Genomic DNA, 144,179 nt, shown 5'->3' with positions numbered 1-144,179 from the left:
CACTGACTTATTGTGACAACCAGGCGCAGTAGGTTGCAAAGTTGCAAAGAATTTCTCTGTAGGAGTTATAGCACGGCCCTTAGCCTCAGTCCTTGGGTTGACCAGCAGCCTGAAAATAGCATTGTTGGATAGATAATATGTCTCTACTACTTTTATTTCTGTCCAAATACATTAACATATGCAAATAACATTCTCTCCCTCCCTCATGTCATTGCACCCCTGCCTCCTTCTGGCCACAATGTCCATAGTCTGCACCTGCCTTTCTAACATGCTACATACAAACGCAAGAACAGTGACTGTATCAGTTTCAGGTTCTCCTCCCAGATTTAAGTGTTTTAATGATCTGCATATATTCTACATATTCATGAAGGAAAGCACGCCAAATGGATAGTACGTGCTGTTTTGCTCACGTGAAGAACCCAATCTTCGGTGCACCTGGTTCGTACATCAACTTTGTCAAGTTTGACGTGTTTTTATATACCCTAATCTTTAGTAGATCAGAACCTATGTAGATGAGCTCTGACTCTAATTACGTTAATCTCCATACCACTATTTAAGAGACAGCGCCCTCTGGTGGTGAGATACAATGAGTGTTACAACCAACCCCGTTCTCCCCGACAGTAAATACAGCACAAAAACAAAAAGTTAAAGATACTCTTACATTCATGCTCATAAAACCAAACTGTTCTTGAAATAACTGCAGGTTTTTTCTTTGAGTAGCTCAAACACACGCTATCAAAACGACATGAAAGCAGAGAGGGTAATTAAGCTGTCATTGAAAATTATTCCATGAGAGCAGAAATACTTAAAGCAGCTTTTCCTCCATGTTTTTAAAGTTTACATGGTACACACTGAAATGTGTGCCACAATAAACTGAATCTGAACCATGATGTGGGATTTGAAATTGAATTTGATGTTGAATGTATTTGCTTTTAAAGTGTATTTAAGTCAGTTGAAAATTCAACTCTTTGTTTTCCTTAAATTAAAAAATATTAAATTCATTTTCAGTTTGCACAATTCAGATTCGATTTTACAATTCAATTTTTAAGTCATACATTTACATTCATGTTGATGACTTAATGGTCGTTCCACTGTGTGCTGGAACTGAATGTTAATACTGAATCTGAAAAATGCAAACTGGAAATGAATTTTATATTTTTCAATTTAAGGAGTATAGTTGTTTTAGTCTTAAGTAATGAAATGTGTCTCTGCTGTTTCCCCTAACTTCAGAAGGCAAACAGCAAAGCTCAGTGTTAGAGGTTAGGTCTGCAGAAAATTTGGTTACTTTTTAATGAACACTAATTCAAGCTGGGCTCCTCCTTCTTGATCAGTGCCAGCAGCAGCGCACACCCACTGACTCTGACTGTGACTACATAAATACACTTTCTAACCCAGCAACCACCTGACGCATCACGTTTCTACATGGGAGAGACTCCAAGCCATGCACCTGACTTGGCATGTTAGCACAAGCTAATCACAAGTATCTGACACATACCTGGTTAGCAGAAAGCTAACTTGCGTTGCTCTTTGTCCCGTGCTGCTCTCCAAGTTCCTGAAAGCAAGTGAAAGTCGAACCAGGCTTCACCCTCGTTTAGGAAAAAGCTTTATCTGTTTGGTGTTTCATTTCACTTTGGTTGTTTTTCTTCCTCCATGCTACGTCCGCTATCGTAGCCACTTCTGTTAGCTTCTTCCACTTGTACTATCAACACGCAAGGTCACTTGAGCACTGGGCGAGCTGATTGTCTGAGGTAGCCACACTTACTCTCTGCCTGATACAACCAAACATCAACATACAGGCAGAGGAGGGGTTGAGGCAGACTCAGACACTGACACACATGTATAGAGGCCCAGAGAAAACAATTGAGCAGGATTATTCCTGCAAAAGTTGACATTTTATTTTCTAGGAAAATCCTGCAGACCTTACCTTTAATATTCATTGTTAAGCTTCTTCTCTGCCATCATGTTATAAACATCACTCTGGAGCAGTGCAGGTGTGACAAACCTGAACCATTCTGAAGACTCCAGTCAAACCCTCCTGAAGCATTCTGGGTAACATAGGAGCCATGTGTTAAAACATATGAAGACAGAGTGAAATCAAAAAGTAATTCTCCGTCTGTTTCTGCATCAACTCTAAATTATTATTTGTTTTCAAGCACACCTGACTAAAAAAGGAAATACAGGCTCCAGACTCTGAGGGGACCGTGACAATGATAATATTCTATACCATAAAAAGGGACAAAACAACCCTGAATGTATGCTATAAGGCTCTGTGTGTATCAGACGGCTGTAATATCTTATTCCTCAGTGCCACAGAGCTCCACTGTTGTTCAGAAGCTATTAAAAACAAAGTGACTTCCTCCATTATTACACAAACACTCACTCTGCACTTTATTGTCATATTCAATGTGTTTTAACCCCACTCTGCAAACAGTCTGCCTCTAACTTTCATTTCCTTACTCTAACATGATCAGATTAAAACATAGCGGATGCAGAAATCACTGACTGAACTTTAGATGGTCATTCAGATAAGTCACACTCACTCATTGATCCAAGGCAGGATGGATCCATGCTTTCATGTTGTTTCCTCCAGATCCTAAGACAACCATCTGAATGTGGAGCAGAAATCCAGACTCTTCAGACCAGGAGACTTTTTTTTTTTGGCCACATGGATCAAGTTTTGGTGAGCCCACGTGGACTGTAGCCTCAATTTCCTGTTCTTAGTTGGCAGGAGTGGTCTTCTGCTTCAAGGTTGGACCAAGGGACAACCTCTGGTTTAGAAAAATGAAGCCTGTGCTGAAGTGCTAAAAGTCGCTGTTCATTGAGAATCCACTTGAGACTGGCTGCAGAAAGACCGGAAACCACGAACACACCAATCCATCCCCCCACATACTTCCATGCATCCTTCACGTTGGCATTGCTGTTAGCCAATGCATCCACCAGGGGGAGCAGCCCAGAGTCAAAAGTTTATGACAACAAACTCAAAAACAAACATGGCGACTGTGAAGGAGGTATTACTAATGTAGATCCCATAAAAGACAAAAAAGGAGGAAGCGTTGTAGGAGGAGGTGGACAATGAGGCAGTTATAAACATTGTGAAAGTTCCTCCATTGTTGTTTCTTCCATGTGTCTCACTAATGCTACATATCCGGTAGAGGTGTGCTGATACATTGATTATTAGATTAATCGCGATGTGACATGTAATGGTTTGATTACGATTCATGAATACTCAAAATCTATGATTTTTCATAATAACTAGACGCCAGGAGCATGGATTCCACATGCGGAGCCAAAGTATTGTTCCTACGCACGACCCGGACATCTGTCGTGACAGACCAGTTAATATGGCGACAGCTAGCTCTTTAACCACAGTCACAGAGCATGAGATTCATTCTTCTGGATTAAAAGCTAGTGTTTGGAAACATTTTTGGATTTTATGACCAGGAAAATGGAAAGGGCATTGACAAAACCTACTCCATCTGTAAGGCGTGTCAGGCCAAAATTAAGTACAGTGGAAACACAATGAACATGCACCAGCACCTCGCACGCTTCCACCCAGGATTAGAGAGGGAGAGGAATCCGCCGGTTGTTGCTGCTAACCAGCGAACAATAGAAGAAGGACTATCAAAACTTCCCCGCAGCTCTGAAAGGCCAAAACGAATCTCATCATCCATTGCAACCTTTATCGCCAAGGACCTGCGCCCATATGCTGTCGTCAACTACGAGGGCTTTCGTGCTCTGATGCAAACATTGAAGCCGAGATGCAAACTCCCGAAGCGAAAGTATTTTGCACAGAAAGCAGTCCCCAAGCTCTATGACATGACTAAAACTGAAATGCTGGAATATTTTTTTATGTTTTCAGGAAAATGTGGAGTTCATTCCACCAAAGTTAATATTTTTGGACTGTGATAGAGAATTCTATTCTTTAAATGTATTGCTTTTGTCAGTAAATGTGTGCACTGAAGAGAGTTGACTTGTAATCTGTGGTCAAGAAGGGCAGCTTTTTGTTGTATTGTCTCTTTAGGCCACAGAACGTGTTTCGTATGTTATGGGATTTATGCTGGATTTTGTTATTGAGGATTTTGTTTGGAAGTCCTTAACATTACTGAATGAGCTAGCTTTTGTGAAGCTGAATAAGCTAACGGTTCTTTAGTAATAGACCTGCTGTTATAAAAGCTAGAAAGCATTTCGGATTTTTGTAAGAGAAGAAGACTTGTTAGTTTTCTGAAAAATATGGAGTTCATTACACCAAAGCTAATTTTTGGGCTGTTTATAGAGAATTATTATTTTTTTAAATGTACTGCTGTTTTTTGCACTTAAGGGAGGTAACTGTAGATCTGTTGTCAATAGGGGCAGCCTTTCGTTGTATTGGCTCTTTAGACCACAGCTACAGGCACAAAGTTTATGCCATGGTTGCTGATGGACCACTTGACATCAATAAAAAACACTTTTTTTTGGATTTGAATTTGTTTGATTACTTTGGTTTATGTGAACTGAGAAATAGCTGTACATTGTTTAAAAGCAGAGGGGAACCCTCTGGGCCTTCAAGGTATTCAGTGAAGGCCTAATAAAAAATATTGAAAGAATTTTTGTACTCCTAAATAATTATTTTATTTCTTTATTTTGTTTTATTTTGTTTATCTTACTCAATGAAATCCTAGCACTGAGTTTTATATTATTTTTCTAAACTTGTCCTGGCAAACAATGGGTCAATATAACTAAATGGAAAATGGACCAATCACAATTTTCCTTTTGATGGTATCTGGGTAACTCAGCGACACATTCTGGCAGGCAGGGCCTTCAGTAACTGCAACGAATGCCTGTGTAACTCAAGTGAATGTGGACACAATTTGACAATGACAGCTGTCTTAGCCAATCGTATTTTGTTAAGTTGTGGGCGGGATCATTTCCTGTCATCTTCCGGGGATTCACGTATACTTACCAAACACCCCCTACCTGCTCCTCTGCACTCTGACGGGGCCATATTTTACTTGACCAAAAACACAAATAAACGGAGTCCTACCAAAAATTCTGATATGGGTCTGCATTCACGCTTTATTTAGAGAATTTTCAGCACGTTACTTCACATAAAAACACCGCTAAATAAGGCTCTAGTTCTCATTGTGTTGTAAAACGGCACTACCTCCGCTGCAGAGCCACAGCTGGCTACGAGACTCTTGCCGCTTAGTGTATCAGTCTGCGCGCGCAGCGTGCCAGATATAAACAAACGCAGGTAGTCTGCCAGGACGAAGAGACGCGATGAGAACTAGAGCCTTATTTAGCGGTGTTTTTGTGTGAAAGTAACGCGCTGAAAATTCTCTAAATAAAGCGTGAATGCAGACCGATATCAGATTTTTTCGGTGGGAGTCAGTTTATTTCTGTTTTTGGTCAAGTAAAATATGGCCCCGTCTGAGTGCAGAGGAAACCGGCAGAGGAGCAGGGAGGGGGTGTTTGGTGCGTGCGCTCTGGGCTTCTGCTGCACAAAAACACTGCTGTAGGGGTAATTTCTGCCCTAAACCTTGTGATAGGACCCAACGTGTTCCATCCCGGAGTATCACTTTAATGGATAAGCGCCTAACTGTAGCTGTGAGTGAGTGAAGAGAAAAGAGAAGATCTAGTTGGCAGAACGTGAAAAGAAATGGCGGAAAGTAATGGAGAAGACTGTGTGGTTGCTGGATTACTTGAAACTCGTTTTTTTATTTTTTTTATTTTATACCTTAATTTTTTCATTGTTTGAAGTTGTGTTAGGTGTTGCAGTGTTCAGGCACATGATACATTTGTAATCCCATAAAACTATCAATATACTGAACTTCCACATCACATGATTCTGGCTATTGTTTTTATTTCTTTGTTTGATTGTTTATTGCCACGTGTGGTCCCATGGTCCTACCGAAAGCCCAGTGGCTGGGGCCACGGTTCGCCACTGTTTAAAAGTATGAAGTGGGCACTAAGTGAGGGTTTCTGGTGGTACCGCTTTGTTTGGTTTGTATCTGTAAGCTTCATGGAGACACATGGAAATATAGTTGAAACGAACGCAGAGCACGGACAGAAGGCTTCGTCGGTATCTGTGTATAATGTTGAGTATAAATGGGCCTTAAGCGCTCCCCCTGGTGGCTGACTGCACGTTGCCTCTTCCTGGTTGTAGATTTATGTTCATTTTGGAGGAGCATAGTCTTTATCTGGTTTATCTGACATTAAAAATGAGATGGGGACATCATGGCTGACATCTCTGTTTACTAATGAGGCTCCTGCAGCGCAGTATGAGATGGAGACGCGCTGTCCACGGTGAACGGCTGTGCTTAAATGAAGATGCGTGACTCTTTAGAGGTGTAAAGAATGAAATGGTGATGAGAACAGCAAGACATTATCACTCTCATCCCTGATCTGGTTTATCAATTACCTAATGTAGCGTTTATTAGTTTTTGTAAATGAACTTCTCAGTGCCCAGCTAATTACTCTGCTGAACAGAGAGGAACAATCTGAGCTTGAATTGACGTGAAGCAATGAAGGCTTTATGTCTGTCATAATGTGGGTTTTCAGGTTGGAGCAGGCCCAGTTAAGTGGTGCGCCTGCTTGTGCTCCACAGTAAGCCATTTCCCTGTCCAGATGATTTAGACACATTAGGGTTAATGGGCTAATTACTGCGGCTGCTCCAGCTTGCTCGCTGCATGTTATGCAATATCTGGGAGGATACAGACAATTGGGTTTCAGCATCTGACACTAACGGAGAATGTCTGTCTGTCTGCTTCCCTGCTGCCCCAAGCAGTCCTCCAGCACATTGCAGCAAACACCACACACTGTGATCAGGCTGGAGCGCTCGCTAAAATATGGGAGTAATAAGCTCCACAGTTTGGCTCTGTGTGAGAGACTCCACCAGGATAACGGCTACCTTAAGGCGGGACACAAAATTGTGCTACTTGACAAAAGACTGAAAGGGAAACTGAAAGAGGGCTTTGTGTAATGACAAAACCCAGCGCAAATGATTCACAAATAGCTCTAAAGTTTCAAGAAACAGATGAAGATTGAAGAAAAGGAAGAGCTGAGAGCATCAGAGAGAGAAATGAACAGACACAGCTGATGTCCTCAGGCTTAAATGAATCATAACGGCTTCTCAAAGAAGGAAGAGAAGAAAGTTCAGATCTCTTAAGGCAGGAATAATGCTGCTGTGAAACTTAATGTGTGTTCAGGGGAAGGAGAGGGGTTGTTAGGGGATGAAAAAGAAGAGACAGCAGGTAAAAAAGAGGAGGAAGAACAAGAGTAGACTCTTGATGAGGAGGAGGAGGAGGACATGGAGGAGGTGGGGCGGTATTGCTAACACACTATAAGCTAATAAAGTGGGAGTACTCTCCTCCCAGTCTGCCTCTGGACCTGCTCTGCTGCTCTCAGTGAAACTGCTCTCTTTCTGCAATCAATAGCCCCATAATTTCACCCAAATAGCTGCCCCGGCTGCTGCGAAATGGCGACAAATCACCGTCACAGCAGCGGCAGTGGCAGCAGCACTGCCTCAGTGCACTCAGCCCCCGAGCTTTGACGAGGAGCCAAATATTCTGTTTATCTTCCTACAGATCTCTGAATGCAAACTGTGAATAGAATTTGTGAGAAAGAGGAAAAATAAAGGGTGTGTGCAGCAGCAGCAGCAGCAGCAGCACATATTTAGAAGGGACTTACAGGCGTGGAAGCAATGAGGCGTTTTCTAGCAGCTGGCTTTGAAGCAGGGGGCTGTTTTGATTGCATTGTTAGGGATTTGTTTGAGGTCCAGGCACATCTTCAGTGAGGAACAGCCACGTTGTAGCCTATTTTGTGCTTTTGGAAAAATCCTTGGAGGAATATTTCTTTCGTTCTGAGTCACATGTGCGTCATTTCAGTCTCACAGCACATGAGTGAAGCCAAGCACATCCTGCATCACAAAGATAATGAACAAAGCAAAAAGACAGGAGAGGATCTCTGCTCATACTGAGATGTTAGCTGGTGACAGCTTCTTCCTGGCATCTCAGCCTCTGGAAGTCCAGTTTTTTTTTTCCAGTGAACGCCTGAGTCTCGCTGCTGGACTATTTTGACAAGCTGAGGGTCAAACAGAAGACCAGGATCAATGCTTAAGAACTTGTCATCAGTGATCAACAAACACCATTTTACAGTTATACAGACCACAGCCCAGTGGTGTTTCAATCATGGTGCCTGTCAGAATAATATGGCCATGTTCCCCATTAGACTGCTGACAGGTATATGGACCATAATGCTATTTGACAATTTTACAGACCATGGTCCTGGTCAAACAGGTATATGGACCATGGTCCCCATTTGACAGTACTACAGACCATTGTCCCAGTTTGACAGGTCTACAGTCCATGGTCCCTGTTTGACGGGTGTACAGACCATAGTCCCCATTTGACAGGTACATGAACCACAGTCCCCATTTGACAGGTGTACAGACCATGGTCCCCATTTGACAGGTATACAAACCATGGTCCCCATTTGACAGGTATACAAACCATGGTCCCCATTTGACAGGTATTCAGACCATGGTCCCCATTTGACAGGTAAACAAACCCTGGTCCCCATTTGACAGGTGTAGAGGCCATGGTCCTCATTTGACAGGTATACAAACCATGGTCCCCATTTGACAAGTATTCAAAATATGGTCCCCATTTGACAGGTATACCAACCATGGTCCCAATTTGACCATTTGATAGGTGTACGGGCCATGGTCCTCATTTGACTGATACACAGACCATGTTTTCCATTTGACAGGTGTACAGGCCATGGTCCTCATTTGACAGATATACAAACCATGGTCCCCATTTAACAAGTATTCAAACTATGGTCCCCATTTGACAGGTATACCGACCATGGTCCCCATTTGACCATTTGACAGGTGTACGGGCCATGGTCCCCATTTGACAGGTACACAAAATATGGTCCCCAATTGACAGGTATATAGACCATGGTCCCCGTTTGCCAGATACACAGACCATGTTTCCCAATTGACCAGTTAACAGACCATGGTCCCCATTTGACAGGTCTTCAGGCAAAGGTCCCCATCAGACAGGTTTACAGGCCATGGTTCCCATAAGACAGGTACACAGGCCATGGTCCACATTTGACAAGTATTCTGACCATGGTCCCCATTTGACAGGTATACAACCCATGGTCCCCATTTAACAGGTCTACGGGCCATGGTCCCCATTTGACAGGTTTACAGGCCATTGTTCCCATTTGACAGGTCCACAGGCCATGATCAGCGTTTGATAGGTATTCAGACCATGGTCCTCATTTGACAGGTATACAAACCATGGTCCCCATTTAACAAGTATTCGAACTATGGTCCCCATTTGACAGGTATACTGACCATGGTCCCCATTTGACCATTTGACAGGTGTATGGGCCATGGTCCCCATTTGACAGGTACACAAAATATGGTCCCTAATTGACAGGTATACAAACCATGGTCCCTATTTGACAGATACACAGACCATGTTTCCCAATTGACCAGTTAACAGACCATGGTCCTCATTTGACAGGTTTTCAGGCAAAGGTCCCCATCAGACAGGTTTACAGGCCATGGTTCCCATAAAACAGGTACACAGGCCATGGTCCACATTTGACAGGTATACAACCCATGGTCCCCATTTGACAGGTCTACTGGCAATGGTCCCCATTTGACAGGTCTGCAGGCCATTGTTCCCATTTGACAGGTCCACAGGCCATGATCAGCGTTTGATAAGTATTCAGACCATGGTCCCCATTTGACAGGTATACAAACCATGGTCCCCATTTGACAGGTATTCAAACTATGGTCCACATTTGACAGGTATACAGACCATGGTCCCGATTTGACGATTTGATAGGTGTACAGGCCATGGTCCTCATTTGACAGGTAAACAAAAAATTGTCCCCAATTGACAGGTATATGAACCATGGTCCCCATTTGACAGATTCACAGACCATGTTTCCCAATTGACCAGTTAACAGACCATGGTCCTCATTTGACAGGTCTTCAGGCAAAGGTCCCCATCAGACAGGTTCACAGGCCATGGTTCCCATAAGACAGGTACAAGGCCATGGTCCATATTTGACAGGTCTACAGGCCATGGTCCCCATTTTTTTAAGTATTTAGACCATGGTCCCCATTTGACAGGTATACAACCCATGGTCCCCATTTAACAGGTGTTTGGGCCATTGTCTTCATGTGACAATTATACAGACCATGGCGCCCATTTGACAGGTATACAAACCATGGTCCCCATTTGACAGGTATACAAACCATGGTCCCCATTTGACAGGTATTCAAACTATGGTCCCCATTTGACAGGTATACCAACCATGGTCCCCATTTGACAGGTGTACAGGCCATGGTCCTCATTTGACAGGTACACAAACCATGGTCCCCATTTGACAAGTATTTAAACTATGATCCCCATTTGACAGGTATACCAACCATGGTCCCCATTTGACCATTTGATAGGTGTAAGGACCATGGTCCTCATTTGACTGATACACAGACCATGTTTTCCATTTGACAGGTGTACACGCCATGGTCCCCATTTGACAGATACACAGACCATGTTTCCCAATTGACAGGTAAACAGACTAGGTCCCCATTTTACAGGTCTTCAGGCAAAGGTCCCCTTCAGACAGGTTTACAGGCCATGGTCCCCATAAGACAGGTACACAGGCCATGGTCCCCATTTGACAGATACACAGACCATGTTTTCCATTTGACAGGTAAACAGACCATAGTCCCCATTTGACAGGTCTCCAGGCCATGGTCCCCATTTGACAGGTCTCCAGGCCATGGTCCCCATTTGACAGGTGCACAAGCCATGGTTGCTGTTTGACAGGTGCACAGGCCATGGTCCCCATATGACAGGTCTACAGGCCATTGTTCCCATTTGACAGGTCCACAGGCCATGATCCGCGTTTGATAGGTATTCAGACCATGGTCCCCATTTGACAGATATACAAACCATGGTCCCCATTTGACAGGTATACAGGCAAGGGTTCCCATCAGACAGGTGCACAAGCCATGGTTGCAGTTTGACAGGTGTATGGGCCATGGTCCTCATTTGACAGGTATTCAGACCATGGTCCCCATTTGACAGGTATACGGGCCATTGTCCCCATTTGACAGGTATACATAACTCTTCTGGATTAATGGAGCTAAATGCTGCTTCCATTGCCCAAATGCATCTTTATGATGACGTATAGGTTGAAGAGGAGTCTGCATGAGTGCTTGCAGGTGTGATGTGCAGAATGTGCGCTGCATGCCAGGTGGTAGGTGTGACCCAACAAGGATAGGATGCAGCAGCATTGCTGATACTTTTCAGCTTTTGACAGATTACAAACACAACAGGCAGAAATGTCATGCATTTTGAACGTCTGACTGACCACACACCAACATTTTTTGTCCAGTCTCATCTTGTCAACAAGAAATCCCAAACCTCTCGATATGTTTTAGTTATCAAAGAGCCATGTTGAGCTTATCACCGCCTCGTTATTGTCATGAATAAAAAAAGGGGTGTAGATGAAATGAATTCATCATCATTGAAAAAAAGCAACTCTAAGTTAAGTCTTTTTTTATGTTTTAAAAAAGGAACTGATGCTATAGTTTGGAAATGAAGTGTCACCCAGCTACCTGTGTGTGTCTGTGTAACCTGCATCCAGATAGGATCTTACTAGCATCTTTAGATCAAAACAACTACAGGGAGAGGGGTGGATGCTTTGGGGTGTTTGGATCCAGGCACAGGAAGTCTTCTTGCTTTGACTTGAAAAAAATATTCGAGATGTCAGGACCATACTTGAAGATAGGAGGGCAATTGGGAGAAATTAAAAGTGGGGAGTAGAGCAGGAGACAGGGTAAATAGTTTGGGACTCCTTCCTAAATCAGGAAATCATCTCCCACCTGGCTCACTCAGCTGTGCACAGGAAATGCAAATAAAATGTGTGTGAGTCCAAAGCAGTCTGTGAAATTAAAAAACTGTCATTTTCAGGATGGAAATAGAGGCTCTACTTTAACGTTATTTATGTTAAAGGTAAGAACATACACCTGGACACATCATGCCATGGAGAAAATCTCGCTCAAAATCCTGAATTCTTTCACATCTCTGAAGGTTTTAAAAAAAGTTACACAATAATTACTTTCCACAGTAATTAGGAGTAATTCCTGTACTAATTCAATCACTTTTTTGGGAAAGTAACTATAAATAATACATTTTTTGAGTAATTTGGCCAATATTGGTTATGACACGCCTTGAATCAGCCCATGCCTTCTGATTCTGATCACAACCAGCATAAGGCATCATCTATTGTTCTAAAATTGATGTCCATACTTTTTATTCAGTAATCTGCTTTTTGATTAGTTTTTCAATCAGTTTTAAATTTTACTGTCCCTCAAATTTCCTTCACAAAGTCTTGTGAGACTCTGAAAGCATGAAGATAGTTTTGACATTTTGCTCATCCAGCTAAATTTCCAACAGCTTTAATGGAGCAATGAAAAATCCATTCTTTCCTCTAAGTAGGCCTGCACTGTCAAGTTTTTTCTCCCCCCCTGGGAAAACTTAACCCACCCTAATAGCATCTCTATCACATTTAGAGCTGTTACAGTGACCGTAACATGAGGCAGGAAACAGGCACACATGTCGACAGCAGAGCTGCTGCTTTAAAGAGAAGAGGAAGTGCTGCTGTGGGGGTCATTACAGAGCGTAAACCTGATACAGCTGTAGAGAGGCGGACACACCTCATAAGATTAGACATGAAACAGCGCACACAAGCACAAAAGAAGACATGAAAGAAGCAGCACATACAAGCAGGATGTGATAATGTGGAGCGTCCACACCTCTGACAGCCTGATGAGCTCACAGGACTCACTGTGGTGGAGTCTGTTTCCTCAAATGACTCGTATCGTTTGATGCAGCGTATCCCCCGCCTTGCGGCACACTGGCTGAGGGGAACCATTATTTAATCTGAAACACTTTTTAATCAATAATAACTTTAAGTTATGCTGTCTTTATCTTTATACAGAATGCACACAAGCTGATAAACCAGGGAAAACTGTTAATAAAACAAAAGAATTACTCAATAAAAAACAGGAAAATTAACTTCTTTCAAAGACTGATTGTTAAAATTGAACAACTTTAAATCTTCAAGGCACAAAACTCAAGTTCAATAAATACATTATCTGAGTATCTGTACCTTATTTAGGGATTATTTTTCCAACAATACTCTTGCTATTTTTTCTATGACATCAATGGATGAATTTTCATTTCTTTTCCAAAATCCATTCCCGAAGATGAACACAATAAACCGTAGCAATAGCTTTATGACAAGACATCATCTAAGGGCGCTCTTTTGCTCTCACTGCATTGACCTTTCCACTGAATTGTTCAAGATTCTAACTTTTCTGTTATACTGTGTAATATTCTAAGATAAGATAAAATAATACTTTATTGTCCGATTGCTCGGAATTTTGTTTTGTAATATCCAGCTCATCCAAAACAAAGTGTCACTTACATTTAAATAAGAGCATCACATAAAAAAAAAAAAAAAAAAAAAAAACATGAAAAAAAGTTAATAAAGTACAACCACCTAACTACAGACCCAATACAGTGTTCCTTCTCCATCAAAGTGTGACTGGAGCTGTCTTGTTCTCATTCACCTCCTCAACCACTGTTCCTCACACAGTCTTTTAAAAATATTGTTTGCCTGCAAGAACCGTATGTCAAAATACTGTTAAAACAATTTTTAACATGAATTTGATTGAGAAAATAAGCGTTGTATGATGCAGGGGTTGTGGGGAAGCTTGAAAAGGAGTTCACTGTAGCTCCTGGGCACAATGGACCCTATGGCATTAGGAAAGGGCCAATTTTAGTGCGCATAGAAACCATAATCAGCGCACATTAAGGGCTCTAATTTCGTGGCGCAGCGCAGGGGGCGCAAGCCTGGCGCAGCCTGCGCAGTGCTAATTTCGTGCGGCGCACCGCCGTGCGCTGCCAATTTGACAATTTGGTAGACCGTCTGCGCCGAGATGGGTGTGACGGCGCGCCAGGGGGAGTTGACGGCGCACCAGGGGGAGGTGTCAGTAGATTCATGTTGGCGCAGTGACAATTTCGTGCCAGCGCACCCCACACAGCTGTAATTTGGTGACAGGCGCACATGTGCACACATGTCAACAAAGCCTCAGAGGCAGGTTTCCAGAGTGTCAGGCACATTTTAATGCAGTAAACAATCACAGCAATCACTATTTAATGTAACCGTCTGAACCAGCATATACATTTATATCTATATTAACTGTCCCGTCACATCTGATGTCAGATTAAAGCCGTTTGTCATAATGGAAAGTTAACCTGACGGCAGCTGGAAGTTTGATGCACATCTTACAATTAAACAATAAACAGCCTTAACATCTGATACTGAGTATATATCTGGTTCTCTCATTTCATTTAACTCAAAGAAAAGAGGGAGAGAAAAGATGAAGAAAAAAGAGACAAAATAAATGTATGTCACTCGGGATTTACCCGTGATTTCTCATATTTCTCTGTTTTAGTCTTTATTTTTAACGTGATCTAAAAAGATGGAGTACATTGTTGTAAGGAGGATGAGGTGGAGACACTGGGAGAGTATACAGTGTATCACCAAAGGCTCTGCTTGGCGATGACAAACCAGGAGTGCAGGTGGATCAAAAGTATTCTGAATGGATAAGCCAGCTGTGTAACTGCCTGTTAATTTTTTACTCCGAATAAAGACAAAGGAACAGATTTAATCTGTCCCAGGAGCTGGCCCACACGGTGACGCGCGTCGTGTCCTCCGATGCGCCCCGCTGTCCATTGACCTGCTGCAGGCACAGTGGCTCTGACTGTCTCCGCTACCAACACTCTCTCCGTGGTGCTGGAGATCACTCAGACCAATCAGACGCTGCGCCTCGGCCGCAGGGCATTTAAAGGCGAGGAGAGGCGCTCACTTGATTGGTGAAAACAGTGCTCGGCTGTGTTAAACCCACTCACGGCTTTTCTCCTCCCTCTCTGCCATTTGTGTGGAGGGAGGCGTGGACGCGCAGCTCTGCGCTCATGTGCGCCTTGACAGCGCCTCTCTTGGCATTGCAGGAAACTTGCAAAGTGCGCCGGTCACGCCCTGTGCGCACGGCGAAGGCCGGCGCAGGGCAGGTGCGCCTGCGCCTGGTCTACGAAATTAGAGCCCTAAGACCAGTCTTCACTCACTGAGCACTTGCAGTGTCCGTCACACTCTCTACCATCTATGTGCTCGACTCTTCGTGCTCCAACACAGAGTAGCTCCTAGCAACTGTAAGAGTAGCTACTGTTGTATAGCTGTCTGTTACTCAACTTTGCTCTTATTTTTTCTGACATCCTAATCCTTACTTTCAGAAACTCCACCTGCCATAATGACCAACGCAACTATGTGTAGCATGCCTCTGAAACAGTAGACATGTAAGGTGACCAATCAGAAAGAAGGAGGTTGGTGAGGGGGGGCGTATGTTTAATGCCATCCCCCGACTGCTGAAACTTGTCAAAGTCGAGTGTATAGAGGTCAGAGAGTGAGACCGTGAGTGCGTGGAGTGGTCTCCATATGTGCTGATTATGGTCTCTATGCATGCTCAAATTGGCGCTTTCCTGACGCTATAGGACCCCTACTTTATCAGGACCCTATGGAGAAGAAAAGCAGTGGGAGAGGTGTGTGTGGTGGGGGTGTACAAAGCAAGAGCAAAAGGAGGTAGTGGGTTAGGAGCACCTATTGCTTTATCTATGTTGTCCATGGTCTTTTGCTTTGTCACCATCATTTGTCAGCACAAAGCCGCACAGACCTGAGAGAACATGTTAAGCATAAACCAAGCCTAACCCCTAACTTACACATACAGCGTGAGCGCTGCGCTGACCAGGACCACGGTTTTTTGGGTGCGCGCCATTTCATACTGAATGCGTCTGTGAAGTGCTGCACGGCACAGGTGATCACAAGATCACAGGAGAACCACATGTTCCTGCAGGAATCCTGCCCATGACATCCTACTTGCATGGTGATTGATTATCATGTTAAACTCACCTGGCCCTCCCTAAAGTTTAGCAACTTCAGTCCATGCCTTATGCTTTCTTTTGGTGTTCTTATAGAAATGATGTGTTGTTTCATAAAGAATTATTAAGTTTTTCACCTCCAAGATTAACTTTACTCGTCCAAAAGCTCAGATTTCCTGTGGATCTGACCTGCTGATGACTTCTGGCCATGTGTCAGAGACGTAGTTTTGAGATTTATGATCCAGAACATGGAGCTTTATTTTAAAATGACCAGATACTCTGATTGTTTTAATGTCTGATTTCCTGTTTGGTAAAATCTGTTTTGCAGAGCGCACTCCAGCAAAAATAGACTTGCAGCTTAACAGCCGTGAGCAGGAATTGGTGATCACAGTGTTGGTGGACCGCAGTTCTTGCTGTGTGAATGCAATGTTTGACAGAAGGGGTTTCTATGTACAGCTCACGCTTTAAATGTGATTTAGGGGCAAGGTTCCTGTCCCACTAACCCCCTTCCCTCTGTTTGGCCAACACTCTGAATGCCTGTCAGGGGGCAAAGCTACCTTGGTGTTTATGGTCCACATCTCTAACGTGTCATAAACCAGTTAGAATATCCCAAAGTGACGACCTCATCGTATCAGCAAACCTGGTGAAAATCTGCCATTTCCAAAACAGGCTGTTTTGATCAGTTTACAGGCAGAAACGGATATGCATAATAACAGTGTCTGAATCACTTTTTTCTGCTCTAAGTTGTGTAAAAGGAATGCAGTGTAAAATCAGTAATAAGAGCGTGTCAAGAAAAGATTAAAAAACTTTTTAAAGCTGCAGTGAAAGCTCTTAACCTCCGAGTACTTCAGGGGAAGTTATCTGTTCTGTTTCTGCATTACAAAGAGGAGCGACTTTATTATTTATTATAGACCTAACTTAACAATATCTGACTGTGAAATATCAATGCACAAATGTTCTTCCTGTTACATCCATTCTGCTGAGAATAATCTACATGGTTTATACCAGCATATGAGATTTACTCATTTTATTTCTTTAATTCACAGAAAACCCTGACTGTCTCTTTCAGTTTTTTTTCTGTCCTTTTTCAGGGAGCTACGTAAATCCTGTCCTCTTCCCTCCTCCTGCCGCTCTCACCTTCATTTATCTTCTCTGACTTTCCAACAGGTAAAAGGCTGTGAAATTTCTTCATGCTGTGAAATATTCATATATGCGAGCAGCCCTGCACGGCGGCGTTTTACACCTACACACAGCTCTGTGACGGGCAGACAGCCTGTTACACAATGAGAGGCTTCTCCCCGGAGAGGTCTGCTAAAGGCTGGGAGTTAAATCTGAAATGGCTCGCTGTTAAGGAGGAAGGCTTGTTTTTGTTACAGAGGCAGATGAGGAGAGAGTGATTGAAGGCTGCAGAGAGGAGGAGGAAGAGGAGGAGGAGGGAAAGGAGGGGGAGGGAGATGATGGGAAGTGAGGAGAGAGGAGGGGAGGAGGGCGGGGAGTTGGAGGATGATGAATATGACAAAAGCACTGTGGTTTAGGTTATGATAAAGTGTCACAAGTGCACAATAACCTGAGGATTATTCACGCTCTCCAGGACACATCATGCAGCGTCAGCCAATGAATCTTAATTCATCAGTCCTGGAAATTTCCCCGCTCTTACTCACTCTGTCCGAGGGAGAGTAAAACAGCCTGGAGTGCTGAGCTCTGGACATTTATCAGGAGGTGGATTCTGATCATTTCTGAGTCATGACCAGGTTTTCATACCGTGGAACAACAACCACAACCACCAGCTTAACATTTCATGCTGAGGTTTTAGCTCTGACATGGCTCTAAATATGACAAAGGTTTTTATGCTGTAAAACAAAAAAACAGCTGGCAGGTACCTTTAAAATCAGTAGTGCCAAGACAGAGATAATTTGTCCTTATAAAACAATGAACAGTGACTGGAGGGTGTCAGATGATTTGCAAACGCCACAACACAACAGACGTTAAAAATGGAAAGTTATCTCAACAGACACAGAAAAGTTGTGGAAGTAACTAAATTATTTTTTTACAAGTTCAGCTATGATAAATTTAGCTTCACGGGCAGGGCTGGCCCATGGCATAGGCAGAATAGGCAAATGCTAGGGTTGCCGGCAATCATGGGAGCACCAGTGCGGCTGTCTTTTTTGTATAAAAGAATTTCCATACTTAGAGTCAGTTATGATACACAAGAATTCTGCAAAACACAATAACCTAAAAAAGGCTCTATTTTCCTGCACTTGGCTTGACCCTGAAGGGCGCATAATCACAACATCAACACCGCTCCTCCTCACCTGCTCTTTTGTGGACGAGATGGACAGGCAGTTTATGCTGCTTAAATGATACTGACCGTCAGTACGCTAAATAACAGGTAATCATTTCAAAAAAGCCAAAGCCTTCAGGAACCCCGGGGTGAAAGAGAAGAAGAGAGGAGAAGGAGAAACGCCAAAAAGACAGGGGCATGTGCGTAATGTTATTCAGAAGTTTTACTCACAGTAATGCTAGCCTGTTATGGGTTGGTAGTCACGTTTGACTGTGTAAGTCCTAACTTCTAATAAAGTTAACGTCAGTGATGTTCACTACTTTTTAATCAGGTAAACACACATTTTGATACTTGTAGATAAAATAACCAGGCATAGAGTTACAGTTTTTCTTTTTTGAGGCAGGCATCGTTAAAGTCCTGGTTCTTATTAACATCACTGTGCACTTAATAAGCTAATAAGCTTAAGCTTTCCAAACGTTTGCTTTATTTCTAATAAATATTCACTACTTCTAACTTGACTGATACATGTGACTAACTTAATTTCTTGTTCACTGTATTTTGTTATAGGTTCCTGTCATTTATTTATTTATTTTTATTTTTTCCCGTTGCCAGGCGCTGCCCAAGTAGCAGCCTGTTGCAGCAGCTCTCTCTTCTTTAGAATAGAATAGAATAGAATAGAAAATACTTTATTTATCCCCGAGGGGAAATTCAGGAGTCACCGCAGCATTTAAGAAAACAAAAGTAAGAAAGGGTATAGAAAGTGCAAAAATGTCCATAAGAAATTAGATGACGACATCCCGTCCACCACTCGTCCACCACTCTCCAGCCCAGCCAGTCTCCACCTCCACAGGGTCCAGGACTGAGCCTCCCCAGCAGTCTGTTCAGTCTCTGTCTCCTGGATCCTGTCTGCTCACAGCAGGCGAAGCTCCTCCAATGTGGCGCCGGCGTCCGATGTCAGCTCCGTCAGCCACGTCCGTGAACAGCACGATGCCACTGGGTTAGCACAGCTAGCTCGTCCATCCCCCGGAGCGAGATCCCACGTTCCCAACAACGATGGATGGAAGGACAGGTCCACGTCGTCACCTCCCAGCTCACATCCGAGAACCAGCACGTCGTCCTCACCTCCTCCTCCTCAGCTCGAGGGAAATCATCAAGCCCTACACCAGTTAGCATTGACATGCTACAGGCTGCTAACAGCTAATTTCGCATGTAAACAATGCAGCCATGGTTACATGTAGGATCTCCAGACAAACACAGGTGAAAAGTAGTAAAAATATCACTGAAGCCACAAAAAGTTTGGTGTCCGTGACCGACAATGAACCATACAAAGTGATGATCCACTCCAAATACAAAGATTACGAAAAAGAGACGAAAAAATTACAAGAAACGGACAAAGACGAGAGAGCTGCTGCAACAGGCAGCTACTTGGGTAGCGTCTTTGTCCGTTTCTTGACATTTTTTGCGTCTCTTTTTCGTCATCTTTGTTTTTGGAGTGGATCATCACTTTGTATGGTTCATTGTTGGTCATGGACACTAAACTTTTTGTGGCTTCAGTGATATTTTTACTACTTTTCTCCTGTGTTTATCTGGAGATCCTACATGTAACCATGGCTGCATTGTTTACATGTGAAATTAGCTGTTAGCAGCCTGTAGCATGTCAATGCTAACTGGTGGAAGGCCTGATGTTTCCCTCGAGCTGAGGAGGAGGAGGTGAGGACGACGTGCTGGTTCTTGGGTGTGAGCTGGGAGGTGACGACCTGGACCTGTCCTTCCATCCATCATTGTTGGGAACGTGGGATCTATCTCCGGTGGGATGGACGAGCTAGCCGTGCTAGCCCAGCGGCAGAGGGGCTGCCGGAGGGCAGAGTGGCATCGTGCTGTTCACGGACGTGGCTGACGGAGCTGACATCGGACGCCGGCGCCACATTGGAGGAGCTTCGCCTGCTGTGAGCAGACAGGATCCAGGAGACAGAGACTGAACAGACTGCTGGGGAGGCTCAGTCCTGGACCCTGTGGAGGTGGAGACTGTCTGGGCTGGAGAGTGGTGGACCGGATGTTGTCATCTATTTTCTTGTGGACCTTTTTGCACTTTCTAGACACTTTCTTACTTTTGTTTTGCTTGATTGCTGCTGTGAATTACCCCTCGGGGATAAATAAAGTATTTTCTATTCTATTTTCTATTCTGTTCTATATACATATTTTCAAATCTTCAACTTATATTTTTAGATCTTTGTATTTCTTGATTTTTAATTTTGTATTTAATTTAATTTTATTAAAGCGTTTATTTGCAGGTTTTTCTTTTATAAAAATAAAGTCACTTAAACATAGCTCTGTATGATAGTTTTATTTAAGTAAGTAAGTAAGAATTATTATTGGTGCTGGAATACATGGGGCACCTGATGAAATCTTGCCTTAGGCACCAAATTGGTTAGGGCTGGCTCTGTTCAGAGGGGTGTTGTGATATCCTTCATAGTACTTACATTTCTTTATTTACCATACATCATCTTACATTCAGCTTTATGAATCAGTCATTAAATTAGCATTGGAGCTATATTTATCAGAGCTGGAAGTAAAAATAAAACAATCATTAACTTACTTTCTCAACTTTTCTGTGTCCATTAGGATAACTGTGCTCTCACCTTCAGTTGAGGCTGTTGTTCCGTTGTGTTGCTGCTTCTGCAATTGTATTGTTGCTTTTGCAAGTCAGCTGACACCTACCACCTACCTGCCACCTACCTGCCACTGTATAGGTGGCATAGTGATGATTTCTTTTCAAAAGTTATATGCAAGGTGAGAAAAGAATCTTCAGATCAGTCATTTTAGGCAGTCTAGTCAAGGCAAGTTTATTACAGAGCACATTTTGGCAACAAGGCAATTTCAAAGAGCTTCACACAAGACAGAGAAAGAATCATCACAAAGGTCAAGGAAACAAAGTGAGACAAAAACAAACACTAAACTCCTTTAAAAAACATGTTTAAAGGTGCTTTGAGGAGGATCTGTTTTATTTGGACTGCCTCGCCACCTTCTGGCCTGGAATCACACACTGTTGTAAAGATGTGGCTTTACAAAAAAGTCAACTTTTTATCAGATACAATGCAACAAGGTAAGATATCTATCAGTACAGTTACGTACAGTTTGAAACATGACATCAAGCAAACGTAGTAAGTTTGTACTGTGCATCAGTAGCAGGCAATATGTAGCGCTACGAGCAGCCCAGTTCTACGGCGTATTTGTAGGCTAATGTGACAACAAGCTAACTGTCAGTTCGAAGCTGTTCATATGTAGCGCTGGCAGCTCGGTGCTCTGAGACATGTCTGTAATGTGTAACGTTAGTGAATCCTGGTTACCTCCTAGCAGTCATCTACCAAGCAGAGATAACGTGAGTCCGGAAGGGTTAGTGTTGTATCTTCACAGAGAAAGAGATGGGAGATGTTTCTTGTGGTGGTTTTCACAGCTCTCTGTCAGCTGTACAGAATGATCTTGTCTGTGTGTGTAAATATGTGCACATGTTCATGCGTCTGTGAACTCGTTGGAGCAGAACTTTGCCATGTGCAAAACAGCACAAGGAGAAATGCGAACCCAACATTGTACAAATGACATCCAGTCACGTAAAATAAGATGAAATGTTCCCTGAACAGATGAGTCTTCAGACGTCTCTTAAAGTAGAAAGGGACTCTGTGGATCGTTTTGATGGCCAGTGTGACTGCGCCCTTAAAGATCAGCTGGTCATCAATTAGGACACCCAGATTTCTGGCAGAGTTTGTGGCACAGGTTGATTGGAATCAATCAACTGATCTGTTCTGGGTCACATGTTTCACAGCACTAAGGTGTAAAGGCTTTTGGTTTGGAGTGAAATAGATTGAATGTACTTAAATTACCATTTACACACAGAGTGAGTCGGTAAATAAACAGTTGTTAGAATGTTAACAGTGTAGTAATAGAGGATGAATAATACATTTAAAGCAAAGCAGTAAGAAGATGGTGTTATAATTGAGTGTATCAGATTATGGAACTATAAAAACTGTATGATGTCTGTGGTTATCACTTTAAAATGAGATGGACATCTGCACAGCTGACTGAGGTAATGAAGGTAGTTAAACTTTCTGGCACACATTAAAGATTAAGAGCAGCAATAATGTAGCTGCTGGCTTTAATGTTGGAGCAGTAAAATCTGCTGAATGGAGGGAGGGGGCAGGGCAGCGGTCAGCAGGGTCACCTTAGACTCCCTGTCTTCTTGTAGAGGATCTGAAGGGGCTGTTTGGTTTGACTCTGCTGACCTGGATCACATCCTGTACGTGGAGTTAGTCTTACTGTTGATTTGCTCTGGCTCAGTCACGTTATGAGGCTGTTTTTGAGGAGACAGGGTTGAGCCGGTGCAGCAGTGATGAGAAAAATCGTAGTAGGGAAATGAAAAGGAATGACAGTCGCCTCTGCTCTGACAGAAGAAAGCTGCTGTGAAGGTCTCTATAAATAGATTTTGTTGCTATATTAAAAGCTAGGACACACAGAGAAAACCAGGTAATGCAGTGAAAACAGATGATGTGACAAATCACAAACACCTGAATCATTTTGTCTTCACCCTGGATGTGATGGAAATTCGGATATTTGACACAGATTGTCCCCTGAAAACTGTCACCCCCAAAACCAGCAGTGGTTCCTCCAAAAACAGTCATCAAATCCACTAATCTTAGATGTACAGTGTGCTCCAACTAAATACATTTTACTAATAAAAGGAAGAGATTCAAGGTGTTTTGATGATATTTGAAGTTTCTGTGAAGACATTCTGAGTGATCTTGAAATATTCTCTCTTTTAAATATGCACCTGTTTATTATCCACAATTTAAAACGACATGATCAGTGCCATAACCTGTTATTCCTGAATGCATTTTTTATACATGATATTCAAAAAGTAGAAATCAAAAGAGAAGAAGAAAGCTTCTGGTAAACCTCCTCATAGCCTCTAAGAGATAGTGGGAACTCAAAGGCTGATCTCTTCCTTCTAGACAGGTGTTAGTGGCGCCAGAATTAATGTCTAAACACTGTTTCTCGCTGTCCATAGTCCACCCGACCAATCCAATCTTAGACTGTCACCAGAAAAAAGAGGCCAGAGCAGAAGAAAGCTAAACAGGAGAGTGATAGAGCATGGTCTAAAACACACGCTAAACTGTTTGTGCTAATGTTTACTCCACCCCACAGTCAGCAGTTATTCTGCAGTGGTCTGTTCAAACTTGAGAGTCTATCAATAAAATGAAGAGTGAGGTTACGTTAGCTCTGCTTGGAGTTAGTAAATGAGGTTGTTGATTGCCGCCACCTTTCAAACTATAGCTCTACATTACTACAAATAAATACCTTACCTCGTATCCTCGTATTCCTTTGCATCCTGGGAAAAATTGTCTTGAACAAACAAGTTCAGAGTTAAATTGAAATGGTTTTCATTTTTATTTGTGTGTCCCAAACCCAGTGAGCATTCTACGTTATATTGTCTAATTAACACCAGCACAACCATAGCACACCTCCTGGCTGTATAACATGGACTTCATGATGTCACCCATTTGTTTTTTTTATACACATTTTTGAAGCCCCTTTTCATTAGCTGCCATACTGGAAAAGCTGAATACAGTTTCTTGAGTTGGGCTGAGGTGAAGAGGTGGGTCTTCAGCCTCTTTGTAGAAAGCTACAGGGTGCCTCCCTTATATGGGCAAACTATAACTTTAAAAATAAAAGCTAATGAAAGTATTTACTCCCTATACAGAATGTGCTGATAGAGAAATGATCTAAGCAGGGCCAATTTGCTTTCTTTCTTTCTTTCTTTCTTTCTTTCTTTCTTTCTTTCTTTCTTTCTTTCTTTCTTTTTGTCATTAATTCAGGCTGTAAACTGGCTGGCATATTGAATTTACTGGTATATAAAAAAAATCCTTCTGTTTTTGCTAGATACCTTTTCATAAAAACAGGAATTTAAAATGTGATTATTTTTATGAAAAGCTCTCATGGGTGGTCAAGCGATCCCAGGGTGTGAACCATCAAAAACTCACTTTTTACCTTTAACAACAATTTGATGGATGGTAAACGGCTCTCGTGTGACTTGTTTCGTTGCTAGGCGCTGCCCAAGTAGCTACTTGTTGCAGCAGCTCTCTCTTCTTTGTCCGTTTGTTGTATTTTTTCCATCTCTTTTTCGTCATCTTTGTATTTGGAGTGGATCATCACTTTGTATGGTTCATTGTTGGTCATGGACACCAAACTTTTTGTGGCTTCAGTGATATTTTTACTAATTTTCTCCTGTGTTTGTCTGGAGATCCTACATGTAACCATGGCTGCATTGTTTACATGTGAAATTAGCTGTTAGCAGCCTGTAGCATGTCAATGCTAACTAGTGTAGGGCTTGATGATTTCCCTCAAGGTGAGGATGAGGAGGTGAGGATGACGTGCTGGTTCTCGGATGTGTGCTGGGAGGTGACGTTGTGGACCTGTCCTTCCATCCATCGTTGTTGGGAACGTGGGATCTATCTCTGGTGGGATGGACGAGCTAGCCGTGCTAGCCCAGCGGCAGAGGGGCTGCCGGAGGGCAGAGTGGCATCGTGCTGTTCACGGACATGGCTGACGGATCTGACATTGGACGCCGGCGCCACATTGGAGGAGCTTCGCCTGCTGTGAGCAGACAGGATCCAGGAGACAGAGACTGAACAGACTGCTGGGGAGGCTCAGTCCTGGACCCTGTGGAGGTGGAGACTGGCTGGGCTGGAGACTGGTGAACGGTCTGTCGTCATCTATTTTCTTGTGGACCTTTTTGCACTTTCTTTAAACTTTCTTACTTTTGTTTTCTTGATTGCTGCTGTGAATTACCCCTTGGGAATAAATAAAGTATTTTCTATTCTATATTCTATTCTATGTGGTCAAAGTGTGTCTCTGTTAACTGGTGACTTTCAGCCAATAATCACTGACTCATTCGACTGAGAGTCACCAGTTAAGTCAGAACTTGATAGGAGCTGACTCCATGGTAAAGTATAGTTTCTGGAAAGTGAACACAGAACAAACAGACATTTTTATGCTGCTTACAGTTTTTATTCTTTGTGTAAAGAATGCTAACTTGTTTCAATAAATGGAGCTTAACACATGCTCCCATTGCCCAAATGCATGTGCATCTTTATGATGATGTAGGTTGTGAATCCTGTTAAAATGATTTTGTTTTGTAATAAAAGCAGAATAATATATTTCTAACTGATGCTGGAAGGAAGGTTGGGCTGGGAGAAACAACATCTGTAAAAGCTGACAAGATTTTTTTATAACTTGTTGCTAAAGTGTGTCTGCTGACTCTATTATTTTTCTCTGTCGGTCACAGTCCTCCCTTGACCACACATGGGAAAGGATTGGAGCTGAAAACAGTCTCATAATATAAAGTTAAACAGAGCCTTGAACTCCTTGTAAAACACGTTGCATCTCAGGAAGAAAGTTCCCGGTTCAAACCCCAGGTTTTCCTCTCTGTGTGGATTCTGTGTGCATGTTGTTTATATGCATCAAATTCTCAGATATTTTTTGGTGCATCAGTGTATTTATTTGGGATTGGGTTTACAGGTCAGGGATATCACATCACAGCGAGTAAACTATAAACAAACTCTGTTTCATTAGCAAGCACTGTATAAATCTGTATAAACATGTTTTTCCCTTCCAGATCTTATATCCTAAATCTTCTCAGATCAGGTCCTGTCAGGTCCCTACGTCTGATCAGTGAGGATGACATAATCACATATTTGTATATCTCAGACTTTATGGCTGCCTGAAAATCTTCTTATGCTGTTTGCTTGGTGTGATTGTTATCAGATCTGATGTTCTGAAAATCAGACAGTATCATAATAACAATCTGAGGCTGATCAGAGCTCACTGAATCCTCTCTGTAAAGGATTATGGATAAATGAAATTGATAACTTCTATAAAGGATGTGAATCAGGGGTGGAAGTAACGAATTACAGATACCCAAGTTACCGTAATCAAGTCAAATTTTGTGGTACTTGTATTATCATGAGTTTGTTTTTTAAGTGTGACATTTTACTCATACTTAAATAAAATTTACACCATTTAATCTTCTTCACTACTTTGAAAATCACAAGTCTCCACTGAGTTTGCCCACAATCTGAATCAATATTCAAACCTTCCAGCTGCATGTTGTAGCCTATAAGGCTGTCCAATCTCAAACGCACCGATGATGTATGGAAAGTAAACTCAGCTGCCACAAGCTCAGGTGTCTGGAGGTAACATACATAAAAGATATCTCTATCTATCTATCTATCTATCTATCTATCTATCTATCTATCTATCTATCTATCTATCTATCTATCTATCTATCTATCTATCTATATATATATATATATATATATAGCATATTTAGCATGTGTACAAAAAGAGATTTTTTGGAATAATCCAACATTAGTTTATACTTGTGACTTAACCCTCCTGTTATGTTTGTTTGTCAGGAACAGCCATGATGTTCCCGTGTCAATTTGACCCGGTGCGTGTTTATTTATCCGAAAGATGTCCAAAACCCAAAAAATCCCCGCAAGCATTGTTAGTTATTCACTACTAACTCCATTACTAACTATTTTATCAGTGTTTAGTGCAATGGTGTACCTTACCTCTCAAAGGTAATGGTTTAATTAGGATACTTCACTCGTTTTTCATAAAAAAAATACATCTCCAAACTGTTTTTTATTGTTTCATCATTTTATTACTTCTGAAAGACGAACATACAAAACACAATAGTTTTGCATAACATTGAAACATAACATTTAAACATGACATTTAAATTTTATTTTACGTACATGCACTGTTTGTGAACCAGAAATGAACAAAATAACAAGCAACAACAATATGAACAAGGTGTGTATGTGATTGTCTGTACATCTACACAGCACAGGAGTGACATGTCATCACACTGTACTTAGTGCAAATGAATTTTGTACATTTTGCACAGGTCATACTTGTCTTGGCATCATCAGATGACCTGCAGACCTGGCACCTCTTCCTCCTCCTTTTTCCCCCACAGCAACCTAGAAACAAGAGGACCATGATTACTTTACTATAGTGCTGATCCCAAGACACACACAATGCACTCTCATAGACCTATACACACACGCACAGACATGCACAAACACACAGACCTACACACACACTTACTTACCTCACGCACTGGCATACTAGGTGCGGTCCTCTCATGGATCTCCCTCACTGTGGCTGCAGCATCTGGGGTCCTAGGCAGATGCTGCCTCTGTTGGATGCAGTGTCACAAGGGCCTTCCCCAGCTCTTCGAGAAAGATGCGCCTCTTGTACAGCTTTTTTCGTCATCTTTGTGTTTGGAGTGGATCATCACTTTGTATGGTTCATTGTTGGTCATGTACACCAAACTTTTTGTGGCTTCAGCGATATTTTTACTACTTTTCTCCTGTGTTTGTCTGGAGATCCTACATGTAACCATGGCTGCATTGTTTACATGTGAAATTAGCTGTCAGCAGCCTGTAGCATGTCAATGCTAACTAGTGTAAGGCTTGATGATTTCCCTCAAGGTGAGGAGGAGGAGGTGAGGACGACAAGCTGGTTCTCAGGCGCGAGCTGGGAGGTGACGACGTGGACCTGTCCTTCCATCCATCGTTGTTGGGAACGTGGGATCTAGCCCCGGGGGATGGACAAGCTAGCTGTGCTAACCCAGTGGTATCGTGCTGTTCACGGACGTGGCTGATGGAGCTGACATCGGACGCCGGCGCCACATTGGAGGAGCTTCGCCTGCTGTGAGCAGACAGGATCCAGGAGACAGAGACTGAACAGACTGCTGGGGAGGCTCAGTCCTGGACCCTGTGGAGGTGGAGACTGGCTGGGCTGGAGAGTGGTGGACGAGTGGTGGACGGGATGTCGTCATCTATTGTCTTGTGGACCTTTTTGCACTTTCTATACTCTTTCTTACTTTTGTTTTCTCAATTGCTGCTGTGACTGCTGAATTTCCCCTTGGGGATAAATAAAGTATTTTCTATTCTATTTTATTCTATTCTATTCTGTAAAAGATGACCAATGGCCAGCGCACAGTCATTCGTTTGGTGCTGTAGGACCCTGTTACTTTGTCCAAGTTGTCTAACCTCCCACCCCACCCCACCCACCTCCCTTGTTGGCATTGTAATCCAGGATCATTCTCAATTGGGGTGAAATATGTCTCACAGTTACAAAGACAGAAATAAGTAGTCTGACATTTCTGACACCGTTTGACCTCCACTTTGACTGCTGGGTCAAATTGACCCGAACAGTATCTATGTGATATAAACATGCAAGGGAGGGTTGCATATATGTGAGATTAACCATTTTCATTTTGCATGTTGCTTACACAAATTAAGGCAAGCAGAGGCAGTTTCATACTACAAAAATACTTTAAACTATTTTTCCTAGATCTTCAAACTTGAAAACGGGTCAATTTGACCCGGAACATAACAGGAGGGTTAATACAATAGGGAACAATATTTGTGCAAAGTTTGACCAAAAGATGAGCTTAAATCGTTTCCCTGGTTGAATGAGTCTTTAAAAATGTGTTTTTCTTCAGTGCTAACAGCAATGATGTAATAAAGTTATGTTTGAACATGATGTGTGATAGTTAAATTTTTCTACAGAGGAAACATCCATCAAACATTGAGCAGTACCATGATGTCACTCTGACAGCAACATCTCATCAAATCAATGTGAATGTCTGCTGCTGATAACACAATAAAACATTCTTGGTTAAAAAATTAGTTGATACTCTGAGTAGATATTAAGAAGAGTACTTTCTTTTACTTAAGTATAATTTTAACAATTACTTTAACTTGTACTTGAGTAAAATTTAAGCAGTGCAACAATACTTGTATTTGAGCAGTTGTTGGGCAAATTACTTTAAAAAAATTATCATTTATAGTTACTTGTTACTTTCCCAAAAAATTAATTGAATTAGTAACTGAATTACTCCTTCAAAAATGATTTTAGTAACCAGGGGAGGTAAAACTTGTGTTACTTTTGTGAAAAACCTTCAAATCCGAAAAGAAGTCAGTTTTTGGGCAGGTTTTGCTTTGGAGCCATCTACGTCGAAGTAGTGTTCATATATTTCCAATCCTGAAAATAACGTTAATGCAAAGCCAGTACTCCCATCCTGAAAACTCCAGTTGTAACCCACAGACCACCCAGCACTCGCTCATATTAAATCTGCAGCTCCTGTCCTGTATCTGTCTGAGTGATCCAGGTCAGATAGACCTGACAACTCTCCTGATGTAGGAGGGATTCTCCTGCTTTTTAACCCTGTCTCTGGCTCCACACCTGACTTGTACTTTCTCCAGATTAACCCCTTATTTTTAGGTCTGGTCCTGTTACCTCTGATATTTCTGAAGCCAAAAAAAGCCAGCTACTTGTGCCTTACATTCAAACCACAAAAAGCATCCACCCCTCTCCCTGGAGTTGGTTTGATCCAAAGACGCTGCAGGAGATCCTCTCTGACTGCAGGTTACACAGACACACACAGGTAGCTGTGAGATATTTGTTGCTGAAAAGTTGACTTAAGCATCAGCTCTTTGTTGAAGACGTGTCGACATGATTAGGGATGGGTACCTTTCATATCTGAAGCGACACGGTACCGATGCCTGGTACCTGGCAATCAGTTTCGCGGCAATTTTTGGGACTACTCAGACACTGCATCCTCAGACAAGACTGCTGTGACCACACGATCGAGCTAAGACCCTGGTCGGATCGTTGCGTGCATGTAAACGTACTGACGAAGTCTCTCCTGGTGCCATCAGCTGGTCTGATGAATGTGTGATCCCCTCTTTAAATCAGGATAAGTGGAAACATCAGCACACTGTACTGTATTTTTATCATTTATATGAAGAAATGAGAAAAGAACTATAAATGTCAAAAAGGACAGTACTTTATGTCTGTTCCCGTAAACATCTCATCAGCTTTTATTCCTGTCACAAATCAATAAACCAATAAAACGGCAAACAAAAGCAGCAACACCATCTTCTGTTCCTCTCATCAATCAGAGAATTAAACCGCACAGCCTCCGAGATGAGCAGCCGCCTCGATTGTTAATGTTTCAGATTTGAATAATGGCAGCAGCCCTAAAAACAGCCTCCCCTGCCATCATCATGAAGCAGGAAATCAAAAGTGTAATCATCAGCAGTGAAAGGCGGAGAGCGGCGAGGATCAGGGAGACGTTTACACAGAGACACAGAGCGGCAGAGAGGAGACGAGGAAGGATTCATAGAGAGGGAGAAATCAGGGAGGTGAAGGCAGAGAAAAGACGGAGATGAAGAAAGAGGGAGACACAAAGAGCGATGGGGGAGGTGCAGCAGACTATAGGCTAAAACTGACTGCGGTGTTTAATTGCTGTAAAATAGTCAGTAAGCCTCTCTTCCCACCTACTCTTAGTGCTGTTAATATGCTGTTAGCCTCTCCTCCTCCTCCTCACCACCACCACCACCAGTCCCCTGACACACACACACACACATATACTACATACACACACTCACATCAACTTCCTCACATGCATTTATGTATGCACACTGTACATCACACACTTAAACACAGGCTTATGCACGGAGCTGTCAGAAGGGTCGGATACTCTTGCTGGAACTTTCAGCATACTCTGCACACACAGGTTTACACACACACACACACACACACACACACACACACACACACACACACACACACACACACACACACACACACACACACACACACACACACACACACACACACACACGCATTTACACCCTTTCTTTCTGAGTGTGTACCCAGCAGAAAGCAGCTGGGGCTTTGAAGAGCTCTGACAACTTTGGGCTGTTGAGCGAGGAAGCTGAGTGCAGCTGCACGTTGTCTGCATCCACCTCAAGTCTCCTTTAGGTGCCCTTAACTCTCTCACTCTCACTCTCACACACACACACTCTTCCATAGATGGGTGCACATTTATACACTCTGTTCTTTTCCTCACAGCCTCCTCAGGTTGCCTCCCTCGCTCCCGCCCTCCTGCATGCTAACTGAGCCACTGGATGCTGAAGGCTTTAATCACGGCAGCACAATGAGCGCCAGGCTTTGCAGTGGAGATCACTTTCCATCAGCGCTGCACGCCTCTCTGCTCATCTGTCTGGATCCAGCTGCAGCCTTCTGAGTTGCATGCTGAATTTTCTGCCTCTGTCTGTCCTCCATCTTTGCCCCTCAGTGGGCGACAGGATCTCCCTGCATGGGACCTGAAATGCTGTCAGAAAGAAAGCAGATGTTCAGATTACTGCTGCATCAATATTTCAAACCCAGTGATGAGAGTCTAATAGCAGGTAGTGCTACTCATCACATCACCTGTGTACTCTTGAAAACTGGTCCTTGTTTCCCACACAAGACAAACGGACCTGCATCCAAATCAGAGGTGGAAAAAGTGCTAAAAATTTTGGCTCAAGAACAGTGTTGAGAAAAACTGTGTTTAAGCTAAGGCTGTTAAACCTAACGCCATTAATTTTTCCAGTAACGGCTAATCTAATTAATTACTACTTTAAAAGTTACATGCCATTATTGTTACCGACAGTGAAATGAGATGTGTTACTATTTATCTGACCTGGCTCACTCAGCCAGGCACAAGAGAGGAGCTGCAAATAAAATGAAGGGAAAAGCGTCAGACACACAAGTAATGATCAGAACAATCATGTTTAGGATTAGGTACAGAATTAGGTACTTTTAAAGATACCAACCTAATCCAGCGAAAAGTATCAGAAACCAATTCACGACAAATTGAAATGTACCATGTTTAGGTACCTAAACACATCCTTGTGACTGTAAGGGAGTAGAAGAGTAGCTGATTTTCCATGCTGGACATGAACACAGCATTGCAAGGTTATGTATTGAAGAGTAAATATGTTAAACTGAAAAAAAATGAGATTATATTATTAAACAAATGTACCGTGTCGTAAAACAGCGCTACCCCCGCAGCAGAGCCACAGCTGGCTACGAGGCAATCACCGCTTAGTGTATCAGTCCGCACGCATGGCGTGCCAGATATAAACAAACGCAGGTAGTCTGCCAGGACGAAGAGACACGATGAGAACTAGAGCCTTATTTAGCTGTGTATTTGTGTGAAAGTAACGTGCTGAAAATTCTCTAAATAAAGCGTGAATGCAGACCGATATCAGAGTTTTTCAGTGGGAGTCCGTTTATTTGTGTTTTTGGTCAAGTAAAATATGTCCCCGTCTGAGTGCAGAGGAAACCGGCAGAGGAGCAGGGAGGGGGTGTTTGGTGTGAGCGCTCTTGGCTTCTGCTGCACAAAATCTCTGCTGTAGGGGTAATTTCTGCCCTAAACCTTGTGATAGGACCCAACTTGTTCCATCCCGGAGTACCACTTTAAGTTTAGAGGTTAGACTGACAGAGGGGAGAGAAGAAATGATGACCTCATCATTCTAGCAAGTCTCCTGAAGATCTTGTGAACCCCGTTAAAAATCTTGTGCAATTTTCTCTTTTAGAACAAAACATTTTGATCAGTTTACAGTACATGTACATGATTATATTTAACATCCAGCCTTGGTAATTTATAAGGGAACAAATATGGGAACCCAGAATACCCCCTCTTTAAAGAGGGGGCTTTTTTGTTTCAAAGTTGTTAGTAGTAGATGAAGATGAAAACCCACTTAAATCTCCATCCAGCAGGCCTTATGATGGCAGAGAGCTGGAGGAACTGAGAAAACTTTCATGTTAAAGAGAAACAACACAATTTTTTGTGTCACAACGAAAACAAAATGAAACAAAAGTTGTTTTTGTTTCTCTCAGACCTTCACAAACAGACCTGAAAGAAAAGCTCACAGGGAGTGCTGCTTCAAGGATTTGATTACAAAAGTACAAAATGGCTTGTTCGTTTGGTATGCGTACCTGTGTTTATGTGTGTGTTACTTTTGAGTGTGTGTGTGTGTGTGTGTGTGTGTGTGTGTGTGTGTGTGTGTGTGTGTGTATGTGTGTGTGTGAGGGAGAGAAAGAGATGGAGGTTTTCTAGCACGTGCCGGCCCACAGACATGCTCCAATGATTCAGACGCTCCTCAGTGCCAGACAGACCCGCTCTGATCCAACGTTCCTGTCTCTCAAAATCACACTGAAGCCCTGCAGTTACAAAGTGATGAAAGACAACACCCAGGGAAATACCTTAATAAAATGTACATGTGATGTTCCTGCCATTCTGTGTTTTATATTAGAGGACGACAGCGGTTTCATCTGTGCACTGACTCTGCAGACGAACTCTGTGCTCTCTGATAACTCTGCTGCTCGTGCGCTGTCGATGAGACATCAATTATCAGGACACACTCTGCAGACGGCTTCTTTAAACCACGGCCATGTTTAGAGAAAATGAAAGGACTGGTGTTGTGCCTTATCAATCAGCTCTGGTGTTTGTGCGGTTGTGTTTTGTAAAAGCTCACTCAGGCTGATGTAGAGAGAGCTTCAGGATGGAGCTGGAGTCTGTCTGACAGTTTATGTGATGGAGAATACAGATGCAGTCAAACACAGTGTGCCTCACAGTGGGCTCATTTGCAGCCCTGTGTGTTGCCAGACTTGATTGATTGTTTCCTTGGAGTTTCTTGAAACACGTTCAGGCATGAAGCAGGAGAACTCAGCACATCTGAAGTCCCTGAAATATAGTGGATGCTGCAACAGTCGGAGGCATCAGTGATGATGTTGGAGTCGTTATCACTGAGAATTAAACTGATCGAGAATAGGTAAATGTTTGTTAGGAGCTGTGAAGGCCTTCTTTACACCCTAAGGATTCTTTATCTTCCCTTTTCTTTCTTCCGCGCCTTTAACCTCAACATGTGTGCCTTCAAAGTGCCTAAAGACAAAACATGCCAAAAAATACAAAAAAAAGTATTAATTTATAAATGTTTTTTATAAATGTTGAAAATTACACTACGCCCCTGTTACTTTCAGCAACAGGCCTGACATTTCTTGTGCATAACTATCATGCCAAACCTACTAAAAGTCTCTTGTCAGCGAAGTTTGAACAGGAAGTTCACAAATTTGAGTTAAACATTGAGTTTTGACAATTTATATGGTACTCATTAAAACAAACTCATACCACAATTTTCTTTTCAGACCATCTTTTACTGTGAGATGAGTAAACTACACACATCGATGACGAAAAGGTTTTTTTGTAATTCAATGGTTGTGGCTATAAACAAGTGCCAAATCTGACAATTTTTTCCACTAAATGAAAATCTTCATTGGTCTTTTAAACTAAGTTGGACAGGAGCAGATCACACACACACACACACACACACACACACACACACACACACACACACACACACACACACACACACACACACACACACACACACACACACACACACACACGTTCAATGTCTCAGCCTCAGTGCATCTTTATCTTTCTTTTCAGCTCAAAGTTCAGCTCCCCCTAATGTCAACAGGATGTCATGTGTTTTACTTTGATATTATTCCATTTTTTCCATTTGTGCTCAGAAATGTCTTTCAGGCCTTCATAAAGCATCACTGATCAAGTCATGTCATGTAGTTAACTGGTGTGTCTATGGTGCTGCTTCAAATGCTGATGTCTCACAATCAACCAGGAAGTCATGAAGTCACTGAAGTCATCCTCCACATGGGGTCCAATCTGCTTCAAATTTCACACACACCATCATAGTTAGGGATAGGTATCTTTTAGTGTTGTGCGAATCATGAATGAATCATTCAATACCCAAGAATCACTTTACTGACTCGAGAATCATGATTCTTCGCCCCAAATTACTCATTTACTGACTCAGTACAAAGCTCACGGTAGCCTAGCCTCTGACTTACATCACCAGAGAATGGCTGGTACGTAAAATGGCTCAACTCACACTGTATACGGGTCATTAACTCACCCACAGTACATACGGATCACTAACTCACTCACAGTATGACTTCAAGCACATACGAGTCACTCGCCTGCTCGAACGTACGTAGCATGGCTTGATTCTTAGCACATACGGGTCGCACTTACTCACTCACAGACTGACCTTTTCAGTCATTTCGCTGGTATGAATCTCTCTGGAATATAGATTTCTATGCACTTTCTGGGTAACCGACTCGAGTGACTCAAATGACTCAAAAACCCGATTCACTTTGGTGAGTGACTCATTTAAACTCGATTCTGCAAAAAGAATTGAGTTCCCCATCACTAGTATCTTTCATATTTGAAACAATACAGTACTGATGCCCAGTATCTAGCAATTGGTATCAGTACTCAACGGTACCAATTTTCAGTACTTTTGTATGTGTTTATGTGGTAATAAATTTTAATCTTTTTAACAATAAAATCTCAAAGTTTTTCAATTTAACATATGTATTTCTCAATATATAAACTTGCAATGCTGTGTTCACGTCCAGCAAGCATGTAAAATCATCTACACTTCCACTCCATCACAGTCACGAGGATGCATTTAGGTACCAAAACATGGTACCTTTTCATTTTACTTAAATCGATACTCGGGTACTACAGATAGAATTCCTTTGGTACCTAAAAAGTACCTAATTTGGTACCCATTCCTAATCAAGGTCCACCTTCTTACACATCTATGTGCTCAAATCTCTGCTATGTTGCCACCCTCTGCAAAGGCACGGTAGTATCTTTCACGCATATTGTGTAATCTGTTTCAAATTTAAAACACATGATCAGAGTCACACTCTGGACTCACACATACATGCATTAGGGAGAATTTTTTATGTCATTTTTTATGACATTTATTCAGTGCACTATTTCTTAACTTAAATTGTGTATATATTTTGTATTCTACTCTGTGCAAAGTTCTTTATTTAATATTGTAATTATTATTATTATTATTCTCTACTACTTAAGCTCTATTTTTAATTCTATTTAATTCTATTCACAATGTTGTACTGAGAGAGTGCAGTTTAAGCCGGAGTCAAGTTCCATGTATTTTTGAAAATACTTGGCGAATAAAGGTGATTCTGATTCTGAGATAGGAAAGCACCACCTTGGTGCAACGGTAAGTGCTGCAGCCTCACGGGAAGAAGGCCACCGGTTTGATTCCCAACTTGGCCAGTGGGCCTGTCTGTGTGGAGTTTGCAAGTTCTCCCCGTGCACAAGTGGGTTCTCTCCAAGTAATCCGGCTTCCTCCCACAGTCCAAAAACATGCTCATCAGGTTAATTGATCACTCTAAATTGTCCCTAGGTGTGAGTGTGTGAGTGAATGGTTGTCTGTCTCTGTGTCAGCCCTGTGATTGGCTGGCGACCAGTCCAGGGTGTACCCCGCCTCTCGCCCAATGACAGCTGGGATAAGCTCCAGCCACTCGCGACCCTGAACAGGATAGAACAGGATCAGAAAATGAATGAATGAATGAAAGCCTCACCTATTGGACACAAGTGATATTTACTCCCTTAAACACCTTTCAAAGATGCTCCAAATCATCCACACTCTTTAAGATTTCTCTCCCACAATACTGAAGATTATAAATGAATGAAACTCTCAGCCCTAGTGGTCAAAAGCAGTACCACAACAAACTCTATGTTTAAAATTGACCCTTTATGCCTGCTGTAGGAGTCAGACCTTATCTGCATACATGGCTTTTACTGAGGCAGATCTAGCTGCACATGCGGCTGCAACATCTGGGCCAAAGGACGGCCTATCACTGCTTACGGCTTTAACTCTGTATTGGGTTTTGTTGATTGTGCAAACCAGCATTGAAGAAACTGCATGAGCAGAATTGTTCAGTCTGTTCGTCACTCAATGCCTCTCTTTTATGTGCTCCCTGCTATCAGTGGAGGTGCTTTGTTTGCTCGATTCAAAAGATGTTTGAGCTACGATGTTAGAAACAGTGTTGTTGTCCTCGAGTCAAGGATTTGGACTCGAGTCAGACTCAAACATTGACTGCCTCTTTTTTCACTCTGAGGACAGGGAGAAGACTCAGACTTGTTTATTGATGAAGACCACTTTAATATTGAGTCAGTTTTTGTTTTTGTTTTTTAATTTTAGTCCAAGGCCCTATCAATTTGTTCAGTTTGGAGTACATGCTGTGATGTTTTCACCAGCAAGAATGTTTAGCTCTATTGTATTTGGCAACACTTCCTGCCTGGTTAAGGACATGGTGAGTATTTCACATTCTGGTTTCACCGATTTAACAGACACTGCCAGAACAGAGCACCCAAACTTTAAAGAGGGGCTATTCTGCTTTCCAATATTTTAAATCTGGATATTAAGTACCAACGCTGGATGTTGAGACTGAGCATGTGCAGATTTTAAAAATTCTACATATTCATACATTGTTGAAATCTTACGTCATCACATAGGGATTCCCTAATTGGTTCATGATGCATTAAAGGGATAGTTCGGATTTTTTGACATGAACCTGTATGGCATCCTCATCTGTAGTTACGTACATCAGCGCTGTCTTACCCCTGTCAGCGTCCTGTGACCCGAGATCTGGTTCGGTTTTGGTCCAGACGAAAGTAGTCCAGCAACATGGCTGGGGTCACGAAAATAAAGCGTTTTTCCTCTCAAAACAATTTGTGTTCAAAAAAGTGATACAATTGCATCACAAAACTGCAAACTGGAAAAAAGTCAGACACCATTATCGATTGGCACTACTTTCTGGTGCGTATCACTGCACCGCGCGGTGCATCCAGCTGACCGGCACGCATTGTCACTGTCATTACAACTTAAAAAAGTTAACGATAACATGTCTGACTACGATCCTGATGAAGATGACATTACATTTAGCCCAGAGCCAAGGGGATTTATTTATGAACCCTAATATACTGATGCTGAAATTCTTCAGATGGAGTTAGACAGGTGGAGAGAGACAATCACAGTCATGTCGCTCCTGGAGATCAGATTTTTTCGGTGGCAGTCCGTTTGTGTATTTGGTCAAGTAAAATATGGCCCCATCTGATTGCAGAGGAAACCAGCAGAGGAGCAGGGAGGGGGTGTTTGGTGCGTGCGCTCTGGGCTTCTGCTGCACAAAAACACTGCTGTAGGGGTAATTTCTGCCCTAAACCTTATGATAGGACCCAACTTGTTCCATCCTGGAGTATCATTTTAAAAGAAAACATCACACTAAATCAGATTTACTGATTAAATGGATAAAAAAAGCAAGATCCTGATATAAAAACAATAAAACAAAAGTAAACTTGGCGAGAGCTGGGAGAGAAGGGCAGGAGGTTTATGTTTCAGCCTGACCTAACTGGACACCTTTCAGATGTCACTCCAGGACAGGACTGTCATCGCCCTGGTCAGATAAGACATTCATTTATTTAATTACACCCCGTCCACATCGATCATGTTGTATTATTCAGAGTCCTGACTCACGCAGGATCATTGTGTCTCTTGTTGCTGATGATGATGCAGATGATGATGGTAATGATGATAATGACAATGCTGATAATTCTTCTGACAGCTACACTGATCACCACTCCGGCTGAATCACGCCGTATGGCGGATAATGATTAAATATGCACAAACCGAGGCTGCTGTGCTTTTACGCTGAGAAGCGAGGGATGGAGAGAAGCGAGAGGGGAGGCTGACTCACCGGCGGGTGAGGAGGTAAAGCAGCTGACAAGTGGACAGCTGGTGGCTGCTGTCTGCTGGCTGTCACATTAATGACGACAGAGAAACCGGAAAGTTCCACCTGCAGCCATCAGAGAGGGGAGTTCGAGAAACACAAGTGAACATGAGTGCTTTCCTTTTTGCAAAGATGGCTCACGCAACACTGACGGAAAGTTACGAGCACTGCTAATTTTCATGGGAAGTAATGAGTCCTTGTTAAAGGGCGGGTCAGTTTAGCCCAGAGAAGCATCTGGAATGAGTGCAGCTGATGTAACTCTCTGTGTTTCTCTGTCAGCTTTATGACCCAGGCTGTAATCACCGTATCCAACAGGGATAAAACATCGTACTCATCATTCATTTAACAACAGCGTAATCACCATCCACACAGGATATTTAAAGGGCATGTGACCTGGAAATAATGAAAACATTGATGAAAACCAGGAGAGTCATTATCCATGTGTGCTGATGTGGCTTTAAGAGAATTCTGTTCCCTCTGAGCCCTTGTTGACCAGAACGCCTGAATCACTGTGGCAGTAAAATGATGATGATGATGATGATGCTGAGGCTGCTTTCCTTGCAGATACTGTAAAACAAACACCAGTGGTTTTCTCAGACTGTAGAGATCCATATCTGGACCCAAATCAGTTCAGTCAGGTTGAAAAAAACAGAGGATTAGCTGGGTAAACTTTAAGTCTCTTTGAAGAGTTTCTAAGTGATTTTGAAAAAAGTCTCCCTTCTAGATTTATGCCTGAAGGTAATCCACACTTAAAGAGGAGATTATCAGCAATAATATAGGTTATTCCTAAATACTACTTCTTAGCCTCTCGATCAGGTCAGGCTGAACTGGATTGATTTACAGCACATCTAGGTCTCTATGACAACACCACTCTAGTTGGCTAAGTTTAGCAGTGAGAAAAGAGATCTGTGTTTTTCTGTGATTAATTTTGTAGTGATGCTGGACACTGGAGCCTAACTGTCAGACAGAAAAAGGACAGAAGAGCAGAAGAAAGATAAACAGGAGAGAGATAGAGCACAAGCTAAAGGCTAAAACAGGGGCTAAACTGTTGGTGCTAATGTTGATTCCAACTCACAGTCAGCAGTTATTCTGCAGCGGTCTGTTCAAACTTGAGAGTCTATCAATAAAATGAAGAGTGAGGTTACGTTAGCTCTGCTTGGTGAGGTTGGAGTTGGTAGATGAGCTCTGGTAGGACAGAACCAGGATTCACGAATTTTACACGCTACAGACACGTCTCAGAGCACTGAGCTGAGAGGAACACTAAATATTGCCATGTACTTAACTACGGTACAAACTGATAAAGTTTAATTGTTGTCACGTTTCAAAGCATAGCTCTACCTAACTGTTGATAAATACCTTACCTCGTGGTGTAGTATCTGGTAAAAAGTTGTCTTGAATAAAGAAAAGCAGAGTTAAAAAGAAGATCTGATCTCCATTCATTTCCAAAACAATCACAATCTAACAATCTTGTTAAGAGTCACATCTTCACAACAGCGTGTGTGAGACTCCGGGCCAAAAGGTGTCGCTGTGATCCAATTGAAACAGATCCTCCTAACAGCATTTGAAGAATTTGATTATTCACTTTCAATTTTGTGTTTACCTGGATCAATGTTTTATGAAGTTAACACTAAGCAGTGTTGAGCTCCTACAGGCTCCGCAATGACTCCTCCACTTGGGGCTAAGACTCTCTCCCAACCTGGAGTGGGCAGTCCACCCTTTTCTGACTGAGAACCATGACCTCAGCCAGAAAAGGGTCATCCTGGCTGCTTCACACTCCGCTCCAAACCGTCCCAGTGTGAGCTGGAGGTCAGTGTTGGATGAGGCCAACAGGACCACATCAACTGCAAAAAGCAGAGATGGGATCCTGAGACCCCCTAACCTGACTCCTTCTCCCACTTGACTGCGCTTAGAAATCCTGTTCATAAAAATGATGAACAGGATCGGTGACAAAGGGCAGCCCTGGCTGAGTCCATTCCCTGTCTTATCCTCTCCAATTAAAGGCATAAAAAGCCCAGAAAAATAACTTAATAAAAAAAAAAAAAGCTTTTTCAGCAATTTGACCCCTAAACCTGTGGGGGCAGGCAGGCTCCAGGCAACAACCAACTCTGCATTAAGACGACTCTGATCCGTACAAATTTTAGAAGATGCAAATTTCTCTGAAATGTTGGTCCAAATGCGAATGAAGAACATCAACTACATCCAAACAATTTTTTTTTACTAAAGGGACTTCTGATTTTCTGACTAACAGCCCTCTGACCAAAGGTGGACTCTGGAAAGTATAAACATCAAGACATAAACAGAACCTGGATATTTCTAATGAGGGACGTTTTCAGGAGCTACATCATTAACGAAGGACTGACAGTTAAAATAAGCAGCATTTTTCGTTTTTATATTATTGCAATGTTTGCTGTGAACTTAAGGGAAATAAATGATGTCTCTCAGAAACACGTTAATGATATTTTTCACAAAACACATTGGGTAGTGAACTGTAAACAAACTGTGTTTCTGTTTGTTTTGGTTCCTTTTGGAGAAGCCCCCCTGTTGTCTCTGCAGCCCTCCCTCTGAGCTGGTGTCAGAATGAACACAAACATGGAGGAAATCAAGTCTGCTAATGTTCCTCTTTGATTGGAGATCTTCACCCTTCGTATTTGTGCTGTTATACTTTACAAATATGGATATACCATGACAGGATGTTTCAAAAGGAGTCTTGTACCAGTGATTTGATCCTGCCAGTCTAAATTGACACGTTACTGATCTGGAAATCAGCAGTTTCAGGAGTCTTTGTATCTGCTGCGACCTGCTGGAGCAGGGAGGCAGCCAGACCACAAGGAAGTGGATCCAGTGTAAGTTGACACGACTTGAATGGAAACCTGACTGACTGGGGGACTCGTGAGGAGTATTGAGGAAGTCAGGCGAACCACAGTTATACCAGCACAGATTTAATCATTTTATTTAACATATTATTCCTTTGAACCATGGTCATGAGACCAGTGTTAATTTCATTTTCGAAAATTATGATGATCTCAAGACGCTGATTGGTCAGCAGGATTATTGCACAGGTGTGCCTTACACTTCCATTACAAAAGAACACTCATATGTGCAATTTTTTCACAAAGCACTATGTCACAGATGTCATAAGGTTTAAGGGTGTGTGAAATCAGCATGCTGATTGCAGGAATGTCCTCCAAAGCTGTGGTTCAAGAACTGAGTATTCTTTTTTCTACCTTAAGCCATCTCCTAAGGCCTTCCAGAAAATTTGGCAGTCCATCCACCTGGCCCCACAACCACAGACCACGTGTAATCACACCAGCCCAGGACCTTAATATCCAGAATCTTCACCTCCAAGCTGGCCTGAGACCTGCCACCTGGACAGCTGCTGCAACAAATGGTTCACATAACCAAGGAGTTTCTGCACAAACCATCAGAAACCATCTCTGAGAAGCTCATCAGGATGCTTGTCATCATCATTCAGGTCCCACCTGATGGCAGTTCATCGTCGTAACTGACTCAAGCGGGCAAATGCTCACATTGGCCCTCATTTATCAATCTTGCAAGGGAATTGGTGCAGATCTGAAAACGAACCTGACACACGATCTCCATCTGAGGTTTGAATATTTTCAATCTTACTTAAAGCAGGACAACGGAAAATCTCTGCTTGACCGCTATGAGAACTCAACTACCCAAGAGGTCTTGCGCGCGAGTACTGTCGTAAATATATGGATCTGCCGGTCTCGTGCATTTGTTTTGAAAACGAAACACAGAAGCCAGGACTTCGCTCCAAAGTATTCTTCTGTCTTCAGCGTCTGTTTGCAGGATGGATGGCGACGAGGTAATGTATTTATTTTTGACTAAATGATGATGTTGAAAATCGCTAAGTTCAACTTGGTTTTATTACCGTGAAGTCGCCCTCGTCCTGTTGAAGCGATAAAGTGAATAAAAGTAAAGACAACTGTAACACTTATGATGGATATATTAGGTTAATATGGCATAAGGTACTTCAATGGACCAGTAGGTTCGACTGCTGGAGCTCAGTGGAGTGTTTGAATGAGAACCGGACACAAAGTGGATGATAACTTGCCAGCTTAGTATTGAACAGAAAGGCAATAAAAATATATAGCAAAACAGTATTATGCGCATACAGTTATCAAAATCAATTTGGCCAATATTCTTTTCAAAAATCCTGAAGTTGCGGGTGCACCCTTTAAATTCTATCCTTTTTTCTACAACCTTATTTAAATCACAAATGTCAACTTTAAGTTCACAAATAAAGGTTTGTATCAAATCCAGTTGCAAATACCTTCTTCTTTCAGGAAAAATATCCAACAGCAGCCACCAATACACACATACAATTACCTCGAGATACGTCAGTAAGTCCAAAGTCTGTTCAAAGTAAAAAAATATAAATAAGGTCCACAATTCCCAGGGATTTAAAGAAATAAAAGATAGGTAAGTCTGTAGAGTTCAAATCTCAAGTGTGAAAAGTAGTGCAAAAAGGGCTGAGTGTGTGAGTATTTGCAGTGGTGAGGTCCTACCACACCGGGGATGTACAGTAAAAAGGTATCCAAAATGTCTTCTCTCGCTAAGTCCAACTGGGAAGGCTCGCCGATCGATTCCAAGATTGAATGGTTGAGGAACAATCCAACGCATGAAGAATCAACATCAACAAAAAACCTGACCTGTCAACAGACAGGGTCAAAAAAAAAAAGTCTTTCAGTTATCAAGTAACTACAAATTTTTCATCTGCAGTCAATATCATTACATATTTATATTGTTTTTAAACTAAATTATTCTCTATATATAAAATAAATGAGTTATTGTTTTTAACAACATGAAATAAATCACTTCTTTTAACATTCATGAAATGAATCACAGCTTTTTAACATTTCTTAACAGCATAACTCTGTTTATAACTTCCTTTTCAAGTGCAAAATCCTAGGACATCAGACTACAAACACATTAAAGTGCTGTAAACATAACTATTTTACATCAGTGCTTCTGAAAATAATGATTTCTCACTCTTTAAAGTGCAAAATAAAATACTTCCTGCGTAAAACAGTTTTTTAAATCATGCTCACCGATCTCTGAGTGGGTTTTTATTAGCAAACACCGCAGCTCCAGGTGCAGCCACGTGGTTTCCCTCCTCTAGCTGTAACAATGAACCAGCACGGAGCATGTTAAGCTAAAGCTAGCAGCAGTTAGCGATAATTTAGCGGGTTGAATCTACTCACATGAAGCGATTTGAAGAAGCTACTGCTTCGCTGATAATGTCATCAATATGTTCACACTCCGTTCTACTAGTTCTCTGTCGATTTTCACCTGTTGTTCTGTCGTTTTCATTTAGTTTTGATAGCTTGTAAAACTCCGTTATCATCCTCCGTCTCTCTTCATGCATGAACCAAGGCTGTGTCCGAAATGGCATACTAACATACTACATACTACATGGTCGTTGTGTATATACTGTATACTACATACTATAAGTATGATTAGAGTGCCAACCGTTTACACCGTAGTATACTACTTGGTTTCCCATGATGCATTTCAAAACCTCCGACGACAAAAATTGGAAGCACACATAAGTCTATGGAAGCACACCAGGCTATCAAATATCTCAGTTGATTCGCCATATTTGAAAGTTTTAAGAACATTTTAGGCGAGAAAGTCATCAGGTAGAATACCAAAATGTGGTCATTTGGGCCACAAAACGCACGGATACAAATTTGATTTCGACATTTCGGACATTCTGTTAAGAGCGCCAATATGCTATCGAAGAAACTTCCGGTCCGCTCCAAAACAAGAGCCCAATTTACAAAAGCGTTAGAGAACTTAAAGGAGATAAACGGGTGCTTTTATTTTGAAAATGGGAAGTTCGCTAGTGGATGATTCTTAGCTAACACCGGTCTCAAGACGAATTCATCTCTCTTCAAAAAATTAAAAAAATGTTTACTGCTCGTAGACACCGAAGACGATCCGTCCGTCGCCTCAGGCACTTTATTTCTTTGTACTTACGTTTAGGTTTCCCTGTGGAGCTAAGTCCATTTTAGTCGCTTCTCATCTTGTCATCTCATTCTGTATTTACGTTTACAAATACGGGGCTCGCAATGCATTATGGGGCATGTCAGTACGACTAGTATGCCCACCTCCCATACTTAAAAATTTTACCGATTTAGTTTACATCCGGGTATTTCTCGCGCACACAATCTTTTCATACTATTTAATGTGAACGCACTACATACTATTTTTGACGTCACACTTAGTATGAGTAGTACGTTAGTATGCCATTTCGGACACAGCCCAACACACAACGACACACTCTGCAGGAGCAGAAGTGAGGGCGGGACTACCAAAAGAACAGTCCTTCTCATAGGATAACCTATAGTTTGCACTCCAGTTTATCCAACTTTGATTGGATTAAGAAAATAGTAAACCCAAAACACTATTAAAATAAAATGCAACTATTTTAAGCACTTTTGCTTTGCTGTACAGAAAGACTAGGTTGTGATTATTAATAATAAATAAATTCATTAATTTATTTATTTTTTCTTTGTCTTCCTTTCTTATCTTTTTCTTTTACATTTAACACAACATTTTATGTGGGTTACACAACCACGAGCTGGTGATATCACACTCTTGAAATAGCTGGTCTAAACAAAACTACATACTGGTACGTTCTGGATTTGTTGTGCTGTACTATTTCCTGTCAAGTTTTTTAGAGCAACTTTCTCATAAATTGGTCGCCCAAAATACATTATAACTTGTGAATAAAATGCCCATTCTTCTTATTTAGCTGATTAGCCTGGCAAACTTTCATTTTTCTCAGGAAAAATACTACAAATGCCCAATACGTTTTCTTTACATTGCATTGTTTCCTTTATTTTTATAATTCTTTACAATAGTGTTATAAGTACGGCAGCGTATTACTGTCATCCTATATAAATAATGATTGATCAGTAACGTTATAACGTGTTATGTTTTTGTTGGAACAATATATTTTCACGTTATAACGAGCTAAACTTTATTGAAAGAATGTGAAACGCTTCATGTTATAACATGATTGTTATTGGGTGGCAGTCATACATTTCCGTAATAAAGCTTCCTCATTACGAATTACGGTTTTATTATTACTATTATTATTCAGTGATTCTGTTGCTGATACATTCAATCATTTTAGAATTATGTAAACCCAAGACAAATCCCCTGTATGTGAAAATTCCCTTGGCTTTATAGTTCAGTGTTATATTGATTCATATTGAACATAGAACTGTGCATTTACATCATACCTACTCTGTTTCTTTGTTTCATCAGGAATTTGCTGTTCCCGAGAACACCTCGACCTCTGCCTCATCAGAGTTTGAACCCCCATAGAGTACAACTGGGAGGGGAAGGGGAAGAGGTAGAGGGGGGAGGGGAGTAGGTAGAGGGAGAGATAGGGGGAGGGGGAGAGGAAGGGGGAGAAGGACACCTGAAGACCTGGATCCCGAGAGCCAGCAGAGGATTCAGGATCTGCAGGAACAGCGAAATGCTGAGAAATGCCACTATCCAGGCTTTAGACCCTGAGCAGAGAGACCAGTTGCTCCAAATGGTCTTGACAAGACTTCCTGGCCTCATGTTTGATGCACTGGCTTTGCTGCGGGATCCTGAACAGCAGAGAGACCCAGGTGGAGGGGCCCTCCATCGGTGCGCCTGTTCTAAATGAACACTGACCAGGAAAGACTGTGCTGTCGGCAAACACCAGAGACCTGCATAAGTAACATGGCCCACATGCGCTTATACATCCTGGATGAGGTGGTGTTGCGTCTGGCCCGGGCAGCTTGGAATGACATCTTTGCTGTGGAGGATCACCAGGAGCCTGGGGAGGAGCAAAGACAGTACAGACACGCAGCGTATCGCCAGTTTGTGCTCTGGCAGCATGGTCGCCTCGGGGTGGGCGTCAGAGTGGTCATACCAAGCTGCTGTGTCTGGAAAGTAAGAGACACTTTTCCAGACCCAATGGGACAGTACACAGGTTTCAGGGTTCAGCGACTACTTTAGAACAGAGCTTTAGTTTTTGTTGTTTTCTACTTCTTTGTGTGCACTTGTTTTTGTGTGTGTGTAAAATAAAGACATTTTTTGCAAAGCATAACAAACTTTTATTTACATTATCTACAAAAACAACAACAACTCCGGCAGAAATCCCACTCATTATCATAAATAATATGTAGGATGGACAGTAAGTTACTGTGCATAAAGTAAAGAGAGAGTGATGTATGTAGAAGTGTAAATGCAGTAGAAAAATAAAATAATAAACTGGTAATAAAAATTGAACCCGGTAATAGCAGCAGACAATATGAGTGTGGGTACAGGTAAAGCTGTGGCTGTGTGTATGAAGTCAGATTGCAGGTCAACATGTCCATTCAACAAAACACATAAGGGATGATCCTCGGCGTTTACTCTGAAAAACACCCTCACCACACGTCACGTGTCCTAACTAGCTCTGCTGTTGAGGGGGGTGGTACTGAAGCCAGCTGCCCTAAACGCTGGGGGTCATCTGGCCTAAGGGTCTGTTTTCTGGGAAGGCCTCCTCCACTTTGTAGTCTCTTCCTGAGAACGGCTCTCTGCAGTGCTGGAATGTAGGAGTAATCTTTCTTCTCCTTCAGTGTGTAGACACTCCAAGACTTGGACCTTTATTGTAGTATCGCCTGTAACTAAATACATCAAACAATTTTAGAATACTGAAAAAATGCTCTAAGATTACAACAGGGAGTGTCTCTGCAAATGTGCATAAACTTACATCTTGTGTCCATTCTTGTTTCGTGCGGGGAGGCGGCCATTGTGACAGTTATAGTCTATTGCAGCGAGCAGAGTCCGTGTGCGATAGACTGCTGGAGTGTATGAGAACCGCTTCCCTGCATACATCAGTATATGGTTCTGGAAATTTTCCAGATCTGATGTAGTCCTGGATAGTGTGAGAACAAAGATACAAATGTTATTACATTATGGTAATTACTGAACTTATAAATTAACATGCTTATATTTTACTTTATCATTATTTCTTGTTGCCTCTACCATCAGTGTATAAATGTCTCAATAAACATACAGTGAGTAAATCTTTTAGATCGATATTGTAATGTGTGACTAGCAACACTTGCACCAGCTGTAGCACTATTTGGAATATTATTTTTGTAAGACACACTGACATTAGCATTGACAAAAGTGTATACCTGAAGGTGATGAACTTCTTAACATCCTTCAACCACCGCTTGCCCAAGACAACTGCTAAAAGGGCTTGATGAGCTGCTGAACCTGTAATGACATATCTCAGTATGAGATGGACAAAAATCCATTCAAAGCAACATACACCTCTCATAAAATACATTGGAATTACCTTGTTTTATCCAAGGTTTTTCCTGCGCTTCATCATCCAGTGGTTCATGCTCACAGGCTCCAGTTGCCCATGTGTGTTGGTTCCGAACATGATGAATTACAGTTTGCCACCTCATCTGCAAAATTAAAAACCATGTATGAACTTCAGTCAGACAATACATCTGTAACCTACTGTAATCCATGTTTTTGTATGGCCTCAATTCACTTTCCACAAACATACCTTGAAATCCTCCACAGATGATGCTTGCTTCGCACAATACCAGAAGTGGTTCACAATGTCCCGGATCCAAGGCAACAGTTCAGACTGGTCCCTCACTGTACCAGCCTGAGAATAGAAAAGACCAGTGTTAGACAGTCACAAAAAATGCTGCTTTATTGCAGCACTTTATAAAAGTGTAGAAATGCAATCACCAACACATCCCTCATAATACAATGAAACAGTATTCCCGTCTCAGCTTCTTTCCTAAATTCTTCCCTGCATGCCAAATGTCGTGTGAATGTTGGAGCCCCCATTTTTTGTACTTTCCATGGTCTGCATCTGTGAAAAAAAGAAGACTTTACAATCTCAAAAACCTCCATCTGAAAATACAGAATCAAAAGCGTAGAACCATTTCACTTACTCAGCAAAGCTGAAATTTGTGCATGGGCATCTGTGACCACTTCTGTTATATGTATCTCTGGCAGAAGTGCATCCAAAACATAATGACAGCACAAAATGTAGTACAATTCATTAGAAATACTTGCATGCTGTTCCATTGACTGCATCCTCGTCCAGGGAGTCATGGGGATCTTCTTCCTCCACAAATGACAGAGAATGAACACTGCAAAGACAGCAGAATATAGGTAAAGTGTATAAACTGCAAGCAGACAGTATAAATACAAAATAAAAAAAAAATTCATTCCCTGAACAAAAGCTGTGCTTCACTGTTTGTGGTGAAAGTTGCTAGCCAACTGTCCTGCGCCAATCGTTATAATGTTCCATGACATTCCTATGAAATGGGACTATGACAGCGAGCAAACAGAATGGGACAGTGGGTGAATAGTACAAGACTATGTTGTTGTTGTGAAACAATAAGTAAGTGTTGTAGGACAGCATGCAAGGAACACAATTCAGAAGACCAGGGGCTTTCACAAGTACTGGGGGGAGGGGAGCACTGCAGCTTCTGGCTACTAAAAACTCACCTGGCTTCTAAAACATCGAGCTCTTCAGCCTCAGCCTCAGGAGTGGATCTGATGTTGGTCAGATGAAACACAGACTTACACAAGTTTATGAATCATATTTGAGATAAATGGACCTTTTGTGTTTACAGAAAAAGTCTCAGATCTTTGAGTTCAGCTGATGAAAAATGAGCAAAAGCTTAAGTGTTGGGTTTATATTTTTGTTCAGTGAAAGTTAAAGATGTAGACATGGTTATTGGCAGCATGAGCAATCTTGAGATACCCTGCTCTCGATGCTGGAGGTGCGAAAGCTTTGCTGTGTTAAAGTACACTCAACTCAACTCAACTCAAACTTTATTTATAGCGCATATTTAAAACAACTGAAGATGACCAAAGTGCTGTACAAACACAAACAACACATAAGGCTTAAAATATCTAAAACATGAGCAAAAGTCTGTATTCATTAAAATACATTAAAACACATAAAACCCATTAAAAAAAAAAAAAAAAAAAAAAACCAAGATGTGCACTCCACTTTGATTAAAAGCCAGGGAGAAGAGGTGAGTCTTTGATAATGATTTAAAAACCTCAACTGAGCTGGCGGAGCAGATATGCTCAGGCAAACTGTTCCAGAGCCAAGGAGCAGCTGCCATGACGGCCCGGTCACCTTTAGTTTTAAGTTTTGTTTTTGGGGGGACCAATAGCACCTACCCTGAGGATCTCAGTGTCCTGGCCGGGACATAGAGATCCAGAAGCTCAGTCAGGTACTGGGGGGCTAGGCCATTAAGACCTTTAAAAACAAGCAATAAAATTTTAAAAACAATTCGAAAAGCAACTGGTAGCCAGTGCGAGGAAGCCAGGACAGGAGATATATGATCAAATTTACGCTTTCCAGTAAGGAGACGGGCAGCTGCATTCTGCACCAGCTGCAGGCGGTGCAGGAGGGACTGGTCTAAGCCAGAATAAAGTGAATAACAGTAATCCAACTTTGAACTGATAAAAGCATGGACCACAGTCTCCAACTGTTTTTGTGGTAGGTACCCCTTGACTTCTGATAAAATTCTTAGATGATAACAACTATTTTTGACAACAGCGTCAATCTGGTGGTGAAGTTTTAATTTGTTGTCAAATATTACACCAAGGTTTCTGGCCGAAGACCGGACGTTGGCTGCAAGAGGGCCCAGAAAACCATCTGAAAAAGCAGTAGGATCACAACCAAACATTACAATTACACACAAATACACACTGAAAAGAAAGTGAAGCCATCTTGCGGCTGTCATGTCATCCAAAATACCATAATGACTTATAGAGTAAGTTTAGCCCCATTTCCACCAAGTGGTTCGGTTTGTCTCGGTACGGCACACATTTTGTGGCGTTTTCATTGTCTAATCCTGGGACAGATCCCCAAATAACCCAGATGTACCTTCCCACTTTTTGGTTCTCTTTTGTTGGGGTGCCAGACCAAACCAGTCCAATCCCAGAAGGTGGAGCTACAACAATGCAGTTTGTTGACTGGTGGAAAGAATTGTCACTTACCGTACGACAGCAGCGTCTGCATTTCTCTGAAACAAAGCTTGATTGTTCTTTGTATCAAAGAGCCACATGACAATCACAAAGAAGACAAAATGCTGGATGTCTTCCATCATTGCTCTTTTACTGTGTGGCGTTTTTCTTCTTCTTTGAATTTATAAGCGGGGTAAACTGTGTCTGGCTACTACGGCATCGCTCTTACGTAACTGGCGTGGCTATTGGCATCTGGCTTACACGCCACCTACCAAGAGGGGCATGGTTGGCTGTTGAAACACAAACAGGATCAGGCTTTACCGACTCAACCAATCCAATGGGGCTGTGGTGATTTGTGACTTTGGTGAAAGGTACTCTAAAGATAATCAGTGCTGAAAACACAGAAACCAAAATACAGTAAAGGTGATTGTTGTTTGCTGACCGAGATGTGAGACCATAATAGAAGAACATACATGAAGACGTCCACTTGACGCTGCTTCAGTTAATCTCTCTTCAGCTATAATTGGTATGCCAGAGGCCTGTCCTCTGCTGTAGCTGCTACACATCTTTCCCCTGTGTATGACTCAGACACTCTGTGGAGACTTTGTGAAGAGCCTCTTGTAGTTCACCTCGGATGAATAGCAGTGATGAGGTTTTATTCTGGCACATTTTCTCTTTTCAACCTCCTTATGTCCAGATGAATATAAAAGCAGTGGAGCCGTGATATGAATATTAACAGAAATGTGTATGATTTATTGAAGAATGCTGTCATAAAGTTCTCGTGAGCATGCACAATGAATGAACTTCTTTGAAACGTGGCAAACAGACCTTGAAAGTTTATATAACTGGTATTTTCCTGACAAGTTACATTTCTGGTTAACCCTGGTACGCTCCAATTTCTGCATTTTACACAAATAAGCATCTGCACAAACAAGCTTGTTGATTACCCAACCTGCCCAGTCCAGCCTAGTAAAACCTCAGGCCACCACATCTGACCACCAGTCTGCAAAAAAATTATGGTTCAGTCACAGTTTTCCAAAGACTGCCCAAACCTTTACATGATTTACAGCTCAATAAAAGAAGCAAGAAACAACACAGGTGTTTTAGAAAACTATTTTTCACTCTTTAGGTGGTGTCTCTTTAAAGGGAGAGTCTGCAGAACTTCACTGAAGAAATAAAATGTACATTTTTACAGGAATAATCCTGCTCAACCGTCTCCTCTGGGCCTCTATGCATATGTGTCAGTGTCTCTGTCTGCCTCAACCCCTCCTCTGCCTGTATGTTCATACTTTGGTTGTTTTTGGATGTCTTTGGGCAGAGAGTAAGTGTGGTTACCTCAGCCAATCACAGCGCACCCAAGTGACTTTGAGTATTGATGGTTGAGAGTGGAAGCACAGAGGAAGAAAAACACTATAAAAGCGTAATGCCAAACCGATAAAGTTTTTTCCTAAACAAGGGTGAAGCTTGGCTCGACTTTCACTGACTTTCTGGAACTTGGAGATCAGCATGGGACGAAAGGCGACATGAGTTAGCTTTCTGCTAACCAGGTATGTGTCAAATACCTGTGATTAGCTTGTGCTAACATGCCAAGTCAGATGCATGGTTCTTGAGTCTCTCCCATGTAGATAGGTGATGCTACAGGTGGTTGCTGGGCTAGTTAATCACAGTTGGAGGCTGTGGGTGTGTGCTGCTGCTGGCACTGAGCCAAGAGGGAGGAGCCGAGTTTTAATATTGTGTTTACTGACAAGACCCTACCTTTAAGGCCCCATTTACATGACGCCGAAAACGGACAATTACGCAAACATTTTGTTGCGTTTTGGCCTTCCGTTTAGACGAGACCACGTTGCGTTTCCAGTGAAAACGCAATCTTTTGAAAACCTCCCCAGAGTGGAAAGACCTGGCTCCTCCGTCCAGCCCCGTGTAAACACAGAGCGGAGCGTCTCAGGCTGAAACGCTGACGTCACCACATGCGCACTCGCAGTTTCAGGTGAAGGCTCCGCACTGAGCCACATTTCCAGTTGAGCCATCCAGTAGGTGGCGGTAATGCGCATCATGGTTGGATTCCCGACCGTCTCACACAACAAAACGGCAGAAAAAGAAAGAACAGAAGAAGAGACTTGTCCTCCTGGAGTCGTATGAACGCGGATCGTTTTATCGTCGTCCTCATGTAAACGCGGGTGGCTTTTGGAAACGCAAAGGAAGAATCGTTGCGGGAGTCTCCGTGTAAACAGGGCCTAAGGCTCCCTGTTCAACAAACCCCCTTTGCTCTGATTGGCTGGCCCTGTCAGGGGCTGTGACATGAACCCATGAGGAGATCATTATCTGATGACCTCATCATTTTTACTGAAGATCTGGTGCAAATTTTTTAGAGCAGGGTATTCTGCTCAGTTTACGGATAGATTCAGGGATTTCTACAACATATTAAAATGTGGAAGTCCGTCTGAACATCCAGCATTGGTACCATGTTTAAAATAAGGACAAACAGAGTACCCTCTGTTTAAATTTTTACTAACTGATGTTACAATTGCACTTTGAGGTCACAGACCACACAAACTGTCTACAGCAGCTTTTGAGAATTTTGTGTTTTTATTTTCAGTTGTCCGTTTAACCAGCTGAGAGAAGACAGCACCCATAATCACAAAAAACAAGTTTATAATGTTTCATCCTCAGACTGAACACGTAACAGATAAAGCAAGGAACACACATTTCGTTTTATCACAGACCCTAAAGTTAACTTGTGGACCATCATCAATGAAAAGTCAGTGGCAGATCTGCTGTTGAAAGCCTTTCAGGTCACTCTTGTTCAAACTAAATAAAGCTGAGGGAACCACTCTGATACACGCCCTGTTTCACCTAAAAGCTGCGTTTCATACAAAAAGAACAGCACAGAAACAGTCCATCAGCAGCCACTCCATTATCACAGAGCTAGCTCCGTCCACACTGCTCTTGTCTTAGTCCATTAGCATTGTTGTGTGTAAACAAAGTGATGCGTTGATGTAATCATGACACAGATGGTGAGGTGGGATTTCAGCCCCTTAATGGCATACCGAATGTAAATCCCTGATAAAGGTATAATGATGTATTCGGACATATAGAAGCTAATGCTGCACATAAACATAAACATAACTGACTTTATTATGTTTGGGACTTCTAAGTTTGCCATCACGTTCATGCACATTATGAAGTCATAGTCGTGCCACAGTGAGACTGAATCTGTGAACAAAAGGAGATGATGAGGAGTCGCCACAAGCCACTGTATTGACAGAAAACAGGAAGTAAAGGAAACAGAATTAATTACTGGCATTATAAAAAATGTGTACATGTATAAATGTGTATTTCTGAAAAGGGATAGCTGAAGAGAGACTGTGGGAGAGGAGAAACATGCAGCATAGAGCCAAACCAAAGACCACTGCAAGACCTACCATACCCGTGAGGACCACACTTTAACTGCTAGTCACCACACAGATATGTTCAAAAACATTTTATTTGTCATCTATGATTAAATATGGACAGGTTGCCAGCTTTACCCCTGAAAGTTTCCTTTTTTTGAGTCTTAACGGCCTCAGGAATATTGACCAAATTTCTTATCATGATGCCTTTTTGATTGGTTCTTAGACCTTTTTTTATATCAGCTATTGCATCAATCAAAAATTGTAATTAAAATTATCTTGGAGGAATCAGTGATTCAGGACATAAATTATGGAGGAAAATGAGTCACATGACTTAATTAAGGCTTAATGCCCAAACCACAAAGTAAGGCTGAAAACAAGTATGAAGTATGAAGTATGAAGATATACTTTTCTGTTTGTATACTAAATGATGCTGGGACACTTTATCCATACAGGTGGTCCCATCAGAAAGTTAACATCAACACAGTTCACTGTTCAGCCCTTGATACCTTTTTAGTTAAACAGTATTGCAGCAACAACAGGGTGGAGATCAAAGGATGAGGAGAATGAATGATGAAGGACATGAGTGTTGAACAGCCTTTGATCAGTCGTGCATCGCAACAATATTGACCGTGTATGGTGTCCATAAATAATAAACAGAGCCAGCCAATCACAGGGCTGACACAGACAGAAAAACAACCATTCACGCACACACTCACATTAAGAGTGCTCAATTAACCTGATGAGCATGTTTTGGACTGTGGGAGGAAGCTGGAGAACCTGGAGAGAACCCACGCATGCACGGGGAGAACATGCAAACTCCACACAGAAAGGCCCACCGGCCAAGGTGGGAATCAAACCGGTGACCTTCTTGCTGTGGGGCTGCAGCGCTAACTGTTGCGTCACTGTGCAGCCCACAATAATCACTCATTAACCATAATCTTTTGGTTATCAAAAGACTTACTTTCATAAACATCACTGCCCGTCTCCTCACCACCTAACGCAACTATGACCATGTATTCTCTGTCCGAGCTTTGCTGCGCTGGCTCCTGGTTGCTTTTAGAATAGATTTTAAAATTTCATTGTTTGTTTTTGAAACTCTCAATGACCTATCCCTCCAGTACCTGACAGAGCTTCTGCTTCTCCTTCTTCACTAAGATTGCCCAGCTAGTTGCTACTGGTCAACTCCAAAACCAGGTACAAAACCAAAGGTGAGTGAGCTTTTTGCTCCTTGGCTCTGGAACAACCTGCCCTGGCATATCTACACAGCAGGATCAATTAGGGTTCAATCTTCTCTTAAAACACACCTCTTCTCACTAGACATCTGGTGAAATCTTAATTAATTTTTTAATTTATTTTAATAGAATTTTGTGTTTGCATGGTTGGTATGTTTTTGTGTATCTTAGATCTCTATCTTGTTGAGCTGCTTTTCTACATTTCTATGCTTTTGTCCAAAGTGACGCTTTTAATCCGTTGCACTTCAGTCAACTTAGTATAAAACATGTTTTATAAATAAAGTTTGAGTTGAGGTTACTGTTAACTTTAAAGATGCTTCATGGATGCTTCCAAACATTTGTGATAATCCAAGATCTTAAGCTGCCCGCATAAGTGCCTGAACAAAAATACACAACATCTTGAGGACCCTGGACTGCCCACTGAGGTGCCTGAGTAAAATTTCCTACTAAAATCTACTTTAACTACTCTAATAGCAACAAAGAACACAGAAAATTTATAACAATAAGTAATAGTTTTGTTTACTCTTGTTGAAGATCTTTACAAGATCCACCCATAGCTCAACCTCCAGATGGCTGGCCAATCAGAGGGAAGGGGGTATGTGTAGTGAGGAGCCTTAAAGGAACAGCAGCTCAAATCAAGTATTTCAGAAAGTTATTTTTGTTTTGTTTTTTTTTAGCTGTAAACCATGTAAATTTATTACAGGGGCACCAGAGGGAAAGGATAAAGATACCTCCTCTTTAAAGGTCTCTTTATCTTGTTTCTGTTCACCAGATTTTGACAACACAAAGGACCATTGTGCATCTTGTCAGCAACACAAAGAAAAAAATGTTTTTTTTGTTTTTTTTTATTGGAGCATCATTTATTTAGCCTTAATAACACTGTATTAAAAAAACTTCACTTTTCTAGATGACACGTAATAATATCCAGAGACTGATCTGAATGTTGACACTCTTTCTTAGTCATTGGTTTAACTGTGCTGAAGAGCATTGTCAAACGGTGACAGTGTGAGAAATGCTCTTTCTGTTTTGCTTCAAGAATAAAATGTGAACATATTTTTTGATGATTAAAATGTGATTAAAAATCAGGCCAAAGTAACTGAGAAAAGAGTGTTTCCTCCAAAGCTGAGAAGTGTGATGTTCACACTTAGTGGCACAACATGAGCTTTCAGTAATCAGTCATCTAACGGCCTGCCACTGTTTCTGAAAGCTTAAGACGCTGTTTTTACTCATGAATTAAACAAAATACTGCTTTGTCGTTTCAAAATGAAATTTAAAAAATGAATTTAAATGATAATGTTTCTTATGAGGATGTAAGAAAAGCTCAGTGCTTTTGATGATGACCTGAATGCTTAAATTGAGCGTGTTTAATGGGAACTGTGATTTCTACATTATGGAAAGGAGTACAGTTTTATTTAAAGAGTGAAACACGTTCAGCAGGGTCAAGACAAAGCTGTAACACAGAAGTTGTCATGTTATTGTGTAATTTTAAAGATATTGTGAGGAGGATCTGTTTGAATTGGACTCTAGCGCCACCTTTTGGCCTGGAGTCTCGCGCACACTGTCACGAAGATGTGACTCTAAATAAGGCATGTGTTTGTTTTGGGAGTGATTGGAGATCAGATCTTCTTTTTAACTCTACTTTTCTTTATTCAAGACAACTTTTTACCAGATGCAATGCCGTGAGGTAAGGTATTTATCAAGAGTTAGGGAGGGCTACGCTTTGAAATGTGACGTTATTTTGTACCGTAGTTTAGTAGCCAGCTATAAGATGGGCCCTGAGACATGTCTGTAATGTGTAACATTAGTAAATCCTGCTTATGTCCTGCCACTCATCTACCAATCAGAGCTAACATAACCTCACTCTTCATTTTATCGATAGACTCTCAAGTTTGAACAGACCACTGCAGAATAACTGCTGACTGTGGGTTGGAATCAACATTGGCACAAACAGCTAATTAGCCTTTAGCTCATGCTCTATCTCTCTCCTGTTTCTCTTTCTTCTGCTCTTCTGTCCTTTTTCTATCTGACAGTTAGGCTCCAGTGTCCACCATCACTACAAAATTATTCACAGAAATCATTTTCAGCAGAGAAAAACACAGATCTCTCTTCTCTCTACTAAACTTCCTCAGCCAGCGTGGCGTTGTCATAGAGACCTAAATCAATCTGGTCCTGCGTGACCTAATCAGGAAGCTTCGAAGTAATATTTAGGAATAACCTATATTGGTGCTGATAATCTCATTTTAAACAGTGGATTATAATCAGGCATATATCTAAAGGGAGACTTTTTCAAGATCACGTGGAAACTCCTCACAGGGACCTTAATTATAAAGAAAACAATCCATTACTTCGTCACAGTATGTCATCAGTTCCAACTTTTGGGACTTGTGCTTTGACTTGGACTATTGCACAGGGACCTGAACTCATTGGTTGACAAAGGATGAAGAGGGGGACTCACATCTATCGGTAAAGACTGCGTCCTACTACATGTTGAGTGTTTAGTCCCTGCCCTGAATGCAGAACAAGCTGTGCTGTATGATATCTACTCCATCATCCACTTTATCAAATGGGATTTAACCATCCCCCTTCTCAGCAAACCTGCTGTCTGCCATCGTCATGTAACCATTGTCTTTACAAATTATCAACCTGAGCATCCACAGGTAAAAAAAAAATTTAAAAAAAAAGGTTAAAGTAAATGCCCAGATGTTATAAATGGGTCCAAGTCTCTGCAGAATTTAAAGTACTGCTTAGAAACTACTCTGTAGCTACGCCGTCTGACTAATGATTACATTTTTTAAACACTGATGATGTTAGAGTCTGATTTTCAGCTGTTGGAAAATAACTGATGTTTCAACCTGACACTGAAAACTCTTTCTCTTTTGACACCATAATTTGTGAATGGTATAGAGGTATATATGGGGTACTTCTTTTCCTGGATTTAAATATATATATCCAGTTTAATGTTTTACTCTGTATGCAGTTTGTATGCAGAAGCTTCCTGCAGCTCCTGATGCCATACAGCGAGTCTAATGAGCGCCAGGGTTTATATTGACAGGCTGAGTGATTGGCAGATGCTCAAAGAAGCCCTGCAGTCTAAGCTGAGCTCGCTGCGGCCATATTCTACACAGCTCCATTTACATGCCGCCATGTGGAGTAATGTGGAGCCCAGGAACCAATTTTTAGCATTACACTGTGAAGTAAATTGAGTCATTAACCTATATTAGCTTCACGAGCAGCTCGGCGAGCTGAGCAGCTCAACATGAAGGATGTGACCCTGCAGGATGCCAATCACAGATGTGAAGTGTTTCCTAAATCTGCAAATTCACACACACACACACACACACACACACACACACACACACACACACACACACACACACACACACACACACACACACACACACTCAACAATGATGCTGTGTGTTCTGCAGATGAAGAGTCACAGCTCAGACTGACATGACCATTCAGAGATGAGAGTCTATGTCCATGTCTGCACAAACACCATGGAGGAGGTATGTAGCTGGATCAGGAGTGTGTCTGCTGACAGTGAGCTTCCTGCCTGAGCTGCTGCTGTTGTCTCCGTCTTTGTCTTTGAAGTTGGTAAATGGCTGGCATATGTCATACTTAGCATTTAATCATTAAACACTGAACAGAACTGAATCGAACTGAAAAAGAATAGAATTGAAAACCTTTAATAAATAGCAGGCCTGGGACAATATGCTCTTCTGGCAATTCAATTCTATTATGATTTTTTGGGGTGCCGATTCAATTTAAATTACGATTCTTTGATTTTCACAATTTTAAGTTGGCTTTTTTAACACCAGACCATAGGACACGTTAATAGAATAGAATAGCATAGAATAGAATAGAATAGAATAGAATAGAATAGAATAGAATAGAATTACTTAGTTGATCCCAACCTGGGAAATTGTGGTGTTACAAGAGCAATTATTATCATTAGAGTCAGTAGAACAATAAAATATATGCATAAACCTAAGTACTCAAACTAAAACAAGTAGGATCGTAAGAGATTTAAACACCAGGATTGAGTAAACATAACTGCTGTTTTTTAAAACTGAGAAATAAATACAACAATAACTAACAATAACCAGGATTCACTACCGTTACACATAATGGACATGTCCCAGAGCACCTAGTTGTGAAGAACTCAAAATACAGCCAGCTGCTTAACTATGGTACTAACTGACAAAGTTTGTTTGTTGTCATTTTTCAAACAGAAGTGCTACCTAACTGTGGTGCTGCTGTCTAACCAAACAGATTTTCCTCACAGCATCTTGAACCAGTAAAAAGCTGAAAAGTATTCTTTTGAAGTGAGTGTTGGCTAATATCCAATTGCTGATGTCTTTTTCTGTGTACATCAGGCTTTAAACAAATTCTATCACTGAGGAGGAAAACAACCATCACTGACTTCCTCCTGTTCCTCCACCACTAATGCTTCTGGGTACCAAATCAACGCCTTGGGGTTGGGACAAAGTCCACTGCCACCAATAGACAGTACTGTCAAATAGTTGACAAAAAAAATCGCTCACAATCCCAGGAACAAATGGTTCCTGAAGAACTCATTCTTCCACTTTTATACAGAGTAAACACACCATCAGAACAGGGTACCTGTATAAATGTAATCACCTTTTAAATGTAATCACTCGGTCCATTTTATTTATTTATTTATTTGTTTTTTCATTTATTGATATATATATATATATATATATATATATATATATATATATTTATCAGGATTTTTTGTTATTTTTTAAATATATATAAGTCTTTGTTTATAAACTGGATAAGAAAAAAAAAGTTACCACTTTTCTTAAGCGGAAAATTTAGATGTCATATTAAACTTGTGTATAATTTAACACTGATCTATATTTGTCAATCATCAGTAGACTGTAATTGCAATTAGATCACATTAGTCATTCAGAATATAACCATTACCATCATGGAGTGGGGGTGGGGAAAATAGCCCAACTAGAATCTTTTAAACTTGGCTCCAACAGATAAAGCAGACCCTTTGTTACTTTCACGATAACACCATTGGAAGAAAAACAAACTACTGAATGGCAAGTTAGCACTAACTTGTCGATGCTGCAGCATCTGGCCCACACTAGCAACTCGCTAGCCCTCATGCTAGCAACCAAAAGTCATCTACATGCAAGCAAATGCTAAACTTAAGCATGACAGTAAATGGCCAGACATTGCAAAATAAAACTTTTTTCAATAATATCTGCGTGAACACCCACCTCTTTGCCGCTGTAAATTACTTCTTCAACTCCTCCTTCAACCTTTTTTTTTCTACGCCCGAAAGGTAGACCGGAGTGCAAGTGCCCAAGGATTCCTCATTTGAAAGTTGCGCCACCCATGAAGTGAAGCCGTTTTCAAGGAATGATCGTGCAATCTCCATACGAATGCAAAGCAGGGGCCCTACATAGCCACCAAATGTTTTTTTTTCGTCGTTAAAATCGTTGCCATGTGGCTTTGCTGATAAGTTTTATCATGGACTACTTCTCTCTGAGCGGAATAATATTTTTTCCCAGAAGTGGTTGCACTGTACATCACGTGAGCATTCAGCACCAATAAGGTGGCTGCATTGTTGTCAACAAAGAAGGCAATAAGGCGGCAGTCAGTGTTGCAGAGACTGAGAAAACACAACCGATAACTTATAAACGAATGGAATTTCAGCTACAAATTTAGTTGTGGAGTGCTCAACAGGACCCATGCTTTCATATTAAACAAAATCTTTTGGGGGAATTTATACGTTTTGACCGAACAAGGCGAAACCACCAGTCAGTCTACGGTGTACACTACAGCAATACTGCTGCCTTCCACAGCTGTAGTTGGGCACAGCACATTGGAAGAGCTGGCTATTCCATCAGATTATTGTTTGTTTTGTTTTCCGAAGATTTAAAATAAATACATCTAAATGGTGTAATCATGGACGTTAAAATGCTGGATATTAAACATCTACATCTAAACTATAGCTTATTACGATTATGGCTATTGAAATTATTTCAGTCCAACATCAAGAAATCAGTTCTGCAACATACAGTTTTTTTTTTTTTTTAAATAAACAGCGTTTGAATGATAGATTAAAATCAGTTGTCTAGATTCAGTCTATTCCTAGATGTTGAAATGCAGTAGAGAATTAGACGTCTAATTCTCGTCTATATTTATACTGTACTGTATAATGCTCAACGGCTATCATAATTATTTTAGTTCAGTATTTGTAGATCAGTTATGCCCTTACAGTTGTTTTTTTAAAGGGTTGTAAAATAAGTGCAACATGTAAATTCTGTCTAAAAACAGACAATAACTAGATGGTTGAAATTAGGTCTAAAAAATAACGAGACGCCTGATAAATGTCTATTGCTCAGTGGGTAGACATGTCTTGACTTAACCAAGACGTCTCAACAAATGTGTCATAAAACACATCTTAAATTCATAATTTAGATATAATGTTGACACAACTCCTCTCTGGAGTCACTGCACTGGTCTTGTCTGATCTCAGTCACTCCCTCAGATCGTGTCATCAAGTCATGACTCCATGGCGACTGGATGATCAGATCCCATCAGTTCATGGAAGCTCGTATTGGTGTTAAGACACAGATATGTCCCTTCCAATGGACACAGGGTCCCAAAGGCTTCAAAAATAAATTTGTGTATTTTTTCATCAATCTGTCTTAACTTTACAAATTCAAAACTAGAATCTGCCAAAAGTCGATAAAGTTAATATAATAGAAACACACATTCTGGTGATAAATGTGTGTGCAGCGCGTCAGTTCTGCTGATTCAGACATTTTGTCTGCTTTTCATTTGGAGAGGAGACAAACAGTGAACCAGGCAGACGCTTAAACAAGCTGAACGGAAGGAAGGAATGCTGCCACACACACACACACACACACACACACACACACACACACACACACACACACACACACACACACACCTCTGCTTCACCTCCTGTCATGGTTCAGTGAATATTCATTCAATCACACACTCTCACACTGCCTCCACTCTTTAAGCAACACACACACACACACACACACACACACACACACACACACACACACACACACACACACACACACACACACACACTCACACTCATTTGCATATCCCTCTCAGAGGTTTGGAGGCAGTCTTCTGTAACATATAGGTAAAGCTCAGTCAATTACAGCAGATTAAAATGTGCTTACATGTATTAACAGGAGCAGTTATGTGAAGCTATGACCCCATTCTTCCTGCTGCAGTATGGAGCACAGAAAACACATGAAGCTATGGCTCTGTCAGACCTTCAGAGTAGCATAAAAAGCAGAGCCAAGCACTACTTTAACAGAAGATAATCAGTATTATAGAATAATGGAAAAAGAAGGAGGTGGAGACAGACCAAGACAATCATCATGAATGTAAGTATGAACTCGCATTAAACACACAAACACTAAAAAAAAATACTTATCATAGTTATATGAAAATGCCTCTTTCTGGAAATACTGTAAACAAACCAAATCATCTGAAATAAATGTGGCTTATGGTCCAGTGTGACTTATACATGTCTTTTCCCTCTTGATTTCATACTTTTTGACTGATGTAACTTATATTCCAGAAATATGGAGTTAAACATTCTACAAAGTTAAGCTGAACTGTAAAGCGGCACAGTTGCAGGTCTTATTCTTCTCATCTGTTTATACAGAAAACATAATCTACTCATATTAAGACCTGTAATAATCTCACAATTTGTCCTAAAGTTTTTCATCATGTCATATGAAACCATGTCGTATTTCTCGTATTGTACTGTATCATAATGTATCTTGTCATATCTTTTATTTTATTACTTAGACTAAAATATTATCATGTCATATTTTGTATCATATTTCCGCATCGTACCAGTGTGTGCGTGTAAATCATCTTGTATCCTACTATTACTACTGTATTAAATTTTGTCCTGACGTCCTTTCAGCGCAATAATTTGGAAATAATATTAGCCGTGTTTGTCTTGGTACGGCGTGCATTTTGTGACGTTTCCACTGACAGATCCCCAAATAACAGAGATGAGCCTTCACAAACACCACCGTGTTTAAATCTCTGGATGACTTCGCGAGGGAAAATCCCTTTTGTGGAAAATGGCTGGATAGAATGCAGCCAAACGCGGCTAGTCACCCCCTAACGCCCCATGGTAAGACAATTAAAAGCAGAGCTGTGGGGAGAGACCAGCAGCAGAAAAAAATATACAGCACATAAAACACAATTGCATGGTTGGGATGGAGTCAAAAGTTGACTGAATTCAGTAATATCTTAACAACAATGCTTTATGTTTCAGTTTCAAATATGATTATTATTGATTGTACATCAGGCCATTTGACCTGAGTTTTTTTATAGGTGCACTACAACACTTTTGAATGGACACCCTGCAGCCAATCAGAATCCAGTATTCACCCAGACCATGGTTTTAGTCTTTATATTTCACAGTCTGGCACGTGTCCACAGATATTGCAGCTATAAGCCTGAAGTGACTTGTGTGTTTAAACCCCTCTCTGTTTTACACGCTGGATTTCTCTACTAAAAAAAGTCTTTCTAGATCTTCATGTTTTTTCATTCACTCACTGATTTCTCATGAATCCTGGAGTTGTTAACCATCTGTCAAATTGGTTTTATTGTTGAAAAGAAAAATGTTTTTGTTTTTTTCTGTGGTTAACAACCTCAGATCTCTTCACCAAACATGGTACTGAATTGTATCAAGACATATCTTTATCATTATGTGGCATTGATTTGTACGATGTTTTATCTTATTTATGGTTCTGCACCTTCCCCGTGGCACTGCACTGTAAAACATTGGTCACATCACACCATAATCATAGACTATATAAAACATAGACTGGTCTCAGTGATGTCATCCGTCTGTTCCTCAAACACTGAAATTAAGCAAATCCATAGACGCGGCTATACTGGATATGCCGTGGGCTTTGAACTTCCTGCCTAACAGCCACAGGGTGTCCGTCAGTCACGTGAGCTGAGCTGTGTCTCTGATTGGAGAATCAACTGTTTTTTGAACCCAGCTGTAAATAAGTTTTTAATGTCATAAAAGTCAGTTTGCGTGGCATTGTGGGTAAGTGGTTTCTGGTCTTTCTGCAGCCAGCCTCAAGCGGATTCTTAGTGAACACCAACTTTTAGCACTCCCTCGTAGGCTTTATTTTTCTAAACCGGATGTTGCCCCTTGGTCACAACAAACTGTAATACATGGCCTGGCCAAAAAAAAGTCGCCACCATAAAAAAGATCACTCACTCTAATATTTTATTGGACCACCTTTAGCTTTGATCATGGCACACATTCACGAAGGCATTGTTTTGTCAAGCTTCTGCACTGTCACAAGATTTATTTCCATCCAGTGTTGTGTTAATTTTTTACCAAGGTCTTTCATCGATGATGGTAGAGTCTGACTGCTGAGCAAAGCCCCTGTACATCCCAAAGATTCTCAATGGGGTTAAGGTCTGGAGTTGGTGGGGGCCAATCCATGTGTGAAAATGATGTCTCATGCTCCCTGAACCACTCTTTCACAGTTTGAGACCAATGAATCCTGGCATTGTCATCTTGGAATATGGCCGTGCCATCAGGCAAGAAAAAAATCATTGATGGAATAACCTGGTCCTTCACTGTATTCAGGCAGTCAGCTGACCTCATTCTTTGAGCACAGACTGTCGCTGAACCTAGACCTGACCAACTGCAGCAACCCCAGATCATAGCACTGCCCCTACAGGCTTGGACAGTCGGCACTAGGCATGATGGGTGATCACCTCATCTGCCTCTCTTCTTACCCTGATGGCCCATCACTCTGGAACAGGGTCAATCTGGACTCATCAGACCACATGACCTTCTTCCATTGCTCCAGAGTCCAATCTCAATCAATCAATCAATCAATCAATCAATCAATCAATCAATCAGCTTTATTTATAGAGCACTTTAAATACAGAGTTTGAGCCAAAGTGCTGAACAGCAAGGAAAACCCAACAAGAGCCAAGAGCAAGTATATAACACCAAATGATAAGATACAAAAGGAAGACAAATGAACAGCGTAGAACACTAATGTGTCAGGGCAGCACAAACACATTAGACACAAACTTCCATAGCCATTATTAGATGGAGTCATGGCCATGAACGCACACAACCACAGACAGCAGCTGACAGCACACACTCATAAACAGACATACACAGATGCATACATACACACAAGTTCTTCTACAGGAAGACATCATAATTCTGAAAGGAAATAAACTCATGAAAAAGCAAGAGGATAAACGTGATTTTTAAGATGTTTTTTAAAACTGTCCAAGGAGCCAGCGGATCTAATATGTAATGGGAGCTCGTTCCGCAGCCTCGGTGCAGCAACTGCAAAGGCCCTGTCTCCAAGAGTTTTTTTGTGGGACCTTGGTACAGTAAGGAGTTCTTGGCGTGATGATCTGAGGGGCCTTGCAGTGCTGTATGGTGATATTAGTTCTGTGATATAGCTGGGAGCCGTGTTGTGACAAGCTTTGTAAACAAACAAAAGAATTTTGTACTGAATTCTAAACTGAACAGGCAACCAATGAAGTGATGCTAATGTAGGTGTTATATGATCCCTTTTTTTTTTTACGTCTGCAAAGCAGTCGGGCTGCGGCATTTTGTACAAGCTGTAATCGCTGTATTGATGCTTGGTTAATTCCAAAATACAAGGAGTTAAAGTAGTCAAGTCTGGAGGATATCAAGGCATGGATGACTTTCTCCAAGTCTTTATGTGACAGAAATGGTCTGATTTTTGATATGATCCTGAGCTGAAAGAAACTAGATTTGATCACAGAACTGATTCTTTAAATTACTGTCAAATATTACTCCAAGGTTCTTTGGGGTTCTCATGGGGTGTTATGGGGTGTTATGTTTTCTGATAGGTGACTGAGGGAGTGCAGGGTGGTTTTTCGGGAGTTTGTGGGATGAAAAACTATAATCTCAGTTTTGCTACCATTTAATTGCAGAAAGTTGTTTGCCATCCATACCCTAATATCCTCCAGACAATTATCGAGGTCTGAGGGACCAGAGTGGTTATGGGGGTGAATGGGCAGATAAAGTTGAGTATCATCTGCATAACAATGAAACGAGATATTGTAATTCTGAATGATTTTTCCTGAAGGAAGCATGTATATGGAGAACAAAAGGGGGCCAAGGACAGAGCCTTGGGGAACTCCACAAGAGAGATCAGCGGGGGAGAAAGAGGAGTTGTTAACTGTGACTGTAAATGATCTTTCAGTAATGTATGACTTAAACCAGTCCAGTGCCAAACCAGAGACTCCTGCCCAGTGCTGCAGACGATGTAGGAGGATGGAATGATCGACAGAGTCAAATGCGGCACTGAGATCAAGGAGGACAAGGACTGAGGAGAGGCCACCATAAGGCTGACATAAGAAGATCATTGGTTACCCTCAGCAGAGCAGATTCTGTGCTGTGATTTGTGCGAAAGCCAGACTGAAATTTTTCAAAGATGTTGTTGTTAGTAAGGTGAGGGGTCAATTGATTAAGAACTATTTTTTCTAAGATTTTACTGAGGAAAGAAAGTTTTGATATTGGTCTAAAATTGTCAGGAAGTTGTGAGTCCAGACCTGTTTTTTTCAGGAATGGGTGAGCTATGGCATGTTTGAAATATTTTGGTACATTCCCTGTGAATAGGGAGCTGTTAAAAATATTTAAAAGACTGGGACCAATCTCTTCAAAGACCTCCTTCAACAATTTGAAGGGGATTATGTCCAGAGAGCTGGTAGTGGGTTTGGAGCCAGAAATTAATTTGTCTAACTCTGAGAGAGAGATAGGCAGAAAAGTGTCAAGTATTGGTGGGGTCTTGAGTGGATGTACCAAAGCACTACCAGTTGGGGTTAAATTGTGTCTTATATTTTAAATTTTATCAATAAAATATGTTTTAAAGTCCTCACAGCTAATTGATGGAGGTTCTAAGTTGGATGTAGGTGAAGGGTGAATAATGGCGTTGATGGTGCTGAACAGGGTTCTTCGATCATGAGAGCTTCGTTCTATGATTTTAGAGAAGTATATCGTTCTTGCATTCTTGACAGCCTGTTGATATTTTGATAGAAGATCTTTGAAAATATTGAAGGAGATCTGCAGGTGGTCTTTGTGCCATTTACGTTCTGCTTTTCGGCACTCACGCCTTATAGATCTGGTATGATCGTTAAGCCATGGTGAGGTTTTGTGTTTGATTTTTTGATTTTTGGGAGGAGCAACAGAATTGAGAATCTGGTTACAGGACTGGTTAAAGATATAGAGTAGTTCTTCTGTCTTTAGTGACAGTGAGGTGGTTTCCAAATGGGGGGTGGTCGGTGCTGTTCTAAATGTAGCAGAGAACTGAGTGGAGGTGGAGCTGGTGAGGATGCGGGAGTAAGAAGAGAGTACTTGTGTTGGCGCAGAAGGAGTTAACAGTAAATCAAACAAGATTGCTTCATGATCTGAGACACAGACATCGATCAGCTCAAGATTGAAGTGGTTAAGACCAGAGGACAGGACTAAGTCTAGAGTGTGATTTTTGACATATGTTGAGCTGGTAATCGATAGTCTAAGATCATTGTTCAATAACAGTGGAAAATTTTTGACAAGAGGGTGAGTAGGACAGCAAACATGGATATTAAAATCACCCAGAATTAGAACCCTGTCATAGTTTGGCAGAGTAAGAGTATGTATGCTATGTCCCCTAGCACAGTGTTCCCCAATCCTGGTCCTGGGGACCCCCTGCCCTGCATGTTTTTTTATGTTCCCGACTCCAACACACCTGATTCAAATGATCAGCTCGTCATCAAGCTCTGCTCAAGCCTGATAAAGAGCCATTCACTTGAATCGGGTGTGCTGGAGTGGGGTAACATCCAAAACATGCAGGGCAGGGGTCCTCCAGGACCAGGATTGGGAAACGCTGCCTAGCAAACTGAAGCCATTTTTTCCTGTTAGCCTCACTGATTAGTAGTTTTCTTAAGGCTCCACAGCTGTTCAGTCCCAATCCCTTGAGTTCCTTTCACATTGTGTGTGTGGAAATGCTTCTACTTTCACTACTAAACATAGCCCTTTCCTCTATTTGATTTTACCAAACATTTAAGTGATCACAATCACCATTATTAAGGATTCTTTTCCGGCAAACTTTCCTTCCCGGAAGACAATAGGTACCCACTTTCCTTCTGGTGTTTAATACAGGCTGTCCTCCAGTTATGAACAAGTTCCAATCCCACGACACATCATAACCTGAAATTCTGCGCAAGTCTGATTTTTACCCCTAAATCTCTAAATAACTACAGGACCAGCTTCAAAAGATCCCACTTTCTTTTTTGTGTCCATGGTGAAGATACTGAGCAAATTACGGAGCACAAACCCAGACAATCTACACATGATGCGACTCAAGACAAGGTGGATGATGACCATGTAGCACTGCGTAGCTGTGTGTTCATATGCACTCAGAGCCAAAAAACCTGGTACGCATTGTAGGAGCTTACGAACAGAGCGATGTAACTTGGAGAACCTAACTTTATTTAAATCCAAACAATGCAAGTCGAGAACCACATAAGTTGAGGACCTCCTGTAATATGTTGAACAGTTCTCAACCCAATATAAGTAACCTCCTTAGATGTTTTCTCTGCTTGATGCATGCCAATGATTTGACCCTTCTCAAACAGACTAACATATTTTCCACGACTACTGGATGTGTCTTTCCACATGGTTGTTTAAGAAATGAGGAGTAACTCGCTGTGCCAGTTGGGTTAAATAACTTGTTTCCAGCTAAAAGATAATCCCCCTTGCAGTAATTATCCAATAGGAGGCTTGTACCTACTTGCTTAGCTAAATCCAGGTGTTTTTTTTTTTTTTTGTGGCCAGGCATTGTTCGATAACTGTAGTAACTTTTTCTCTAATTCCTCTACCTAAATACTTAATCACTGAATTTTCTATTACCTTGATATTAGACTGTTGAAGAAGAAGACGCAGAGTCCAATCAGCCAAGGAGTTCAGTCAGCCTGAATCCAAAAAACTTATTCAAAACAAGCCATCTTGAACAAAGTGAGGTCCCTAGGTCCTCTAAACCTCTAAAGACCCCTTTAGACCTTAAGAAAAAAAAATCGTAAAGACCTTTCCAGACCCTGAAAAACCCACCATAGACCCTAAGAAAAAAAACCCTACTCCAAGTCAGAAGCAGCTTCTTTTATGCTCTGCTGTTGGGCGTTCCAGATGATCTGCAAGACTCCCTATCCTTAGTACAACGTGTGATTGGCTGTTCTTTTCTGAGCAACAGAAGCTGTCCTTCTCAAGGCCAAATCTGGAAGGTGTGTAGAAGGTAGTCAGTTTGGAGTTCATAATAGAAATTCCTGTTGCATCCTGAATTGGAGTAGGCTCAGGTTCAGTGTCCTCAGATGTTTCCACGTTAATTCTGTCATAGTTGACCTTGGACCTGCCGACACTTCAGGAGGAAGACTGGTGGGACGTGATCATGTCTTCATCATAGACTGTATAAAACGTGGACGTAGTCTTGCCAACGTCACCCGTCTGTTTCTGAAACGGAAAATGAAGCACATCGGCTATAGCGGCCATATTGGTAGTGGCAAGAGCTTCGGTTACAGCCATAGGGCACCGGCCGTCACATGACCCTCAGCTGTGCCTCTTATTGGGGGAGCTCACGATCTTAATATCCTCTGAACGACTGAGTTAGAAAAAATTCACCCCCCCGTACAGTGCATGCCGTTTGAAAAATTAGCGACTCAGACAGGAGACGTTTTTTGAACCAGGCTTTTTTGGCTTGGTGTGTATGTGACTTCTTGTACTTCCAGAGCCAGCCTCAAATGAACACTCAAGAAGCAGCAGATTTTAGCACTTCAGCATTGTCTCATATTCTGAGACTGGAGGTTGCTGCTTGATCTTCATTTGTCAGTCAGAAAGAGGAAATCTTTAAATGTGAAAATGTTACTCAAAATCCAGAGACCCTTTAAGGTCTTATTGATCTAAACAGCAACATTACAACATACAGCAGGCTCATTCATTGGGTGTGTCCAGCTTCACCCCCTGTACTCTTGAAGACATTGAAAGCAATGTCTGTCACCTGTCATTCTGTTATTTGCGATTCTGTTTTTCCCAAAGCTGAGGGGGCAGGAGGGACAACTGGCAGCTAAGTTCAAACTGACTGACATTCCCTAGGTTTAGCCTGCTGACTGCTCTAAGTAAGATGCTGTTCAATTCCTGAGTTTTTTGGATTGTCCCTTGAAGAGGACATATCATGCTGATGCCTGATTTAATACATACATATAATATAATAAATTTGAAAACAAGACCTTTCACCCCCTGAATTTTTAAAAAATGAGATATTGTATTTTTTCGGATATCCTAGAACAAGATTTGATGCCTCTGAAAATAGGTCATTGCGAGATGACCGCGAGATTTCGACCTTCATGACAGCATGAGAATCCTCTCTTTTTATTGGAGTAATCTGATAAAGCAGCTCCTCCTCTGTGATGTCAGTTAGGACGCGGTCACACTGGCCATCCAAAACGTGCCGTGCTTAAGCACGATTGCCCCCCTGCAGCGCTGTTCCCCAGCTGGAGAGTACAGCCAGCTGTCACACTACCCCAATATGAACCAGACTTTAGCAGGTATCACAGACGCGCACAGCCCGCCTACATCATCGTGAAGCATCTGTTTACATGAAGCGTGATCTCATCAGAGTCAGCACAATGAGACACAGAGAGCACTGCTACAACTTTAGAGACTTTTGGACTTCTATTAAGTTGTCTGACACCCCCGCTTTGTTCAGAATGATTGTCGAGAGATGCGCTCGCTGTGATTATACGTAATGGATCTCACGCGCTGTCCGCGTGCTTGTGCTCGTGCATGAAGTTAACCGTGCCGAAGCCCACCTCTTCGAAGCATGCTGAAGCACGGAAGGGAATCGTGCTTGAGCACGGTACGGTTGCAGTCACAATGGCCATTCCAAACGTGCTTTACGGCTGAAGCGTGCTTAGGCACGGCACGATTGGCCAGTGTGACCGCGTCCTTAGTCACACAACCGCCACCGAGGGATACACCCACCAAGAGCCGAGTATAAATACAGCTACCTACCAGCTCTGGCCTGTAGGGTGACTCAATACACGGTCGCTGCTTTGAGCCTGCCGGAAAATACAGTCGAAGAAGAAGGACAGGGAGACGATCATTGTTTTGATTTCTGTTCTTTGGAAGCAGACATGGCTATGAAGAAAACTTGCAAGTGCTCCTTTGGTTGTGATTCAAAACCACCACTTTTGATACTTGCATGCTTGTTCTGACATGCTCTGTGAACCTGGACCACAATAATGCTGCGGTAATAACATAGTGAGGAACTGACAGTAGAGGCGATCTTTAGACTAGACTTTCAGCATGATGGATAAAACAGACAGAGAAAAGTGAAGGAGCAGGATGGAGCCCTGTTATAGAAATAGTTTATTGGTGAAGTCTGCCTATATTTCCACGTATAAACTATGCATGTTACAGTACCAGTTTGACTCACCACACTGAAGCGTCCTGAGATGATCTGTGTCCAGGTGGATTTTCTTCCTCCTGAGCTGCAGAACCGTCCGGGTCTGACTCAGGGTCCAATACAAAAGGACGTATCCTACACTCTGCCATTTTATTAGTGCTATCAATGCCTTAAGGTGAAGTTTTGGCAAACAGCAAACTCGCTCAGTCTGCTCCATTCAATGTGGCGATTTTGTAAATAGTGCCATGCTGCAAAAACCGCCCCCTGGCTCTACCCCCTCCGCCTCTCTGATAAAACTGACCAATCAGAGAACAAAGGGCTGTGACGTTGCGAGGTTACTGGAGGTCATTCTGGAAACGTTTCAACGAGATCTTCAGAATGGCCTAAACTGAGGATATTGAGAACGCTATTGTGGGGAAATGAAGGAACTAAATGACTTGTACTGAGGGCAGAAATGCTTTACAGGCATCCTAGTCTGGCATAGTGAAAAGGAGAAACAAGCATGATATGTCCCCTTTAAAAAAAAAAGAGGATACAATGACATGCTATCCTGACCTTTTACCAGCCTAGCTTAGCACTGTGTTGCATATCAAACCTAAGTGTTGAGACGGTGAAATGTTGTTTCACAGATTTAAACACTTGGTTCCAGCTTCAACCCGATCAATGAATGAGTTTTCAAAGACAAAGCCGTTGACTTTTATTGACCAGACCACATGCAAAGCTGCAGGCAGAAAGTGTTTGAATTGTAGGGAGTGCACTGCTGATGGTAAAGAGAGCAATGTGTGTGTGTTTTCTAATGTCCACAGTGTGTGTGTGGCTGCAGGTATGAGCAGACCTGTTAGCATCCTGAAGAGCAGCATCTTCCCGAGCTGGCGGTAAAGATGAATGGACAACAGTTTGAGCATCTATGGGAGAGATGACAGCCTGCAGCGAGACAGACAGCCGGTCAGTCACCCTGAGACCTGACCTCCATCTTTCCCTGTCTCTCATCAGCTCATTCTCTGCCTCTCCGTCAGACACACACACTCTCACACACAATCAGCGGCGCCGACTCTTCGGCTGGGTTGTAACGTAAAGTAAACAGCATCACAGATTCATGACTGGGCTCTTTGTTCTCGTTTAGCCTACATTTTATTTCTACTCTTAAAAATATTTCCTGAGCTGAGCTGCTTCATTGATTCATTCTGCAACCCTTCAAGGCATCCCTCCTCCCGTATCTCTCCTCTATTCATCTTTCTCCTTTCACTCCCTTTCCTTTCCTTTCATTCCCACGCTTCCTCCCACTCCCATTTCTTCCTCCCTTCCTTGTTTCCTTCCTCCCTTCCTCTCCATCCCCACTTATTCCTCAAACCTCAATGCGCAGAGGATGTAGCAAGACAAGACCTCCCATCGTCGGTGGGAAAAAGGGAGAGACCATCGTCTCACAGACGCAGGGATGCAGCGAAGGTATACGTTAGGAGGCAGCAGTATACGTCTGTTCAGTCCTTCCTCCTCCTCCCCTCCCTGAGTCTCATCAATCCCCCCCCACCACCCTCTCCCCCCTCTCCTATGCCAGGGTGGTATGACCTGCTGGATTACAAAACAGCCCTCCCATGTGTCTGCCTGTTCTCTGTGCCAGCTGAGAGACAGCGATACAGAGCTCCTGGAGCGCCGAGAGGAGGAGGAGGAGGAGGAGGAGGAGGAGAGGGGAAGGGATGAGTGCAGGAGAAAAGAGAGAAGTAAAAAGTGAACAAAGAAGTAATGGAGTGAAAAGAAAGGAGGAAAGATAAAGAAATGAGGGAGGGCGGAGAGAGGAAGAGGAGGGAGTTTTGAGTGATAGTGAACATATTGTAGATGAAGCTTTGAGAGGAGCAGGAGCAGCGCTGTCACAGCACCCTCAGGGACAGCCGGGGGTAAGTCACACACCACTCTGCTACACACACATTATTACCACTTCACACACACACTCATAAACACCCTTCAGGATCCCATTACATGTCTACTCCTCTCTGTGTGAGGCCTGAGGGCTGAATTTCACACTCAGTGGACACCTTAGCTCTGAGTGAAGGAGAGACTCATTTCTTTGGATTAAAGTGAGATTAATTGGTGACTGATGGGGAGCTCCACCTCGCTCCTGAAGGAGGAGGTCCTGGTGATGTTTGGCTGTCTCAGACTGAACCAGGTGGGCCTTTAGAGCAGAGATCATGAGGTACGAGGAGCAGAGCTGTCAGGGAGAGGAGAGGAGAGCGTCGCTGTGTGGAATCAGTTTCATATGATGTCTGACAGCCTGTCATGGAATCATTATGCAACCCCCAGAGACAAAGAGATGCTTTATGAAGCTCTGTCTGTGTGTGTGTGTTTGGGCTGTAGTCCTCCTGAAGAGCACAATCCTCCTCTCATTTCTGTGCACAGATCTCAACACAACCTCCCAGTCTGGCCTTAAACCAGGTTACTGCAGCCATTTAAGGAATGTATGCTGAGTTTCCTCCAGAGCCGTGGGCGGCTCTGAGGTCTTGGTTTGGCAGCTCTGGAGATCCAGTTGATTCCTGAGCGGTGAGGCACGAGGGGTCGCGAGGAAGGAGCAGGTTTTTTTTATTGTCTGAACGATGAGGAGGAGGGTGGTGGCAGCCATATTAGCTCTGTTACAGGTCCTCAGGAGGACAGCTGGGTGACACAGGTCGTCATGGAGATAGAGATGGAGCTGAGTGGGTGGGGGACCCCTGTGGATGAGGGGCACACCTGGTCTGGAGAGACTGTAATGATCCTTTTACACCTGCAGCGCCTCTCTTTTCTCCTCCTTTTGGTGGAGTTGTGCTGATTTTCCTGCTTCATGAGACAAAGACAAAGTGCTGTGAACGCCGTCCAGCGCCTGAAAAAGGCGGGGTCAGCGCTGAAATCACCACTTGTTTTAAATTTTCTGGCCTCACAAAACGCTGATGTTAACATTTATTGTTCAGAAAGTACGAGCCTGGATGTGCAGAGTGTGTGGAGATGCTGAGGGCTGCGGCGTCTTTCAGCACAGAGAGGGTTTAACTCGACTGAAAACAAGGAAACAGAGCAGAGCAGGGGAGGTTTAAAACCTGAGACACCTGGACCCTTTCAACTACATAATACAGCGTGTTAAAATGTGTGTGTGTGTGAGTGTGTGTGTGGAGCTCATTAGTAGGCCAGCAGAGAGCAGCTACTGTACATGTACCTGGCTCTCTCCATCTGAGCTGATATTTTTGGACTCACACACACACGCACACACACACACACACACACTTCCAGCCTTATCTTCCTGCTGATCTGTACATTTCCCCTCCTTCGTTTAGCAGATTCTTTTATGTGCTAATAACCGCCTGCAGCGCTGACATGGATAACATACCAGTTTGTGTATCCGTCCAGTTTTCATGCCCTGAAGCTCTCCACATGCCCGCATGTGAGACATAATTTGAATATTTAAACTCACAAAGCGGTTTCTGTTTGCAAGCATGAAATACAACAGATTCTCCCCAGTCATGAGTCATTATGAGAGCATGGAGACCTTTTTTTTTTTTCCTGTGGAAGAATATATCTGAGATTAGCTTGTCTCCAGCGCTGCGCAGACATCGTGAAAGTGAACACGGTAAGTTTGTCTCAGGGTTTTTATACGGCGGAATTAAAGCCTTATTTTCACACAAAGAGCTGAAATCAAAGCAGGCGTCTCACAAAAATAGACAACTCGATTAGTCGGATTGATTTGATCAGCTGTAATTTAATCTGCGGATTTTTTTTTCCTCACCCAATGCCCGGCCGTTCTTTACTGCTCTCTGCGATGGCTGCGAAGGTGCCCGACGGGTTAGCCGAGCTGCGGAAGTATCATCACACACACACACACACACACACACACACACACACACGCACACGCAGAGCCAGCTCTTATGTTTCATATAGGAGTTTCTGTGTGTGTGTGTGTGTGTGTGTGTGTGTGTGGAGTCAGTCTTTGGGTGTGGCATTCGTTGGCCTGGTTTTTCTCACTCCAATCAAGTTTTATGTCGCTGCATTTGTTTGAGGATCTTAAATACACAACAGAAAGAAAACCCTCACTACGTGTGTTGAACTCACATATATGTTTTTTTTAAAACATATATGTGAGTAAAAATCAAAGCGCTGTCTTCTTCTCGCCGTGTCCTTCTACATTTCAGGAAAAGGAAAACTAGATTTGGTTCTTTTTTGTTTCAGATACATTCAGCTTTATGTGGTGTGTTTTGTATTTGTAGGATATTGACATAAACTAATTTTTACAACACACACACACACACACACACACACACACACACACACACACACACACACACACACACACACACACACACACACACACACACACACACAGCATCTCCTGCTCAACAACAGCAGCAGGCCACAACCCTAAACAAAATGAGCTTAACACGAGCAAAGCTTTAAAACGTCTCTTCAAGAAACTAAGGGAAAATGATGCATGAAATATGGAGAAAGAGTAGAAAAAAAATCAAAATGAGGCAAAAACATTTCTTTTTCAGTTTCTTTTTATAAAATATTTTCATTTTTGACTTGTCATTTTTTCTTATCCACAGATTTTTGAATCATTGCAGAAAACCCAGGTATCATTTTTGGCCTCTGATATTTTGAAATTATTATTTTTTTTCTGAAGTTTTCAGGAGAATATGACATTTCAAATGTAATTTAACAATATTCACAAGAACTAAAACAGAATCTCCGGCTCAGATTTGAGTATTTGCCGTATATGGACCCAGTATTTGACCAGACATTTGTTATGTATCATGACACTTTTACATCAGAGGAGAAGCTGTAAAATCTCAAAGAACAATTAATAGTTTAATAGTAAATAAAAGCCTTTATTTACTTTAACCATGAAATCTTTTATAGGCTTTAATTATAAAAAACTTTATGTTGGAATGTTTTTTTTTAAATGCTTTAAAATGAGGGAACGACAGGATGAGAAGAACGAGGAGATCAATTAATGAGAGGAGGAGATGAAAAATAAATAAATTAGCAAATGTAGGATTATGACAAAAGCGAGAATAACACCTGAAAGAAAGAGAACCTTAACATCATTCTCCTCCTGCCTGAGCCGGGCTGCAGGTAACGTGCTGGTCGTCTGAAGGTCAACGGTTCACGCAGGGAGCAGGTCGGGTTCAGGACACGAGGGCCGGGCTTTCAGTTCTTATTGAGACCAAACCCTCCAATAGAAACTAGGAAATCAGAACAGCGAGGACAGTCTTTACACACCTGTTTTAGTTTGATGTGATGTGTGTGTTACTAGAAGAGTGTTTGCGTGTGGTCACAGGAAAAACATGTAGATCATGTGAGGGGTAAACAGACTGTGTGACACGTTCACGGCAGCAGCAGTATAACTGATACCATAAACACACACAGCTATACGGGGATAGTTTAGTGTGTGTGTGTGTGTGTGTGTGTGTGTGTGTGTGTGTGTGTGTCTAAAACAAACAATCCTCTTATTAAGAAACACTGCATTCTCCTCCCGAGGCTCAGCTGCTACAGTAAGTAGTTCATTAAGAATACCTCAGAGAAAATCTGCACCATTTCAGATAATGATTGGTTGATTTTATTGGTTGATTAGTTGTAAAATTTGATCTTAAGTTTTGTGTCAGAAAAATGTCAAACAGCCACACAATTATTTCTAATACATACAGCTCATGAGCCTCATTCAGCTTTTAAGTCTATAAAAATGTCTAATTTCAAGATGTTAAAAACAAAAACGCCTAAATTGCTTTTTTTAAAAAAAGAAAAGAAAAAGAAAAAAAAAAGGAAATTGGGGAAAAAAACATTTTCCCTTCCCTGGATTTCATCATATATGAATCAAGATTCAAAGAGGTAAATGTCATGTGCACAGAAGACAAACATGTTTTTTTTTTTTCCCTATACAGTGAAATTGTTTCTTTACTTTCATCAAAGAACGGCAATGATATATTTGAAATAGCAAAATAAAAAAACATAAAATACATAAATAAATAATAATAATCATAATAATAATAATAAAATTCAAACCACTCTCTGCTCTGAGGTTTTTCTGTTTGGTCATCACCAACAGAGTCATGTCCAGATGTATCTTCATTCTCTGTTTGTCCAAAGGTTTAATACAGTGACTTCACACAACATCATTTAGTGGTTATGGGTGTGGGAAGAACTTACATCAACGGGGTTCTGAGCACACACAAAACTCTTATTATATTATTTAAATTCTTGAACGTGTTCCCTATGAATTGTAGTTTTGAAAACAGAAGCAGCACAGCAGAAATGATCTGTATGTTAACGATTAAAGCTAAAACCATTACACCTCTGCAGCTCGTTGCTTCATATTTCAACATTAAAAGGAGAGAGTTGATAATCATGTAAAGGGTTCAAGGTGAATTTGAGACTCAGAGATTGAGAAAGAAAGAAAGAAAGAAAGAAAGAAAGAAAGAAAGAAAGAAAGAAAGAAAGAAAGAAAGAAAGAAAGAAAGAAAACACCTAAACAAAGTTGAATTTTCGTTCAAATTGAAATGGCACCCAAGAAATTGTGAAAGAATTGAATCCTGAGGGAAACCGAAAAGTAGCGTCCAGTCCACGACCTCATGGTCTCTTTTGTGGTTCATGCACGTGAGCACAGAAAACAAAACTTGCTGATCATTCTTGTCTGTGGTCACAGACTCAGGGGTCACATGACACACACACACACACACACACACACCCTGAGTAAACCTCTCATAATTCCTCTTCTTTAGGTCGTTGTTCAGGCAGGAGGAGAGAGTGAAAACCAGCAGATTATAGTGGCAACCTACAGCAGGCGATCAGCGCCTATATCAGAATTGACTGTAACAGTGTGTGTGTGTGTGTGTGTGTGTGTGTGTGTGTGTGTGTGTGTGTGTGTGTGTGAGTGTGTGTGCGTTAATTCCTTTGTCCTCAGCTCTGAGCTGATAACAGAGACAGTCACTAACAAGTATAATTTGATTTTTTAAAGGAGGTTTTAACACATCTGGATTGATGAGTTAACTCTGAACATGTGAAGATTTAACTCGACGTCGTGAATTAATTTAAATCGTTTTATTTGATTTAATTAGACGTGATTTAAAAATGTGTTTAACAAAACTATCCGAGGGAATAACAGAGCATTAGAGGAGCAGTGTAATTAATTTAGCCTCACTTTAATAAGACAGAATGAGAGTGTGAGATTTGAAATATAAAAAAAAACAGATGAGATATATTTCTAAACTACACGTCCATGTCAGGTTGTGTTATAAACAAAGATTATATGATTATATCTGATGAATGTGCAGATTAATGAAGACGTGATGAGCTCTGTGCTACAGACTGTGCACGGCTCCTTGTGTGTGTGTGTGTGTGTGTGTGTGTGTGTGTGTGTGTGTGTGTGTGTGTGTGTGTGTGTGTGTGTGTGTGTGTGTGTGTGTGTGTGTGTGTGTGTGTGTGTGTGTGTGTGCGAGGAATAAGAGAGCACCCATGCATGCACAGTGCACACTCAGGTGTGTGTGTGCGCGTGTTTACAGATCCTTAATGACTTGGACAGATTGTAAATGTGTCTCCAGCAGACTCCTGACTGAACAACCTTTTCTGTTTTCACAGCAGCTCCCTGAGCAAACAGAAGGGGACGTCAACACACACACACACACATAAACACACACTTTAAGTTTTGCACACACTCGAGCTATACAGAAGCCATCCACTGTTTTTTAGAGATTTACGTTGGTCAGCGCTGCGATCAGAGTCTGCACCGTCAGAAAACTCAGGCGGCTAAATCGTCTGACGTGAAGATCTTCAGTCAGCAGGAAACAACCTGAGCAGCCTGGTTCACACACTCCTCATGATTCCTTCAGGTTCAATAATATAACTATCTTGTCTGTGTAATAGTGTGTGATAGTGTGAGCTGCAGGAAGCATCGTGCTCCAGTTTCAGCCCACCGAAGCCAAGCTGGACCCAACAACACTGCAGTGTTCATGTAGACAGCAAAGTCTGATTTAGTCGCAGTCTTTTAATGACACACCCTCATATTTCAGTCATCTGAATCCTTTTAGTCTTACAGCTGAGATACATCAGGTATGTCTGCAGTGTGTCTCTGCTCACAGCACCAACTTACTGTCAACTTACCGTTGCAGTCTGTCTGCGTGGCTGGTCGGCGGAGCTGTGATGCATTAATTCAGCGTAGGGAAGATCGAGTGGGACAGGAAGTCATGCATGGACACTGCCTAAAAACACACTTTCAAAATAAAACAGAATGTATCAAAATCAGTCTGTGTTTAGCTTGACTACGATGACAAACAGACATACTGGCCCTCATTTATCAAACGTGTGTACGCCTGAAGAATGGGTGTACGCTCGTTTCAACGCACAGGTCGGCATTTATCAATCTGAACGTGGGCGTTGGGTAGGCTCAAATCCCACGCAAGGTCTGAGTGGGAGTGTCAGTGGGGAGGAAATCTTTTCAGTGGAGGAGACTTATTAGATCAAATGAGCACAAAACATTTTAAGAAATAAAAACTGATGTTCTTGGATTAATATTTAGATCCTTGAATTAGATATGACACCAAGAATGTTTCTAGCATTTCACTCTGCTTCCGCCAATCTATAAAATACATGGTTTTGAAAGAGCAGTGCGAGCTGTCAGCTGATTTCTACATTTAAAAAAAAATGTGTTTCCCCTCTTTGGTTTATGTAAAAAAATAAATAAATTAAAAAAATGAAAATATAGAGGCTGTCATCCGCTTTTAATACACTCTCATGATAAAGTCTCCACAGAGAACATTCAGACGACGCTGGATAGCCTGTATTTTTTTAAGGAAACTGTGTTGATTACAGGATTAATTATGAAGATGATTATTTCACTCCTCATAATATTATCATAGAAACGTGAACTGTGTGTGAAAAAGTGACAGAAGACATTGATTTACATGAGATCACAGCCTATGTGCTCGTCTCGTGGTACGAATTATCATAAAACTCTGGTCTACCCGAGCATAATTGCGCTCGATGGACAAACTTCATCCCTCCTCAGTCTGTGTGAGGTTCAGGCTGGAGTCTGCAGCTTCTTTCAGAGCTCAAACACATCTTTAAAAGAAAACTTTCCACATATCAGGATCTGAAAGGAAACAATTATTAATATTGTGGCTTCTAATAGTCAGACATCACAGATTAATTAATCAAGTTATTTACGAAGGCTGTGTTAGATAAATGTTTAAAACTCTGTTTTATTTTACTTTGTCACATCCACGCTGCTAAATCACTGCAGTGATTTCCTTGCAGATGAGTTTTTTCTGATAAGCTGTATTTTTCCGACTGCCGAACAAAGCGGCGTCATTTCCTCTCTACCTCTGTTGCTATGACGTTGTCTATTATCGGTATGGAGAAGTTCCCATATTACCCGTAATACTTCCCTCCATGTTGTAAATTCCGTGGGTTCGGCCAGCTGAACCTTGAATATTTAAGGGGCGTGTTATGTAAATCAAGATTGTTTTCAGCAGCCGTGATTGGCCCTGATATGCACGTTTCATAAATCACACGTTAGCGCTACCATAGGATTGTTTTTACACCCAGATCTGCGCCAATTCCCACGCAAGATTGATAAATGAGGGCCAGTGAGTGGAATCAGACCAGGAGTCAACAGGTTTGAGGTTTTACAGCCCAACATGAATGGAGAGAGACTTATCAATGGAGAAGGAAGAGTATGAACTCCTGCTGAATGTAAGTTGCAGTCATAAGTAACAGAATGGAGTCAGACTGCAGACGTATGTGGTGTACGTTTTAGTCAAACAAATATCGGTAACGGCGGCTGCGTATGAGAAAAGAAAGAGCAGCTTCCGTGGTGCATTTCGACCCAGAGCCATTCTGGGCCTGTGTGCCTCCCAAATATTTTTGTCTCACCTTTATTCTTTGAGGAAAAAGTCCATTATATTTCATTTTTCATCAAAGGTTCATTGAGGAATGTTTTTCGTCATAGTCTTTGTGGATGAAACAAACACCACAGTGCTCAGATTTCTTACCCCATTAAAAGCAGAAATAGCAAATCCGTCCGCTTCCTTATCAGCCCTGTGTCTAACATCCAGCAGCTTCCTCCGCTGTTGTAATGGCGCCATTACCAGCCATCAATAATGCAGAGGGGGTAAATACACAGCGCCCTCAGGAGCCGTAGACCAGAGTATGAGTGGTTTCCTCCCCCGATGGACACGACTGTGAAGGTGCCTGTCTGTGTATCCACACACCTAACTCCACAGGCGTACAACACACACACACACACACATGTGGAGCGACTGAGATAGGGTGTAAGAAGAGTGTGTGCACACATCAGACATGACGGCAGCACACAAACACAGTCGGCTCACAACGCAGAGGAGGAAGAAGGCAGAGGAAACACACACACACACACACCACATGCTCTCACATGCATCCATGCGTCGTGCATCACACACATCACATGATCAGCGGTGTGTGTGAGTGGGAGTCTTTGTGCGCTCCGAGCATATAGAGAGGAGGATGAGTGTGTGTGTGAGGGAGAGTGTGTGTGCTGGAATTCCTGGAGAAGAGGGAGGCGGCAGGCAGCAAGGTAGACTGTTGATGCTGCATGTTTTTCAGCCAGACAGACACTGTGAGAGTGTGTGTGTGTGTGTATCTGTGTATGTGTGTGTGTGTGTGTGTCAGAGTGAGAAGTGCTACTCCTACATGTTTCCATCCAGACAGAGCTGCGCGGCCGTGTGGGAGGGGTTATGAGAACAATGATGGGTTCTCCTTTCCCCCTCCACACACACGGTGTGTGTGAGCGCATGGGAGCACATGTGTGTGTGAGTGTGAGAGTGTGTGTGAGAAGCAGTGGACTCTTACATGTGGCTGTGGAACTGAAAGGTAAGCTGTTTCCTCTCCTCTTTGTCTCCATGAGCCAGATTCTGTCGCTTCCAAACTCACATTTCTTCTTCTGCTGTGTCTTTACGTGTGGCGTGTTGACTCTCTGCGTGATGATTGCTGACTGATTGCTGACTGTTTGCTCTTTCTGTCTTTGTTCTGATCAGCTGACCTGCTCTCAGAGCTGCTAGCCTCACTCTACTTTGAGCACTTTGTTCCTGAGTGTGTCTGAGAGGGTTTGAATACATTAAAGAGCTTATTGGCTCACACTAACTCCATCATCCACTCCTACCATTCGTCATGTGTCAGTCCAAAGTGTGTGTGTATCTGTGTGTGTGTGTGTGTGTGTGTGCTTGTATACCAGCTGTGGGCTTCGACAAACCCTCAGAGATAACGCACCCTCACTCCCAATTTGTCAAAACGGTTTACGAGCGGGTTCCCTGAGGATACACCCTCCATTTTTCATTGTCTTCCCACGCTTCCAACACACACACACTCATAAAACCAGAAGAGCACACGTGTAGAATCACATGTAGAGCATATGTATGCATCTCGCGTGGCGGCGGCGGCGGTAGCATTTCATTTCCATATCAAAGATTGTCTCCCACCAAAGGAGCTGTAATGGGCGGTAAACTTTCATTTTTGATTTTGTTGCGGGCTAACGTTAGCTTCAGGCTGCGTGTTGGATGACAGGAGAGGAAGAGGGGGAAAGACAGAGAGGTGAGACAGGGAGGTAAGGGGGGGGTGAAAGGTAAAGGGTCGTGAAGATGAGGTGAACGCATGAAGGAGAAGAGAGGAGCACAAAGAGAGATGGAGGGAGGAGGAGGAGGAGGAGGAGAGTCAGTGTGGAGGATTTTCACACGCCTGGTTGCTCCCTGTAGACAGCAACCCCCCTTCCCCCCAACCCACCCCCCAACACACTCTCTTTCTCCCACACACACACACACACACACACACACACACACACACACACACACACACACAAACACGGTGAAACCACATCTCTCTGCTCCCTCCCCCAGCCGAGTGTATGGACGGCGGGCAGGCAGGCGTAGCGGCCCTTTGTTTGACATATAGCTGCACACAAAGGCATGTGAACCTGAAACACACACACACTCTCCCTCTCGCATCAGGACCACTTCTGATTGGCTCCTTGAGGAAAGCACTAAAAAGAGCTCTGGTAGTTTCTGTTTGGGTCTGATTTCCTGATAGTTGTGTGGATTTCTGGCTTTGAGTCGTGGTGAAGCTTCGGCAGCACCTTTGTTTCCCCAGAGAGCACATCAGCCCTCTTCCACACCGGTTCTTGTTGAGACGCGACACGAGCTGTTAGGCTGACGGCACAGTTTTCAACAATTATTTCAACAATTATTTCAGAAAGCAGGCGGCGTTGGGGAGAGGAGGGTTCGACACGTACAGATGGAGAGTAAACAGCTGCAGAGCCAAACAAAGCAGGACGGTTTGAGCAGAAATAAGCCGAGGGAGTGATCGATGCGCCGTGTGTGATCAGAACAGGTTAAACGCAGGGTGCATTAGCAGCCCAGAGCTGATAAAGCCTCCACTTCTGCCTGTTAGTGTCCCCGCGCCTCAGGGAGCACGGCTCGGGAAGTCTCCTGACTTTTATGAGAGATTAACCTCACTGTGACAGAGCAGCCATCTTTGTTTACCGTCAGGAGACACTTCTGGTTCACAGGGGGATTGAACAGGAGACAAAAGAGCCAGACTGATAGACAAAGAGGCAGAGAAATAAGGCAGGAGAGGACTATCACACTTTTTTAAAAGCTTCCTCCATATTTCAGGGGGAACCTTTCAATGAGATGACAAGCTTTCTGCAGGAATCTGTGCTAAATGGATTTCACACCACACTCCTCGCAACAGGGGATTTAGGGCGCTGGCGGGCAAAGGAGCAATATCTGCCACCACCGGAGTGTCAGCACTTTCCAATCCGCCATTTGAACCGCAAAACAGTGTGGAAAACACCGAACAAGACAGTTCACGGCTTTAGCCCCCGCTCTGCACGGGGACGCCAAAAGAGGCTGCAGCAGGAAAATGAGGAATAAAAGCTGCGTGCAGGTGTTTTAACAGGATGAAAGCGGCGAATAAAACCCACAGAGACAGACGTGCTATAAGTCTGGAGGTATACGCGACGCGCAAAGCCGCTCTTTTTATGAAAGCTACAGTCTTTGTGAACACCAGGGAGCCAAATCTCGCATTTTTCAATATGGAAGTTATTACCACAGCGCTTAATCCCACACACTGTGCTTAGCTACTTAGCGAGGAAAAAAGAGAGTGTATGTTGAAGGAGGGGGCTTTAATTCCTACTGAGGCTGGCAGGTATGTTAAAAGCAGATAAAACCAGACATTAATTGAGTGACAGCTCGCTAGTGGGTTTTATCAGAGGTTGTGTGTGAGTGGGTTTACGCGCTGAGGTCTTAGTGGGTCCCTTCTTCCCAACGCCTCTGGTGGATTTCCTCCGAGCCCTGCTCTGCAGTGAGGACAGGGCAGGAGGTTGGGGAGAGGTGAACCAGGTGCAGGATTTCTCAAAGAGCATCAGCGTAAACGCGGTCGTCAAAGCCTCTCCAACCCGACACAAAGTTGAAATCAGAGCGCTTTGAGGAGACGCTTCAGGGCGGGAGGGGTTCGGGTGTGTTTGCCGCTTTTTCTGAAGATGTGAACGATTCCTCGCACATTTCAAATCACCTCAAAGACGAACAAGAATCGATCCTTTCAGCTTCTCTGTACGAGGCTGCGTGATGTACACGGGCGCCTTACGCCTGTGAGTCGATACTCAAACCTTTTGTCGCCTCAAAGTGTGTCGGTAGAAAGCTAATGCACAGAGCTTTTCAAGGCCCTCTGTGAGTGTGAGTGTGTGTGTGTGTGTGTGTGTGTGTCACGAGCAGCCGCTGTCTGCTGCTTTTAGCAGGCCTGTGAGGACACATTTGCTTTCATTTGAGGTGCAGACTAAGGTAATTTTGACCAGACCCTGGAGCCTCTGCGCTCATCTTTCTATTCCAATCTCCTTTTGAGGCCGCCCTAATTCTTACCCTGGTTTCTGGAGGAGCAGAGAAAGAGGAGCTCACAGCCCCAGCATTCAGCAACACTTCTGCCAAAGTGCTCTGAAACCTAATGCACCTGAAAGTGTTACCTATGAGGTGACATGGACTGAATATAAATCAGGAACCTTTGCAAGTTTAAAGGGTCATTACACCCAAATGTGTTTGTGTTCCCTGGGACATGAATCCTTTGATGCTTTCTGCATAAGGGTCTTCAACCTGTGGCTCTGGAGCCTCATGTGGCCCTTTGACTCCTCTACAGTGGCTTCTTGTAGCTTTAGAAAATATTACTGAAATAAAGATTTTTTTTTTTCTTACTAAGGGTATTGATCATAAAATTGTGTTAACATATTCATCCCATCTGTCAATAAAGCCCGCCACCGCCTCAAGTTTTACAGCCCTGGGAAGAAAAGAAGATAAAGTTTTGCAATTTGATCCATATGTATCATCAAATTCAAGTAATGTTATTCTCCTCTCTATTTTTAGAATATCTTTTTTTTGTAATATTTGCAATTTGTTTTTAGTTTCAGACTTTTACTTAATATTTGTGATTTTTTTTTAAATTTAGAACTTTTTCTTTTACAATTTTCTTAAATTTCAAATTTTGTAGTTTCAACATTTTTTATATTCTTGAATTTTTTTTTGAAAATCTTCTTTTGAATGTTCAATTTTTATTTTTAGTATTTTTAACTTTAAAAACTTTTAGAGATTTTAAACACTTGTGATTTTTTTGAAGTATTCACCAGATTTTAATTAGGCATATACTTTTATATACTTCAAAGTAGATTTTGTGGCTCTGGATGAACTCTAATCCTGGTGAAAGTTGCTGGTTGCAGAGCCATGATTCTGAAAGCTTCACGTGGAGATTAAACTTAGAAACTAATTCAAGGGACAGACTCAAACTGTAGATAAAATGTGTTGTTTGTGTAACTAAAATAGATTAAAATAATATCCACAGCTTTCTGCTCTGAAATCTAAGTAGAAGTTAGAGTCTTTTTTCTGGTTAAATTATACTATAAGAATGGATATGAGCCACAGTCCCCTTGCAGGTCCAGGAAAACATCTGATTTTAAGAAATTCAAAGACAAAAAAGGCTACTTGAATGGCTCATAAATCTACCAGTAGGTTCAGAAAAAATTGCTTGTCAAATTTATTGAAAAAAGAAAAAAAAAAATAATCCAAAAAACATATTATCCTAAGTATCTCTACTTTGAGTTGTCTTTTATCCCTCCCCTAATACAATTGCATTCAAAGTAGAACAAATTCACAAAAGTACAAAAATTAAGCAACCATACAAAAAACAAACAAATAAATACAAGATACAAAAAAGAGCGATCTCATCGATCACAGTCAGAGAAAGAGGTCAGAGATTCTGTGTGTCCAAGTCCTTTCAGATGACTTTAAGGAGCCACTAAGGGAGAGTCTAAGCTTTTCAGGTGTAACAGAGAGCAATGGCTCTTTCCACTATTCTCATAAAAAAAGAAAAAGAAAAAAAAAAAAAAAAAAATCATTAGCATTTCCTTGGATTTCAATTTTTGCAGTGTGTGTGTTTGAGTGTAAGAGAGAGAATTGATGGTAGTGTCTCCGTCATTAGTGTCATCGGTGTCTCTGAAAGCGTGAACATTTCCTTCATTTCTTAGTGTTTCTTCAGACCCAAACTGTGAACTCCTCTTTGAGCTGAAGCTCAGTTTATGGACTCTGCAGCCTGAACAGTGTTTATATTTAAATCCTGTGCATTCAGACAGTAATCACTCCTCTGTTAGCTTGGACATTGTTCTCTGTTTATTGAGGTAGTTTCCCTTTTTCTGTTTCTATTGTTGCAGCCTTCAAACAAACTTAATGGATATTTTTCCCTAGAGCAGATAAAAGACTAATCTGTCTTTCTAAATGCAGGAGAAATTAATAAGGTCCTAAATAAGAGAAATTAAAGCTTCACATCTCAGTTTATTTATTGTTTTATCATTTTCATAATAACTCAGTCAAAAAACACTGCAGACTGTGTGAGGAAGACACTGTATATATATATATATATATATATATATATATAAATATATATATATATATATATATATATATATATATATATATATATATATATATATATATATATATATATATATATATATATATAAGAATAAAATTAACACCATGACATGGAGCCAAATAGTTTGTGAGGGTGGTAAGGATGAAAATGTGCTTAACAGCTCTTTAATGAAAGGAATTTAATAATAAGTTAATTAATAAGTTTGTGTCATAATTCATTTTTCATCATGCACAAATAAAAATATTAAATCATGTCAAGCTGCAGAGCAAGAAATGCTGTGCAGCCTCTTTCTTCAAAAAGCCACTTTGTTAGAGATGATTTCTCAACAAAAAAGATGATGATTATTTTGTAGTATTTCACGATTGATCAGCTCTGCTCTTACTGCTCACTGTGGAGCTTTAAGGAGACAGATTATAAAACAAAGTTTACAGCGGCACATGTTAGAAAAGTAATGAGCACTGCATTGGCATGATTGGCATACGTTGGTGCTTGTCACTCCGTGTAGGTGCCCGGGCCCTGAGGCACCCACAGCATCAGCTCCTGTGCTTCTAAAACAGTGTAGTAAGAGCTGTTTCATGTCTCTGCTGCTCCACTTTAAAACCAGCATCATGCCTCCACCCTGGTAACTGACTGAGCTGAGCTCACTCTGAGCCTCTTTCTTCAGGACCATCACTGTTCCTCTCCATCTTTCATCCCTCTGCGGTTGTAGTTGTGACAGCTGGCTTCAGCCATGTGGGTCTGACTTGTTTTACAGATTCAGATATTACAGAATTTGACAGTGCTAAAATCTGCTGTTCCTCCAGTGTCCACTTGAGGCTGGCTCTAGAAGTGCTGGGAATCACATCAAAGTGTTTTCATAACAGAAATTAACCTATTTATAGCCTGAAACAAAAAAACATCTCCTGTCTGAATCTCTAATTTCACTATTGGCACACACTGTACAGGGGCTGAAACTTTTTTAACTCGGCAGCTTAGAATATATTAAGATCTTCAGCTTGCCCAATCAGAGGCACAGATCAGCTGACATGACTGATGGGCACCCCATTGCTGGGCCACCCATGGAGGGCCATGATGAAGAGGGATGGCCATGGGCATTCGTACTGCGCTGATAGATGTGAAACTCTTGGACCGCCACAAGACGCACCTAGGCCGAAGCCTTTGCCAAATATGTTTTTGTTAATCAAGTACGAAAGTTGGAGGTTTGAAGACAATCAGATGCCGGATAACTTGTGATCCGGCAGCGTCCTCAACCTAACCCACCGGGCAGTGTACCAAGAAACCAAAATCTTTGAGTTCCTGCGAAAGTATGGTTGAAAAGCTGAAATTTAAAGGAAGTGATGGAAGGGCACCACCAGGCGTGGAGCCTGCGGCGTCATTGGACTCAACACGGGGAACATCACCTGATCCAGACACGGAGAGGATTGACAGACTCCTCCATTCCCATGAATCTGTGCCAGCTGATTCGCTTTAACATAGTGTGTCAGAAACAGGCGGGTGATGACTGCGTTAATTTCTAATACAGTCATTGCTTTTTTTTTCTTCACCTCCCTCTGTTGTTGTGAATTCAGATGTTGTGTCTGAAAACAGGTACCTGAGAATATTTCCTTCACACAACTTTCTGCAACAATCTGCTGGTTGGCCAGATAACAGTCTAGGGCAGCAGTGATGTGAACACGAGGGGGGCAAAGGAGGCGGTCGCCCCCCTCATAACCCAACTGTTGGAAAAGTACCAAAGTACCCTCTTGAGAGCTAATATTTGTGATTAAGTGCCCTGAAAAACATGGAGTCTAGTGCCCTCTTCAGTGGCAAGAACGCGCTAAGTGTGCCTTTTTTTTGTGTGTGTGCCCCTGCCCTTCACAAACTCTGTGCACGCCTCTGCTAGGGAGAGAACATGAGGCTGAATAGATCAAAATGGCTTTTAACACCTGTCTGGTGACAGACGTCCTGTCTCTGTGTTCAGTTTCTGACAGACTCCTCTTGTCCTGGTTCCCGTGCAGAATCTCGTGACTGTTTGGAGTCATCATGGTTGTTGTTTTTTTTTACAGAACTGCCCTTTTCTTGAGGATTGATTTTCAGGTTGTTTGCTTAAACATCCTGAATGAGAATGAGCCTGAGTCCATCCTGCGTGGATTTCTGTCCTCTGACGCTTTGAATACCTCTGACAACCGCCTCATCTCTCCGACAAAACATTCACATCCCATTTAGTCTCTGTTACACTTGGATCGATAATCATCTGCTTTTCACGCCATTACACCCCAACAACCTGTGCCGCCATTGGTCCAGAGGCGGCGGCTGCTTTCCTCTGAGCCAATCGATGCTGATAATCATAGCTGGTGTGTGGACGGGGAGCTGCAGGCCGTACGGCTGCATGATTAATGAGCTTATTACTGACGCAGAGTGGACCTCATCACAGCCACGCCGCCTGGGACAGAGACGCAGTCGATAGGGAGGCACAGATGGGCTATAGGGACGGCACACTCACACACTCACACACACACACACACTCACAGACACAGAAAGAGAAACGTACAGACAACCACAAACCTACACAAGTGCAAAAACACAAACACAAGCATCAATTTGTGATTTATTGCGCTGAATTTGAAAAGCTACGAGTAACTGTGTGAGTGTGTGTGTGTGAGAGAGAGAGGGGAGTCTCAGTCCGGCCCTCTATTATTACTCTTAAAGGAAAACAGGATTAATTACGTTGACATTTGCTTTCTTCCAGCCGTGGACCGTGGGCCGTTATCTGAGGAGCAGAGACTTTCCACCTGCAGCCTGGAGTCAGCTGAGAGGTAAGAATTACTGCAAATTAAAGTGTTTACTGCCTTTCTGCCGCCTGTTTACTCCAGCAGTGTTCAGATAAAGGTCGGCTTCATTCGGGTTTGATTCTGCTGATTTGATCCAATTAAATGTGTTTGCTCATGGCTCAGCGTCAGAGCTGCTGGTGAGTGAAGCTTTTACAGGAAGCTCTGGCCCATCTCCATCTGGTTAGTCATTTAACAAACCAGACTTTCAAGAAGAAACTGTGAAGAAAAAAAACAAATTAATGAACATTTATTACATAATCATAACTACAAATTGAGTGAGGGTAAATATGAATAATTCATTAAACCCTCCTCAGATGAATCCTCCATGTTTTTAAATATTTACCCCAGAAACAATTAAATCTCTCTAATAAGCAGACGCTTTATGTGGTCCATCAGACGTCTTTCCTGTTTTCCTGGAGGTTCACTGTCAGGTCGAGGTCAGTGTCTCCGTCTGTTTGTTCAGTCAGACTCTCAGCTGATGATTCGAGGCCTCGTGGCTCGGGGAGAGAGGACGCTTTCAGCCCACTTCTGTCCTGGAAACTCACATGACTCAGCTGAGACACGACAGGAAAGACATTTAATGGTCTCTCTGTTATTCTGAGCTGGCCTTTAGTGGTCACTGAAGTCTCTGAGAGGGCTTTATAGGTCATCTAGAAACAATCTCACTTTTATGTTTTTGCTTGTTCATAATTCACGATGTAAAATGAGATTATCAGCTCTAAACAGGATTATTTTTAAGTGTTACTCAGTGTCTGTGGATGAGTCAGGTTTTATTTTGTAGTGATGGTGGACACAGGAGCAGAGGAGGAGACAGAAAAAGGACAGAAGAGCAGAAGAAAGATAAACAGGAGAGAGATAGAGCACAAGCTAAAGGCTAAAATACAAGCTAAATGCTAACACACAGGTTTATCTGTGCTTCATTCCAACCCACAGTCAGCAGTTATTCTGCAGTGGTCTGTTCAAACTTGAGAGTCTATCAATAAAATGAAGAGTGAGGTTACGTTAGCTCTGATTGGTAGATGACTGGAAGATGGTCAATGACCTCACGTCAAGCTGATCGAGATGGCATCCTTTTTTTTTTTTTTTTTTTTAACTGTTTAAACTGCAAAAAACTGAAATCTTATCAAGTTTTTTTTCTTACTTTAAGTAAAGATTGTCTTATTATATTCAATACAAGCCACATTAAACTGATCAGCCAAGAAAAACGTCTTGTTTGAAGTTGTCTAAAGACAAAGATTTGAAAAGTTGACAAGAGTAATTTGCTAGAAAATTAGCTTGAAACATGAATAATGTTTTAATACTTTTTGTTTTAATAACTTTTCTCTTGTTCTACTGGCAGATTTTTTAACTTGTTACAAGCAATTCAGACCTCATTTAACTTGAAACAAGACATTTTCTGGACTGGTCTGGACAATGTGACTCATATTAAGTCTACAAAGACATTTTCTACTAATTTCTTCTAAATTAGACAAAATCACTTTATAAGATTTCATTTTTTTTTTTGTTTCCGCTTGAATGTGGCCGCCAAAATGATGACATTTACCCACATGAAGCCACACACACCTAGCAGGCACATCAAGCATACACCAAGTTTCATAGGCCCATTATTTATCAAATGTGCGTGGGAATTGGTGCAGATCTGGGTGTAAGAGCAATCCTATAACAACGTTCAAATGTGGTGCTTCCTTTAAAAAAATCCAGGCTAAAAGTTTGATCCATCGTTATCTGAATGTTCTCTGTGGAGACTTAATCAAGGACATGAGAGTGTATTAAAAACTGAAAACAGCCTCTCTATTTCTTTTTTTTTTTTAAGTAAACCGATAGAGGAAATATATTTTTTTATGTGGAAAAATCAGCTGACAGCTCATGCTGCTCTTTCATAGCCAAATATTTTATAGATTGGCAGAAGAACAGAAACATTCTTGGTGTCATATCTAATTCAAGGATCTAAATATTATTCTACGAAAATCTGTTTTTATTTCTGAAAATGTTTTGTGCTCATATGATCTAATAATTCTCCTCCACAGACAGATTTCCCTCGCTGTACCGTGCTCCCCACTGACATGAAACTTGCGTACTCGAACTCAAACCTGGCGTGGGATTTGAGCGTACACCCTTTTTTCAGGCGTACGCACGTTTGATAAATGAGGGCCAGTGTCTTTAGAGCCTTTTAAGTAGTCCAGGCATCATTTTTGTTTTTAATGCCTCAAATGTGGTTTATATTGAATCCAAAAAGTTATTTTGTACTGATAATAAGACTTCAACCCTTACTTAGATTTTCGTTTTTGCTGTGTGGTTGGGACTGTAAAGGATAGATCAGGTGCATACGTCTAAAAAAGAGAAACACATTGGTCTGTTTAAGTGCACAGCTGAATCCATACTGATGCTGCTCCTGGATGAGGAGGCAGCTGCTGTCTTCAGGTTGCTCTGTGCTTTTTTTTAGACTGGCGATGCACAGGTATTTTTCTGTTTTCAGAAACGGATATACTTCATTAATCCCAGGGGAACAATTGTTATTTCCGTAACTCGTCATACAATACAGCAGTTAGATTAACAATAAAGTAAAAAGTACAAAAACAGATCAAAATAATTACATTAGTAGTTAAGTCCCATTTCTCCTTCCTTTACGTACAAAAATGTACACACACTTTCCAAGCAATGTTACTGTCACTGCTTACGTACCAGGCGTCCTTTACGTTGGCATTGCAGTTAACCAACAAATCCACCAGGGGGAGCACCCCAGAGTCAAAAGTTTATGTAAACAGAACTCAAAAACAAACATGGAGACTGTAGAGGAGGTATTACTAATACACCACTTGCATAAAAGACAAACACAGAAGCAGCGTTGTATGAGGAGGTGGTCGGTGAGGCTGTTAAATACATTGTGAAAGTTCTGCCATTGTTATTTCTTCTTTGTGTCTCACTAAAGCTAAGTAGTAACAGCAACACTGCCCCCAACAGTTCTCAGTGATACTGCTCTGTTTGGCCCGTATCCATAAATCTTATGGGAACATAGAGAAATACAGATGAAACAAATGCAGAGCACGGACAGAGGGCTCCGTCTGGATCCAGATCTGTATGTAACATTGAGCATAAATTTGATTTGATTTATTTAGGATCCACCATTAGATACAGCAACTATGCAGTAGCAATTCTTCCTGGGGTCCACATATTACACTTTCAACAAAAAATATCATATTTTTAAGCATGCCTATATACACTACACTCACAACATTCACACAGTCCACTCATACAGTAGCTCTATTATCCACCACTTGATTGCAGAAAATAACCAATACACGTTTACAAGTTTGTTCAAAAAAAAAAAAAAAAAAAGAAAAAAAAAAAGAAGAAGAGACAAACCACAGAACTTTTCTAACCTTTTGGGACTACAGCAAAAAAAAAAAAATCATTAGTGAGAAGTAGTTCATTTTATTATCTTTCAGGTCAGCCATATGTTACAAATACACCTTTAATTTCTTGTTGAAGCAACTTCTGTTACCGTCTGAAATTTAAAAGCTTGGTAGTAGATTCCATGCCACCATTGCTCTGTAGAGAACCGAAGCTTTTATCACATTTGTCCTGCACTGAGGCAGCCTGAATCTCCCTTCCGATGCCTGCCTGGTACAGTACATATGTTCATTAGAGGAGAATGTTAATTTATCATAGAGCGCTTCTGGGATTTTATTTATAATAACTTTCTTTATAAAGGTCACTAGTAAGTAGTGTAATTTACTTTTAACATCTAACCAAATTAGTTTATTATGCATCAATGTGCTGCTCGTTCTATATGAACAATTCAAAGCTATACGAGCAGCTTTATTTTGTGCTACTTGCAGCTAAAGACAAGTCTTAAGACAAGACCAGACCCTCCAAAACCCTGTTTTTGTTAGCAGAGCAGCCTTTGTCACACAGGCTGAGCACGTCAGGCTGCACAGAGGCTGCTGGACCATCCATTCAGCATGTCTGACCCACACACACACACACACACACACACACACACACACACACACACACACACACACACACACACACACAGTCATTTGGGAGCTTGGCAGACGTCCTGCTCAGTAAAGTAGAGGCAATAAGCAAACTGTGGGCCACACTGCGCCGCTCTCAGCGAACGCCACAGAAACCTTCATGTTCCTGCAAACAATCCCCCGCTCACACTGTTATCCTGGAAACTTCTTTCTATATTGACAAAATCTCCCTCAAACACAACAAACTTGCTCCCAAACACAGAGAGATAAAGCTCTTGTGTCTGAGGATGTTTTAATTACTTTCTCGTCGTGGGTTTGGTTCGATCTGATAATCCCGCCTCGGTACCTGAAGCCGTGAGTCACTGGATTCAATTTGCATTTCACCCACTTTGAAGTGTTTAACAAATTACATAATTGTATGAATGCATCAATGTAATTTTAGTTACACAACTTACACATGCGGCTCCTTGAGGGATTAATCATTTAATCACTTTATTCTTCCTCCATCAGATTCACATTAGGATTAATAGAAGAGGAGCTCTCTCCTTCACCTAGCTCCATCAGCCAAGCTATATTTCAGTCTTATTACAGATCCTATCATTTAATGTGGCCTGGAAATGACTCCAGCCCCGCACAGCCTGGAGGTAGCTACCTCCAATTTAAATTATTCTGCGGGAAGGATTATAAAAGGGATACACATTTCAGGACGTACAGCGGCCGAGTTCACGGGAAGCTAATTAGGAAAAGTAACAGTTTAATAGGCTCTTGTAATTTGGCACCACTGGCTCTGCAGATGACGGCTCAGTTTGCTGCTCACACACACACACAAATACACACACACTCACACACACACCAGAAATCTGTAGCATCACCTGTGAGGCAGAGAGACGATAGCAGAGCGAGCTTTCTCTCTGTCAGTCACGTATATACCCTAAACTTCCCGTGATCGTCTCCTTTATTTTAAATCTGTCTTCTCACACCTCTTCATCCGTCTCAGAGTTTTCTCACCACACGTCTGTCTTCCTTTCACTCTCCCTCTCTCTTCCTGTCTGTGTGTGTGTGTGTGTGTGTGTGCGTGTGTGTATGCCAGCTGGTTCAGAGCTGCTGCAGTGTGCCACGCCTGCCAAACATCCAGAATAAAAAAAAAAGAAAAGCAAACCATCGTAGAGTCACCACTTCTCCCTCACTGCTCACCCTGCAGCTGCAGCACCGCAGCTCCTCCATCCTGAGGTTATCAGGGACGCCTCGCCGCGCCTACACATCAAAACATAGCTCGACCTGATGGAAACATTCACAGGATGAAGCTTTAAGTAAAAAAAAAACTGGAGAGGAAAATGTTACGGTAAAAACACCAGAGGAGAAGGATACGCTTCATGAGAAACATCCATAATCTCTGACTTTATGTCTGAGCCACATCAGGACTCAAGCTAACAGTTTATTTCTATACAGCAGAATTAATCCCAGAGTTTTAATCATTTACATTAATTAACCACATTTTAATATCATGTTTAATATTCTGCTTTTTGGCATTTCAACACAGTTTTTAAATCTGTAGTAATCAAATGTCCTAATTTAGAGAGGGATGATCTGTTTTAGTTGAACTGCAGCGCCACCTTCTGGCCCGGAGTGTCACACACACTGTCATGAAGACGTCACTCTTACCAAAGCGTGTGTTTTGGAAATAAATGGAGATCAGATCGTCTTTTTAACTCTGCTTTTACTTATCAGGACAACATTTTACCAGATACAACATGACGAGGTAAGGTATTTATCAACAGTTAGGTAGAGCTATGCTTTGAAACGTGACAACAAGCAAACTTTGTCAGTTTGTACCGTAGTTTAGTAACTGGATATATTTAGCTCTACTCACAGCCCGGTGCTGTGAGACATGTCTGTAACGTTAGTGAATCCTGGTCATGTCCTACCAGAGCTCGTCTACCAACTCCAACCTCACCAATCAAAGCTAACGTAACCTCACTCTTCATTTTATTGATAGACTCTCAAGTTTGAACAGACCACTGCAGAATAACTGCTGACTGTGGGTTGGAATGAACAGTAGCACAAACATTTTAGCCTTTAGCTCATGCTTTATCTCTCTCCTGTTTACCTCTCTTCTGCTCTTCTGTCCTTTTTCTGTCAGACAGTTTTGGTATCACCTGATACCAAAGCCCATGTGCCAGTTTTGCAGTCATTGTGGACTGATAAATCCCTGAACTGCATGTATCAAATGTCCAATCAGTGTCAGTATGGCGTGCAGTTTTACCAGATTTTGGTATCTCACTAGCATACAGGGATCCCTGGTCCATGTGACCCCATTAACACAGTCCAGGAGTTTCAGTTTAGCTGTTTTCTCTGTTTGATGCAGATCCACACTTAAGAACATGAGGGGTCACAGCATTAGCTCCTTTGGTTTCTCTGTGTGCTGCTTGATGCAGATCACTCTATTAGCTGGTAGCTGTTGGTTCAAATTCAGAGCTATTTGGTGACATCGCGCCAATTTTTTCCATCATGCTGGTAGCACGAAGAAACTGCAGCTGTTGAAGTTTGGTGTGAGATTAAACATTTGATTCTAAGTTTTAAGATTTACAAGTCAGCGCTAACAGGCTTACTGAATACAGTGGAGCCCAGACTTATGAGTTTAATTTGTTCTGTGACAGAGCCCGTAACTCAAATTACTCATATATCAAATCAATTCTACCCATTGAAATAAATTGAAATACTGTTAACCCTATGAGCTTGGTCTCTTTTTTGGTTCTCTGCTAGAAAATGATGTTCTCACATTGTAAACAGTATATCTCTGCCTCTACAAGGTCTGTGTGAATCATTCTGGTGTCATAATAAAGGGAACACTGAGACATTTGTTCTGATGTGTCAGTTTTGGTATTTATGTCGCTGGAGTATGACTTGTGGTGTTCATAGCTGAGATTAATCTGATGTGTAATATGATCATTTATATATGATCACACTCCTCAGCCTCCTTGGTAAGGTCTATTCAGGGGTACTGGAGAGGAGGGTCCATAGGATAGTCGAACCTCGGATTCAGGAGGAGCAATGTGGTTTTCGTCCTAGCCGTGGAACTGTGGACCAGCTCTATACCCTCAGCAGGGTTCTTGAGGGTGCATGGGAGTTTGCCCAACCTGTCCACATGTGTTTTGTGGACTTGGAGAAGGCACTCGACCGTGTCCCTCGGGGAGTCCTGTGGGGGGTTCTCCGGGAGTATGGGGTGTCAGGCTGCTGGTTACGAGCCGTCCATTCCCTGTACGACCAGTGCCAGAGCTCGGTCCGCATTGCTGGCAGTAAGTCGGACTCGTTTCCAGTGCGGGTTGGACTCCGCCAGGGCTGCCTTTTGTCACCGATTCTGTTCATAACTTTTATGGACAGAATTTCTAGGCGCAGTGTGTCGAGGGGGTCCGGTTTGGTGACCTCAGGATTAGATCGCTGCTTTTTGCAGATGATGTGGTCCTGCTGGCTTCATCAAGCCATGACCTTCAACTCTCTCTGGAGCGGTTCGCAGCCCAGTGTGAAGCGGCTGGGATGAGAATTAGCACCTCCAAATCCAAGTCCATGGTCCACAGCCGGAAAAGGGTGGACTGCCCTCTCCGGGAGATCCTGCCCCAAGTGGAGGAGTTTAAGTATATCGGAGTGTTGTTCACGAGTGAGGGAAGGATGGAGTGAGAGATCGGCAGGTGGATCGGTGCGGCGTCCGCAGTAATGCGGACTCTGCACAGGTCTGTCGTGGTGAAGAGGGAGCTGAGCCGGAAGGCAAAGCTCTCTGTTTACCGGTCGATCTTCGTTCCCACCCTCACCTGTGGTCATGAGCTTTGGGTAGTGAACGAAAGAACAAGATCGTGGGTACAAGCTGCCGAAATGAGCTTCCTCCGTAGGGTGGCCGGGCTCTCCCTTAGAGATAGGGTGAGAAGCTCGGCTATCCGGGAGAAGCTCGGAGTAGAGCCGCTGCTCCTCCACGTTGAGAGGAGCCAGATGAGGTGGCTCGGGCATCTGATGAGGATGCTTCCCTGGTGAAGTGTTCAGGGCACGTCCCACTGGGAGGAGACCCCAGGGCAGACCCAGGACACGCTGGAGAGACTACATCTCTCCGCTGGCCTGGGAACGTCTTGGGATCCCCCCAGAAGAGCTGGACGAAATGGCAAGGGAGAGGGAAGTCTGGGCTTCCCTGCTTAGGCTGCTGCCCCCGCGACCTGACCCCGGATAAGTGGAAGAAAATGGATGGATGGATGGATATGATAAGTGCTTCATTTTATGGCTTTTGTTGTGGAGCGAAGCAAACCTTAGGGTTTAAAAAGGTTAACCTGGACACCCCAAATAAACTTTTTTTTTTTCTTTTTTTGGTCACGTTTTTTAATAAGAAAATGGATTTTTTAAACAGTTGTGACCTGAATAAAAGTGGATGTGCCACAGAATTAATTAGTATAAACAAAGTAACAGCAGCTAGCATTACAGTAAGCCTATAGAATCCCCTCTGCATGTCCTCATCCATGACAGGACAGATATGGTGGCTGTGTGGCCCAAAAAAGAAAAAAGGAAAAAGCAACTTGATTGGCTGGGCCTCGGCCCATCCAGACCGGCCTGTTGATAAGCTGCTGCTTTTGCACAAGGAATGCTGTATAAAAATACAATACAAGAGTGTGAACTGTACTTTTGCAGTGTTTTAATGTTCAGATTTTACTGTGGAGATCAAAACATTTGAAGATGATAATGAAGGCAGAGGAGAAAGCACTGAATAACTGAATCTTATTGGCTGATTTTTGCCCTTTCCGTCATGCTTTCCTCACTTTTGCCTGCAGGTGTTTCCGTAAAAACTTGTCCAATAAGCTCTGTTTTATCCTCCCTTTCAGAATGTTTTTAAAATGAGTGAGGCACGTGTCATTACAAAGTGCCGTTGCAAGTTTTTCTGGGGTTTTCTTTTGATTGAAGTCTGAAAGTTTTGCAAAATAGCTGCAAGAACAACACTGATGCTCCCTGTGTGAAATAGCTCTTTAAAATGAGCGAGACATGGGATGGATGTTGTTCACGGTGGCGTTCACTGCCCTGGCTAGCAGTGAGGTACCTGAAGATACGGCTGGTATCTGGAAAAACTTGTTCGTTGGTTAGTCCATCACATCCCTGTTGTGTCTCTTCCATACTCCACAATAACCACGATAAATTCGATTTTTCCATATTTTTCCATTCTTAACAAAAGTTGTCAAATAAAGTGTATTTTTACAGTTTTATCTTCAAAGCATTAAAAATAATCCACTCAGGGTTGTGTCAAGGTTTTAATTATTTAGTGTAGATCTGAAGCAGACAGCATCTTCTGTCCCTTCTCTGAGATCCCTGAGTCTACTTCCCATGGGGGTCAGACTCCGTATTAGAAACAGATATTTAACACACTCACACCTGTTCTCTGCACAGTTCAGGAAACTGAGTGGCAAATGTTGGTTTTGTTAAAATGCATCTCATTTGGTTTTGCTTAAAATGTCTTTAGAGCAGGAAACTAAATAGTAACCAATACTTTTAAAGCTTAAATTTAAAAACTATTTCATGATGTATAAATTAAAAAACTAAGGAGGACTTTTTTTCCCAAAATGTGTTTGATATGGACGAAGAACTTCAGTGCGTGTTTGCAGCTGATATCACACATTAATATCGGGTCTTGAGGTAAACTTTACTCTGTGTGCATGTGTGTGTGTGTGTGTGTGCATGTGTGTGTGTTCTTCAGCACACGTGTGTTCCTCAGTAGCCTCCTCGGAGCCTCAGAGACGCAGATAGCAGTCCATGCAGAGCGACAGACACAGACCAGTGGCTTCTTCTAATGAGCAGACTGTTGTTGGTCTGCCGTGGGGACTCTGCTTCAGGGACGGCGCTCTGTGAGATTTCATGAACTAATTAAGCTCTAAAAGTTGCCGTCTTAGATGAGAAAGTAGAGATTTAGAACAGATGAAGAAAAATATATAATTTAATAATACTTCAGTGGTATATTTCATCCCTCTTTTTCTCCAGGAACGGAAGAAGCTGCTTTACATTTGAACCGTCGACCGGCTCAGATAGACATAAACGTCCTGCTGCTCTGTCCCTGCTCTGATGGACCTGGAGATAATGTCAGCTCCACTTTAGACAGGAAGAGTAGATCAATGCCATTCTCAGAGTATACAGTACACTGCAGGCAGAGGACACAGCTGGAAACCCAGTCAGTTCAAGGTTTTAGCTGAAAGTTGCATCTTTAAAGAGGGGGTATTCTGCTCTCTCAGACCTTTAACATGAATATAAAGTAACAACGCTAGATGTTCAGACTGAGCATGTGCAGAATTCCAAACCTCTACATATTCATTTTCAGAGGTTTAAGGTGTTTCCCCTTTCAGAAACACAGTTAAACTCCAGAAATAAAAACAATAGTGCGTGTTTTAGAAAAAAGAAATATAAATACAATCTTTATTTTTCTAACAGCAGAAAATAGTTTAAAATACAATAATTCATTTTACCAATAAATAGACAACTCACAAACCATGCCTGACAGGCTCATTAGGACAAACCTATAAACAAAATGTCATAACATTACACTACAGATCTAATGGAAAGTAGAAATGCACATCTAATGAAAAAAAAAAAAACAAGACCATCCTGACTAGATAACCTGTAAACAACAGCCACAACCTCCAGTACAGCCTGGACAGAAAAACAATCCTAACTGTTACTGAGCAGTGTCTCATAAAAAAGAGAAAAGAGGAGCTGAAACTCAAAACTAAAGACCAAAAACAAACACTGGTGTGACCGTAAAAATGGGACTTGACCAAACAATAATAAATAATAATAAAAGTAAAGCTCAAATCAGTCCACATGAAACCAAAGATCATAATAAAGAAAAATAAACAAGAAAACAGCAAAACAACCAACCCATAAGACAAGGTAACAGTGGTAAAATGCCCTGCCCCCCTCCCCTCACTCAGACAAACACTGAACATTCAGTAACAGGCACTATGGCAGGTGTCATAGCATGAGACATTTCACAGGATGTTGTTGATGATTTTCAGAGACAGAAAGATCACAGATCATCTTTCAGTCACCAAAAGTCTCTAAAGTCCACATTGGAGGGAAATATGAATCATTTTATTGTTGAGAAGCTCGATAAAAAGCTTCAGCTACAGACTAAATTTACAGCTCCCAGAGAAAACCTGATAAACAGCATCTGGTTAGCATCAGCATCTCAGACAACAAGACAGAGGATCAGCATTGGTCAGGACAAAAATATAACCTCCTTTTTACCATCTTTACCAAGAGTGAGTCTCTGTTAGTTTGAGCTACAGGATTTACACTGAATCATTCAGCACAACGTTTGAAAACCTTTGTTATCTCAGCTATTACAGATAAGCTAATGAAGCTAAGCTCCAGAAGCTAACATTGGGTTAACTAGAGCTTTTTGGACAACAGCTAACAATGATGAACAATCACCAAAGAACAAAAAGTAGAACAAAACAGGCCAATGAACTCCCAACAAACAAAGAGACATGACGAACAACACAGCTAGGAGCTAACATTAGGCTAACTTTAGCTAACGTTGGAGAAAATCCAAAAGTGTCTGTCAGACTGCAGTGGTGGTTCTAGTGATAAAGATAACTTTATATTTCTTTACAGTAAAGTCACAATCTGCTGCCTCAGATATGATGTCAGCTGACCTTAGAGCAGATGGAGACATCCTTCTTCATTTGATTCACACAGAGCTGAATGAATGAAAACTGACCTTCTGCAATGTATTTCAGTAGACCTATGGGCAGAGAATGCCCAAGTGTATTGGAAGGCTATACACACTGTGATTGGCTCATCATGTTTGTGGGCGCGACTTAGTAATGTTCAATGCAGTACCTCGGCTTTTCATGACCTCTCTCTGCCAGTAATATCTCAACCATGAACGTTTGGCACCTGTAGACTTGCTGAGACACCCACACAAACTTGGTCCTGGTGTTAAAACAAAGTTAGGGAAATGTTTACATGTATACAACCACAAGGTCACATGCAGAACAGCTCATACCTGCTCCTGACCAGGAAGTACACAGAATGAATGGAGCTCCCGCAAGTGAATTTATCCCCCCAAGCACAATCAGCACACCTATTAGAGGTTCCCCCTACAGCTGTGGGGCATAACCGCTAACCAGCTGGTTACACATATGGTTTAGAAATCCCTTAAATCTGTCTGTGAACTCACCAAAACAACCCCATTTAAAAAAAGAAAAAGAAAAAAAAAAGCACCAGATCTTCATGAGACTAACTGAAATGATGAGGTCATCTTATAAGGATCTCCTGACTTGTTCATGACACTTTGGAGGGGCAGAGCCTCAAACACAAATGTCTGATCATAGCTTTACCCCTTATCAGACCTCCAGAGGGCTGGCCAATTGGGGGGAAGAGGGTTTAAGGAGCAGGGAGCCTTAAAGAGACAGTCGCTGAAAAAAAGTGTTTCAGAGAAAGGCTAAAATTAAGCTTTATCAAACACCAGTGATGTGAGGACTTAACCTTTTTTTTTGGCTGGGATGGATTTTTATGTGTGTGTCACGTTACCAGATTGAAGGAAGAGGTAGTTTTCTTTTTTGAGGCAACTTTATGAATGACAGCCTGGTGCTTGTTTTTTTACTATGTTGGTAATTTTGAATACTTTCTGCCTACATCACACAAAGCTTGTCAGATCCTGAAAATCCCCCTGAGACTGGAGTCCAGCACTTCACAGGAACTTGTATCAAAGCTGTTGCTTTAAAATAGAGATGAATGATTTAGAATGAGTTTTTATTTTTTATTTTTATTTTTTTTGTAAGATCAGTTGTAGAGAGGAGTTGTTAACATGCTGGATAGTCACATAGAAGTTTTTTCTTTTTTTTTTTTCTTTTTTTTTGTATTTTTGGAGTGTTTCATGTTTACAATACATACATTCAATTATTTGTTACAGTAAATATGTGTTATGGTGCTTTAAACAAAAATAGCCCTTCTTTCCCCCTCCCTTTCCCTTTTCCTTCTCTCCCCACTTGACCAAAGAATATTGTGTATAATCTCTGACATTAGTATGATAAACAAAACAACAACAACAAATAAAAATAGAAATATTGATAATAGATTTTATTATAAGTATTATTATTATGTATTGATATATTTATAGATACATAGACACACATTAACACATATGTTTGTACCTTCACTCCCACACACACATACACTTATGTATATTCATATACACATCCACAAACATATATTTATAGATACACATTGTAACATGTAATTACATATACAAACTTAAATGCATAAAAGTAGAAAAAAGGGAGCGCAGATGGCCTATTGGTTTAGGTTGTGCTCCATGAGTTGCCATCGTGCAGGTGACCCAGGTTTGAATCCAGCCTGTGGCCTCTTTCCATATTGAAAGAATTATACCATTATAAATATTTGTATACATACAAATATACACTCATACATTCTTACCTTCAAATGTACACCTATAACTAAAGCGACAAAATATATACAGATAGATTAGATGAAGGTAAAGATAATAAAGAAAATAATGATAATAGCAAAAAACCTCAAAGATAAGAAAAATAAATAAATACATAAAAGTAATTGGGTGAAAATTAATTGTTAAACAAATATGTGAATAGGTAGATGTATGTACTTTGACTACCTAGATTAGATTTAGACTGATACCCTCATTAACTCTGATAGTACCTAAATTGACGCACCTGTTCTTTTTGTGGTAAAAATTAAGTTTGAAAAAATTAAAAAAGTTAAAAAAGGGAAAAAGGTACGAGAAGGGTCATGGTTTGTTAAGTAGTGATTACATTAAAACATTGTTTCCCAAAACCAAGAGTTAGAGGTTCTTTTTCATGTGTTAAAACTCTCCAAACATCAGATGTCGGAGAGACATGCAGATCAGGTCAGTATTGGGTCGGTCCTTCAAAGACCATATCTAGACATCAAAGCAACATGCACAATGGGTACAAATTTTGACACCTAAGTCTAACAATTTTTGGATGTTGTAATGATGTTCAGCATTAAGACGTCATTTGCAGATCAAATCTAGACATCAATTAGACGTTCAAAATGGAACAGAGATTCAGACGTCATTAGTAGACCTTTTTTAGTTGTTAAGCTGACCTGCATACAACATCCGAAAAAGAGGTAATGAAAACGTTCAGCCTGCTCCTTCAGGAGACCTGATTTGGACGTCAAAAATGAAGTTAAATATACGTCATTTCAACGTCACATTGCGCAGTGGGAACCTGTGATAATTGCACCAGTGCCCCTCGCCCCGTGCATACAACCATGACTTCCCTCGGACCGCTGCACTGACCGCCTCGCTTTGAGCAGCTCTTTTCCCCCTCACTCTGGGAATCCACAGAGGAGCAGGATTGGCAGGCCGGGGCTGCTGTCAGCATCATCTCTGTCACCTGTCCTGCTCGGCAGCCAGCTGCTCCTCCTGCGATAAGACTTCAGTTTATTCTGAGGCTGAAAATCCTCCACTCAATCTGGCCGTCCGCCGATCGCTCAGCAGCCCCATATTCCTCTCTGTCAGTCAGGGCTGAGGCTGAACCAGCCTGTTTGTAAACCGTTTTAGAGGTTTTAATTCAATTTTTCACACAGCAGCTGTGAAATAGCTTCGATTTTACTTCCCGGCTCTGTTTTACTTTGCTGGAGTTACAGAATGAGCTGAATGTGAGTCAGAAATGAGGATAAGACCTTCAATCATCTGCTCAAGCCGTGAAAAGAGCTTCATGGTGGCAAACTTGCAGTGAGAGCGAAGGAAGCTTACATGAAATTCATACAGGCCTAAAGAAGAATGTGTCTTAATGAATGACTCGACTGTCGCTCTCCTCGTTTCTCAGAAGTGTCAGCCGGCTTTATCTCCTCATTTTGCTTCCTCTCCTTACAAAATGAATGATGTTAAATCAATGATGCCGATGTCAGGCGTCGTCTGAATGACTGATCTAAATAAAATAGACCAGACTCCATTAAGAAACAAAAAGCTTGCTTTTATCCGGCAGCAGGCGAACTCTATTCCTCAGCCCGTCTCTTTCTTCCCTGCCTGTGTGTGGAGTGCAGAGTAAGCACAGCTGTCTGAAAGCGGCGTGAAGGATGGACGGCAGCACAAGGAGGGGGGGGCAGCACCCGAGGGAGAGCTGTGTTAACTGGGTGTGGCGTGGCCTGGTTTCTGGCTGCACTGGCAGAAACAGCGGCCAGGCCGCAGCGCTGCCACTGAGCATCTGGCTGTTTGCCACAAAGTCAAAAACCTGCTGAGAACAACACACACAGTAATCTGCCATTTATTTGTGCAGCACACACATCGTCTCAGAGTCAGCAGGTGAAGGAGCACTTCAGATTTCAGTTCAGTTTCATTACTCCTCTCTAAGCTTCTGCTCCACATTCAGCAAAGTGAAAACAGGGTTAATATTCAAACTGTCAAACATTTCCTCCTCACACAGGCCTCATTCTTCTGACCAACAAAAGCAGCCAGAGATCTTCTCTCTATATTCTACACTGATTGGGTAGACCAGCTGAAGGGATGTTCAGACTGAGCATGTGCAGATTTTCAAACCTCTGTATATTCATATTTTGATGAAATCCCCCTGCAATTAAAAAAAAGATAGCCCCAGATCTTCATGAGACTCAAAGGTAGGGTCTTCAGGATTTTCCTAAAACATCAACTTTTACAGGAATAACCCTGCTCAATTGTCTCCTCTGGGCCTCCATACGTGTGTGTCAGTGTCTGTGTCTGCCCCAACCCCTCCTCTGCCTGTATGTTGATGTTTTGGTTGTATCAGGATGTTTCTAGGAGTACAGTTAGTGTGGTTGCATGAGCCAATCACAGAGCGCCCAATGCATAAGTGATTTTGCATGTTGATGATTGTGAGTGGAAGAAGCTAATCAGAGCAGCTACCATAGTGGACGTAGCACAGAGAAAGAAAAACAACCAAAATGAAACGAAACACCAAACAGGTGAAGCTTGGCTCGACTTTCACTCATTTTCAGGAACTTGGGGAGCAGCACAGGACAAAGAGCGATGTGAGTTGACTTTCTGCTAACCAGGTATGTGCCAAATACACGTGATTAGCTTGTGCTAAAATGCTAAGTCAGGTGCACGGCTCTTGAGTCTTTCCCATGTTGACATGTGATGCTACAGGTGGTTGCTGGGCTAATGAGTGTGTTTGCATAGTCACGGTCGGAGGCTGTGGGTGTGTGCTGCAGCTGGCACTGAGCCAAGGGGGAGGAGCCCAGTTTGAATGTTGTGTGTTTACTAACTAGCAATGAAAATTCCTGCAGATCCTACCTTTTAGTAAGTTAGGCAGTTGTAAGCAGGCAGCACGAGTGACTCACTCCTACCTCTGTGCTTATTACCTCACCAACCAATCAGCACCAAAGAGGAGTGATACTTCATATGTCAACCAGAAGAGAAACTAACCTGGTCTCTGAGGGTACAGGAAGCAGGTCCACATCTTCTCCTAATAAGGGATAGACCGATTGTCAAAAGCGGGCATTTTTTGACATATCGTAATCTGCCTTTTTTTTTATTTTAATTCAACAGCCGATAAGAAATCAATTTAAAACTGTGTTATTTTGGCTGTGATACAGCTGCGCCTCTCTGTCTGCAGTGGCTTCTCTGCCTTCAGCATTGTCCCACCCACAGTACCATACCTTAAGTACCTTAAAAAGAAAATGAATTATAAAATAATATTTTAGTCATGTTCAAATTTTGGAAACTATAATGAAGTTAAGCATTAGAGTTTGTATAATTAAAAATTTTGCCACCATTATTTTCACTTTTTCTGTAAATGAATATCCGCTCCAAATATTGGTTATCAGCCTCCTTGACCACTAATAATCAGTATTAGTATTGGCCCTGAAAAAAACATATCGGTCCGTCTCTACTGCTACAGCAAGATTTTAAGAACTAAACAACTTTCATAATCTGAGGGAGTAAGCCCTGTGTCTGAGAAGATGAAAGGGTTAAAGGTAGAGGGTGTAAAGCCAGGAGGATTTGATCCCTGCAGGGCCTCATAGGTCACATGACACACTATCATTCCACACACAGAGAAAGTGATCGTCCTCAGCCGAATGCCTCCAAACACTGGTGCTGCTCAGTGAAACACAGTCCTGAGATGTAACAGTGCTCTATTTGGTTGCCTATTTTTAAAGTGCTTTGGTATTGAGGACAGGGCCGTGATGGAGCTCAGAATAACTCTGCAGCGAGATTTAATCCACCTTGAAGCTGCTCGCTGTGTGCACGAACAGAATCATGTCGTGCTTCAGGGTGTTTGTACAGTAAACCGTTTCTCCTCAGTTTAACACCGTGCTGTTTTACGTTAATTAAAAAAACACTCATTTATACGGCACAAACAGGCTTCTGCATTAAAAGTCAAGATAACAACAGAAAGATTGGATGGATGAGGGAGTCAGAGGCTCATTATGAGGGTTAAGATTACAGTTAATGTCCATTGTTGGCAAAAAATATCTTTTAACTGTTCAGGTGTCATGGTTATTTTAAAAAGTGACCCTTCTCTCTGGTGTCAAACAAATGGCTCATCATTAATATTGTGATAATGTTTTTATAATCATAATAATCACATTACCTGCCCTTGAGTGGCATCAGTGTAACTGAAGGTCTGATTAAAGCTCCCCACAGGAGCCCAAAGCCCCGTTCCCACCAAGTGGTCCAGTTTGGATCAGTACAGTTTGGTAAGGGTTGGATCGTTAAACCTGATCCTGTTTGCTTTCCCAAAGCCAACTGTGCCCTTCTTGGCTGTGTTTTAACAGGATGCCAATAGCCACGTTAGCTATGTAATAATGTACCACCATAGCAGTGCAACTCAGTATACCCTGCTAATAAAGCTAACAATTTGCAATCAAGCTTTGTTTCAGTTTGGTTTGTCTCAGTACAGCACACATTTTGTGGCGTTTCCACTGACCAAAACCAGTACAGGTCCTCAACTTACCGACCCATACTGTCCTACTTTTTGGTAACCTTCTGTTGGGGTTCCAGCCATACTGATCTGACCCCAGAAGGTGGAGCGAGAAACACTGCAGTTCATTGATTGGTTGAAAGAATCATCACTTCCTGTGTGACTGTAGTGATAAAGAACAACACATAACCCTGACATGTTTAAATCCCCAGTCGACTTTGTAAAGAAACCTTTTTTTTTGCTTGGACAATGACGTCACCAAACAGCCTGAAGCTGCTGTCTAAACAAACCTGTGATATGTTTTCTTCTTAGTTGGTTTTATAAGTGGGGTACATTGTGTCGCACTGCTATGCCAACAGAAACAAAACAGAGGCAGAAGTTTCTCACCAACTCCCAAAGTTTTTCTTCTAAAAGTTGCTGAGGATATTTCTGCTTTGTGTTTCACCAGAGCTATTTGTCAAGTACAATGCAAAAAAACGTAAATATTTTAAATGTTTTTGTCTTATTTTAGTAAAAATTGTCTTGTTATAATCGATGTGAGCCATATGTGACGTAACAGTCCAGAAGAATTAATTGGTTAAAGACAAAAGCACAAAATTCTGCCAGTGGAACAAGAAATATTTGCTTGAAACTATAATAACGTCTTCATGAAACTAACTTTTTTCTTTCTCCATTGGCAGATTTTTTTTTTACTTGTTACATGTAATTCAGACCTCATTTTGCCTTTTTGTTTTGCCTTTTCAAATAACTTGAAATAAGACATTTTATGGACTTTCAGGTAAATGTGGCTCACATAAAGTCTTAAAAGACATTTTCCTCTGAAAATTAGACCAAAACACTTGATAAGATTTCAGTTTGTAGCAATGTAGTAACACCAACACTGCACCCCCGTTTTCCAGTGGTACTGCTCCGTTTGTTCCAGATCTGTAAGATTAAAGGAAACATGCAGAAATCCGGACAAAATGATCCCAGAGCACAGACTGAAGGCTCTTTCTGTGTCCAGATCCATATGTAATGTGGCTGATAAACAGGCCTTAAAGTGAGAACCACAGAGACCGTTGACCCGGGTTGGACGCCATCATTGGTGGTGATGAGCAGAGAGCTGATCCTGAAAATGTTGACACTCAAATCAAAAAGTCAATTGAAGCAATGTGGTTTCAAAAGGTGACAAAAAACAAGATGCAGACACTGTCAGCTAATATAATATATACAATATAAGCTGCGTAGCAAATGGTCAGTGATAAAGGTCTCACAAAGCAAAATCTGAAATCGAATCAAGTGTTTTTCTTATTATACATACATGTAGTCTGTTAAGGCTGATTTATTCCTGACGCGTCCATGGGGTCAACACGGCTTTGTGCAGTCACATGATGTCGTTTTCCCCCTCGCACGGTCTTTTTCATGCAGACAATTTCCCCACCACGTCCACTCGAAAATTTCCAACCTGCCAAACAGAGCAAACATGCGGACATGATGGCGGAAGTGGTCAAAGTGCAGAAAAAAGGCATCTGTATGACTCTTCACATAGAGATCACCGTGAAAACCGAGTAGTGAATAATTCATGGTGTGAAATTGCAGAAACTCTTAGCAGAGAAGAGGAATCTGTTGAAAGAACCTGGAAAAGTCTTCAGGAAAATGTGTTGTAAACAAAGGCAAACTTCTTCAGCTCTCGTTTATTACTCTGGTAGATGTACATTTGTGATACACCGCCCCCTAAATTTTGGGAATGGACACCAACAGACACCGCTCAGGGTGTAAAAAGTATAAAAGCTTCACGCCTTCTCTTGCGGATCTCGTGCGTCTCATTTCCATGCTTCATGTTCGGAAAGCGTAACACAACATTAAGACTTTGTCACTTGACAAGTCCAGAAAATATCATCTTATTTCAAGATATCAAAAATACAAACATGATGCCAGAATGTTTTTATTAAGTAAAAAGACTTCTCCCAGCGGGGTAAAAAAAAGGGATCTTGTTCTTTAATTAGAACAACATTTTTATTTTAAGAAGCTTAACAAACCCAGATGTTGTAAACAATGGTTTAGTTGAGGTTTTTGGGGGTCTGTGATGAAATGTGCTGGCACAGAGAGCCAGTCTGCAGGTTAGGGAGCTGGTTTACTGTACCCCTCGACTGCTCACTTGGACCCCTGTTCACAGTGTTCCACAGCTTTGACGTTAAATTAGGTTTAGAGCAAACCCTTTGACCGCTCCATTAATCATCAGTTTGTCCTTCTGTCGGAGCGTTCCTGGGAGGGTCAGGCCTCTGCTAATTCCTCCACAAGCTGCCGTGTCACACTCAACATAATATCCCAGCAACACATTCCTCCTAATCCCTTTTTATCAGGTCGGCTGGCCTTTCTGCTCAATCTAATTGCCACAAAGCCCACATGAGGGCTTTTGTGCCAAAAGAAAGTTCTTTTACGGTTTCAATTAAACGGCTGGGCTGGCCCAGTGGAAGCTCTTCGCCCATCGCCAGTGTCCTTCAGACAAAGAGTGTCACTGTGCATAATGGATAGAAACACTTCAGCGAGGACGCAGGAAGAGGGGGAGCAGGAGAGAAAAACCACCCAGACGCTCGCTCCACACTTTAGCTCATTTCAGAGCCAAAGGTTTGGAGTTTGTACTGGGAGAGAGCGCACAAAGATTTAAGTAAGAATCAAAACTAGCCTGAGGGATTATGAGCTGGAGTGTGAAAGAGTGTGAGTGTGAGAGTTTGTGAGTGTGTTTGAGAATAGAGAGGAGCTGAGTGAAGTGAAGTACATCACAGTCTCAGGAAAGGTGAAAGCAGTCAGGGATTTGATGCTTTTGGGCGATGGCTTATTTAAAGGCTTTCATTGATTTCCTCTGTGTTGGATGTTCAGACTGCTTCAGAAACTCTGGACCTGTTTCTCTTTCTGTTGTTGCTGTTGTTTGTCCTTGTCTTCTGTTGAAGACTCCGGTATCCTCCACATGTTGTTCTCCTGACTCCTGTGCTCAGTCACTCTGCAGCACAGCCTCATTGCTCCACCCTCACTCATTATCAATCTTTGTTACGAAAATATTATCCTTACTTCACAAACAAGCCTCTCCTTAAAAAAAGTGTGTTCACTGTGTGCCTGAAAGCATCCATCACCAGGAGGACAGACTTCCACTCTGGCCCCGGCCCCGCCTGCTTCTCAGCTGATCCTTCTCCAAATACCCCTCCACAGTTCCTCCTGAGCTGTGCTCATCTCCAGATTTTCTTTCTGCTCTGTAAATCTGTCAGCAGCCTGAAAACCAGGAACCTGAGAGCCAGGCAGGATCTCTTCACCTGCCTGGATTAAAGGAGCAGTGCGTAGAAGTTAGCAGCATTTGGTGGAACAAAAGAATTGAAACAGGGTATAATGGTTATATATGTGAAGTAATACTTTAGATTTTTTTTTTAATAGGTTAAAAAAAAACTTTTAAATTCACATTACCACAGGTCCCTGTCTCAGAGACAGACATAACGTACCACCATCTTTATGAGCAGCTTTTGGGGCCAGAAAGAGTGAAACACCCTGTTTTGAGACTTGTGTGTGAATTAGCATTTATTTTTGTGCCTTTCCTTTTCACTAGGTCACAGTGTGATTGGTGTGAACGGTATGAGCAGATATCAGTGAACAAATCACAGCCACGGCTAGTTCCTGGAGGGAGTAATGAGCACGGCGTTGGGTTAGCATGCACAGAATAAATAAAGCAAACAGATCAGCGGCGAGTACAGAACGCCAACATGCCGTTTGCATGGTGTTGACTTTTTCACACACATTTAAAAATCAAAGTGAGCTTTTTTTTAGCTGCTGGGGGCAGGTTTACACAGACACTGAAGGTTGACGTATTGAAGGGGAGGTGAGGCTTATCTGATCTGTTCAGTGTAACTGAACAACATACAGGACTAACAGCTCAGGTCTGCTGTGGAGGACAGTCCAGATCATCTGACTGTAAAACCTGTTTATTCTGATGTTCAGTCTCCTTTTGTCCAAATGTTGACGGCAGACCAAAAATAGATCTCTCATATTTATTTATACACATTCAGCTACGACACAGTTCTGCAGCTGGTCCAGCTGTTGATCTTAACATCCTGAATAAGTTCAGTCCCATCCCTCAGGATCAGCATTCACCAGAATCTTCTGTCTGTTCAGATTCATGAGTGCTGTGTTGTGTGTCAGCTCTCTGAGGTGTATCAAATGAATCTCAGTGAATTGACTTCCACCAACGGACTCGGACAGTTTCTGAAAGTCAAAATAAATGACTTCGTCCCAGTCTGACTGCCTGTGTGTAGCTCTGTGTGACACTCAGAGTGTTTTTCATCCTGAACAGAGTTTTAAAGAGAAGTGTTGAAAGACTTCCTGAAGGTCCTGAGCGGAGGATAGGACGCCCTTCAGCTCACAGTTTGGTTTATTATAATTGTGCCTATAATTTCTATCAGTCATAACCACAATGGGCACCTGTTGAGAAAAATTTGGCAAGAAAATAACTTGTGCACAAGACGCTTACCTTGTTCCTGCTTCAGTGTCCTCCTTTCCCCGCCTCTGTGAAACTCTGTGTTGTGTTTATTTGTGTTTCTCGCACAGAGCTGCACTTACAGCTTTATTTTAGGCAGTGGCAGTAACTCAGGCCAAAGGGACTTGGGTTTGTAACTGGAGGGCCGTTGGTTTAAGTCCCATTATGTACCAAGACTGGTGATTGGGCCAATAGCTGGTGAGGTGTTAGCATAATTTCCTGTGCACTGCTGAGGTGTTCAAGAGAGTTTCCGTCGCTTTAAGGCTCCCTACTCCACAAACCCCCTTACCACTGATTGGCCAGCTGTCTGGAGGCCTGTCAGGGGACAGTGCTTTGGTCAAACCTTGGTGTCTGAGGAGATTTCTCTTTGATGACCTCATCATTTCTTTAAAGGTAGGGTCTGCAGGAATTCTCATTACTTGTTAGTAAACACAACATTCAAACTGGGCTCCTCCTCCTTGGCTCAGTGCCAGCAGCAGCCCACACCCACTGGTGAAAACACTCACTGGCCCAGCAACCACCTGTAGCATGGCATTTCTGGGAGAGACTCCAGGGGTGTGCACCTGACTTTGCATGTTAGCACAAGCTAATCAGGGGTATTTGACGCATACCTGGTTAGCAGAAAGCTACCTCACATCGCGCTTCGTCCTATGCAGCTCTCTAAGTTCCTGAAAGTGAGTAAAGGTCAAGCCAGGCTTCATCCTCGTAAAGGAAAAAGCTTTGTCTGCTTGGCATTTCATTTCACTTTGGTTGTGTTTCTCTTTCTTGGTGCTACATCCACTATCATAGTCGTTCAGCTAGCTTCTTCCACTTCTTCCACATTAACTAGAAAGGCACTTGACTTTGGCTGAGGTAACCATGCTTATTCTCGGCCAAGGAACATTCTGATACAAGAAGTGAGGATTGAGAAGGGTTTTTCCTGTGAAAGTCAAAATTTAATTTTCAGGACAGTGCTGCAGAATTTACCTTTAACTGCTTAGCTTCCCCATTCAGGAGGAGTGTCACGCCATTTCTCTATGGTCTGTCAACACATCTGTCTGTGTATCCTAAACTTAGCATTAACTTAATAAGCGACACTAGCATTCATGTTAGCAAACCTAACTTTTCTTATTAACATTTGACAAGCTAATAAGTTAGCTTAGGATGCTTTTACTGCACATTTTATTGAGAATATGTGTACATTAGGTCACTTGTTCAAACTATATTAGTGTTAGCAAACATTAGCATTATAACAGCTGTAACAGCTATCATACCATCATTGAGGATATAGTCCCTGAACACAAACTGAATTGTGCTTGGTCCAGTCACCTTTATGACTGCTGCTTTGTGTGTTGACTGCTCAGTCTGAGCTGTGTACAGTGCACTGTAAAAAATCCTGCCAGCATCTTTTAAAATAAAAAGTGATTCTTAATTTAACTCACAAAAAAACATGAAAATATTGAAATTTAAGAAGTCAAGTCCTTTCAAGGCATCTGTCTTGAGTCCAAGTGAAGTCTCAAGTCGTGAAGACCAAGTCCAAGTCAAGTCGAGTCTTTTCAGTGTTAGTTAAACAAGTCTCAAGTCCTCAAATCTGCAGCTCAAGTCATGTGACTTGAGCCTCCATATTTAGAACGATAAGAACAGTTCTCAGTGAACAGCATTGTGTGCTTTTCAATCACAGGAACTTTACCCAGGAACTTTTTGAGGAACTTTAATCTCAGTTCCATCTTTTCTGATGGCCTTTATTGTTGTCTTACTGCCTCCCTGTGGTCTAGGGGTGTACTGCACTTGCTTTTCTTTCATATGTCACTGGCCTTTGCTTGCATAACCTTCACGAGACTTCAGGCCTCAGTGGAACACCAGACAACAATGAGCCATAGGGTAATGTAGTTTCTGGAAGAAGAGGAACTTAAGGTCTGACCATTATGGAGAGGTCTAAAATGGAGACACTTCCCAAAAAATGCCACTTATGCACATTGGCCCTAAATACTGTAAAACTTGGAAACAAGCTGCAGCAGATGGAGAGATGCAGCTTGTGTTTAACGGACTTCTAGAGGAAAAAAGGTGCAAACCTGTTGTAAGACCTCAATTGCATGCAGTAATGTGATGTTTCTATGCAGATGTGCTGCTCTTTCTGAGCTACCAGACCTCACACAGAGCTCACTTTCTGGATGTTACCACAGGTGTAGAAGGACGTCTTCCACACTGATGTTTGCGATACATTTACAGGACAAATGTAGATACAGCGACCTGTTCATGAGTAACCGTTGGTGCTTTAATCTGAAGATTTAAAGACTTCTTTAATGCAGTGTTAGTCTTTAAGATTATAAATCTTGTCTGCTTGTTCCTGTGGCTGCAAACACCTCTGTCAGGTATAAATCACATGTGTCAGGCAGCTCCTGATGTGAGAACACTGAGCACAGTCTTCATGCTTGGCAGGTTTTCCCACTCTTTTTTCAGTAACATTTCTTCTGTTTTAGGCTTGATATTTGATCCACCCGCATGTTTTATCTCTTTATTTGATTTATTTGTTGTTAGCGTGTCGCTGTGTCTCTGTGATTTCATTTTACTGTTATTTTTTGGTGTTTTAGGTGACATCAACCCCTGTCATCAGATCATGGACTGAGTGAGAGAGCAGAGAAGAAAGATGCTGTGATGACGCTGCCCCCCAGTGGAGTCTAGGAGTACTGCAAAAATGCTGCTGACCTTCTCCGCTCAATCTTACATTTTTAAAAAATTTTTTGATTATATGAACCTCTTCCCTGCACTCAGCCTCAGTCAGCCAGTCAGTTGGTGTTGAGAGCCGTAGAGGTAAGTATTCTCCTGCAGCTCGTGTTAATGAGGCAGATTGATTTCCTCTAATTGTTTGAATCCATGTACCGTTTGGCTCTTTGTGTCTGCTGCCCTCTGAGAGCCAGCTGTAAACACCGTGTGGCGCCCGGCCAGTCTCTTGTTTCTTTAACCGACTCAGTGAAGATGAACTCCTGACTCCACAGCAGTGTGAGTGTGTGTCAGTGTGTGTGTCAGTGTGTGAGTGTGAATGAGAGTCTCAGGGTGGGGAGGGTCAGCTGGTGTTGTGAATCAGGCCGCTGAAGTGTCAGACACGGCTTCTTCACAACACCAGGGTTCCTCCACGCCACTATTCTGCAGAGATATACGGCGTTGGTACCTGATGACATAAAACCTGATCCTGCAGAGAAACCGGTTCATGTTCAAACTGACTTCATGCTGAACATCAGGACTCCTGAAATCCACTCTGCCTGCTCTCTGTGATGATTTACTCTCTCTGTTATTATCACCACTTGGCATGAAGCTGTTAGAAAAGATTTTAAAAGTGACTGAATTTTGTCTTAATGCTGAAATTAGTAGAAAAAAAACGTTATTTTAAATGTGATAATGGTATTAAAATATTAATAATTCTGAGTGAGCTACAGAAGCCTTCCTAGACAGGACATTATGGAATACTTGAGTTTAATCATTTCTTTTAAAACATAAATGGAAATTGATTTGATTTTTTTTTTTTTTTATGAGGGTTGAGCTTAAAAACGTTACTGTCTTTTGCAGTTGTTGATAATAACATTAACTGTGTATTTTTTCTGCAAGAAAATCATATTTAACCTGTTCACTCATAGAGGTCAACTGTTCAAAACCTGTTTTTGCTTTGGTGTTGTTGTTTGTTTGTTTGTTTGCTGTTATCTTTTTTTTTTTTTTTTAATCAAGTAAATAAAGGATTTTTTCCCATCAGCCACATCAGCGTACATTAACCTCTTACTGCCTGAATTAATTCACAATTATATGAAAAACTATTTTGTGTTTTTGCATTCTTACAGTTGCTAAAGTGGGTAGCGTTGTGTTAATTTGAATATAGCACAAACAAAAAGTTATAAATAAGTTAAATGATGTATAATAAGTTTAAACCCTGATATTGGGCATGATCCTTAGTATGAGTAGAAAATTATTTAACAGGCATTAGTAGAATACAAAAATCATCTCAGCTGTATTGAGACATGACGGGGTTTGTTGCAAATTCGCGACAACAGGCTTCACCTGGAGTTAAGTCATTTCAGAGCCACAAAATCTACTGTAAAAATATTTGTAACTGTTAAAATAGTTACAAATTTTGTATATAGTTAAAATATGTTGAATAATTAAATAGATGAGAAGTTTTTTGAATTTGTGAAAGTTCAAAACTGCAAAAAGAACACTTCAATTTGATAACAAAACACTTATAATGTCACTCAACTCATTTTTTGTTGTTTGCTAACTTCTTCATCTATTAGACACATGTATGAAGCTGGCACGTTGGCAGAAATAAAATCTTAATTTTCTTAGCTCTGCCTCTGACAGTACCTCAGAGGGCTGGCCAAACAGAGAGAAGGGGTTTTGTTGAGCAGGGAGCCTTAAAGAGACAGGAGCTAAAATATGAAATAAGAGTTTACTGAAACACCAGTGTGAGAAGCAGATTTTTCTTATTATTATTCTTATAATTATAGTTATTTATTATTATAATAATAATAATAATAATAATAATAATAATAATAATAATTATTATTATTATTATTATTATTATTATTATTATTATTATTATTATTATTATTATTATTAGCTGCTACTTGGGGTATACAGACAAACAGAATCAAGACTTGAAAAGACAATACCCCTCCTTAAGAGAAATATACAGAAAATGTTGTCTTTTTTCTGTCTTGTAAGTTTAAACGTTCTCATCTATGTCTTTTTATCACAGTTTTCTCTGCTTATTTCTACTCTATCTGTCAGGCAAGATTTCTGTTGTATTTCTTTGACTTTTCTTAGTGCAGTAGTAGTAGTTAAAAGATAAATAAACAAAAAGTTTCTGTTGTGTAACAGCAGTGATTTCCTTTGAAAAAAAAAAGACGGTCATTAAATCTGTTATCATTTCAGCCGGTCGCACAACCATGACAACCAATCCAATAAACCCTTACTGCACAGAGGACATCACACAGCAGCATGTGAGAAAAAGTACCAGGATTTAGACACAACAGTGACACCACTGTGAGGAAAACATACACACACACACACACACACACACTGGTTGCATTCTACAGTTTTTATTACATGGCAGAGAAACACACACACACGCACACACACACACACACAGAGCACCACCTGACATACAGAGCGTTGAGATATACAAATATCGGATAGACAAAGACAGAGAGAGAGATGTTTGAGATGTAGATAAATAAGAGTTGATATAAAGAGAGACGAATGCACACATTAACTCGGGCTGGTGGTGGGGTCCATCACTGATACAGAGGTCTTTACAGGGCACATCACACGCTGGTCTTCTGAATCCTGGAAACCTCGTTCAGGTAGGCGATGAATAACTTGGTCCCTTCAATGTAATTGTACCTGCAGGAGGAAATCAGGAGGAAATAAATTTCATGTTCACAGTAATGGTGTTTGAATGTCCATGCTCTGCTCTGTGAAGAGACTCAAAACCAGATGGAGGTTTCTCATGTTTCTGTGTCATGGTTGGTGTTTAAGCTTGATTGATTAATCTCAGCTGTAACTATCATCTCACACTAATACTTTGTTATAAATGTTAAACTTTCAGGCAAAGTGTCCCAGGGTACCTGCAGGTTTCAGCAAGTCAAATTTAACCCTATAATGCCAAACGTATCATATTTGATACATGACTTTTTCAGCCCTCCACATAAGCAGTGTGGTATTTTTTATCCTGAAAAATCTGATGTGTACAATCAGATACATGCAGTGCACAGATAAACCAACACTGGATAGTAAGTCACTCATCAGCCGCCCTTCCAGTGACACTCTAAGACCGCCATGACTCAGGAATTAGACACAGGTGGTTTTTCAAGAAGAACTTTGCCAAGTTTAAAAAGGTTAAGGTAAGAAAACATTACAATATTTACTGACAATAGGAACAGTTACTGGGTTCATGCAAAGTGAAAATACTAAAAAATTCACAATATATGTTTGAGTAAACCGTGTTGAAGATGGCTTATCAAATTTGATACAGCGGGTATATAAGGTCATGTAACTCTAAAACAGTCAATCGCCATTTACTTGTATTTCATGCATTATATCTAAAATCAAGCAACATACAGTCTTTTTATTTTTGAATTACATAAATTGTTTCATTTAGAGTTAAAAACTAGGTATGAAACTTGCTTTACTGCTGTATGAAAGGATGGCCTGGATCGTTTCCCAACATGGGAAACCCGACAGAGATGCAAGCAGTGCACAGGCCACTTTGCCCATGTATACTGTCAGAAATGCAGAGTGCATCTTTGCTTAAACAAGGAGAGAAACTGTTTTCAGTCCTTCCACCATGCAAAATAAAAGGTTGTAAACCGTAAAATGAGTAAAATACTAAAATGTTATTTTTTTTCCAGGCTTCCACCCAGCCAGTTCCATTGGTGGCTTTCTCACTACTGCATGATGGTAGAACTGTTTATGTTTGGAAGTACAAATTTGTTAGATTTGATTGTGATTTATTATGTTTTTGTTTGTTCAGGAAAAAACAATCGTTGAGCATTGTGACCTGATGTATCAAATATGATACAAATTGAAACTCAAATATGGAAAGTGATATTTGAACATTTTTGGGGGGGTTGTTCAGAGGGACCAATCAAGGCTCCAAGTTCAAAGAACTGGAATTTTCTGTCAATTGTTTAATGGTTTGGGCTTTAGAGGGTTAAAACGTAAGACTTTTTAAGTTAAGACTGATATATATTGCGCAAATGTCTAAGGACCAAGCCATGAAATCATTTGAGCAACTGAAAGGGGAATTTAACCTACCAACACATGACTTCTGTCAACTCAGTTATTTATAAAGCATTGCAATATGAATCCGAAGACAACAGCTTAGAGGTTAAAGTCAAATAGGAACTGGGAACAAACATTATAGGTAATAAATGAATAAATACCTAAAAATAAAAATAAATAAATAAATAAATACAAAGTTCAAAAAAATTAAAACTTTTGAAGACTTTTTAATGACACCTTGAATGAAATTTAAGACCGAAAACACCATAAATATTTGCGATGGTTGAGGGATCCTTAAATGTGCACTTACCCATGGTCACAGACTGGCTAGCTGGCTTGCAGATAACAATTGCACAGAGATGAAAGCCAAATAAAAAAAAAGTAGACTAAAAAATATCAACGAGTTTTCAATTTTAGGAATGAAACTGACACTTTTTTATTTTTTAGGCTGACAAAAGATCTGGGCTGACAAACACATGCTTGCCTCTTTCTAACAAATCTGACCAACAGTGAATTAAATACTAAGACCATACAGAGTCACAAAAGAAACAAGTGTTCCATTTCAAACTTTGAATAAGTTATAGTATAAAAAGTTAATAAAGTCAGGGGGTATAAGGAAAAATCTAGCTAATCTAACATTACATTAATCTTTTTGGAGCATTTTAAATATGATAAATAACCTTGTTGACCTTGACCTTGGTGGTGGAATAAGAAGCCCCCTCAGTTCTTGACCTTTTACAGAATATAAATATTTACAATGCATTAATGTCCTTCTCATTTTATTGTCATCGCTACAGTTGAAGCTAATCCTTTTTACCCAACTGTAGATGGATACCTTGTGAATTCCCAGGTCAAACAGTAGATCAAAGATATTTTGTCAAAAGGTGTATTCATCCTATTTTACATTATAAATCTAAATCTGAGAAATAACAAACAAAAATAAGGTTTTCTATAAATTCAGTGGAGTAAGAAGCATATTTTTATATAGTTCAATAAGCTTTCCTGAACATTTGGACATAACTTGTGCAGTTCTGTGTTTTATAACACCTCTCAGTCATTGAAGTAAAAAAAATAAACTAGAGCTAGCTTGTTAAGCTAATATACCATGTAAGAATTGTGCTGTAGGTGTTCCTGTTTAAAGCTGTTGGATGTCGTGCAGTGCTCTGTGGGTAATATGTTGTATCACCTGTTGTCTTGACGCCTATTTCTAATAAAGTGTGTCTGGCTGGGTGTCTGTCTGCTCTGCCTGGACTTTTAAAAGGGGCATTTACAGTAGGAGGGAGTGCAGTGTTGTCAGTGGGGCACAGATTTATATAAGGCAACCAATTTTACTGTGACAGTTCCATCAGCCCTGACCCGGAAGAGATAGCGAGTAGTTGCTCGTATGGCCACCGTTCAATCTACTGGTGGTAATAAAAAGAACTCAGCTTAAATAGTCATATTTTGGTTGCTCTATTTGCAGTCATTGTAAAAGTAACAATCGTGGCGTTTCATTTCTAACTCTAGCTTAACTACTAATCTAGGAGGAGTAGTGCCGTTACACTACTCGTTCCTATCAAAAGTAATTTAACTACTTGTAACGTTCGTTACTTGTAGTTATATACCCAACTCTGGTTACAGGAGTCGGATAAATAATTAATTAAAATCAGCAGTCTGCTCAACTTTTTTGTCTGTCACTGATAAAAATAAAACAATTCTGAAAATGATAGAAATTTCTTGTAACTATGGAGAACTTGAATCCCTGATATCAGTAGCTAGAAAGAAAGTGGCCGCTCTACATCTCCTTCTTGAAGTCCCGCAAGACAAAAAATAAATTAAAAAAATTAACACTAAAATACATTAACTACACCTGTCTACACATTTAAGACCTTTATGTAATGTATTAATGTATCAAAACCAGCACATGACACTTGTGTGCAGACACCCTGTGTTCAGCCCATTGAACTGGATTTAGAGAGGTCAAGGTTCCTGCTCTGGTCCCTTTGAGTCTAACCAGTCTCAGGTAAGTATCTCATCACAGGAGTTTGCCCAAGTGAAAGAGAAAGCCATGAAGTCAGACCTGCTCATTTTCTCATTCTGGGAGTGCAGTCCGTCATCGAAGCCCCCGATGGGCATCATGATGATGCTTCTCCCCGTCACGTCCTGGAAGGTTCTGGCAATAGGGATGGTACCACCCTCACGGATCAGGTCAGGATCCAGGTCAAAGACTGGAGAAGAGACGGGAGGATGTGTAACCGATGAATGTTCTGATGATCTGATATTACAAGGTAGCCCATAACAGACACACAACAGTTTAAGCTGCTATTCACCAGAGACAGCCAGAAATGAGAATTGGCCAGAAATGGCAAAAGGCATTTGCATTCGGATGTGGCAGCCTCCAAGCCTCGCTTCCTCAACTTCCTCTTGAGAGTGTTTTTACCCAATTTTACCCACTAAATTTGGACTCTGCTCAGTGCTATGGAATCACAGAGTCCCTTAAAAAGGTTCCCGGATCCTGTTGAAGGTTCCTGCTGTCACTGGACATCAGTGAGTGATCAAAATGTCTGTAAATAGCTGCTCACCGTATTGACACAGACTGGACATTGGATGTCAGTGGTGAGAGGTGTTTATCACCTTTAATGAGAAGACAGAACAGGTGATATGAGATCTGAGCCGCTGTGTGTGCTCTGTACCTCTTTTCACAGCAGCCTTCCCAGCTTCGTACAGAGGATGCTGAGTGTCAGCCAACCAGGGCTTGGCCCCGATCACCATAGTGACCTTCAGCCTGTTGGGGCTCTTCCTCTTGGCGAACACAGAGTGAAGATAGTCTGTCACCTGAAGGATCACACCAGTGGAGAAAGAACAGAGGACATGATGAATGTCTTCTTTCTAAATCATGAGCGTGTGCATGTTGAACGGATGAGGAACATGATAGATTCAGAACCTTGTACCTGTTTTTTCACCATGGCAGGGTCCATGTTGGGAACTTGTCTGATGGAGAACTTGGCAGTAACCTTAGCAGGGATGACAGTCTTGGTACCGGGGTCAGAGAAAGCCCCCTCGATGCCGTGGATGGAGACGGTAGGATAGCGCCACATGTGGGCCAACAAGTCAACCTGTAGGAAACAGGAAGCAGCAACAATAACGTCTCCCGTAGCGCCCACCATGAAGAACAGCTGGTGGATGGTGTTCATCACTATCTCTCCACCTTGTTGGTGTACATGAGCTGGCCCACGCCGATCTTGTTCCTGTAGTTCTCCAGGTCAAACTCAATGTCCTGGTACATTCTCCACTCCTCATCAGATAGGGGGGCCACAGCCTCCCTGATCCCAGGAATCAGGATCTTACCGCTGGGGTTGATCAGCGTGTCTGAGGTCAGAGAAATATATGAGGTTTGGAGGTTGGAGAAGTTTCTCAGCTTTTTTTTCTGGTGCACTTGATGGCTTTGACATGGGAATAAATCTGCAAATCAGTATCTGCCTCTGGATATTTGTCCTTCTGTCAGTCAGTCTGACAACCTGTGGTACGTCTAATGCCCTGTTTCACTTCACATGGCTCAGCTCTTCACACAATGGAACAGTCTCATCTCTCAGCTGGAAGTTTTTAACATTCAGATTAGTCCAGAAAATGAACAATATGTGCTCTGTACAAGTAAAAAAACAGACAACAGTGGAAAAGACCTGGCCGTCTGTATCATCACTCAGCTGCATTAAAACCTCAATTCTGATTGGTTCAAACTTCCTGACACCAGCACATCACACATGTACAGTAACTTATTAATCCACAGAGTTCTGAGACTTTTAATTATGCTTCCTGATACTGAGACATTTAATTCACATGTTGAAGAAGTTCCCTTATCAATACCAGCATTCTAATATTCACCCTGTCCTGCAATCCAGGCAAGGCCAACAGAGCAGTGGAAATATCTCTGAGAACTGAGTTCCAGCTGAAAATTTTTAAGGTTTTAGCTGTTGTTTGTCAGTATCTGTCAAGTTACGAAGTTATTTGTGAATATCCTGTTTCATTTTGTTAACTCTTGTCTCTTTCAGTTCCTGTCAAGCTGCCTCCTTTATCACTGACCACCAGGAGCCTCTGTAATGTGTTGCACCTGTGTCTTGTTGTTCTTACTCCCCCTTTCCTTCCAATACCCAGGTGTTCTTCACTTCTCTACCAGATTATCACTATTCTCTTAGTCAATACATCCAGCCTTTGGTTTGTATAGTTCCTATTGTGTTAAACCTTTTCCACCAGGGGCCTGTACTACGAAGCTGGATTAGCTCTTAGAGATAACTTCCAGGATAAGTTTCGGGTTTTCCACACTACGAATGTGGATCTCTTTTTATCCAGACACGTTGCCCCGGTAACTGATGCTGAACGCCAAACCTGGTCCGGAGCAGGTTAAGTTCCAGGATAAGAGCTCACGGGGTGTGACAGACCGCCTGTTGGATTTGTTACCTTTGGTCCTGCGGACTGATCACCTGTGTACCAAACCTGTTGTTGTGGATTGAAAGACTCTGCTTTTCCAACCTAGACTGTCTCTGCGCTTGAATCCTTCTTCTGAGCCCGACTTAGTTGTTGTCTCAGATCAAAAAGAAAATGTCTTTCAGCAATGATGACAAAAAGTCTGTTTCTCAACCAGAAGAGACCCATGAGACCCATGAGGAAAGACAGACTTAGACAGTCAGCCTGAAAATGTTCCCCTGTGGGCACAAAAAGAAATTCTTCTCCAAGGAGTGAAAGTAAAAAGCTGTAAGAGCTCCATGTTGATCATTAAAGTTTGTTTAAATGATAAACTTGTTGTTTGTCAGTGAGTGAGATAGACAGGGCTGAGCTAATGTGGTAGGTCACCACCCAGAGGAATGTGTTAGCTACAGCTACCCTAAATGAACAGGTTACTGCTGATTACCAAAACAATTTTATGTTTCTGTCTCTATGTTTCAATCTCTTTAATCAAAATGATGTCTAAAATGCTAAAATATAAACTACTGTTGTTATTCATGAATTATTAAATGTTCTGTTTTACAAATAATCAGAAAAAAATAGTAAAGCACGTAATTTTAATTGTTGAATCATACTTGACTGATTTCATTCCTGAACAGAGAGATGGGTTTTTGTGGTTGTGATTCATTTTTAACTTCTCAGAAAATTCCAGCATGCTGGTTAAAATTTTGGTATTATAATGTGAACTCAGTTAAAACAAAGGAAATTAATCATTTGGTTACTGACATCCAGGAGGACTGTCATCACAGTGTGGACTTCCTTAACTTACCCAGAATACCGATGAGGTCGGTCATCGGTTCAATCACGGTGCCTCCATAAACGCCAGAATGTAAGTCCTGTCTCGGTCCTTCAACCTGCAGACGCAAAAGAAGATTCACCATGACTGAGGGCAAAAAGAAGCCAATGCAAAAACAAAAACTACAGTTCCTTAAGTGTCCACTTGAGGCACCAAAGAGGCCAAGAAGCTGTTATATAAACATATTAGGGTTCCTCTGGATCGCTGGTGAGGACCTGCCTCACGCCAGCTGCTATGACTGTTACAGCAGCATCATCACCGCTACAACACTAAATTTAGAGGAGCTAAGGGGAGTTTCAAGGTGATTTTGAAAATGTCTTCCTTCTAGATTGTAATCAAAACTTTAAAATGAGATTACCAAAGACAATATTACAGGTTATATTTAAATGCTACTTTAAAGCCTCCCGATCGGGTCGAGCAGGACCAGATTGATTTACGGCACCGCTAGGGACATGGTCACACTGGCAAACCTCGCCGTGCTTGAGCAGGATTCGCTTCCGTGCTTTGGCACGCTTCAGAGAGGTGGGCTTCAGCATGGTTTACTTCATGCACGAGCACAAGCACGTGGTGTGATCCATGACGTATGATCACTGCGAGAACATCTCTCAAAAATCATTTTAAACAGTAGCGAGGGTTTTAGAGGGCTGTGTCTCGCCGAAATGATTTACTATCAAAGGTCAAAAAGTCTGTAAAAGTTGTACCAGTGCTCTCTGTGTCTCATCTTCACAATGACGTAGGAGGGCCATGCGCCATGGCCAGTGTGACAGTGCCCTGAGTCTCTATGACAACACCACATCCACTGACTGAGGAGAGAGGTCTGTATTTTTCTCTGCTGAAAACGATTTCTGTGATTAATTTTGTAGTGGTGGTGGACTCTGGAGCCTAACAGTCAGACAGAAAAAGGACAGAAGAGCAGAAGAAAGACAAACAGGAGAGAGATAGAGCACAAGCTAAAAGCTAATACTAGAGCTTAAGGCCAAAATATGGGCTGAAGGCTAAAACACAAGCTAATTCACTAACTGGCTGGACATAACGTGGATTCACTAACGTTACATGTTACAAACATGTCTCAGAGCACCAGGCTGTGAGTAGAGCTACACGTAGCCGGCTGCTAAACTACGGTACAAACTGACAAAGTTTGCTTGTTGTAATGTTTCAAGCGTAGCTCTACATTGCTGTTGATAAATACCTTACCTCGTCACATTGAATCTAGTAAGAAGTTGTCTTGAACAAAGAAAATTTCATTCACTGAGATCTCCATTCAATTCCAAAACAAAGACACACCTCGTTAAAAGCCACATCTCCACAACAGTCTGCGTGAGACTCAGGGCCAGAAGGTGGCGCTGCAGTCCAGTTTAAACAGATCCTCCTCAAGGCATGTTTAAGAACTCTATGTCTCTTTCCAACCCCAGAACAGTCTCCTCAGATATCTGTCTAACATGGGTCTGGTTTTGCCCAAGGTTTCTGTCTGTTAAAGGAATTTTGTTCTTACCACTGTGACCAAGTACATGGTGCAAAGGAGTCTACTCATGGTGGGTTTAGATGAGATCAGACTCTTTATCTTGTCCTGTTGGGTCTTTGTTAATAATATTACCCTCTCAGATCTGGACCTGTTTATGTGTTTGGAAAGTGTTTTGAGATAATGTTTGTGGTGATTTGTGGCTTTATAAACACAGACTGACTTTCAGATCCTGTAAGCGTTCTGTAACTGGTTCAATTCTGGTCCAGGGAGCTCAGACCCAGTGTCGGTCTTGTGTTTGTGTTTCCAACCTCAGCAAAGAAGTAGCAGTTTCCTCTGGTGCCGTAGGTGAGGGCGGGCCGTCTGCTGAGCCAACCGCAGTCTGAGATAATGATGTAGTCCACGTCAGAGAAGAAGGTGTCCCTCTGGGCCAGGATCATGGCGTCCAGGCCGTTGGAGCCAGTCTCCTCCATGCCCTCGATGACAAACTTCACATTGACCGGCAGCTCCTAGTGGACAGGCAGAGAGACAGTGATACTCATCAGATCTGAGCTGCAGTGGGAGACTGAGACAGCAGCCGTGGATGAGCTGCTGGAGGAGAATCTCCTCTGAAAACAACAGGCTCCTGACAGGCACGCATGCTAATCAGTCTTTGTAATGCTGTTGTAACAGGCTTTGCAAACCATTAAAACCATGAGCCAGCAGCTGCGTGTGGAACCAGTGCTGTCAACATCCGCACATTTCCTCCCCTCATAATGCACCCAGCATCTGGCTGAGCCGTTTGATGTGCACATTCAGCTGTGGACTGTTTCACAGCGATCGGTGCAGAGGATGGCGGGAACAGACGGCTGCTGTGACTTTGCAGAAACAACAATGACTTTGCAAGTGAGTCGGGCAGAAGCTGAGCTCTTCTGTTGCACTGGCCTTAGAGTGAGCAGTCTGTCCCTTTTAGATGTGTCCAGCCTGTTTTCATAGAGGACAGTCTGTTCAGAGTACTCAGAGTTATCTTTTATCTCGTTCTTACCGGAAGACTCTTCCTCTCTGTTTTTTGTCTTTAAAATGATTCACAGATAATTCCAACAACCTCAGCTTTGCTCTCACCTGAGCTCAGTGTGCTTCTGCAGCTCTCATCCTTGTTCACATTGATGTAATCCTTTGTATCAACAGATAAAACAGGAAGTGAACCGTCTCTCACCATGTTGAGGGCCTGGTAGGCCCCCACAGCGTGGATCCAGGCTAAAACTGGAGCCTTGTTATCTGACGCTCCTCTTCCATAGAGGTTACCTGCAGATACAGGAATCATGAAGTCAGTGTTCTTTAAGAGATGTCAAACCACACTGTGCACTGAGCCAGGATTTCAGCTTGGAGTGGGCCAAACAAATTCTGGCTGTGCCTTAATAACCAAAGTTAAGACTTTACTGTCTGGATCAAAGGGCTTCAACCTGAGGCTCTGGAGCTTCATTTGGCTTTTTGACTCCTTTTCAGTGGCTCCTTGTAGCTTTTGAAAAATGTTATTAAAATAGAGAATTTCTACTTTTCTTACAGAGGGTATTAATGATTAAAAACATAAATAAATCCTGATTTAAAATTTCGTAGAAGTACATCTTTATCCCACCTGTCAGTAAAGCCTGCCACCCCTCTACTTCACCTCCTAAAACATCAACAGCCCACCAACTTTCCATGCACCTGTGGCTAACCTCAAGTTTTACAGCGCTAGGAAGATAACTACATCTACAAAAAGACAATCTTTTTTTTTTTAATTTTTAAAATGTCTTTCTTTTTTAAAATTTTGCAAACTTTTTAAATTTCAAAACTGTTATTGTTGCATTTTTCTTATTTTGCAAATTTTTTAAATTGATTTTTTTTTTTTTGCAAAGTTTAGGAATAAAAAATGAGATTTTGCAAATTTTGATTTTTTTGCAAATTAATTAAATTTCATTTATGAAGATACAATTATTTAATTTCGTTTTTTTTATTTTGGCAAGTTTTTTTTTTAATTTTTGCAAATTATATTTTATTTGTTCAATAATTTATAAATTTCAAATCTTTTGAAATATTTGCACATTTACTGAAATAAAAAAAAAACCTAAGACATTGTATATTCAGTTGAATAAATTCAAAAACCTTTTTTAGATGATCAAACACTAGATTAAACTATATAGAGAGAGTTTATACACTTTAGTGTCAGTATTTTAAAGCTAAAGTAGATGGGATGACTATAATCCAGGTGGGCTGAGGCAAAAAGGCTTCTATGAAAGTAAAGGTTGCAGACCCTTGGTCTAAATGAATAAAATGACTGATACACACCTGTTACTGTGTTATATTTGATTGCATTTTTAGAACGTTTTTGTGCATCAGCAGGATCCACCTGTGATTGCTCTCCACGGTACTGACCAAAGAGTTCACGTGTCAGCGAGTTGCGCCACATCTTTCCATTTATTACAGACTGTAAGAGTGTCAACATTAACCACAGTTAAATTAAAGACAAAAACTCTACAGTCTTTCCAAAAATCATTCTCTGGCCCCGTCCATATCATAAGATTGCATGAGACTGAATGTTTCAAAACTCTGTTCGTTTATTTCTTGATTTATTTTGTCCAACAGGCTAATAAGGAGGATTGAGGCCCATTAATAAGAAAAAAGTAAAGATTACAAGATTAATCTTAAAGATGTACAAGAATAAAGTCATGAATTTTACTCTAGCTCGGGATATCAGGGGAGCGCCTGTACAAAAATGAAGTCTATGGAGCATCTTGTGAAGTCATATTTTAGATTTCACAAATAAGGAATAAATTAATCTTTTGGCACATCAGCATGATAATAATCAGTATAATTGTACTTATGACAATGCTATGCTGATGTGCGCTGAAAGCTAAGAAACTGGGGCTTTGTTAAGAACTTCAGTAAAGTTAGACAGATATTCACAGATTCAGCTTTCCCTGATCAATAAGTCATTAGAGAAATATTGTTTTAACAAAATCTACACCTCGCTGCAATTACAGCAAAGTAGACTGAGAGCTACAAACATGTTTCCTCTAAACGAGCCGTCCTCTGCGCTGGGGAACTTGCATTGGCCTCTATGCTTGTTCCAATTATACGTCAGCAAATTGTGGAACAGATAAATATGACTCAGAAATATTCAATAGCCAGGAGTCGTGAAGGGTCATCGTAACAATTTATAAAGGTGATCTCACTCTTTTCTCACTACATTTATTAGATCTTCTGATAGCCTACAGCTATCGACTAAGATAATGAGTTTATTCTCATAAACGTACAAGAATAAACTCTAAAATTTCCTTTTTTTCTCCCCTTTAACATGGCATTAATCCTCTGTTGTTAAAAAGATTACCAAACACTGCTCATTTTTATCAAGACAGGTCATCTAGTAATAACAAAACAAACTCGATTCCAACGATGTTTTTTAAAAACAAATAATAACTTAATTTTAGAAGAAAAGAAAGAAAAGTCCAGGGTAGGTCTGCTGAATAGTGGGTGGGCTCGGGACCATTGGGCCCTCCATTAACCCACCCCTGCCAGAAGTGGTTGTTGTCTACACCATTTAGAACCCTTTCATTATATCTTACATTTGTTTTGTATTTACAAAGTGATTGTTTTTTTTGATCAAACTGAAGAACCTGATGTTGGTGTATGGACTTTTGAAAGCCTGTTACCGTTGATGTCGGTCAGGTTGTAGGGATCTGTGGCCCAGCCGTCCTCCATCTTTGCCGGCTGGACATCCACATGACCGTACACACACACCGTGTGTTTGTTGGGGTCGGTGCCAAATTGAGCCGTCACCACTTTGGGCAGAGCTAACGTCTGTCCATCAGGAAGCTGCAGACATGAGAGAGACGATCAGTGTGGTATGGATCCTCTCCAGTGTTCCTCTGGAGCTCTTGATGGCTGCACATGTCTGTCCGTAGTATTTAAGAGAGGTGGGATGGGGCTGGATAGGGTTGGGGTAGGGTGGGGTTGGGTGGGGGTGCAGCTCACCTCTTGCTCGCCAATGTCCACCAGCTCCACAGTCCCTCCCATCAGCCTCAGCTTCTCAGCCGTCATCTCCATCATGCGATGTAGTTCAGGTCTCTTCTGGACGTTGCTGGAGTCGCTTTCGACAGCCACCCAACTCCGTAGAGCCTGAAACACGCACACACACACACACACACACACACACACACACACACACACACACACACACACACACACACATACACAAACACGAGGACAATACTCGACAGGTTGCTATTGTTTTATACCTGGAGGTTACATAAAGAAGCTTTTTATAAATGACAGACTCTTTGGTCTCGTACCAATAACAACTATACTATAATATTGATACTAGTAACACGATCATTCCTTTTTAATGACCTTTGTCTCCAAACCGATGTATCAAGGTGCTTCACAGGTAAATACTCAGCAAAATCAACCAAACCTGTGAGTCTTTACTCTCAACCTACCGTCCTCCTCCTCACACCTCCCTAAATACTCCTGTCCCTGTGTTGTCTCTCCTCTCTTACCTCAGTGGAATGGGGAAGCAGGGGGAGGTAGAGCGTACAGTCTCATAGATACAGTCGCAGTTGCATCATAGTTGGAGTTGGGGCTACAACTATGCTTTAAATCCTTTCCCCAGCCTGGACTTTAAGCTCTGACACAAGCATGAAGAAGCTGTTAATATCACATTATCTACAGATAAACTGGATTAAAATCAACGTACTGTCATTAACCCTCAAAAGATGAGCATTCATTATAATGATCAACACTGAGCGCCATCATATTCATCCCAGCTGCAAGGTTTTTCTCTGCCAGGAGCTTTGATTACAATTCGTTCAATTGTCCAAAGCGACATACAACAGCTGGAAAATGAAATTTTAAAATCTGATTTTTTTAATACTGAATGATTTGGTGAACAAATCTTTGGGGCGAATCACTTTGCTAAACTGAGTCTCGTGATACAGTTCACTGAAAAGAACTATTTTCTGCATCACTATTTCTTCCCTGTTTCCTTCTCTATTTCAGTGTGCAGCTACAGCTTGAGGTCTGAGCAAGCATTGGGGGTGTTAAGCTTTTCAGCCTTTAGGTGTGAAGCAGCAGTGTTTGATTTGAGACCACACTTCCCTGTAGGATCATCATGTACCACTAGATGTCCCCCTAACATTTGTTTTCAGGAGTGTTGGAGCTAAGAGGATGACTGTGTCCCAAACCGCCTAATTCATACTTTGTGTGAATTTAGTATGTAGTAGGCACTGCTTTATTTTGTAGTAAACTATTCTGGTTTCAGTTTCAGGAAGCAGAACTACAGCTAAAGGAATTTTTCTTGCTTTTATTATAAATGCACAAAGCAAACCATGGATGCATCCTGATATTTTAGTTCTTAATATTCAACAAAATTGACACACAGAGTGTCTGAAAAAACAATTTTAAAGATACAGGAAAAAGACAATAACAGATACATTTGATTTAAGTTTAATAAAATATTAGCTTAACTAAAGAAGAAAATGGTTATTAGATGTCAGAGAGGAGCTCTTTTAAGTGATTTAATTTTTTTTGTTGTTTTTGGTCCTTCCATTATTTCCAGTGGTTGAAGATACATTTTACATTCGTTTGGGGGGAGAAAAAAAACAAAAAAAAAAACAAGGAGAATTTTCAGGGTTTTTCTTTATAAATCAAAAACCTTAGAGGCATGAAAATTATGTTACAGCAGAACCATCTAAATTTTAACCCAACACCAAAATTTACATTGTTTATATATATAAAAAAAAGATCTGGAAGAGACTGACTTTTCATTTTTACAGCTGATGGAAAAAAAAAAATTCAATATAATCCAGGCATGGTTAAAAAGTGAATGATATGTGTATTATATGGGCTTTAATGAATTTGTAGAAGTACACACCTCTTTAAGACTAGAAAGGATAAGACTTAACGGTGTTTCTTTCTCATTATCTAACATCAGTGTTGGTTAGTGACTCAATCCAGTAGATGGCAGTGATTCACCAAAGCCTGAGTACCACCAGCATAGACAAACAGCGTTAGAGCTGTGCATTGTGGGAAACATCATGCCAGGTAGACTGGTCTGTTGCATATTGAGAAATTTTCCTGGATCAGTAGGACATCCAGGGAATTTTGGGAAAACAGCTGTTAAAATGAAGACATTCAAACTCTTTAGAAGAGAGTGTCTTGGATTCATAGACTTTTCAGACTGCATGTATCTGCACCTTAATTTCAGTCTAAAAGCCCCCCTCCTCATTTTTTTAACACATCATACCTCAACATATTCTTCTTGGTGGATGTCAATGTACTTGGCCAGCTCTGAATACTGGAAAGCATGGACAGCAGAGACGACCAGCAGGATGGAGGACAGGATGAAGAGATTCATCTGCAGAAACAGTCACAGTCATTAAAGCGGGGGACTTCTTCTTTTTTTTTTTTATAGTTATTCTAACTATTTATCTTGGACACATTTTTGACTTTATCTGAAAAACAAACATAAACTCATGTAACAAAAAGATGTTGGATTTGAGGTTCGTTCACCTCTAATCTTAATATTTTCTGATGATTGGAACGGCCTGGCAGCTCATTCAACAGCTGCAGGGTAAGCCTCAAAGTACAAAAAAAAAAAAATCTTTTCTAGAAACATCTTCACTGCAAAGATATTTAGCGAGTGACTGTTGAAAGACATCAGAGAAGTTTTCATGGAAAGCTCCCTGCTCCACAAACCCCTTTCCCTCTGATTTGACCTCGATGATTGAGGCCTGCCTCTCCAAAGTAAGGCAATCCTTATGTGATGGCATCATCATTTCAGCAAGTCTCATGAAGATCTGGTGCTATTTCTAAACAAGAGTGTTTTCATCAGTTTACAGACAGATTCAGGATTTTTTATTTATTTATTTATTTTTTTTAAACACGAACGTGTAGAGCAGCTCTGTTCAATTAGTGGCCCAAGAGCAACCCTCTAGTGGCCCAGAAGCAGCTGTCATGTGATTGAGACTTGGGTCAGATGAGGAAAACATTTTATAATTATACTGACAAGTTCTTACAAAAATTCCAGTATTATTAAAAATAATGACTGCAACACCTATTGTAACCTAGCAACTGACCCACAATGCATTGTGTCAGTGAGCAGGTATGTTTGGAAACTGAGCATCAGCAGTCCTACACAGGTGAAAATAACACAACTCATTCTACCCTTAAAAAATCAGCAGGGCAAAGTTTAGTCCTGCGTGGACCAGAAAGTATTTATTTATTTTACTACAGAGATTAAAATGCACAAAGACACTACACTGAAAAACATGCAGCGTTTCAGACAAAGTTTCCTGAAGGATCGCATTGTCATTTAGTTTAGCTTGCACTTTTTACTGCAGCCTGGTTTTTCATTGTTGTCATGTCTTGTTTTATTTTGTAGTGACTTCTCTCCTCTTGTTTCAGATCACTTCACTTCCTGCCCTGGTGTTTTCCCGCCCTTGTGATTGTGATCCCAGCTCCTGAATGTTTCCACCTGTGTTACAATACCTCCTGTATTTAAGTCTGTGGCTGTTTTCGAATTCGCCTACTACATACTGCTTATGAAAGTAGTATGTAGTAGGCTACTACATACTACTTTCATAAGCAGTATGTAGTATGACTGTTCAGTTGGGTTAATTTTTGTAGTATGCTGCGCTGGTCTTCAGTTCTAAGAAAACGGAAGTTGGCTACGGCTGACTTTTTTCCCCAAAAAACTTTATTGAAAATGTAGAAAATAAACGAACCACGAGTGACTTATCTGCAAATATATTGCCAGAGAGAGCATTTTATATTGACTTTCAGTAGTGGAGATGATGAGGATTTAAAGATAGAAAAGAAATGGCTCTTATATTTATATTCCTCTGCTACTCCGGTTGTTGTTGCTCCACTCTCTGCCATTTTCACTTCTGATATGGGACCAGGCGTATGCGAAGCAGACTGGTCCGATGCATACTGTGGATTTTTCCCGATTCAGTACGTCATCCGGGTGTTTTTCTCATACTACAACTCTGACATTTGTTCGCATACTGCATACTGCATACTGCATACTGCATTTTGGTCGAATCAGTAGGCACTGCTAGTATAGTATGCGAATTCGAAAACAGCCTAAGTCTCCCTTTGTCCTGTGTCAGATTGTCACGTCCTGTCCTGTCCTGTCCTGTCCTGTCCTGTCCTGTCTGTCTTGATGAATCCCAAGCATGAGAGTTTTTTCAGTTTTGAGTTGAAAGAAGAATATTGTTGCCGCCTTATTTTGTACCAGCTTTGCTGTGATTTTTTGTTCCCTTTAATGATCTGCCAGCCAGCTTTGCCGTTGAATTCTTTATTTGAACCTTTGGAGAACATTAAAACCTTTTTTCTGTTTTGAAAGTCGTTTGCATCTGGGTCTTTTCTGCAAACCTTGTCACTCATGAGGAGGCGGCTAAAATTCAGAGTTTGACTGCGTCTCACAACCAGAGCTGTACTACAATAAAGCAGACTGGCATGGCTCAGGAGAGGACCACAGCAGCTTCACTTTGCTGATGAAAATGTTCGGCCCAGCTCATGTCCTTAATCTGAAATTCTGGTCCAACCAAATTTTTAATTGAATAGCCCTGATGTAGAGGTTTGAAAATCTGCACGTGCTCAGTCTGAACAGCCAGCATTTGTACTTTATATCAATGTTTAAAATATGGAATAGCCCCCTCTTTGAAAACAAAAGTCAAATGGATAGGGATAGATCAATTGTCGGCCAATACTGTCGGCTGGTTCGATTGTCGGTGCCAACGTTCAGAAGTCTGTGGCATATCAATGTCAGACATTTTTTGATCCAATGGTCGATTGGATTACATTTTAAAACTCTGTTGTTTCAGCTCTGGTGCAGCCGCTTCTCTCAGTCAGCAGTCATTACTCAGTTCCAAACATTGTCCCACCCACAGAACCATTCCTTTAGTACCTTAAATCAAAGATAAGTGAAAGATAAAATAATATTTCACTCATATTAAAATTTTGGAAAACTTAACGTACTGTAATACATTTTAAGGAGCTGTTTATTTTTTTTTTAATGTTTTCATTCAACTTCAATAGAAAGATGAGGCATTTAAGGGAACTGAAGAGTTGGAGTTTGTATTACTCAAAACTTTGAGGCCAAATATCACTTTTACTGCAAATGAATATCGGCTCCAAAGATATGTTATCAGCCTCCTTGGCAACTAATAATCAGCGTCGGCCCTGAAAAAAACACATCGGTCTATCTCTAGAAAGGGAGGTAGTTTTGGGACTCTCAAAGCTTTTTTGTTTGAATGGATGTCCTTTGTTTTTGTTTTTCAATCCATTCAAATACAACAACTTCCTTCAAGATCTTACAGTCATTCTAAAGAGACAGGATTAATCATGCACTGCAAAACTGAGATCCCAGCAAGTGTTCATGTCTTATTTTTAGTGAAGGACAAAAAAAAAGTTCCTATGAGCTTCATTCACCTGATAGAGCCAGAAAAATGTCTTCTTTTAAGATACTGAAAGACAGAAATGACACCTGAAATTCTTTAAAGACTCTTAACAGGGTAAGAAAACTGTACTTGCTGCTTTTTGCTACTTTTCTCTTTCAAGCAATTCAGGTATCTTTTTTTTGGCCCTTAAACGTAACTTTGCTCATATTGAGTTTAATGAGACACAAACACTTGCTTGCATTTCAGCGTTTGCTGTGCTGTCCAAACACCATCACAAAAAGCACATAGTGTTAGCCTTTAGCCTTACCTTCTCGCTGCTGAGGTGTGTGTGACAGTCTCCTCAGGCAGGTGGACTGTGGCCCCGTGTCGGGGCAGGGACTTTATATCCCCCTCATACCCCACACCTCCTGGGCCCCGGGGTCACACAGTCAAACTTTTCCTGACACAGAGCCAAGACAGCTGACAAATTAAAATTTCTCGCTTACAAGCACAAGAATTACTCGGTCTATTGATCCTGCTCCAAGAATGCACACCAGGGTCCAGCAGGAACAAAGGCAGCATGTTGAAATGAACACATTCCTGTTGTTTCTGTTGTGGAGTCTCCAAGCAAACCCTGGTTACTCAGAGTAAAGCAGCTTTTCTTTTTCCACACAGGCAGCAGCCCCGGTGAGCTCAGCCTAATACTGAGTAATACTTGTAACCTTTCCTGGCTGACAGAAAAAAAACTGATCAACAACTCTGCAAGGCTCCACTTCAGTATCTGCTGGATTTCACCACAGGCTCAATGATTTGATGTTTACCTGATGTGCAAACACACGAAATCCTTCTGATGAGCGGCAAAACATCAGTCACCAGCGACCTGAAAGCCTGCTAGAAAGCATGCCAAGAGTCATAAAACCTGCTTTGAAACCATTATATATATATATATATATCCTGAACTCATCACTGCGAACTTGTTCCTCTCTAATGGTCTAAATGAGGACAGTTAACTTATTAATTACAGGCACATTTCAGTTTAAATATGTTAACATCAAAGATTAGACGCTGAGGGAAACATTTCTTTTTTTCAGTGCCCTGAAAATGTAATCCCATCACCTCTTCAAGTTCATTGAACAAATTGTCCTTGGTCAAAACTTCCTGTCTCTCTAAATGTCCCAGCAGGGGACAGGACAAGAGCCTGGGGATTTATTTTTATAGCAGGTTTAAAAACAAAGCCTTGGAACCGTCTACAGTTGTGTATAAAGCTGACATTTACACTTCTACCAACAAATACTGGTTCATTTCATCTCCAGTTAAAATGTTTCTTCGTCTGAACTAATGTCGACAATTTTGCTACCAAATCTAGTCGTCTGTACATTTCTGTTTAACTCATCATACTAACATGGCTTCAGTACACTGTCTGTTTCACAGTGAAATGTGTGTGTGTAGGCACATGACGAAAGAATTTTGCTTGTGTTTGATTTTCTCATGTTGTAGGTACATTTTGCTGATAGTACTTTAACACATTTTTTCTCACACAAATAAAATGTTTTAGGTAACTTCATATATTCATTGCATAGTACTGACATGCATTATATACATACTTAAATTAAATGCACATGAGCCTACCCGAAGACCTGAGGGCTGCAGCTAATGTTAATGTCTTTAAAAACAAACTCAAAACCTACCTTTTTAGTCAAGTTGTAGTTTTCCTGTTTTTGATAATCATTTTTCCTGTTTTATTCTTCATTTATTTATCATTTATTTATATATATAAATATAAACTTAATTTCAAATATTTTTTGTCCTTAATTCTTAAAAATCAATTTCTTATTTTATATTATGATATATTTAATTTTATACTTTTTACCTAACCTCCAGTGTAATCTTATTTGTAAACCTTTAAAACGGCGCTTCCTCAGTACGTACTGGCTACAGCAGTGTGCTTTATCACTGTCTTTTATCTATGTTGCTTTTTATTAACACTGTGTATGGGTTGCTGTGTGGGTGGGTTCCGGGGCTGGGTGGAGTGGGTGTGGGGTATAATTATTTTATTTAATTCATGTGTCTGTTTGTAAAGCACATTGTGCCACATTTTATTTGTATGAAAAGTGCTATATAAATAAATTTTGATTGATTGATTGATTGATAAGGCTGTGGGAAGTAGGGTGCTGAGGGTGCTGAATGAATGTTTTGTCAGAGGATCCATCACAGGTTACTTTTTCAAATTCATATCATTGTACTGAGAGGCTCAACTTGATCAAACTGTTCATGATCATATGATCGATTTGTGTGTTTTACAGTTGACAAATATGATTAATATGCTTCACAGTGGTTACAAGGTGTCAGGAAGGAGCTTCATGTGAGCCACATTCCTGTGTCAAATGTTTGCTCCAGTACTTTCTCAATAGAACCACACCCCTATAAGATGAACCAGATACTTGAAAGCAAAGCCTTTATACCACGTGTCAAACTCACGGCCCGCAGGCCAAATGTGGCTCACCATGGCATTTCATATGGCTTGCAAGAGTTTAAAAGGTCGGATTGTCTTATTATAGATAAGTCATATGTTACCCACAAAGTGGCAGCATCCCACCACAAGATGGCAGTGTTTTCACATCAGTCAAACATTTTCTGAACTAGTGAGATTGAAAATCAAACTATGATCCCAAAATGTTCAGGAGGAGAAAAGCTGGTGCAGATGGAAGGCTGTTTCAAGTAAGATGGGGTGTTTGTGCTTCAAGGAGAAAAACTGGTCTGTCTTTGTGTTATGAGGCTGTGGCGGTTGTAAGAGAGAACAATCTACGTCAGCATCTTCACACCAAACACGGAGCTAAATACGCCAAAGTGAGCCTTCAAGAAAAACAACAAATAGAGCAAGATTTAAAATGCAAACAGCAATCTCAGCAGGATGTGTTCAAGAAGCTAAGGACAACGCAGCAGTGAAAGCCAGCTTTCTGTGGCTGAAGAAATTGCCTGCGCTGTCAAGTCTTTTTCAGAGGGTACATTTTGAAGCAGTAGTTGGATTTATTTTACATTACATTCAGTTACATTTAGCAACATTTTATACTGTCTTACAGCAGCGGTTCTCAAATGGGCGTACGTGTACCCCTGGGGGTACGTGAGGGCACTCCATGGGGTACGCAAGATTCAAAAATGTATATTAAAAAAATATATCAACCAAGAAAAATCCCTTTAACGTAATTTATTCAATCAATGTTTGAATCCAAATAAGTTTAAGTTCCTAAACTGAGTACTTTATCCAATAGACACTAATTGTACAGTGCTGTTTTACTTTTTTTCATCCCCACCAAAACTAATTAGTGCTTGTTAGGGGGTACTTGGCGGAAAAAATACATGTCATAGGGGGTACGTCACTGAAAAAAGTTTGATAACCACTGTCTTACAGTTACATCAGGCCCTTTGAGGAAAACCATTATGCTGATGTGGCCCTCAGTGAACATGAGTTTGACAGCCCAAATCAAGACCAGTAGTTACTTTATTAACACAAGGAAGAAAAGTCAACAAAACGCACTGAACTGTTGTGGCAGGACACTGTGATATGAATGCTGCAGCACCCTCAGCACCCATACTTAGACTTAGGATATGTTCAATTAAATAGGCCATATTTATTACAAATTATAAGAGACATGGTGTATTTTAAAAGAAAATATTTTATTTGACTTATATTAACAAACACTTCCCTCTGCTGACAATGATTTGTGTGATTAATTTTGTAGTGATGGTGGACACTGGAGCTGAACTGTCAGACAGAAAAAGGACAGAAGAGCAGAAGAAAGATAAACAGGAGAGAGCTAAAGGCTAATAAGGCTAAGAGCCAATCCCAATTCCCCCCTTTAACACCTGGTTTTTCATGTGCATGTGTGGTGAAGGGGTGTCCTGATTCTTTGTAAGGTCAACGTAAAGAGCTACACAGCCCCTGAAACAAAGACAAACTGAGACCTCACTTGAAAACAAGGGGTATGACAAATTTCCCATAACATGGATATTTCATTATCAGATATCCAATCCTTTGCTCCTTCACATTAACATGAGCCATATTTTGTATTGTTGGTTGGATTTTGAAATCGCTCATTAAAACATTGGATGATCGCAATTCACTGTGATGGGCTGCGTTTCATGAGTGACTGGACAACTAAGCTGCATTCAGGAGCTGCATCAGCTACATAAGCTATGAAAGAATCAAACAATCAGAATACTTTATTGATCCCCAAGGGGATATTTCATTTCAGTTATATCCCTTCCAAGACATATAAGGAAAAAAATGGAGACATGGGGAAAAACAGAAATAGGCTAAGGGGGAAAGGAAGCTACATAATGTAGCGTCTGAATACCACAACGGTCGCTTAGCGTTTGCTTTTCATGGCTGAGCTGTCTTGTTACTTATGTGGTGCGGAGCATCATGGTGGTGTTTGTTGGCTGTGAGTTTGTCACCCTAACCTGACATTAGCAGGAACTGGGTGGTGTCTCGTTTCTAAGACGTGTTTTTCACCCCTTTTCCTTGGCTTTAAAGCTGCCAAAGGGAAGGGTAGTCGTGGGGGTAAGACAAAGGGGAGACAAAATTTTATTTCAATGTAATAGTCAACATTTCAACTTTAATCAAGAAATTTTGACTTTATACTCGACATTTTGACTTTTATCCTGATCTTCCAAAAATTGTACTATCTAAAATGACTCAAATACTCCTCCAGACTAACTAAAAAGAATTATTTACCAGCAATTTTATTGGGCAACACCAGCTGGCTTTTAAAAATAGAAATGTACATTTCTGGAACATATACATGAATGAATGTAAAACTAAAAAGTGCAAACTCACCAGTTTTATTAAGGATGTCTGATTGAACTTATGTTACTATAAGAATCTTTGACAAGACAGATTTCTTTCTCCAAGATGCCTCACAAATCCAGCCTCTCTGACAACACTTCAGGCCTTTATCACATTTCCTTTACCTGACAGGTATTTACTTACTCCCTCGGTCACTTTGCATACACGTACCCCAGTTTGGGAACCACTGCAGTAGACCATTATAACACCATTAAACTGTCACATAGCTTTCAACCACATAATTTCATGACATGTTTTAATATAATCAATTCAACAAATTTTAATATATTTATTTACACAACATCCATCTAACTCAGGACTGTGTTCTGAACCGGCAACTTCCTGTCTTGGCCATATACCTCAATGGCCAAAGCGACCTGCGAACAGATTTTCGCCTCTCCAGACCAACAGTAGCCCATCTCATCAACACCCTTCGTTCTCCATTTGACCATGGTTGGGGTCATGACCTGGAAACTCGTCTTCCTTTTTTGGTTGGCCAGTGCAACTTCCTACCGTGTTGTCTCATAAGCGTTTGGCATCCCACGGTCTAATGTGAATGACATAGTACACAGGATGGCAGACAAAATCATTAAGCTGAAAAACAGGGTCATCCACTTCCCCTCACCTGATGAGCTTGAGCAAATTGGTGCTGGATTTCAGCGGTTCCCCAGATCTGGAGCATTTGCCAGAGTTGTGGGAAGCATCAATGGTTCCCACATCAAGATTAAACCCCCGAGTGCAGATGCTCAGTAGAGGTAGACCGATATATCGGGCCGATATTTGGACATTTGTCTCTATCGGCCATCGGCCGTATTTTCTTTTAAAAAGCCGATTTTTGATCTGTTGTATAAAATGACGCAATTTTTGATCAGGCACAAAACAGATGAGCACCTCAAACTTGTGGAACCACTTGGATACATTACATACTTTTGTTCAAATTATATTAATAAGTTTAATTTTTTTTTTTGACATTTTAAGAAGAGTGTGAATGTTTACTACTGCTTGTTACATTGTGTGTACTCAGACAAAATATTTCATTGTTTTGAAAGCTGAATACATGTTCAGAGGACTGGACATGACTTGTTGTAATAGATTTCTTTTAGTTGCTCAGAAATTGCTGCGTTTCACAAAAATGTGATAAATATATATCTATTTAACAATCGGCCTGAATATCAAATTGGAAAAATCGGCTACGCATATCGGCATCGGCTGCCCAAATTTGGAAAGCATCGGCATCGGCCCCCAAAAAACCCATATCGGTCGACCTCTAATGCTCAGTGTTATTTTAATCGTAAACTGTTTTATTCTGTGCATCTACAGGCTATATGTGACCACCAGTGTCAGTTTCTTGACCTCTTTTTCGGCTACCCTGGCTCAGTGCACGATGCATGAGTTCTGAAAAACAGCCCTTTGTATGTGCATAGCCCCAACCACCTGAGGGCGATTCTGGGCGACGGAGGCTACCCCTGTATGCCAGAGCCAATTGCTGTCATCACACTGACTGCAATCTTACAATGGAAGCTACACCCAATAGAAGATGAAGAACACGAAGGAGAAACTTCAACGTCCAGCAGAGGAATATGCCAGACAGCTGCAGTGAGTATGACCAATCATACAAAAATCGTATGATTGGTCATACTCACTGCAGCTGTCCTGCAGGAACAGGAAATGAGATGTCCTTGATTTGAATTGGAAAGCACTAGCTCTAGGTAAGTTCAGAGCAGACTGCACCAGTACTCTTTATGATGCAGTCAAGAAATCCAGATCGTCCTTCCTCCCTTGCTCAGTTGGGGAAGCAGAAGAGCGAGACCGGGAAAGTCACAGCCGCTCTGAAGGAGCAGCTGGAAAGCCTACAAATAAAATGGTAGGAAGACAAGTCATTCCTCGTACAGGCTGCAGAGGAAACTCGGCAGATTCTGCTGGAGAAAGAGACGGAGTGAGAGGAGGCCCAGGGCCCCATGAGAGCCCAGCTGGAAGATCGGAGCCGATGCTCAATTCAAAGTTTGCAAGTTCGAGCTTGTGAACTTCAAAAGTTCCGACTTGGTAAGTTCGTTCATGAGTTAAGAGAGTACGGGAGTCCACCGAACCATCTCCCACTATTGGAATGGCAGCGTACTTTGATAGCGACTCCTTTCATGCATATACACTTAACATTTGGTTGCTTTGCCAGTAGTTTGTTGACATAAAAAAATATATATACATATTCTTATTTGTATCAAATGCATGTTTTAGCCTGATCTTATTTTTTATTTATCGTGAACAGTAATGTGATATTAAATATATTTGTATCTTGCCAAGTAAAATTAGCCGACCATTGGCGGGAAAATATGAGTGTTGTTTAGGAGATACACCGTCAATATCATCAGTCAGACAAAATAGAAATAAGAATGAATCAAAGCAGTCAGATTGCCATAATCATTGCTGTCGGGATCCTTTACCTCACCGCTGAAGAGGAGGCTGTGCGGTTGAGGAGGCAGAGCTGTCTGAGGAGGGCCAGGATGCAGCGTAAGAGGGAGAGGAGACGTTCCCTGCTGGCCAGATTCGCTGCCTTTGTACGTTAATTCCATCCATTCATCATCATTTCAAATCATTACTCATAGTTTGTTACATAGTAAGCTCTATCCTAGTGACAGGCATTAGTTTCTTTCATGGAAACTAATTTCAAGGCTTGATAAATGTAGTAAACCTCATTAGAAACATCACATTAAACAGTATGGCAGTGATGGCCACCCACCAGCTTATCAGTCAAAAAATGGTCAAACACTTATTCCTAAACCTGCCACAGTAAACATACAAGCTGGTTATTTTTTATGCTCAGGACAAAGATAAGCAGGGCCACCCATTTACTTTCCAGGAGAAAATAAATACGGCCCATTTATGCCCAATGTTACGTACAGATCTGGATACGGATGGAGCCTTCTGTCCGTGCTCTGTGTTCATTTTATACACATTTCTGCAAGTTTCCATAAAGCTTACATGGACCTGAACAGACTTTGCAGAAGCAACCATCCTCAGCTTTGCATCAGACAGTTGACGCCTGCATTGTCCATTCATTTCTAATAATGGACACCTTGAAAGGCATTATCCTAAACGTCATCGTAAAAGTGTGCATGCATTTTGACTGCAAAGCAACATTAAGCTTCATTCATTCAGGTGAGTTTGCATTCTTTAAACACGAAAATCAAACTGAAGCAGCATAAAAATGTCTGCTTGTTCTGTGGTCAATGAGTGGACAGAAA

The 144,179-nt window shown here is 41.4% G+C and overlaps 1 protein-coding gene and 1 long non-coding RNA gene across 2 annotated transcripts; one reads left to right on the top strand and one right to left on the bottom strand.

Annotated features, from left to right (window-relative positions):
- Positions 1 to 73,771: 73,771 nt before the first annotated feature.
- On the top strand, positions 73,772 to 116,009 carry LOC141801073 (uncharacterized). Its single transcript, XR_012599371.1, has 3 exons — positions 73,772 to 73,946; positions 90,725 to 90,791; positions 115,780 to 116,009. It is a non-coding gene; the product is annotated as an uncharacterized LOC141801073 (long non-coding RNA).
- A 2,255-nt stretch (positions 116,010 to 118,264) lies between these two features.
- cndp1 (carnosine dipeptidase 1) lies at positions 118,265 to 136,563 on the bottom strand. The gene is made up of 12 exons (XM_074683855.1): positions 136,423 to 136,563; positions 132,956 to 133,066; positions 130,687 to 130,830; positions 130,365 to 130,527; positions 127,889 to 127,977; positions 127,005 to 127,202; positions 125,208 to 125,292; positions 123,147 to 123,307; positions 122,890 to 123,054; positions 122,632 to 122,773; positions 122,019 to 122,166; positions 118,265 to 118,579 (listed from the first exon to the last, which is right to left on the bottom strand). Exons 2-12 carry the CDS (start codon positions 133,064 to 133,066, stop codon positions 118,501 to 118,503), a joined length of 1,485 nt encoding a protein of 494 aa, XP_074539956.1. The 5' UTR covers positions 136,423 to 136,563; the 3' UTR covers positions 118,265 to 118,500.
- Between the last annotated feature and the right edge of the window lie 7,616 nt (positions 136,564 to 144,179).

This window comes from Halichoeres trimaculatus, unplaced genomic scaffold (genome assembly GCF_033239565.1).
Source record: "Halichoeres trimaculatus isolate MK-OKI-2021-1 unplaced genomic scaffold, fHalTri1.1 fHalTri1_scaffold_12, whole genome shotgun sequence".
In the NCBI taxonomy this organism is placed as follows: Eukaryota; Metazoa; Chordata; class Actinopteri; order Labriformes; family Labridae; genus Halichoeres; species Halichoeres trimaculatus.
This window is presented reverse-complemented; position numbering and strand designations above follow the sequence as displayed.

What these genes read in the sequence shown, in the direction of transcription:
- cndp1 (XM_074683855.1), bottom strand. Translation starts at nt 133,066, where the DNA reads ATGAATCTCTTCATCCTGTCCTCCATCCTGCTGGTCGTCTCTGCTGTC. An exon ending in CAACCTGACCGACATCAACG is followed by an intron (nt 127,978 to 130,364) that starts GTAACAGGCTTT and finishes CTGTATCTGCAG; the next exon opens with GTAACCTCTATGGAAGAGGA. An exon ending in GAAGGCTGCTGTGAAAAGAG is followed by an intron (nt 122,167 to 122,631) that starts GTACAGAGCACA and finishes TCTCTTCTCCAG; the next exon opens with TCTTTGACCTGGATCCTGAC.